The sequence below is a fragment of the Protopterus annectens genome, chromosome 7.part0 (assembly GCF_019279795.1).
Source record: "Protopterus annectens isolate FY-2018-M chromosome 7.part0, PAN1.0, whole genome shotgun sequence".
NCBI classification, from domain to species: domain Eukaryota; kingdom Metazoa; phylum Chordata; order Ceratodontiformes; family Protopteridae; genus Protopterus; species Protopterus annectens.
In genome coordinates, this window is record NC_056739.1 from 156,115,236 (window position 1) to 156,259,414 (window position 144,179).

A 144,179-nucleotide genomic window follows, 5' to 3' on the forward strand; every position below is an offset into this window, starting at 1 on the left:
TAGAAAAACCAAAAGAAAAGCTTTAAAGAGAAAGTAGCCGTAGCTTCAAAATAAAAAGTCTTGTGGGAAGCAGCTGGAAGCCTAATGATAGGTTGGTGAAAGGAAATGAGATGAGAGACAATAATGTGCAGAATGAACTAAGAGCTACAATGTCACAGGAGTCAATCAGAGGTGAAACCATGCAATAATGCTGTGTAGTAAAGATGGGTAGGAAAGAAGATGATATAGGGTTATGAAAGTGGCAGGAGAAACTAGACGGGAATCAAGAAAGCAGAGGATGCTACAGAGAGAAAGGCTTGAGGCATGCAGCACATTAAAGGAGGTGCACTCCTGTGTAGAGTACCTTGCAGCGCAAGTGTCTTACCTAAAAGTAGCAGCAGTGACCAATAGGCGGAAATATGATTAAGTAATTGAGAATAACAAAGATGAGCAGCAGCAGAGTACATAACTCAGTAGATAATAATGTTGCACAAGGAGCAGCAGATTACATAACTCAGAATATAATAATGTTGCACAAGGAGCAGCAGATTACATAACTCAGAATATAATAATGTTGCACAAGGAGTAGCAGATTACACAACTCAGTAGATAATAATGTTGCACAAGGAGCAGCAGATTACATAACTCAGTGGATAATAATGTTGCACAAGGAGCAGCAGATTACATAACTCAGTAGATAATAATGTTGCACAAGGAGCAGCAGATTACATAACTCAGTAGATAATAGTGTTGCACAAGGAGTAGCAGATTACACAACTCAGTAGATAATAATGTTGCACAAGGAGCAGCAGATTACATAACTCAGTAGATAATAATGTTGCACAAGGAGCAGCAGATTACATAACTCAGTGGATAATAATGTTGCACAAGGAGCAGCAGATTACATAACTCAGTAGATAATAATGTTGCACAAGGAGCAGCAGATTACATAACTCAGAATATAATAATGTTGCACAAGGAGCAGCAGATTACATAACTCAGAATATAATAATGTTGCACAAGGAGTAGCAGATTACACAACTCAGTAGATAATAATGTTGCACAAGGAGCAGCAGATCACATAACTCAGTGGATAATACTGTTGCACAAGGAGCAGCAGATTACATAACTCAGTAGATAATAATGTTGCACAAGGAGCAGCAGATTACATAACTCAGTAGATAATAGTGTTGCACAAGGAGTAGCAGATTACACAACTCAGTAGATAATAATGTTGCACAAGGAGCAGCAGATTACATAACTCAGTAGATAATAATGTTGCACAAGGAGCAGCAGATTACATAACTCAGTGGATAATAATGTTGCACAAGGAGCAGCAGATTACATAACTCAGTAGATAATAATGTTGCACAAGGAGCAGCAGATTACATAACTCAGAATATAATACTGTTGCACAAGGAGCAGCAGATTACATAACTCAGAATATAATAATGTTGCACAAGGAGTAGCAGATTACACAACTCAGTAGATAATAATGTTGCACAAGGAGCAGCAGATTACATAACTCAGTGGATAATAATGTTGCACAAGGAGCAGCAGATTACATAACTCAGTAGATAATAATGTTGCACAAGGAGCAGCAGATTACATAACTCAGTGGATAATAATGTTGCACAAGGAGCAGCAGATTACATAACTCAGTAGATAATAATGTTGCACAAGGAGCAGCAGATTACATAACTCAGAATATAATAATGTTGCACAAGGAGCAGCAGATTACATAACTCAAAATATAATAATGTTGCACAAGGAGTAGCAGATTACACAACTCAGTAGATAATTATGTTGCACAAGGAGCAGCAGATTACATAACTCAGTGGATAATAATGTTGCACAAGGAGCAGCAGATTACATAACTCAGTAGATAATAATGTAGCACAAGGAGCAGCAGATTACATAACTCAGTGGATAATAATGTTGCACAAGGAACAGCAGATTACATAACTCAGTAGATAATGTTGCACAAGGAGCAGCAGATTACATAACTCAGTAGATAATAATGTTGCACAAGGAGCAGCAGATTACATAACTCAGTAGATATTAGTGTTGCACAAGGAGCAGCTGATTACATAACTCAGTAGATAATAGTGTTGCACAAGGAGCAGCAGATTACATAACTCCGTAGATAATAATGTTGCACAAGCAGCAGCAGATTACATAACTCAGTGGATAATAATGTTGCACAAGGAGCAGCAGATTACATAACTCAGTGGATAATAATGTTGCACAAGGAGCATCAGATTACATAACTCAGTAGATAATAATGTTGCACAAGCAGCAGATTATATAACTCAGTAGATAATAATGTTGCACAAGGAGCAGCAGATTACATAACTCCGTAGATAATAATGTTGCACAAGGAGCAGCAGATTACATAACTCAGTAGATAATAATGTTGCACAAGGAGCAGCAGATTACATACCTCAGAATATAATAATGTTGCACAAGGAGCAGCAGATTACATAACTCAGTAGATAATAATGTTGCACAAGGAGCAGCTGATTACATAACTCAGTAGATAATAATGTTGCACAAGGAGCAGCAGATTACATAACTCAGTAGATATTAGTGTTGCACAAGGAGCAGCAGATTACATAACTCAGTAGATAATAATGTTGCACAAGGAGCAGCAGATTACATAACTCAGTAGATAATAATGCTGCACAAGGAGCAGCAGATTACATAACTCAGTGGATAATAATGTTGCACAAGGAGCAGCAGATTACATAACTCAGTAGATAATAATGTTGCACAAGGAGCAGCAGATTACATAACTCAGTGGATAATAATGTTGCACAAGGAGCAGCAGATTACATAACTCAGTAGATAATAATGTTGCACAAGGAGCAGCAGATTACATAACTCAGTAGATATTAGTGTTGCACAAGGAGCAGCAGATTACATAACTCAGTAGATAATAATGTTGCACAAGGAGCAGCAGATTACATAACTCAGTGGATAATAATGTTGCACAAGGAGCAGCAGATTACATAACTCAGTAGATAATAATGTTGCACAAGGAGCAGCAGATTACATAACTCAGAATATAATAATGTTGCACAAGGAGCAGCAGATTACATAACTCAGAATATAATAATGTTGCACAAGGAGTAGCAGATTACACAACACAGTAGATAATAATGTTGCACAAGGAGCAGCAGATTACATAACTCAGTGGATAATAATGTTGCACAAGGAGCAGCAGATTACATAACTCAGTAGATAATAATGTTGCACAAGGAGCAGCAGATTACATAACTCAGTAGATAATAATGTTGCACAAGGAGCAGCAGATTACACAACTCAGTAGATAATAATGTTGCACAAGGAGCAGCAGATTACATAACTCAGTAGATAATAATGTTGCACAAGGAGCAGCAGATTACATAACTCAGTGGATAATAATGTTGCACAAGGAGCAGCAGATTACATAACTCAGAATATAATAATGTTGCACAAGGAGCAGCAGATTACATAACTCAAAATATAATAATGTTGCACAAGGAGTAGCAGATTACACAACTCAGTAGATAATTATGTTGCACAAGGAGCAGCAGATTACATAACTCAGTGGATAATAATGTTGCACAAGGAGCAGCAGATTACATAACTCAGTAGATAATAATGTTGCACAAGGAGCAGCAGATTACATAACTCAGTGGATAATAATGTTGCACAAGGAGCAGCAGATTACATAACTCAGTAGATAATAATGTTGCACAAGGAGCAGCAGATTACATAACTCAGTAGATATTAGTGTTGCACAAGGAGCAGCAGATTACATAACTCAGTAGATAATAGTGTTGCACAAGGAGCAGCAGATTACATAACTCCGTAGATGATAATGTTGCACAAGCAGCAGCAGATTACATAACTCAGTAGATAATAATGTTGCACAAGGAGCAGCTGATTACATAACTCAGTAGATAATAATGTTGCACAAGGAGCAGCAGATTACATAACTCAGTAGATAATAATGTTGCACAAGCAGCAGATTATATAACTTAGTAGATAATAATGTTGCACAAGGAGCAGCTGATTACATAACTCCGTAGATAATAATGTTTCACAAGGAGCAGCTGATTACATAACTCAGTAGATAATAATGTTGCACAAGGAGCAGCAGATTACATAACTCAGAATATAATAATGTTGCACAAGGAGCAGCAGATTACATAACTCAGTAGATAATAATGTTGCACAAGGAGCAGCAGATTACATAACTCAGTAGATAATAATGTTGCACAAAGAGCAGCAGATTACATAACTCAGTAGATAATAATGTTGCACAAGGAGCAGCAGATTACATAACTCAGTAGATAATAATGTTGCACAAGGAGCAGCTGATTACATAACTCAGTAGATAATAATGTTGCACAAAGAGCAGCAGATTACATAACTCCGTAGATAATAATGTTGCACAAGGAGCAGCAGATTACATAACTCAGTAGATAATAATGTTGCACAAGGAGCAGCAGATTACATACCTCAGAATATAATAATGTTGCACAAGGAGCAGCAGATTACATAACTCAGTAGATAATAATGTTGCACAAGGAGCAGCAGATTGCATAACTCAGTAGATAATAATGTTGCACAAGGAGCAGCTGATTACATAACTCAGTAGATAATAATGTTGCACAAGGAGCAGCAGATTACATAACTCAGTAGATATTAGTGTTGCACAAGGAGCAGCAGATTACATAACTCAGTAGATAATAATGTTGCACAAGGAGCAGCAGATTACATAACTCAGAATATAATAATGTTGCACAAGGAGTAGCAGATTACACAACACAGTAGATAATAATGTTGCACAAGGAGCAGCAGATTACATAACTCAGTGGATAATAATGTTGCACAAGGAGCAGCAGATTACATAACTCAGTAGATAATAATGTTGCACAAGGAGCAGCAGATTACATAACTCAGTAAATAATAATGTTGCACAAGGAGCAGCAGATTACATAACTCAGTAGATAATAATGTTGCACAAGGAGCAGCAGATTACATAACTCAGTAGATAATAATGTTGCACAAGGAGCAGCAGATTACATAACTCAGTGGATAATAATGTTGCACAAGGAGCAGCAGATTACATAACTCAGTAGATAATAATGTTGCACAAGGAGCAGCAGATTACATAACTCAGAATATAATAATGTTACACAAGGAGCAGCAGATTACATAACTCAGAATATAATAATGTTACACAAGGAGCAGCAGATTACACAACACAGTAAATAATAATGTTGCACAAGGAGCAGCAGATTACATAAATCAGTGGATAATAATGTTTCACAAGGAGCAGCAGATTACATAACTCAGTAGATAATAATGTTGTACAATGAGCAGCAGATTACATAACTCAGTGGATAATAATGTTGCACAAGGAGCAGCAGATTACATAACTCAGTAGATAATAATGTTGCACAAGGAGCAGCAGATTACATAACTCAGTAGATAATAATGTTGCACAAGGAGCAGCAGATTACATAACTCAGTAGATAATAATGTTGCACAAGGAGCAGCAGATTACATAACTCAGTAGATAATAATGTTGCACAAGGAGCAGCAGATTACATAACTCAGTGGATAATAATGTTGCACAAGGAGCAGCAGATTACATAACTCAGTAGATAATAATGTTGCACAAGGAGCAGCAGATTACATAACTCAGTGGATAATAATGTTGCACAAGGAGCAGCAGATTACATAACTCAGTAGATAATAATGTTGCACAAGGAGCAGCAGATTACATAACTCAGTAGATATTAATGTTGCACAAGGAGCAGCAGATTACATAACTCCGTAGATAATAATGTTGCACAAGGAGCAGCAGATTACATAACTCTGTAGATAATAATGTTGCACAAGCAGCAGCAGATTACATAACTCCGTAGATAATAATGTTGCACAAGGAGCAGCAGATTACATAACTCAGTAGATAATAATGTTGCACAAGGAGCAGCTGATTACATAACTCAGTAGATAATAATGTTGCACAAGGAGCAGCAGATTACATAACTCAGTAGATAATAATGTTGCACAAGCAGCAGATTACATAACTCAGTAGATAATAATGTTGCACAAGGAGCAGCAGATTACATAACTCAGAATATAATAATGTTGCACAAGGAGCAGCAGATTACATAACTCAGTAGATAATAATGTTGCACAAGGAGCAGCTGATTACATAACTCAGTAGATAATAATGTTGCACAAGGAGCAGCAGATTACATAACTCAGTAGATAATAATGTTGCACAAGGAGCAGCAGATTACATAACTCAGTAGATATTAGTGCTGCACAAGGAGCAGCAGATTACATAACTCAGTAGATAATAATGTTGCACAAGGAGCAGCAGATTACATAACTCAGCAGATAATAATGTTGCACAAGGAGTAGCTGATTACATAACTCAGTAGATAATAATGTTGCACAAAGAGCAGCAGATTACATAACTCAGTAGATAATAATGTTGCACAAGGAGCAGCAGATTACATAACTCAGTAGATAATAATGTTGCACAAGGAGCAGCAGATTACATAACTCAGTAGATAATAATGTTGCACAAGGAGCAGCTGATTACATAACTCAGTAGATAATAATGTTGCACAAGGAGCAGCAGATTACATAACTCAGTAGATAATAATGTTGCACAAGGAGCAGCTGATTACATAACTCAGTAGATAATAATGTTGCACAAGGAGCAGCAGATTACATAACTCAGTAGATAATAATGTTGCACAAGCAGCAGATTACATAACTCAGAATATAATAATGTTACACAAGGAGCAGCAGATTACATAACTCAGTAGATAATAATGTTGCACAAGGAGCAGCAGATTATATAACTCAGTAGATAATAATGTTGCACAAGGAGCAGCAGATTACATAACTCAGAATATAATAATGTTGCACAAGGAGCAGCAGATTACATAACTCCGTAGATAATAATGTTGCACAAGGAGCAGCAGATTACATACTTCAGAATATAATAATGTTGCACAAGGAGCAGCAGATTACATAACTCAGTAGATAATAATGTTGCACAAGCAGCAGATTACATAACTCAGAATATAATAATGTTACACAAGGAGCAGCAGATTACACAACTCAGTACATAATAATGTTGCACAAGGAGCAGCAGATTACATAACTCAGTAGATAATAATGTTGCACAAGGAGCAGCAGATTACATAACTCAGAATATAATAATGTTGCACAAGGAGCAGCTGATTACATAACTCATTAGATAATAGTGTTGCACAAGGAGCAGCAGGTTACATGACTCAGTAGATAATAATGTTGCACAAGCAGCAGATTACATAACTCGGTAGATAATAATGTTGCACAAGGAGCAGCAGATTACATAACTCCGTAGATAATAATGTTGCACAAGCAGCAGATTACATAACTCAGTAGATAATAATGTTGCACAAGGAGCAGCAGATTACATAACTCCGTAGATAATAATGTTGCACAAGGAGCAGCAGATTATATAACTCAGTAGATAATAATGTTGCACAAGGAGCAGCAGATTACATAACTCAGTGGATAATAATGTTGCACAAGGAGAAGCAGATTACATAACTCAGTAGATAATAATGTTGCACAAGGAGCAGCAGATTACATAACTCAGTGGATAATAATGTTGCACAAGGAGCAGCAGATTACATAACTCAGTGGATAATAATGTTGCACAAGGAGCAGCAGATTACATAACTCAGTAGATAATAATGTTGCACAAGCAGCAGATTACATAACTCAGTAGATAATAATGTTGCACAAGGAGCAGCAGATTACATAACTCAGTAGATAATAATGTTGCACAAGGAGCAGCTGATTACATAACTCAGTAGATAATAATGTTGCACAAGGAGCAGCAGATTACATAACTCAGAATATAATAATGTTACACAAGGAGCAGCAGATTACATAACTCAGTAGATAATAATGTTGCACAAGGAGCAGCTGATTATATAACTCAGTAGATAATAATGTTGCACAAGGAGCAGCAGATTACATAACTCAGTAGATAATAATGTTGCACAAGGAGCAGCTGATTACATAACTCAGTAGATAATAATGTTGCACAAGGAGCAGCTGATTATATAACTTAGTAGATAATAATGTTGCACAAGGAGCAGCAGATTACATAACTCAGAATATAATAATGTTACACAAGGAGCAGCAGATTACATAACTCAGTAGATAATAATGTTGCACAAGGAGCAGCAGATTATATATCTCAGTAGATAATAATGTTGTACAAGGAGCAGCAGATTACATAACTCAGTAGATAATAATGTTGTACAAGGAGCAGCTGATTATATATCTCAGTAGATAATAATGTTGCACAAGGAGCAGCAGATTACATAACTCAGAATATAATAATGTTACACAAGGAGCAGCAGATTACATAACTCAGTAGATAATAATGTTGCACAAGGAGCAGCAGATTACATAACTCAGAATATAATAATGTTACACAAGGAGCAGCAGATTACATAACTCAGTAGATAATAATGTTACACAAGGAGCAGCAGATTACATAACTCAGTGGATAATAATGTTGCACAAGGAGCAGCTGATTACATAACTCATTAGATAATAATGTTACACAAGGAGCAGCTGATTACATACCTCAGTGGATAATAATGTTGCACAAGCAGCAGATTACATAACTCAGTGGATAATAATGTTGCACAAGGAGCAGCAGATTACATAACTCAGTGGATAATAATGTTGCACAAGGAGCAGCTGATTATATAACTCAGTAGATAATAATGCTGCACAAGGAGCAGCAGATTACATAACTCAGTGGATAATAATGTTGCACAAGGAGCAGCAGATTACATAACTCATTAGATAATAATGTTACACAAGGAGCAGCTGATTACATAACTCAGTGGATAATAATGTTGCACAAGGAGCAGCAGATTACATAACTCAATGGATAATAATGTTGCACAAGGAGCAGCTGATTACATAACTCAGTAGATAATAATGTTGCACAAGGAGTAGCAGAATACATAACTCAGTAGATAATAATGTTGCACAAGGAGCAGCAGATTACATAACTCAGTAGATATTAGTGTTGCACAAGGAGCAGCAGATTACATAACTCAGTAGATAATAATGTTGCACAAGGAGCAGCAGATTACATAACTCAATGGATAATAATGTTGCACAAGGAGCAGCTGATTACATAACTCAGTAGATAATAATGTTGCACAAGGAGCAGCAGATTACATAACTCAGTAGATATTAGTGTTGCACAAGGAGCAGCAGATTACATAACTCAGTAGATAATAATGTTGCACAAGGAGCAGCAGATTACATAACTCAGAATATAATAATGTTACACAAGGAGCAGCAGATTACATAACTCAGTAGATAATAATGTTGCACAAGGAGCAGCAGATTATATATCTCAGTAGATAATAATGTTGTACAAGGAGCAGCAGATTACATAACTCAGTAGATAATAATGTTGTACAAGGAGCAGCTGATTATATATCTCAGTAGATAATAATGTTGCACAAGGAGCAGCAGATTACATAACTCAGAATATAATAATGTTACACAAGGAGCAGCAGATTACATAACTCAGTAGATAATAATGTTGCACAAGCAGCAGATTACATAACTCAGAATATAATAATGTTACACAAGGAGCAGCAGATTACATAACTCAGTAGATAATAATGTTGCACAAGGAGCAGCAGATTACATAACTCAGTAGATAATAATGTTGCACAAGGAGCAGCAGATTATATATCTCAGTAGATAATAATGTTGTACAAGGAGCAGCAGATTACATAACTCAGTAGATAATAATGTTGTACAAGGAGCAGCTGATTATATATCTCAGTAGATAATAATGTTGCACAAGGAGCAGCAGATTACATAACTCAGAATATAATAATGTTACACAAGGAGCAGCAGATTACATAACTCAGTAGATAATAATGTTGCACAAGGAGCAGCAGATTACATAACTCAGAATATAATAATGTTACACAAGGAGCAGCAGATTACATAACTCATTAGATAATAATGTTACACAAGGAGCAGCTGATTACATAACTCAGTAGATAATAATGTTGTACAAGGAGCAGCAGATTACATAACTCAGTAGATAATAATGTTGTACAAGGAGCAGCTGATTATATAACTCAGTAGATAATAATGCTGCACAAGGAGCAGCAGATTACATAACTCAGTGGATAATAATGTTGCACAAGGAGCAGCAGATTACATAACTCAGTAGATAATAATGTTGTACAAGGAGCAGCTGATTATATAACTCAGTAGATAATAATGCTGCACAAGGAGCAGCAGATTACATAACTCAGTGGATAATAATGTTGCACAAGGAGCAGCAGATTACATAACTCAATGGATAATAATGTTGCACAAGGAGCAGCAGATTACATAACTCAGTAGATAATAATGTTGCACAAGGAGCAGATTACATAACTCAGTAGATAATAATGTTGCACAAGGAGCAGATTACATAACTCAGTAGATAATAATGTTGCACAAGGAGCAGCAGATTACATAACTCAGTGGATAATAATGTTGCACAAGGAGCAGATTACATAACTCAGTAGATAATAATGTTGCACAAGGAGCAGCAGATTACATAACTCAGTAGATAATAATGTTGCACAAGGAGCAGCAGATTACATAACTCAGTAGATAATAAATGTTGCACAAGGAGCAGATTACATAACTCAGTAGATAATAATGTTGCACAAGGAGCAGCAGATTACATAACTCAGTGGATAATAATGTTGCACAAGGAGCAGATTACATAACTCAGTAGATAATAATGTTGCACAAGGAGTAGCAGATTACATAACTCAGTAGATAATAATGTTGCACAAGGAGCAGCAGATTACATAACTCAGAATATAATAATGTTGCACAAGGAGCAGCAGATTACATAACTCAGAATATAATAATGTTGCACAAGGAGTAGCAGATTACACAACGCAGTAGATAATAATGTTGCACAAGGAGCAGCAGATTACATAACTCAGTGGATAATAATGTTGCACAAGGAGTAGCAGATTACATAACTCAGTAGTATTAGTGTTGCACAAGGAGCAGCAGATTACATAACTCAGTAGATAATAATGTTGCACAAGGAGCAGCAGATTACATAACTCAGTAGATAATAATGTTGCACAAGGAGCAGCAGATTACATAACTCAGTGGATAATAATGTTGCACAAGGAGCAGCAGATTACATAACTCAGTAGATATTAGTGTTGCACAAGGAGCAGCAGATTACATAACTCAGTGGATAATAATGTTGCACAAGGAGTAGCAGATTACATAACTCAGTAGATAATAATGTTGCACAAGGAGCAGCAGATTACATAACTCAGTGGATAATAATGTTGCACAAGGAGTAGCAGATTACATAACTCAGTAGATAATAATGTTGCACAAGGAGCAGCAGATTACATAACTCAGTAGATAATAATGTTGCACAAGGAGCAGCAGATTACATAACTCAGTGGATAATAATGTTGCACAAGGAGTAGCAGATTACATAACTCCGTAGATATTAGTGTTGCACAAGGAGCAGCAGATTACATAACTCAGTAGATAATAATGTTGCACAAGCAGCAGATTACATAACTCAGAATATAATAATGTTACACAAGGAGCAGCAGATTACACAACTCAGTACATAATAATGTTGCACAAGGAGCAGCAGATTACATAACTCAGTAGATAATAATGTTGCACAAGGAGCAGCAGATTACATAACTCAGAATATAATAATGTTGCACAAGGAGTAGCAGATTACACAACGCAGTAGATAATAATGTTGCACAAGGAGCAGCAGATTACATAACTCAGTGGATAATAATGTTGCACAAGGAGTAGCAGATTACATAACTCAGTAGTATTAGTGTTGCACAAGGAGCAGCAGATTACATAACTCAGTAGATAATAATGTTGCACAAGGAGTAGCAGATTACACAACTCAGTAGATAATAATGTTGCACAAGGAGCAGCAGATTACATAACTCAGTGGATAATAATGTTGCACAAGGAGTAGCAGATTACATAACTCAGTAGATATTAGTGTTGCACAAGGAGCAGCAGATTACATAACTCAGTGGATAATAATGTTGCACAAGGAGTAGCAGATTACATAACTCAGTAGATAATAATGTTGCACAAGGAGCAGCAGATTACATAACTCAGTGGATAATAATGTTGCACAAGGAGTAGCAGATTACATAACTCAGTAGATATTAGTGTTGCACAAGGAGCAGCAGATTACATAACTCAGTAGATATTAGTGTTGCACAAGGTGCAGCAGAGTATAAGAAATAAGGTGGTGCAACCCATAAAGTGCTAGCTGAGACCTGCTGATAAATAAAATGTGTATATTTGATAATGTAGATGAAAGTTAAGTATCCCAGTATCTATGCAAAAGGTAAAGGTCGGGTGCAATTTAGATACTCCCTGCCGCCAACCACTACAGTAAGCAATAATGGAAAAAAGAGGTTCAGTTTGTATCCCTTATGACACAGATCCCTAAAAAGTTGATTTCAGTTAAGACACTGGAATCAGCCAAAGTATCACTGTAAAGTTGCTTTTACTGCAGTTTGGGGCCCACCTCCTTCTTTTCTCTCCTAGTAAGCAGGTATTCATATTCTGTCTGTCATTACAAGAAGTCTGTATAGTAAGAAAGTGAGTAATTCAAAAGAATATGCCTATAAAACTCAATATTGCAGTTTAAATCGCTTCCTTTGCCACTGTATACCAATCTTCAGCAAGTCTTCTTTTGAAAAATCTTCTTTAGGTTCATAGGTATTTAATAGGTATGCAGTCCAAAAGACCATTAAGAAGCTTAGCCCAAATTCCCAACTGCCCCAATCACTGTCTGGTTAAGTGACTTGCTCAAGGTTATGCAGTAGGCAGATAAAGGCTGGGGGAATCAAACCATGTTCCACAGGAAGTAATTTGTTAACAGCTCACAACCTAAGTCTTCTGAATTAACAAAAACATTTTTACAAATTCCTATATATAATTATATTCTACTATAGATTAACAGATATATTTTTCTTTCTTCAGTTAAACATTTCATTTATTACAAGCATTCATCTTGGTACCATATTCTTTTTATTTCAGTGTTGTTAAATTATACAGCATTATATCTTGCATATATCTCATTAGAAGAACTCATCCAGTGAGCAGAAATGACACCATCAGATACTGCCTGTAGACTTCTACATTTTTTTGTCCAATGAATTTTCAGCCAAATAAATTTCTATCAGATGGGCTTGACTTTCTGAGTTTCAGTGAATGAACTTTCAGTGAAATGACATGGGCCTATATGTGTGTGTGTGTGTGTGTGTGTGTGTGTGTGTTGTGTTTGTGTGTGCACTTAATATGATCAAAACAACCAAACTTTGACATCAATATCTTTGACCACAAAAGGCTGACAACCCAAATGTCACCAGGGCACTATGCATACAAGAGTAAAATTCTGTCCACTTCATCTTCCATACCCCCTACTAATTATACATACTAACACTGAGATTGCATGTTACTGATAAGGAGCATATTTCCCAATCCAAAAGATTGTCACACCTGTCAACCACCTGCCTTGTCAGTCAAAGTGTGTTGACAAAACATATGTCAACATTTGTAAGTTTCAACCACTTTTGCTAGGTCCATATATTTAAATATGTAAAATATTTTAGTGTTGTACCACCACTTTGGAAGAAATCAGTTATCTCCCCATTTTATATAAAGATATAGAGATATCAAATTATAGACCCCTTAGTCTCACATCTATCTTGTGTAAGTGTTATGAGAGATGCATATGGCAGCTCTTGCTTTACTATGATAATCATAATGGATTACTAGATTTACATCAGCATGGATTATTTTTTTGGGGGGAAATCAACTCTCAGTAACTTGGTCGAATTTTACCAATAAGTTACTATAGTGTAGGCCTTGTCTTTAACTGTTGGAGTACTCTTTTTGGACTTAAGTAAGCCATTCAACACACTCTCTCGTATTGTGATTACTTTAATAGACTGTGGATTTAATCCATTTCTAATTAATTGGGTTATTAACTAGTTATCTAATTGTTTTCAGCGTGTTTCAATTAAGGGATCACATTCAACATACCTTCCAGTTTCACATCATGTTGCACCATAGGGCTCTGTTTTAGGGTCTTTGTTGTTTAACTTTTTTTTTCAACTTGCCCCTTAAATAAACACTGTTGGTTTTTCAAAATATGCAGACAACTGTTAAGATTTGATTCATATTAGATTCTAAAGGGGATACTATTATAATTAATTATCTAAAAGATCTTTCTAACCAGGCAAATTCGAGTGGACTTTAAGGTTTGTTACCCAAAATGTCAAGTAATGTTTACAGGTAAGCAGACAGTTAATTGAAAAAACTTGTTCTTCACAGTATTTCACTTGAAGAAACAAAAGAATAGAAAGACCTAGGAATTCATATGACTTCTGATTTTTCTTTTTCTAATCATGTGGACAGTATTATAATCAAGGCATTACAAATGATGGGTCTTGTTATTAAATCTATTTCATTGAGGGACAGAGTTAGTTTAGTAAAGGTATATACAACTTATACCAACCTATCTTGGAGTATAACAATTATTTTTGTAGTTATGCTACAACTCATTTAAGTAATGTTGAATCAATGCAAAGGAAGTACACTAAATGGATAAAAATATTGCATATTCTGAAAGATGTAAGGCGTTAGGTTTATATTCTCTTCATTATAAATATAAAAGAGGTAAAGCAATTATTGCTTACAAAATATTTAACAATGAGGTATTAAAAGCAATTTTTAACAAATCACTGAATACTATTGTAATCATAAGCATGAATATTAATTTTAACATAATAAAATGTAACTCAAATATCAGGGGAAAGTTTATATGTAATTTATAAGTGATGTATAATGCTTGCATCTGGGAGTATGTTAATATGGTTTGTGATGTAAAATGCTTGCAACTAGGACTGTGTAGGTATGGTTTATTTTTATTTATATTAATGTATGATTGCTTATGTTGTAAGTGATGGTTTAATAAAGATATATATATATATATATATATATATATATATATATATATATATATATATATATATACATACAAAAGAATATGCAGGAATATTGATTGTTTAAACTAAATTCTGACAGCTGGATGGGTGATGATGTTTATGATATTGATTTTTGTGAAACAGCGTTTCCTGACGCCATGAATGCTGAAGTAAACCACCATGAGAATCTCATGCATACATATATATTTATGTATATGGTTTCTGGATATTCTCTCATATGTCAATCTATTCAAAAGAATAGCCAGGCTGTTGAGGAGATGGAAAGCACTGTTTGTCAAATGCACCTTTGATGCAAGAGAGGAAGAGTGAGTTTGTGTATGTTGCAGTAACTGGGTTTGGATTAGATTGTATGTTAGTGCTCCTGTGTGTGTGTGTGTGTGTGTGTGTGTGTGTGTGTGTGTGTGTGTGTGTGTGTGTATACGGACATATGAGGGTTAGGATTAGAGTCAGGGTTAGGTTAGGGGGTAGATGTAGTGCATGTGTGTGTGAGTGTCTTGTCTAGATGTACTGTTAGGGAAAGGAGTTTTCATAAATGAATTTGTAGAGTTAGGGTTGAGGCAAGATTAGAGTTAGCATTGTTCACCCCTATCTCACCTTACTTATGTGTACTAATCTTAACCCTGCACCTAAAAAAAACATTTTCCTAACAGTATCATTATTCAGACAAATTTGAACTAAAGTGAGTGTTGTGGTTAGGGTTATCAATCAGAAATGGAGACTGTTTGTTTCATTTTCAATCGTTAGAGTTTCACTGTCTCTTTGTTTAGTTTGTGTAGGCATCAATGTGTTTGTCATTACTGTTGTTACTGTTTGATATTTTAACCTATAATCATATATACATATATAATGTGTGTGTATGTGTTTATAGATCAGAATGTCGACTGTGCCAAACATTTCATTGCTATTAATATTTATGCTTTAATAAACTTCTGAAGCAAAATGTAACACTGAAAGAATAAAACAACCATTTTCATGCTCCAATGTCGAGCCAGTTCTAGGTGCATGACCAACATTTAGGTATTAATTACTGTTGCACTATTAATCAATAATTTATAACGCATATTAGCTAAACAATTTTCAAATAATGACTTACGTGTTAAAGCATTCAAAGTTAAGGCACACTAATTAAACAGTGTTGTCCATGTCTTACTGACAGTTTACAGTGAATTGATCCTTCCATATCATGGGGGATGTGTTTACCTTAAAAATGAGCATAAAGGTGAAGTGTAACATATAGGATCATACATTCTTCCACCATTGTAGTTTTCATGATTACTTCAAAGGTCCCGACTTAAAACAAAATGAAAACAACTCCATTTGTAGCCCCTATCTTATGTAAACCAAATCAGCCCTTCAGTAATAAAGACATATGTGCAGATTTAACAAACATTTTTTGATCATACTTTATAGCCACTGACAGATGTGACTCCTCACATACATCTTTGTCCTGCTGCATTAACCCACAACAGACTCTGTTTACTGTTCAACATCTGCTGCACCTCCATTTCCTCTTCCAATTCTACTAAGCTTGCAGGGTTGTCCAGATTAGAGTCCCTATAGAAAAAGTATTCATTACTCCGTGAAGCAAATACGTTATCAGCTCCTTTTACTTGGCCATTGCACACCATCTATTTCCAGCACTCCAGTTAACTTCATATTAGTTCTTCAAGCCATATCATTCATTGCAGTCAGTTGTTAATCTGTATTTTCCACCTCGCTGTGGAGTTGTTCCATTCTATTTTGCAGTTCAGCCACCTAATGTTTAATCGTTATCATGGTGACCTGTTGAACACGTTAAGAACTCAATATTATCAATCCTGACTATGTTCTGACTTTTTATGTATCCTTTGAACAGTCCTGTTAATTGCCCAAAAACAAATTTCACTTCCTCCAGCCCTATCATTAGTTATTTAATATTCAGTTAGACCAGTCTTGTTTCATTTATGAAATGCTTTTGCTTTTGGTGCCATCTGTTTCCTTTATCGTTTCACATTTCTTCACCTCTAATCACATTCACAGCTAAATTCTACATTTTTTTCTACCATCATTCAAATGGCAAAACCTTAACACTTAATAATTGTACTAATTAAGTAACAAAAAATACCTTTAGCTAATTTCAGTATACAGAGTGGCCATGGAGACAACATCCTCTTCAAATATCACAAGACTCTCATCCCCTCCCCTCCCCCACTCCCACAGAGAGAGGTAGGTGACATACTTGTGCTCTCAGGTTACCCCATTAAAGGAACACAAGTATTCATGTATCCAAAACAAAAATGATTTTTAAAGACAGAAAATTTCCTAAGTATCTGAGAAAATTTATTCAAGTGCAAAACAGTCCAAGAAGAAACTTTACAGTGTGGAGGGTATGATGTTCACTTCCTAAATTGTTATGCACTTAGTTCACTTAATAAAAATCAAAATGTAAAATATAACTGTAAAATACGTGCTACAAAATAATCAAACAGAAAATAGTAGGTAGTCCACAGTAGAGTTAAAAATGGAATATCCTTTAGTGTGTGTTTCCTAAGGACTTCCATATTAAATGAAAGCAGTCCCATTTTCTGAGCCCTGATAATGATCGGATGTCCCTCCTGACCACACAAAATAACAAGTCATAGCTTCTTCCAGCAGAGTAACATGAAAACACTACTAAGCCTTCGGTTTTAATTTCTTCACCTCCATAAGCAACAAGCTTCACACACCTTGCCAAATTAAGACTTTCACCTTTACATGCTCTGCCAAATGCTTCTGATTGCATAACATTGCACTTAGAACTTCTATCAACTTTGAGCTCTGTGGTTTTGCCATTTATCTAGACAGTACAAAATACTTCATTCTTTGCCCTTAAATCTATTGCATTGACTGTTTCATGAAGCACTGACATACCATCAACACAAAGAGTAGGCTTGCCACTGTCTAACTGATCAACATGTTTCTTAAAATGTTCCCTTTTAACAAAATAATGTGGGCCTTTTGATTTACAAATCCTTTTGAAATGATTCCATTTACTGCATTTGTGGCATTGCTGACCAAAAGCTAAACATTTTATCCCTTTTGATTCATGGTTACCACTGCAATTACGACAGTTGGCAATGAAATTTGCCACATTAGAAGTGGGAGAAGTCATGAATCCTTTTGATTTTGCTGACTCACTCTTATTCTTCGCTGAGACTGTGCGACTTTTGGAATTTGCTGGAAGGTTCTGGGGTTTACCAGTGAGTTCTGCAGGGATTACAGCTGCCATGTGCTTGGGCCTTTTTCTTTTAGTAATGTGCTGCATACTATCAACATGAGCTGTATCACTGTACCTTCTAGTGCTATTGTTATTTGTAAGCATATCTGTATGCTTTTCTGTGAACTCGTATATCTGACAAATCTCAATGGCCTTATTTAAAGTTAAATCACTGTCATGAAGCAAAATCTTTCTCACAGCATCATCTATTATACCACACACAAGTCTGTCTTTCATCAACTCATCCCTTAAATCACCAGATCTGCACACTTTAGCTTTATTTCTCAGATCAGTTATATATGTTGCAAAAGTTTCACCAGGCTTTTGATCCCTTGTGTAAAATAAGCGCCTTTCCTTTGTAACTTTTGTCTGAGGGTTACACATTTCTCTAAATTTATGTTTTAAGTACTCTGCCCTCCCTTGTCTCACCCTGTACAACATTATGATGGTTTCCCCTCTCCAGTGTAGATAGCAGGTGCATATACAAATGAACGTTCCCTTTCAGTGGCTTCTGACCTAGCTAAATTAAGCAGAATAAATGATTTTGTATGGTCATCTTTATCAGAAAATGCAGCCTGTATGAAAATGTTGTACTCTTGCTCAAACACTCTCCAGTTGTCAGCAATATTACTGTCAAATGTAAGTGAAGTGGGTTTTCAAAATCCATCTGCCGTGCCCACAATGTATGCACAAACACACACTGAAAATATGGCCCTTGTAATTATATATGAACAAACAGTTGTGAGCTTGTAACATCATTTAAATTCACAATAAACTATTTGAAATACTGTACTTAGCGAAATATGCTCTGTACTCTGTGAAATATGCCTTGTAATGGCTGTACTTCGCAAAACAGCTTTACTGCAACTCTGCGAAAACATGTGAGCACTATACATTTCTGATAACTCAGTATCTTTGCTTAATATGAAATGCGTATGCTTTGCAAAAATGGGGATGTTAAGTTGTCAATCTCGCCTTCATTCTTGCTTGATGGGTTCGGAGCCGATCCCTCGGCTCCGACTCGGCACTTGCTAAGCTCGAGAGTCACTTTTACCAGCTCGAGGCAGCCCCATATCCCATGATGCAAGGCGGTAAGTACCCAGATCTCGTTTGCCGCTTCGCTTATGAGGTCCTCCTTTTACCAGCTCCTGGTAAGTGATTCACTTTTTGGATATTTAAGCCCCTTTTTCTTAAAAAACCCTTAATTATTAGTTATTAGTTAATTATTTACATTTTGTGACAGAAAATCCCTGTCTCTTCTAATTTTTTTTAGTCAAACTTTACCCATCCCATCCCCTCCCTGTTAGGGTGTGTGTGTTTGTTTATAGGAATACCTTTTGGTATTTTATTTAAGTTAATTTTTGACTGGTGTGTGTGTGTTTTGTAAAACACCATGTCAAAGGAGAGGGTCTCAGGTTTTAAGAAGTGTGACTCGTGCAGTCAGAAGATGTCTCTGACAGACGGTCACACTTCTTGCCTGTATTGCCTGGGGCCTCTTCACCTGCAGGACTCCTGTGCTATTTGTCATTCCTTCAGCCAGAGAGTCCTGCAGGAAAGACGCAACAAGCTGATGCCGGAGGGCTCTCCCCATCTAAATCAGCTAAATCTTCCAAGGCCCAGGCTTCTGTGTCTAAGCCTGCGGCCTCGAGATCGCTGGAGCCGATCCTGGCACCGATGGCTATCAGTGCCGATCTGCATCAACCACTTCGGTGTCGGCCCGATCGGTTCCGACCCCATGCCGACAGGATCTATATTCCGATGGCTCATTCCAGGAAGAGGTCGAGGTCTCCTTCCTTGGAGCCGATACTCTTCACCTCTTCTTGATCTTCAAGGTCATCCAGACTGTCAGATCATGACCTAGAGAGAGTGGTCAGTAGATTACTTAAGTCACAGGTACTGGCCCAAATGTTACATAGTCCGTCTCAACAGACGACTGTTGGTCCACACCGTTACAGTTCCTCCTTCAACTCTACCCCAGAGCTTGGAGTTGGAGTCTAAGGGTTACTACGGCTGGAGGACGGATACCCCTTCTGTTCCTTCAGCCTCTACTCTTATCTCCTCTTGAGACCTTCCTTAGAGGGATTCGGTGGTCGGGCTTCCATGGTCTCCTCCGAGGGGTGAGTGGCATCGGACCCTTGTCCAACTCGCTCTTCCCTTGGAGCCTCGGCCTTGGTGAGCTCGGCTCCGACATCTGCCTCGGAGACTTCCCTTCGGTGGTCCCTGGAGTTCCTAGCTCTTCGAACGAGTTCTCTCGGACCTGCCTGGGAGGGAGCATTCGAGGTGATGAAGAGTGTGCTGGCCACTGGTATCAGTCAGCAGTCTGTTCAGCTCCTCCCTCTATAGTACCTGTTGACATCTCTGCCACTTCTCTTGCTACAGGACCCAGAGATCCTCCGCCTCAGGTTTCCCCATTGGGAATTTCCCCTCTTCCGAGGATTCTCCTGATGTTTCGGGAGATCCTCCTAGGAAGAGGACTTGTAAGAGGAAACATGTAGACTCCTCCGAGTCTGTCACTGGATACTGACTTTGATGAGTCAGAGGGATCCCCTAGATCCCCTCTGAGGATGTCTCCTTCTCAGACATCCTAGAACTCCTTAAACAGAGGGAAACTGGCCCACCAACAATCCCTCTGAGGATGAGTCAGTATACCTAGAGGCGTTTGGATCTCGGCCCTCCACCTCCTGGGTGTCTCCGCCTTCGACCCCTTATGCAGGTTATTGCACGAAGGCGTGGGCAGCTCCTGACTCTGTAGAGCCAGTCCCTAGCAGACCTTCAAAATTTATCACTGCCCGTGTGACAAGCAATTCCTCACTAAGGGTGTCCCGCTGATGCCATGGTGGTGGCTGCGGCCACCAAAAGGAACTTGCAGATCCTTCCGCATCTGGCCCATCCTCCTAATAAGGACTCTAGGACCATGGATAGGTAGCGGATGTTTTCCTCAGCGACCTTTGCTATGCTCGCTGAATTACCTATGTCACTTCACCAGACTCCAGAGGGATATCCTTAAGGAGCTGGGTGAAGTAGTTCAGGATCCTACAGCTGCAGGGGCTCAAGAAAAAATTGCTTCGCAGCTAGGAACCCTCAATTCCATTGCAAACTCCTCCATGCGGCTAATATCTTATGCTGCTGATGGAGGTACAGGTGTGGCTCTTAGACGCGAAGCCTGGAAGCGGCTATGTGATTTTATGGATCCCTTTAAGGCGTCCTTCACAAATTCTCCCTTTGATGGGTCAGCTTTGTTTGGCCCTCAGGTGAAGGAAACCTTGACCAGGTGCGAACAGGACGGCAAGACTCTTTCTGCTGTAGGAGTCCATTTTTCCACCCCTTCTAGACCTTATCCCAAAGGACAGAAAGGTGGGAAGATGTGGTTAAATCCCAAGGAGTCAATTCACGTGGTCAGTTTACCCCTAGAGGCAGAGGGGTAACAACAACAGACGCTCTAGAGGCAGAGGGGTCCAAAACCAGGGAAACAGAGAGCCTCTCTCTGACAAGCCCTTTCAGCATCCCTGAGATGTTGCCCCACTGTCCCTCCTTGAAGTCAGTCGGCCGAAGATTATCACTGTACCCAGAAGCCTGGCATTCCCTCACTCAAGACACATGGGTACAGTCGATCATATCCAAGGGTTACATAATTCCTTTCGAGGAAAGTCCCTTTCCTTCAAGTTCCCTTCCAGATGTACCAGCCGGTCTAAGGGAAATTGCAGAGTTAGAAGTCTCAAAACTACTGCAAGAGCCATTCAGCCAGTTACAACAGACCATTCAGAGAAGGTTCTTTTGGTCCCCAAAAGACGGGAGACTGGAGACCAATATTGGATCTCAGCAGACTCAACAAGTCTGTCAAGAAGACAAGATTCGAATGGTCACTCTTCAGTCAATTCTGCCCTTCTTACAGAAGGACAACTGGATGTGCTCAATAGATCTTCAGGATGCGTACCATCACATCAAGATTCACAGACGCTCCAGGAGATTTCTCCGCTTCGGCTGGGGTCCAGTCTTTTCCAGTTCAGAGCCCTGCCCTTTGGTCTCACTACAGCCCCCAGAGTGTTCACCAAATGCATGGCAGTGGTCACGGCTCACCTGAGTTCCAGGTGTTTCCGACTGGCTCCTGTCAGCCACCACCAGGCATCAGCTTATACAAGCCAGGGATTACACAATAAACCTTTGTTCTCATTTGGGCATCTCAATCAACTTCGAAAAGTCATCCTTATCGCCCTGCCAGTCTATTACCTTCATAGGCAAACTTAAACACTGTTCGGATGTCAGCTACCCTTACAGATCAAAGAGTTTCAGACATTCAGAGTCATGTCAGGATCATTCTGGCCAACAAGAAAGTACAGGCCAGAATGGTTCTAAAGGTATTAGGTCTCATGGCTGCGGCCATTACTCTTCTTCCTGGCTCGATTCTACATGCGCCTTCTTCAGTGGATGCTGTTCACACAATCACCAGATTCTGGTGACACAGACATGCAAAGAGCATCTTGCTTGGTGGATCACATCTCCTCAGGTTCACCAAGGCAGGTACTTTGTACCCCCATCCCGATAGCCACTGTCACCACGGATGCCTCCCTGTCGGGTGTGGGGTCATTATCAGGGCAGGATGGTTCATGGGTACCATCTGCACATAAATGTCCTGGAGATGAGAGCAGTGCTTGCCCTCAACGACTTTCTTCCCCGGAGGGACAATTGCAGTCCACACAGACAACATGTCTGTAGTTTGGTATATCAACAAACAGGGCGGAACCAAGTCCTACCCCTTGTGAGAAGCCAGACTATGGCAATGATCTCCTCTCATCGGTTTCTGGTAGCAACGCATATCCCTGGGAAAACCAACATTGTAGCGGACAGATTGAGCAGAGCTATTCTCATGCCTCACGAGTGGTCTCTCAAGCAATCTATAGCGGAAGAGATTTTATCTTTTGCTACTCCCCAAAACAGCAAATGTCCAGACTTCTTCAGCCTCTTCCCTCTATCAGGCCATCCCCAGAGACGCTCTGACCCAGGATTGGCCCCAGGGACTTCTTTATGCCTTCCTCCATTTCCTCTGATCCCTCAGGTTATCCAGAAAGCTACCGCTTTGAGAGCCAAATTGATCCTCATTGCCCCTTACTGGCCTCGACAAGTTTGGTTCCCTCCATCATCACCTTTTGGTGCAGCCATCTGGACCCAGTGCCAGATCTTCTGATTCACCAATCAGGTCAACTGCACGTCAATCCCTTCTCTCAACCTCACAGCTTGGTTGCTCCACTTCCTTCCTTAGCCAGTTAGAGACATCATACCAGGAGGATTTATACAAGCAAATGGAACCAAGAATATTGATCCTTTTACTGCCCCTGTTCAGGCAGTCCTGGACTTCTTAGCAGAGATTTTTCATGCAGGCTCCTCTTCTTCCACAGTCAGAGTTCAATTGGCTGCTATTTCCAATTTTCATGTCGGGATAGCAGATCATAATATTATGTCCCATAGGCTCTGCAGGGCCTTCTTGAAAGGAATTTTCCTACTAAAACCTCCAATCAGGAATCCTCCTCCTCAGTGGGATCTAAATTTAGTGCTGACATCCTTAATTCTTCCCCCCTTCGAGCCAGCTGCTTCTTGTTCCTGAAATATCTTTCTTGGAAAACTTTATTCCTAGTGGCTATTACTATTTGGTTTTTCACAAAGACAGAGTATCTTTGAGAACTAACCCAACCTTTTTGCCTAAGGTAAAGAGCAATTTGAATCAATCCATTGATCTCCTGTATTTTTCCTAACTATTCAGATAGAGCTGAACAAAAGCTACATTATCTTGATGTCCACCGTCAACTTAGATATTATTTGGACAGAACAAAAAATTTAGAAAATCTGATCAACTTCGGATAATAAAAAGGCCTTCCTGTTTCTAAAGTGACTTTGTCTAGATGGCTGGTCATCTCTGAAATTTATCTGCTCAGGGGAAAACAGCTGTGCTCAAAACCTAAAGCACATTCAACTAGGAGCTTAGCTACTTCTACAGCCAAGCTAGACTTCCTTTAGACACTATTTGTGCAGAGGCCACTTGGGCCACTCCTCACACTTTTGTTTCCCATTACAAATTGGACTTGGCCTCTCCTTCCCCTGGCCTGGACAGACCTTGTTATAAGAAACTGTTATGCTGAAGGCCATTCAGACCTGGTCCTTCTTCCATCTGTAGTTTTCTTCTTCCTTTGGGAAGTATTTTATGCTTGGTGCTATGGCCCTTTGTCATCAAACGAGATCTGGGTACTTACCGCCTTGCATCATGGGATATGGGGCTGCCTCGAGCTGGTAAAAGTGACTATCAGCTCCAACCCATCAAGCAAGAAAGAAATGGTAGGTACATAACTTCTTATTATTTTATTTTATTCATTTTATGCAATTCAGACTTTATCTCATTTTCCTTAGTAATTTGAATATTTTTATCAATATCGTACGTATCTGTTTATGTGAATAACATTTAGAATGTGCTGTATGCCTTATATCATATTATATGAAAAGAAATAGTACTGAGCAAGTTCTAATACTTGAAATTCATTTCTGTCCTGTTTTACAAAGTTTGCACATTTAGGAATGATCCACTCCTGTATATTCCACCAGCTCCTAGCAAGTACCTCAAGTCATTTTACCCAAGCGGCCTTTGACTTCATGCCCCGGATATGTTGTTTCTGATTGCTTGTCCTTTAGACATGCCATTTCTTATACCATGTCCTGCTTCTAACACCATATCACTTCTTCATCTCTATCACACGTGACAAGAAGGTGGGGGGTTTTGTTTAGATGCTTTAATACACAGAAACACATCAGGATGGAGAGCAGCATCATTAAATACCAACAAACTAGTTAACAGACAGACCTTATATACATACATGCTTACATCTCAATGGCTTACTACAAAATGGCAGTTTAGCTTGTATGTGCTCAGTATTTATACACTTGTGCAAGCCCTTGGATAGCTTCTTAAGGGTATATACACATATTGATCTACACCATGGATTTCTCTTTTGGTAAGTGCAAAACAGTGGAAGATGAAAAGAGGAACCAAGAAGAGATCACCAAAAGAGTCCATCCAAAAGACATAATGGGAGGTGCATTCTCATCAGAAAATGGTTGCTTATGTGGGTTGGTGGCACAGTGCAAAGTAAAGCCAAGCACTGCACAACACTGGAAAGCCAGCATCCCATCATAACTCTCACCTTCTACCAAAATACCTTCTAGTGGATGCAGCAGTTAGATTATTGTCTAAAATCAGGTAAACAACAGGCTTGTAAAGCACATTTCAGATATCAGAAAGGTGCTTAGCAAGTTTTTTGTTAAACATCTTTAAACTCTGTTAAGTTCCAGTCTATTGCCAGAGCATAACAGCAACCAGTGCTGGCCACCAAAGAACATAGCATCAGAAGCTAAAACAGATTTAAAAGCTGTTAGATACTTCACAGTGCTGCACTTTTAAACATAATGTGACAGAAGAATGTGTCTAACAGCTTTTAAAGCAGTTAGTTCCTTGGAGGGAAACTTCACTTCTGCCCGCTATGTATGTGGCAGTGATGGGGATTTTAGAGCTAGTACATGAAGCAGATAAAGCCCCATACACCACAAAAAATTATGATTAGGTATCTCTGATCACAATTCCTATTATGTATTCTTGACATAGACGCCAAGATTCACTTCTTGAGCTTCACTTTGCTCAGCTCTTGAGGTGAATTTCTTGACATCCATTTCTTGAACCCATAATAAGATGGTTAATGTTAGGGACTTTCTAAAGATAAATTCACCTGTATTTTCATCCCTTTTTCTACACTGTCTGCCAACTCTAGAGTTTCTCTCAGCCTGTTAACCCATTCATTCCCTTCAGTGGGTGACTGCCAGCTGAGAGGGGTCATCATCTAGACAGCCATCAGGGGTTGTTTGAGATTTATTCCATTTTCTCCCCAGCTCTAACAGTACACACACTGACTAAGGAGGAAGTATGCACTGAGCTGACAGCAGAGGGCATCCCTCCAGGAAGCTCCACAGCACAAGCAGTAGACTCTGCAGTCTCAACCAGGGAGACTGAACTACTATGTGTGCCTCTGAGTGCACACAAACTCCCCCCTCAGGAGAGGTAAGCAGACCATACACCTTCTCTCCTCCCCCTTCATGCCTGGATTCTCCAGTGCTAGTCCTGCTAATCAAACCCTGGTCACCTGAATCATAATCAGGTCTTCATCCTTCTGTACCATGGAGCCAGGCTATATTCGGCTGCATTGCTTTACAGAACTTATCAGCTCTATAGGGAGCAGCTACTGTCCAATCATGATCAAGCATTATTTCTATCCCTTTCATAATCTTGAAATAGTAACTCTGCACACTGCATTCCTAAGATTTAGAACTGCAGTTTATGTTCCACATGTTTACACTAGGTACTGCATCTTAGAGGAAAAAATTCCTCTTTCTGGTTTAATATAATCTACTCACTACTCAGCTTTCTGTACCCTTTGACCTTCTAGCTTCTATCATTTTAATTATAGAAGGCATGCTCTCCTCTAAAGATCTCTACACATCACCCTTCTGGTTGCCTTCATTGACCTGTATAGCATCCACTTTTGTTTTCTAAATTCATATTTTTGTTGAAATTGTTTTGATTTAAGAAATGTGTACTTTTGTATAGCTTGGTCCCAGTAAAGTAGACCTTTCTGCTTCCTTAGGGAAGTGTGCACAAATAGAGATGTCCCACTGTCTTTCTCCCCTACCTCTATTGGATATGGTTCAACTTTTCAATCTTTTAGCTGTCCATCCTCTGTATGTCTCACCTCTACACTTTGAATAGTGCCTCACATTGTGTTTTACTTATCACCACGATTATAATCTGCATGTATATTGAGATTCCTGTCTGTTGGATTCAAACCTCCCCACCTGATTCTGTATCATTTCTTTCAGTTAGAGATATATTCTTTAAGTTGTATCAAATAAGCCAGTATACAGTTGTGTTCTGTGGTACAGTTTTAGATTGGGCAGCACTAATCCTCCCTTGTGCCAGTTGTATATGCATTTTTTCCCAAATGACCCTAGGTATCTTATTGCAGTATTTGAAATTTTTAATCACTTTTAGCAATCCTTTCTTCAGGAATATACAAGTAAGCCTGCCCATATATAGCACTAGCAGTACAAGCATTTTCAGAGCCTGAATTTTAAATAATCCAGAAAGCAAGGAATGGCCCAGGGTTTTATTTTTATTTTATTTTACATTTGTTGACCGGGCTAGTCTAGCTGGATATATGTCCATTTTCAGTAGAGGCCCAGGGAGAAAAGCTCCACACAATTTAAACAAAGTTCACATCTACAGAAAATACATATTTAGAATGCAAATACATTTTCTTAAACAGAGAAGGCTGCAAGTTTACAAGTACATAACGAAGGTTACACATATTTGAGTAGACTTAGTATAGTTAATAAGAAGTTACATTTTAATGTTACTAAAGAGTACTAGTTAAGGGAAGAGAGGAAAGCAGTAGTGTCGATGTAGATAATAAAGGAGGATAAGGAAAATGAAACGGAGACGCAGTTCGGGAATACATCTAGAAGTAATATGGGTCACTTTAAAGAATCCCGTACTAGCTAGGACTGTGAAGTAGAGGAAGCATAGTAGGATTTAATATGAAATAGATTTAAAGAATAGAGGCAAAATAAGTTAGAGAGAAGTAGTAGATTCAGAGATGAGGATCTTGATTGATTCAGGTAAAAATGGATAAGTTGGTCAGTCCGGTTTAGAACAGGGGCACATCCAGTGTGTTTTTAGGAAGAGCTTAAGCTTATTTTTAAACAGAGTAGTTGAGGGAAGTGTGGTAAGTTCAGAGGGAAGTAGGTTCCAAGTTTTTCCAATGGAAATAGAAAACAGAGAGTCTCCAGTTCTATTGTTTGATTTGTTGATGTATACAAGAGATTTTTGTGATGATCTTAGGGACTTAAGGTTCTCATAGGGGTGGATAAGATTAGATAGGATGGGTGTTTTGTCAGGTTGATACAGTATTTTGTGGACGATGGTCAGTTGATTATATTTCAGATGCTGTTGAAATTCAAGCCATCCAAGGTGCTTTAGATTAATACAGTGATGAGTTCTGTAAGGATTACCTGTGGCAAATCTGGCTATGCTATTATAGGAGTTTTCTACTTTTTTAAGGTTATTTTTTGACAGATTGGTAAATATGGGTGAGGCATAAAGAAGGGTGGAGATAAGGTGTGTGTGGGCAATGGTAATTCTAGTTGCAGGAGTGAGGAAGGATTTGATCCTGTAAAGAGAGCCTATTTTTTTATTGGTAGTTTTCAGAATGTTGTTGATATGGGCATCAAAGTTTAGGTTATTATGTATGGTGATACCTAGCAGTTTGGTAGTTTGATCTTGGGATATGAGTGTACCGTCATGGGATGATACAGAGAAGTCTATTGGTGGAGATTTACTGGTAGGTGTGAAAAGGAGAAGTTTAGTTTTTTTAGGGTTTAATAAGAGGCAGCGTTTTGTAAACCATAGTTCTACAGAGTTAAATGTGTCTTGAGATAGGGAGTGAAGTTCAGATACAGATGAAGCAGTGCATATAAGTGTAGAGTCATCAGCGTACTGGATGCATGTAACTTGGGAAATTACTTGGTGAAGGTCATTGATGAATATAGAGAACAGGAGAGGGCCCAGTATGGAGCCTTGAGGAACTCCAATATTAACAGGTAGCTGAGTAGAGAGTGTTGTTCCAGAGTACAGCTTGATGTCTGTTATTTAAGTAGGAATGGAACCATTTTATAGCTAGTGTGTCAAGAGACAGAGATTTGAGAATGTTTATGAGTATAGTGTGATTTACCATGTCAAAAGCTTTGGATAGGTCTATGAAAAGTGCAGAGGAGAGCATGTTAAGGTTTTGGTTGTTATTGATAGTGTCAATAAAGGAAAGGAGGGCAGTAGTTGTGCTATGGGAAGGTCGGAAGCCATATTGGGTGTTGGAAAGCAGGTTATTATGGAGAAGATGGTCTAGCAATTGCCTATGGATACATCTTTCCATGATCGTAGATAGAGGAGAAAGTAGGGCTATGGGACGATAATTAGAGAGTTCAGTGGAGTCTCCTCCTTTGTGAAGGGGAATAATATGAGAGACTTTCCAGAGTTTAGGGATATATCCTTCAGTGATGGTTCTATTAATGAGGATGGAGATGGGGTAAGCAATTGATTTGGCTGCTATCTGTAGGTATTCTGACGGTAGTTGGTCAGCAGAAGGAGTACATGGTTTCAGTTTTCGGATAAGGGTGAGAATAAATGCTGTGGGGACAGGTTGGAAGAGAAAAGGTGGAGGTGGGTTAGAGTCAGAATTGGATGTTATGTCTTGAGGAGAGAGTTGACAAGCAAGAGCTTGAATTGCTTTGATAAAGAAGGTGTTTAAGGTGTTTGCAGTTTGTTTAGGATTGTCTTTGTCAGTGCCTTGTGGGTTAGGTGTGATAGATTGACTTGGATGTAATAACTGATTAATACTTGACCAGAATTTTTTGGGTTTATTATGGTAGGTCTGCTGAAATTGTAAATAGTAGTTTTTTTTATCAAACACTATGGCTTTTTTTGTTTCATTTCTCAGTTTGTAGTTTTGGATGTCAGTATGGTTTTTAGTTAAGTGTGATTTATTCCAGTATTTATTTCTGAGATGGATTTTTTGTTTGGTTTCCCTAGTAAGCCATGGAGCAGATTTTGTTTTTATCCTGATAGAGCGGGTAGGAGCATGACGGTTGAGTATGTTTAAGAAATTAATATTAAAGTAATCAACAGCTACATCAAGAGAAAGGTATTTTAATGGGGACCAATTACATGCTTTAAGTTCACTAAGGAATATATCTAAGTTGAGTTTTTTCTTGGTTCTAATTTCCCTATATATGGGTTGAAAGGGTGGATTGGTTTTTAGTCTGATGATGTAGGTTAGTGAGTGGTCGCTTATGTCGTCAGGGAGGGTTCCGGTTTCATAAGTTTGAGGTTGACTATTAATAAGCATCCAATCTAAGGTGCTTTCTTTCTTGCTAAGTTTGTTTATTCTAGTAGGGGAGGTAATAGTTTGGGTGAACCCATAAAGATTAATATGGCTCATGGGGCAGTTCTTATTGCAAGAATTCCAGTCTATGTTAAGATGAATGCTTTTGTTCCTGTGTGTTTTAACATGAAACTTAAGAAGTTCCATGTTGAAATAAATCGGAACAAAAGCTCTTGTCTTAACCTTGGACCATTCTTTGGTTTCTGGATTATTTAATATTAGTCTTTGCAGATTTTCTATTTCCTATGTTTCTTATGTTGTGTGAAAGTCTGAATTGTATTATCCAAGTTCAAGGATAGCATCTTCCATTTTTTATATGAGCCCTAATCGTAATGTTTTCCCCCTTCCATGCTTCTATAGGTTCCTGCTTCCATCTTCTTTGTTATCTATAACCCCAAGTACTTCATCTGGTAATCTCCCAATAAATAAAGGGTATTATTGTATCTGTTCTCATGTTGGATTGTAATTCACTGCTATTGTTTTACTTTCATTAACTTTATATTGTGAAATATCTGCAAATTCCTTAAAGAGATCAAAAAACTGTTTTGCACGTCATTTCTTGACATTTAACAAATAGATAATAACAACATCTGCAAATAATGATCATTTTATATCCACTGCCTCAAGGAACACCTTGTATCTCTTCTTGCCTTAACTGGTTCAAAATGCAGGGTGAAGAGCAACAGAGAAAACGGGCACCTTTGTCTCATTCATATTTCACTGCTTTTGTGAGATTCCCTCCTCTTTAACTGTGCTTCATCCTCTTGATATGTCAGCTGTAATAATTCAATAAATTTCTGGGAAAGGCTAAATTTTTTTCATCACCCCCTATAAAAAAATCCAGTGCTCTGTTGAAGGCCTTCCCTGCATCTAAATGGATCGTTAGTAAGGGATTTTTTTGTGCTTCTTGCATCATAATAGTCTGCAGAATGTTGTCACTTGACTAACTACCTGATATAAAGCCCCCTTTTGGTGCATACGTGTTAAATTCCCAATGAGCTTAGTGAGTCTCACAGCTAATACTGACAAATACATATTAACAGTCAGTTTGAAAGTAACTTGGCTTTAATGAAATGGCATTGTTATTTTATAGTAAAATTTCAAGTATCAAACCTTATAAGGAGGCTGTTGAGGAGCTTCTACCCCATGACTGAGGACCTACAGCTATATCTGTTAGACGGGGCTATATTAGTTACACAAAAACTCCATTAAGCGAAACCCGTTTGTGCGACATGCAATAAGCGAAAGTCGCAAATATCGAACAACAGTAATAAAAGAATTAATACATGAAATCTTTCACTAACTGTTTTATACAGGGGAGCAAGCCTCCCTGCACCCCGCACACCCCCACTACTTAAATATACTAACTCCAAGATTGCACTCCATTAAAGTAAATGGGAAGAATTCCCTACAGCGATCTCCGTTCATTCTTGCAATATTACCAACTTTCGCTTATTGCATGTCGCTCAAATGGGTTTCGCTTACCTGAGTTTTCGTGTAACTAATATAGACCCCTGTTAGACTATCTAGTAAGGTTTTAAATTCTAAGAAAGTAGCTGTAGCATGCAGAGAACAAGGACATATGTTTCAGAATTTAGCAACTCATACTAAAGTACTTATTTTGCAATAAGCCTGTTAACATTTGAAGCCTTGACGAGTGGATGGGAAACAGAAAGTTTACCCCGGGGATCACTTCATTGGCTCTGCTAGACAGAGGCACAGGGAACTAATCTAAGGGGGCGGCGAAAGCCAACACATTCTGGCTAGGCTTATAAATGCCTTCGGGCAGATAGCATAGTACCTACCTATGAACCTATAATGGTGGACATGTCTCAAACTACATCCAGAAAACACTCACATCAAGGATGGTAAAGCATCATGATGCACTAGAGCTTCTTCATGTCCAAATAACCATCAGAAAGGTCCCATATCATACATTAGCTAGCTAGAGATAGAACTTCCTGTATAACACAAGAAAGCCACAGTGCCTATCTACAGGAAATAGAATCACTCAGTATTAATCCCAATACCATTTTCCTAGCTGATCTTAACTATCCAACTATAGACTAGGAAACCTACACCACCTTTAGTGCACAAGCACGGAGATTCCTGGACTTTGTCAATACAAATGCCCTGGAACAATTAGTCAGAGGACTCACTAGGAAGAATAACATCTTGGATCATGTCTTTCCTAACATGGGAGCATATTGAACCATCTCTTGCATATATTCATCACTTGTTAGGTCTGACCACAAAGCAGTTTCCTTTAAAATAAAATTGAAACCAGGGATTCCTTCCACCCAAGTTACCTTTAGAAATTTCTTTGAGACAAACTACCTACTATACTTCTAAGTGATACACTGGCAAAATTCAAATCCCCACCAAACCCAGCTAACTCCACTGCATATGCAGAAACATGCACCACCACACTATACCCGTATGCAAATAGATGCAGCTGTACCCAGCAGCAACAAGTGCAGGGCAAACACCAGAAAAAAGGCATGTTTGGAACCGTAATATCAACAAGCTTTATAATAAAAGAAAAGAAATGTGAGAAAAGAATGTTAGAGCCCTTGTCAATGAAATAAGCAAACTACTCAGTTACTTAATAAAGTCCATCAAACCCAAGTCTGAGGCTAAAATAGCTACCAAACAGCCATTGACAATCACAGGGTATTTTTTACTTAACGTTAATAATCTCAAAAGCACACTACAGCAATGTACTGAGCTGATTGTGAACAATGTCACGTGCACTGAGGCTGAAATTACACCAAATCTACTCCAGCTATCACACAAGACCAAGTCCTAAAAGTACCATCCAAAGCTAAAAATACCACATTGTTAGGTCCTGACAATATCCCTGGATGAATCGTAAATAACATGAACCATGAATCTCAGCCTCCATATAGGTTTTCTACCAAGCAAATGGAGAACAGCTACAGTCATTCCCTTTCATAAAGGAGGACCTTCCACAGACCCAGGCAATTACAGATCCATAAGTCTGACCAGCTTCATATGCAAAGCTATGGAAAGACATATCATGGAACTAATCAGTCAGGACATAGGGGAACCTACAAGCACTGGACCCGTGTCAGTTTGATTCATCAAGGACAAGTGAGGCTTACTCACCCTGGTGGCTTTTTTTGAAAAGGTCACCAAAGCAATGGATGAAGGCAGAATGGTACAAAAAGCATACCTCCACATGGCCAAAGCTTTTGACACAGCTCCCGACTCAGGCATAGTACAAACGCTAAATAAACTGGGAATAAACCCCTATGTCACCCACTGGATTGCCTAAAGGCTCACATACAGGACACATAAAATCAAAATAGGGGAAATTACCTCCACAAAGAGACTAGTCACCAGTGGGGTCCCCCCAGGGTTCTATGCTGGGACCTCTCCTATTTGGCATCTACTTTTCTGAAGTAAAAGCCAATACAAAAGTACTGTGGTTGACTAAGTTTGCAGATGACTGCAAGCTAGGAGCAGTCATTGAATTCCTAAATGACTTAGCCATCCTGCAGGAAGGTTTGTTCCAAATAAAAAAACTGGTGCCAGAATCATGGACTACAATTAAATTCCAGAAAACTAATTATTGTATAGTTTGGGAAGTCATCTATCCCAGGGAAATACCATATTAACAATACACCACTAAGAGCTGACCAAGTTGTTTGAGATTTGGGAACTTGTGTGGAAAGTGACCTACCTTTTGACCAACATGTGTTCACTGTTGTAAGAAAGTCATTTTATAGTGCACAGCTTATAAACAAAGGGACTGTGTCTAGATCTAGGAGTGTCATTGTCCCCCTTTACTCAGTCCTCAGTATGCCAGTCATTGAATATAATGCCCCCTTTGGCATATGTCTGTCCAGACACATGCAACAACTGGAATGTCCACAAAGATACTTTGCTAAAAGGATACAAGGCCTAACAACATGCCCTACAAGGACCAATTCAAAGCCCTGTCACTGTACGCATTATCCTACAGACTGCTAAGAAGTAACCTTTGTTTGACATACAGGGCATCGTCTGACCCATTACTGTTGGATTTACTGTACATCAGCAAGTCAAATGGCATCAGAAATACTCGGTCTAGAGATCTGAACCACTTCTTCAACATCATCAGAACAGTTTGGAGGGGCAGTTATATCTCACAGAGGATGCTGCTGCTCTGGGACAAAAAAAGTTAATCCTTGTCCATATTCAAAAAACATCAGCATTAAAGGAAACAAAATCAAAGTTATTAAACACCAAATAAGACATACGGTATAATGAATGGAAATGGCACCATCTTAAAAATAGGAACAAAGATAAGACATACGGTATGATGAATGGAAACGGTACCACCTTAAAAATAGGAACAAAGATAAGACATACAGTATGATGAATGGAAACGGTACCACCTTAAAAATAGGAACAAAGATAAGACATACGGTATGATGAATGGAAACGGTACCACCTTAAAAATAGGAACAAAGATAAGACATACAGTATGATGAATGGAAACGGTACCACCTTAAAAATAGGAACAAAGATAAGACATACGGTATGATGAATGGAAACGGTACCACCTTAAAAATAGGAACAAAGATTAGGGCTCCAACCAAGGTGGAAAGAAAACAAGAAAAAAATAGTATTGTTGATGTGTTTTTTTTTTTTCTTTCTGCCCTGTTCAGAGCTGAAATGTTGTTTTTTTATTTTTATGGTGATACCATTTCCATTATTATATTGTCCATATTTTAGTGCAACTTGCATTTATGGAATGTAAAACTAATGGCACATGGGATGAAACTGAGTACAGATAAAACAGCTGTAATTGCAGGAAATGGAGAAATCAGAAGAAGCTGAGAACTGAAATTGAAGGGAAAATACTGGAACACGTTATCAGCTTCAAGTATCTGGAAGGGATGGCTGATGAAAGGGGCAGCAGCCAACTAGCATAGAGTTTCTGGTGTAATGTCTGACAGCAGAATATCAAAGAAACTGAAAAGTAAGGTGTGCAAAACAGTGGTGTGACCAGTACTACCGTATGGTACAGAAACCTGGGCAGTAAAGGCAGAGCAGCTGAGAAAGCTAGAGGTGGTAGAAATGAGGTACCTGAAATGGGTGGTAGGACAAACACTGTGGGACAGATGAAGAAATGATAAGACATAAGAACAGAAGACAAAGTAGCTCCAATTGCAGAAAAAGTCAAAGAAAACAGATTACTGTGGTTTGGGCACATGTGCAGAAAAGAAGACAGTCTGGTGGGAAAGACAGGAAGAAGGCAAGGGGAAATGAGGGTGTCCAGCAAAGAGGTGGATGAATTATGTGACAGTCAGGCATGAGGGTCAAAGAAGGTAGGAGAGTGGCACTGAATAGAGAGAGATGGCAACAGCTGACACCACACCCCAACCACATGTAGAAAGTGGGAAAATGAGGGTCGTTGGTGATGATGATGAGGATGATGATGATGAGGATGATGATAAGGATGATGAGGATGATGATGAGGATGATGATGATGAGGATGATGATAAGGATGATGAGGATGATGAGGATGATGATGAGGATGATGAGGATGATGATGAGGATGATGGTGATGATGATGATGATGAGGAGGATGATGATAATGAGGGTGGCTGTACATAATAGTTGGAGGTGTGAAACATGGCAGCCTATATTCTTGGCATACAATGAGCAGTGCCACTACTTGGCTGCTGTACATGGGCATTGACTGTCCTCTTTGCGCCATGCACAGTACAATCATAAAGTGATTTGGAAACCTTATATTGGCATGTGTGAGGTGTGTTTATTTTTTGGCTATATTAAAATGTATAAATGGGAGTATAAAAAGAGATAAAAATGGGAAGCAAGCAAAAGGTAGAACAGAAGGTGAGCAAAAAAGGAATGATCAGGATCATACCTGAAGAAAACCAACATCTGCTGAATACGAAAACCACCAAAGAGAAAACCAGGAACTAGATGCACTCAAGTTTATTCTGGTACCTCGGCTTCCACAGCCTTCAAAGGAATAACCTTTACACAGCAAATGCATCTTTTTATATACAAAATTACTTACTTAATTAATTGAATAATTGTGCAATTACATCATTCACAGTGTTTCAGAAAAAGGGACCATACACTAAAATACTGATGCATAGACAAAAGGGAATATTTATACAAAGACAAAGTGTATTATAATACATAAAACCAAAGTTTTAAATAAATACCAATGCCCCAGATCTCAAATAGTCAAGTTCATTTCTAAATTTAAACCTTTTGGTTTTAAAGTACCAAAATTTAAAATGAACATACTTTCCAATTTTAACAGCTTCTGTAAAAAATTCCCAGTATTATAAGTATCAGGTCTAGCCAATGCACAAAAGAACAAAAAATCCAACTCCCCATTATGTGAATTGTTGAAATGCTCAGAAACTGGGCTTTCCATCCTGCCATTTCTAATATCACCCATGTGTTCCATAATCCTTAGCTTTAACTGACGTTTAGTTTGCCCTATATAATATTTGGGTGGAGTACACCCACAACCAACTAAGTAAACCACCCCACAAGATTTACAATTAAATGTATCCAAAGCTTGATATTTTATGCCATTTATGCAACTACCTGTCAAATTCATGACTTTTGAACAAATTCTACATTTACCACACTTGAACATACCTTTATGGGATGGAATCCCATTCTGCATGTTCACCCTAACTTTTGATTTAAATTTCAACTTTTCTTTTAAATTAGCATACCTACCATATGAAAAACATACTCTATTGGGAAATAAATGACCTATTTCGTCATTCTGACAAACAATCGGCCAAAGAAAATCTACTATGTCCTTCAAAATGGGAGAGAATAACGAATACTTATTAACTAAAAAAATTCTACTCTCATCATTCAAAAGGAATTTATTCACCCTATTGTCATAAGTTTTATGCATATTCCTTATGAATGAATCAGGACTAAGTAATCCATCACTGCTGTTCTTTATGGAAATCTCAGAATAACCTCTTTCCAAAAGCCTATTTCCAACCATCTTGAATTCAAAATCCAACAACTTAATCTCTGAAGTATGCTCAAAGGTGCATTTAAACTCCCCATAAGGAAGTGCTTCAATCAGATGTTTTGGGTGAGCACTGGTTGCATGTAGAAAATTGTTAGTTGCAGTAACTTTTCTGTGAGGTCTATATTGCACTTTATTATTAGAATCCACATATAATAGAATATCTAAGAACTGAATGGTACTTTTATTCAAAACATAAGTGAATTCAAGACCAAATCTATTATTATGTAAACTGGCAACAAAACCATCAAATTCCATAATACTGCCAGTACATACAAAAATCAGATCATCAATATATCTGTAATAAAGTACAACATTTTTCTGAAAAAATTCCAGCCTATACAGAAAGTTGATTTCAAAAATATAATATCGCATAACTTGGGGCGAAATTAGCACCCATTGCGGTGCCTTCTTTTTGCAAAAATATCTTGTCCTCACAACAAAAATAATTATGAGTCAATGCAAATTCTAACAATGAAATAATAAATGAAGTACGTGGGCCCTCCCCCAAAATATTGTAAATAGCCTCCAAACCAAATCTAGTCCTAATGCTTGTGTAGAGGGCCTTAACATCCACAGTAGCCCAATAGCAATTATTGTCCCATTGCATATTATTAACCTTGATACAAAAATCATTTGTGTTCCTGATATGTGAAGAAACATTGACCAATTCTTTCTTAAGAAGACTATCCAACAGCATATCAATATGTTCAAGAAACCCACCACAACAAGACACTATAGGGCGACCCGAAGGATCACAGAAATTCTTATGTATCTTAGGTAGGGCATAAAAACTAGGATCTCTTGGATTAACAATGTAAAGTCTTTTTACATCTTTACTAGTTAGAAAGCCTAGTCTCTCGCCCCTCTCCAGTAGTTCTAAGAGGGCTCTATTGAATTCTGAAACAGGATTACTCGGTAGCTCAACATAGACTTGTTCATCTGATAGTAAATCATACACCATCTTTAAGTAGTGTGCTCTATCCATAATTACCCAGTTCAGTAGTGTGCTCTATCCATAATCACCCAGTTCAGTAGTGTGCTCTATCCATAATCACCCAGTTCAGTATCCATAATCACCCAGTTCAGTAGTGTGCTCTATCCATAATCACCCAGTTCAGTAGTGTGCTCTATCCATAATCACCCAGTTCAGTAGTGTGCTCTATCCATAATCACCCAGTTCAGTAGTGTGCTCTATCCATAATCACCCAGTTCAGTAGTGTGCTCTATCCATAATTACCCAGTTCCCTCCTTTGTCTGCCTGACAGAAAGCATACTTATCACAAACAGATTGCATAGCTTTTAAAGCACTCCATTCCTTTTTAGTGAGATTAAATACAAAATATTTTTCCATAAACATTCTATATTCAGTTTCTACTTTTCTAAGTAGAACATTCTCAAAAGCTTTCAAAGTAGCAGAATTTTTAGGTGGAGAAAAAGAACTATGGGTTGGTAAAACAGGAACTTCAAGTCTACCATAACCTGTCATAAAACGCCCAGAATCAACTACACATGAATGTAAATCAGATACATCCATGCCCCCTTCCAGCAGTCCAAAAGTGTCTAAATCATAATCATAATCATATACAGAGAGGTCAAGCAAAGAATCAGAAGAAAATGACAAATCATCAGGAACAGTACAATTATCAGAAGTAATCACAGTATTAGTTTCAACATTGTTCAAATTACTTAATGTGTTAATGGTGTGACATTTCTTATTTTCAAAAAATGCTTTTAAATACAATTTCCTACAAAAACGCTTTACATCAATTAATAAATCAGAAAGAGCTGGTATTTTTGTAGGCACAAACTTGCTTCCCTTTAGCAATACCTGTTCCATATCAAAAGTGACCAAAAAATCACTTAAATTGACAATATGCTTCTGTGTAGGACTATTTAAAACATTTGAAAAATCAAACTGTCCCAACCTGAAAGTCTGTCTAAACACAGTCGAAACATGCCCCCTTTCAGTGTCTTCTGTTGCGACCCTTGCTTCTTGATTTGCGTTTGCTACCTAGACGAAAGTTCCAATTCACTTGCTCTTCCATCTCTGACTGACCGCTGGCGTCTTCCGTGTTGTCCATTCTTTCGAACGATACACTTTTTCTACTGGTACCCATATCAGAAGATGAGACAGACGAGTCTCTCACAGATCTGGATGCTCCCTCCACTCTTCCGGTCTGGGACATACCATTCTTGCGTTTACGTTGCCACAGGTAAACAGTATCCTTTCTAAAATCACTAATGTCCCTATTTAATTTATTCTTCTTTCTTGAAACTACTTCAGTTTCAAATTTACCAGTCTCTGTGTTGATACCCTTCATAGCAGCACGAAAAACTTCATTGGGAAATTCTGTGAACAAACTTTCCTCCACCTCCGCAATCTGAAGTTGGATTGCCCCCAAGTTCTTTCGGTTACGTCGGATGAGTATTTTTAACCAACTTAAAGAACACTGTAATGAGGCAGCCTTCCATTCTTCAAGAAATTCACTCTCACTCTCTGTAAATTTAAAAGCAGGTAGTTTGTCCACCCGAAGTCCTCTGGGTGTAATCGACAAACTAACATACTTTTCTAACAGTCGAGTGTCATAGAATAAAGAGGTTTCTTTGAACCTTAACTTCTTAAGTTCATCAAACCTCTTATCACGATCACCACATACAGGAACAGCCCATGGATCAGACACAGCCAATTTGTCGTCCCTTTCCTTACACAAATTGGCAAAACGAAAAACATCATCATTACAGGCTGGATTTGCCATGATAGAAACGAATCCTGATCTCAATAAAATATGAAGAAAACCAACATCTGCTGAATACGAAAACCACCAAAGAGAAAACCAGGAACTAGATGCCCTCAAGTTTATTCTGGTACCTCGGCTTCCACAGCCTTCAAAGGAATAACCTTTACACAGCAAATGCATCTTTTTATATACAAAATTCCTTACTTAATTAATTGAATAATTGTGCAATTACATCATTCACAGTGTTTCAGAAAAAGGGACCATACACTAAAATATTGATGCATAGACAAAAGGGAATATTTATACAGACAAAGTGTATTATAATACATAAAACCAAAGTTTTAAATAAATACCAATGCCCCAGATCTCAAATAGTCAAGTTAGAAATGGCAGGATGGAAAGCCCAGTTTCTGAGCATTTCAACAATTCACATAATGGGGAGTTGGATTCTTTGTTCTTTTGTGCATTGGCTAGACCTGATACTTATAATACTGGGAATTTTTTACAGAAGCTGTTAAAATTGGAAAGTATGTTCATTTTAAATTTTGGTACTTTAAAACCAAAAGGTTTAAATTTAGAAATGAACTTGACTATTTGAGATCTGGGGCATTGGTATTTATTTAAAACTTTGGTTTTATGTATTATAATACACTTTGTCTTTGTATAAATATTCCCTTTTGTCTATGCATCAGTATTCTAGTGTATGGTCCCTTTTTCTGAAACACTGTGAATGATGTAATTGCACAATTATTCAATTAATTAAGTAAGGAATTTTGTATATAAAAAGATGCATTTGCTGTGTAAAGGTTATTCCTTTGAAGGCTGTGGAAGCCGAGGTACCAGAATAAACTTGAGTGCATCTAGTTCCTGGTTTTCTCTTTGGTGGTTTTCAGGATCATACCTCTCAACCAAGAAATCTGGACTAAGCCCGACATAATAGGGGGACAAGGCCCACAAATAGGGACACATTTTAAATATTGCTATTATAAACTTAGAAAGTTGTTAGAGTAACAGGATTTGTGTTAACATGCATTTCCTGAAGGACATGAAGGCTGAAACTAAAATACATGTCATTATTAAGTGACCTTTATCCTTAGATAATCCCAACAATTTCTCAAAAAAAAACACATTTTTATGAGGAACAGACCAAAAGTATTAGGCAAAAATCTGGACATTCTGCGTAAATCTGTATAGTTAAGAGGGCTGGACATGGGGAAGGTGTTTTTTTTGTTGTGTTTTTTTTTTTTGCGGGGGGGGCAGCTGCCCATTTTTCAGGCATAAACAGCAGCCAAGTTGGGGGAGGATGTAAGAGAAGTAAGAGAGGGTTAGGGTAGGTAGCTGGGGAAGACAGGCAAGACTGACAGGGTGTGTGGTAACACAATGAAGGAGGGAAGAGCACAATGGTGAAGGAGACATCAGGCAAATTAAGGAGAGACAATGGCGGAGGAGGACTGTATAGCCTACAGGAGTGGCACTTACACAAAAGAGAGAGGAACACCAGTAGGGCAGACAGGATGGTGTGCTCCATAGTTATAGTCCCTGCCAGCTGTGATCCAGTGGGAGATTCTTCCTGTAACCAATTTGGGCATCTAACCTCCTGTAGATTATTGCCTTCACAATGTCTGCCAGTTGTCAGTGGATAATAAAGATATCACCTCCACTGGCACTGCTACCTGCAGGTTCAACAGCATCTTGTGTTGGGCTAGCTGTAGTGGCTGGTTCAGAGAGGGCAGAAGGTTTTGGAGGTGACTGTGGCAGACTGATACCAAGATGTGCCAGGTGCCTCTGGTGGTCATGGTGGCACTGCTGCTGCCACCTGAGGAATGGGTGTAGGTCTCCATGTTGCTGCATATAATAGTAAAATAAATGGAGATAAAATAATAAATAAAAGAAATGCATGCAATGGAAAGGATAGGTACGGAGTGTGGAACAAGAGAAATACAAACACAGTGAAAAAATAAAGCGGATACATGCGTGCCATATGATCAAGTTACACCTAGAACACTTGACTTAACAACAAACAATCTACCCAGTTTAACCAGGCTGTTACCAGAGACAAGAGGACCTGAAGCCATAGACCTCAACACCTGCATTCTCAAAAGCAAATGATTACAGTAATGAGCTATCCGAGCAAACTAGCAGGGGATGCTTGTGCAAGACATGGTAATGGCATGTCTGTGACACATATACTTATACAGTGAAAAAGCTCAGACATATGTGCTTGTCACAGGTTATAAGTGAAGGAAACAAGCATGTATTTTGAAAGATAAAATTTTATTGAATTTTTGATGCCAACAAGGAAAATAATAACACAAAATAAGGTGCATCATGTCATAACTAAAACACTGCAACTAAACTTACAGAATAACCAAAACACCACACAAAGAACAATGCAAAAGACCACTAAGCCAGCGAAAAACACACTGCATGCAGTAGAAGAAGCCTTTTAGTAAAAGTTCTAGCACTTTGGCAACACAGCCTTCCAATGAAAAAAACAGAAGTATATGTAGTGAGCACATTCAAAGCAATTAAACAATTAACCTATTAAAACTAAGCAATTATAAGAAAACTCTCAAATTACATTCCTTATTTAAACCATGGGGAGACAGAGTATTAAATTTAAGAATAAAGAGTGTTTCTTTATATAATAATGTATTCTTTAATAACCCAATGACTTTAGTAAAAACCTGTTCTAATATACATGCTGTTTAACAACTGTATTCCTCTCTATGAACCAGATTAAAATGCATAGACACAGGATTATCGTAATTCTTATGTTTATGTCCCTAATATGTTCTTGTAGTCTAACCTTAAAAACTCTCTTGGTTTCCCCTATATAAAAAAGACCACATGAACAAGAAAGTGCCTAAATAACACCTTTTGTAGTACACGTATACGATGCAATAGGATGAAAACCTATCCCATTAATTGTATGAAAAGACCTAACTGTATTATCACATATTATACATTTCCCTCACTTACTTACAGAATAAACCTGCAAATACTTGATGCACAGCAACGTACAGGATAATGACTTTATATAAACCTGTGTTAATCCACCTAAACAATAACATCTTACTACATGGCACACAAATGTAGTACAATTTTCACATAAATGTATTATTACTGTCCATTTACTATAAATATGGTATAGACTGTAAACAAGAAGCTAATGATATTGAACATCCCGTGAAACATACAGGTGATGTACCAAAAGAGGTATTAATAAAGAGTCTAGAAGTAAAAGCAATAATCAGAATAAATGTACATTTCAGGATGTCACAATATTAGAGATAAAGGCTCCATCCATCACTTCCACTATACTGCATATACCAGTGGCTGACAATACTTAAAGGCAGATTGCTATTCAAGTAGTTAACAACACATCCATGTAGGGAAACCCCTTTCTACCAAGTCTGTCCTGCAGACTTTTCCACTTGGTTACTGCATGTTTAGCCTTAGATGTATGCTCTACTGTTTTGCCAACAATCATCTACAACGCAGAAGGATCAAGTATATTGATAACAACTGTCCATGACAATCCCAAGTGAAAGGCCTGCCTTCTCTGGAACTGCCCCCAATCAGACGACATGCTCCCTAATAAAGGTGTTTAAAAAAATTGTCCTTGACACAGATGTTCCCCCAATCAAAACATTTTGCCATACAAATTTCCCCACATCTAATGATGTACTTAGTATAATAAGGCCTACGACTCAACATGAAAATTATCAGAACACACACACTGCAGTGGAATTGAACCTGCAGGCATCATCACAATGTGTGGAGCACAGCCTTAACATCTTGTCCTAATTGTTTAAGTAAATGTCAGGATGCACACACACACACACACACACACACACACACACACACACACACACACATACATTCAACAGTTGTACTGCTACTTTTGACCTATGGAAGTTATCACAGAAGTAATTGTCATTTATGAAAGGTATACTGAATGAAACTGAATCAATACTACCTTTAATAGTAAAAGCTGTACATTTTGAAGCAAGTGTTCTCACACCAGCCCTCTCTTGGGTGCTCCAGCCTCCCCCTGTGCAGCTGCAGCAATCTCTTCAGGAGCTTTGGGGAGAAATGAAGCACTGTGTAATATCTGTGGATGACACTCACTGGCAGGTTATATGTGTACCTAATATAAGTACAGTGCCTTGGTAGTGACCACTGTTTAACTTCATCCTCCCATAGGCCAAGGAGGTCAGGAGCACGGTGCTTCATGTCACTGTAATAGTGACAGCACTGTTTCCCCATATGTGGAATGGCAGTGGAATTGATGACAGCCTGGGCTAAAGTATTCCAGACTTCAATCTCATGCTGAGGCCCTTGGTAGCCTTCCTGCAGCAACCTCTGACTCTAATTCTTATGGAATATGTAAGTAAAGTGTTTTGATTCCTCTATGCACCACTTCTGGCTCTAGAACAAGCACTACCCTTTCTTTCTCATGCCATGATGTTTCAACCTTGAAGAATCACGGGGAAAATGGCAGAAAATTTGTGCCCAAAGAAGTTCTCAAGTGCACCATCTGGAATACACCACCAGACATCAAGGCACACCTCATTTGCATGGTACTATATTATTATTCCTCCCAATAGCACTTTAAGGTGTGAAACATGGTACTCCTATATCCCTGTGTATGCAGTTATGAAAGGAGGCTCTACAGTGACTCCATGTATGTATGCATGTACATATGTGTGGTTATATGTGACCTGGACCACGCATGTGTAGGGCTGCCCACAGTGACACAGGTATATGCACAGCATCGACTGACTGGTAGCAGGTGTTCTTGTTGTGCAAACTGAGTGATTCAGAAACAATAATGCGATGAGCCCTGATTAGTATAGTCACCGTGCCCAGCCAGGTGAATCTGCATGATATAAGTGAATGGCAGGCAGGAAACCTCACAGCGCTAGTGAAGAAACTATAGAGCAGTCATATATAGCCAGTTTTACCTGCTGGTGAATTTGTTGTCAATAAAAGATTGGCTTCCATGCTTGTAAATGTATTGGGAAAGTGTACTGAGTGAGAGATTGCAAGGGTGTAGCACATGCTGGGCTGAAAGATTGTTAAGCATAATGGGAATACTCATAGCACAGTTCAAAACATTCTTACTGGGCATCAGATACCACTTTCAGCATAAAACTTGACCAGTGTATACATACTTCTCAACTGTCCAGATTTTGGCCTCATGTTTCTGGCCTATTCCCTATAAAATTTGTGGTTTTCTGGCAAGTCACTAAATAATGACAGACATTCAAGTTTCAGACTTCAAATCCCTCAGAAAAATGCATGGTAACATAAATCTTGTTATTCTATCAACTGTCTAAGTTTAGTAGGTGGAGTGAGCACTGTAAATTGGCCATAGGTGTGAGTGTGCATGCGAGTGTGTAGTGTGGAAAAACTACTGTTGCAGGGCTAGCCAGCTGGCAGTGTAAACCTTGGCTTGAGGTGATTGTCACTGGTGAAGTGACACACCAACCCCATATGCAAAAATGGGAAAAAGAGTTGTGGATGGATGGATTTAAAATCTGTCCCTATGTTTGGGCCTTTGTCACCCAATTATTTTAGGCTTTGTCCAGGTTTCTTGTACTAAGAAGTTGAGAGGCATGGATGTATACATTACACATATGTCATTTGCAAAATTATTTCTAACCCTGAGAAAAACAGTCATGTCAACTTGGTCAGTTGCAATGGTATGGGTATTGTTTTGTGGGAGACATTTGCTCAGTAAACTTATGTGGCTGACATTAATTACACAGTGTGCATTCAAATGTATAACTCTCAGGTGCACAGACAGCATGTTATATGGCCAAGGGGGAGACTGACGGTATTAGGAATTTTGTAGGGCCATGTAGGAACAAGACTAGTCATTCTATTTTTTTCCATACTTAGAGAGCAATGCCTAAAAAAAACAGGGGAAGCAGAAGCCCACTGTGAACTCTGAGAGGTCCACCTGTAAGTCAAAGTTCTAAGATGTGGAGAATAAGGTGCTACTCCAGGCCTGCCATCTCCATGGCCAACAGCTCTTTGGCCTGCTTGCAGCTGACTAGGCTTACTGGAACCATATCTGGAAAGATGTGGTGGTAGACATTAATGTGGCTGGTGGCCATGACTGCAGTTATGAGATAGTGTGCCTTGGGACCACTGATATCACACAAGATGCCATACAACGCACTCAATCCCTGGTAAAGGTAGGTAGGTAGAAGGGTGGGGTGCCATTAAGTAAACCACCTTGTACAGAGAAGGAGGAGTTTCTGACCTCTGTCAGAGGCAGATGCACCTCCACACAATCTCACGTTGCGATGCTGGATATTGGGGCACACCTGGACCAGCTACTATGACAATCTAGTAGAGATGTCCGAGATATTTAGATGTATTTCTGTGTATGAATTGTAGGCATAAGTCCTCTGCACCCCTTAGTTACTGTCCTAGTTATTACAGCTGTCTGATTCACATTATGCAGATATATGAAAAATTCATGTTCCACAGCCATCTACATGAGGTATGCAATTAAAGTATTTATTCTAATATTGTTAATATTTGTAAACTTCAGTTGCTTTTACGCTTCTGGTGCTGGGAAATACTAAGAATGTTGTGCTTTGGTATATTCACAGGTGTTTTTTTTTTTATTTGGCACCAGCATAGTGGAACTATCTCTGCCTGATGTTGGAGGATCTGCAACCTCTGATAATGGTGGTGCGAATGAACTGGCACAGTCAGGAAGTACAGATGGTGTGTGTTGGATACAGGAAATGATGACTGCTGCATCCTATGGACAGACCATGGACAAAGCTCTTATGCTTGCAGATCCCCAGGATATCAATACCTCACAATGAGGACAGGTTAGTGGGGACCCTGTCAGCCAGGGAAGTGTAATGGCCTCTAGTAGCCATGTCGGAATCTGTCCCAAGCACCCATGGGTAGAGAGATACACACAGTGGGGTGGATATTGGTGTTCACTGGAGACACAGTTACCACTCCCCCCCCCCCGAGGTTGGTGTGTGAGTTGCTGCAACACAGTGTATGTACAAGGTCATTGTTGAAGTGCAAGCTAGTACCTCCACAGCCATGGCAGAGTTAGTGAAGTTAATGCAGGATGCACATGATAACCCATATGTGTGTGATTGTTTGGAAAGCCTTTTTCGTGTACTAGAACATGCCATGTTCTCTCAGGCTTGCCTTCTGGGATGAGGGGCCATCCATAAAGCTTGTCCACCTCTACATCCACAGATGGTAGCCATTGTGGCTGTGGGTGACCAAGACTGCATTCATGCAGAGATAGTAGTTCCACAGCTGTATTGGTTGTGGAGGTGTCTACACCCAGGGGAGGGTGTCCTTGTGGTTGTGACAGTGGCAACAGTGTCAGATCTCATAGCAGATGATGCTCACAGTCATGCAACACACCAGCATCCACCCAGAGTCATGACACATCCAGTGCAATTCCTGGTAGAGCTAGCTGTCACGGGTGGGTGCATGCACAGGATGCTGAAACCTCTGCCATGCATGCCCTGGTCCTGTTCTGTGCATTGATTTGCAGTGCTGCAGCTGCTGCTGATGCTGTGTCCCAGAAAACAACAGTCACACCACAACAGCCCCCAGTATATCATACACACTGATAAGACATACAAGAGCACATTTTACTTTCATAATCCTCAGCACTCACCCATTTTCCTGTGAATGACATCCACTTCTGTGCTCCCTCCCTGACCTGTGCAAATGATGATAACTTTGCCCTGCTCTTTGTACATTGTTTCTTAGATTACCTATGTCTAATGCACAGTGTCCCCAGCCAATACATGGGTGGGCACAGCCTGAGGTTGGGTTTGCATGCATCACTGTACTTTATTGCATCTGTTTTACTCCTGTTTTCTATGTTCTGAAGCTTTGTGTAAGCTGCTGCCTCTTTGTTTGTTCCATGGCATACAGTGCCCACCTCCATCTGGCTTGATCATCTCCTGCTGTTGGCTTCTCCACTGACTTTTTGTCTGATCCAGCCAACACTGCCTGAGGTACTGGGACTCATCCTTCTGCTAGCATCCACCGTGTTGTAACTGCTTCCTCGGTATGATATTGTGTAGCCTGGCACATATGGACATTATTGTTGCACATGTGCCACGATTGTGCTGTATGGTACCTTCGGATGAATCCACATAGCACCTTCAGCAGCACAAACACACACTCGGCAATGTTTATTTGTTGTGAGTGGGCAAGGCTGCACCACTGGTCTGCTTGATTTTGATGGCTTTCATATGGGAGCCATAAGCCAGGTTTGAAGGGCATATCTGGAATTACCAACAAAATGACCCTGGAGAAAACACTGGTACAGGTCGCAGGTGTGCAACATGTTGTGGATGTAATAACTGGTGGCCTACACATACGTTTTTGATGATACCCTGTGCATTACAAACCATCTCGCAGTTGAAGGCACGATGCCCTTTGCAATTCACATAGCTCCTTTCCAGTTCATCAGGTGGGGGTCTTTATTTCAATGTGCATATGGTCTATGGCCCTTAGCACCTCAGGAAAATGGACTATATCATAGAAATCCCACGTGGTATTAGTTGTCTCCTCTGTAGTGTGTGGGAACCATCAATGCTCTACTGGTTTGCTATCACAATCTTGAAGCCCACAATCTTAAAACTCACAATCCTGGGGCCATAATATAGAAAGACCAAAATGCTGAAGACCGCAATGTCTAGAAATTTTGACTACCAAATCCCCCTACCAGTGTGAATTTGGGAAAAAGTGCTAGCATAGGACCTGTGTGTGTGTGTGGGGGGGGGGGGGGTCCAAGAATTCGATAAGGTACAGTGTAGTCGGTGTAGCTACATACATAAGAACACACACTGTAAAACTAGTAGATGATTCCATAGACTTAGTAGGAGTTGCAAGCATTTGTCAAAATTTTGTATAAAACAGATACAGTAAGATATGCATGTATTACAGGCAAAGAAATAGAGTAAAGCAGACTGCTTGTGTTAATTGTTGAGTTGCATACTGTAACTGCACTATAAACTTCAGATAATTACAAAATCATCTTTGCTATTGCCAATAATAATTTCTTATTTCTGGTCAGAAAAGCTTATTATCAAGACATAAGTGTTGTACCTAAGTGTGATATTGATGTAGAATGCAATATGCTATCTGAATCTGTGTTTAAAGCATTGCATCTTTATAATAAAGTGTATAAGACTCCATGCACTCTTTATATACTCTGTGAACAAATCTCAGAATTTATGACAGATCTGTCTTGATTGTGACCAAGTCTTAGAAAATACAAATTCATGTTCAAAGTAGTGTGCTTGTAAAAGCACATAAAGCAACCAAACATTTGGATCATAATGTTTGCAAGGCCCATGGTATGATTAAAAGGATTCATACTTTGTAATTGCAGAGATTCCGTGACTAATATAAATTGCATCAAAAGTAAAATTAATGGTCAGAGCAGTATTTCTGATATTGCTAAAGACACGAGTGAGGCATTGCACATTATCTCAGAGAAGAGTTGTAAAGGCGTGTTGTACCTTCACATAGTACCTTCTATTGATATGTATATTCATGTATGATGTCAGATATAATAATACTGGTATAACTAGCATGTGCAGTAAATGAACTTAAGAGTAAAGTACTTCATTTAAAGGGTCAACATCATTATTACCCTGCTGTGTGGCATGCAGAAGTAAAATCCAACTATGACCCTGATGACCTGAGTTCAGATAGAATCTCAGAAGAGTCTAGCAGGGGAAGATGGGAGTTAGTAGTTGATGCTTATTTGCTCATCCTGGATGAAAAGAGAGATGGTTTTGGCTGGCCACTCCCCACTAGAGAAGACGGAGAAAGCATGCACATTCATGAGGAGGGCATAGGAGACCCCACACTAATGCTGATGCTCATATCAGCCATCAGGGGTATGTTAGGGTCTTGCACAAATATTTCAATTGCCAGGACACTGCCAAAGGCACAAACCACCTCCCTGAGTGCCTAGACGACAGCCTGTCTTATTGCCTTTCACCTCTCTGTTGGTAAAAAACAATGGGCTGAAGTGAAATAAGGACAAGCTTGATGGCTGGCAGGCGCTAAGGAAAAAATTCTGCAGAAAAAAAGTTCAGAAAAATAATTCCCAAGTTTTGAATGTATGTTTCAAAGTACTGATGATATCTTACTGAGATGTCCTGCTTTCTTCTTGACTTGTGTTGTCTATAAGGTAAAAATTACGTTAAGATGTCTCCTGAAGCAACTGTGAGATGTTTCAATTTTGCTCAGAAGTAGATCTGAGCAGGAATCTAAGCTCATGTAAGCTATGAGAGTCATAGATAAGGAACCTGAAATGAGAAAGTAAATCAAATGGTAACATTTGTAAAGTAGGATAAACTGAGAATTTGCACAGATCATTACAATTTATATAAATTGATCAACAGATAGTATTACCATCTTAAAATAACTGAAGAGGTGGTTGTAGCTATACCTAGTGCTATTTTTTTCTTTGTGGCTGATGTTAACCAAGGATTTTGGCAAATTAGTCTGGCTAAGGCTAGACTGTGCATATTCAGTGTTTCTGTTGATAGATACAGACCTCTAAAGTTACCATCTGAAGTCTCCTCAGTCTCACAAGGGTTTCAGAGAGCTGTACCTGAAATGATTGAAGTCGCTCTAACTGATGATCTCCTATCCTGGTGAGGAACCAAGGAGCAACATAACAAACATGACTTGTGTCTTATTCAGCTGCTAGTCAGATTAAGGCAAAGCAGTTTGAAACTGAGCAAAAGTAAATGCCAAATATGTGCAAAGTCAGATTCTGATAAAGTCAAAGCAATTGTGAATATGAAGTAGTCTTATGATAAACAATATTTCATGTTTCCATGCTATGGCTTAATAACTTCCCAGATGCATTCCAAACTGACAAGATGTAAATAATTGTACTATTGTGGAAACTACTAGGGCATATTGTAATGTTATTCTTGGTCAATGGGACAAAAATATTTTTTACATGCTTATATGACTGGTTAATGAAGCACCTTCATTGAAATTTTGTGATGTGGCACAAACCATTACTTTACAGGAAGCTGCTAGTCAGTGAAGTCCTAGTGCAGTAATATTGCAAAATGGCAGAGCAGCAGTTTATGGGTCAGGATCTTTGTGTGCCACTGAAGCATACTTTGCTCATACAGAAAAGGAGATATTAGCCAGATTGATTGGTTGTCAGGCGTTCCAGGACTTTGATTGGGATTTGCAAATATGTGCAACACACCTGTACTGTGCTAAAGCTGAGAATGTTCAATGTTCAAAACAGCTAAAAGCTAATTATAGAAGCAATAACCACAGTGGTACGGCGGTAGCGGCCACGGTGGTACGGCGGTAAATTACCTCACAGCAAGAGGTTCTCCCGTTCGATTCTCAGCTTGGCTTGGGAGTGCCTTCTGTGTGGAGTCTGCATGTCCTCTCCGTGGCTGGGTAGCGTTCGAAAGACATGTGTGCGTAAATGGGTGTGCCTTCGTTGAAGGTTGGGCGTTGAGCTGGCACCTCGGCGTTTTGTAAAAATCTACTGCCAATCATTAGTGGACCAGAGTTCCGCTGTGGCGACCCCTTACCGAGAAAAAGCCGAAAGGCAAACAAACAGACTAGGGTTAGTGCAAACATATTGGGAATAAAGCCTCATGACAATGTAGATGGGCAGCATTGGCAGGTATTAGAGCCACAACAGCAGAATACCAAAGAAACAGCATTATCATAACATGTACAGGCAGAATACACAATGGCATAAATAAATTGCTCTCTTGTACCCAAGACAGTATGTGTAGTAGCTCACAATGCTGCAACATACAGCCACGGGTTGGGCAGCATAGCACAGCACAGAACTGTACAGGAACAACAATTTGGGTGTGCACAGCAAGATGCCCAATGTATTTGTCATATAAATGGGGAGGAAAGAGACAAACAGGAAAGTACAAAAGGGGAGTACATTAAACAGAGGGGCAACACAAGGATGAGCAATTAGAGAAGGGAGAAGGGTAGGTAGTGGGAGCAGACAAATACAAAACACAGACAGAGGTGGTAAACATATAGATGGTGGGATGGACATTGGATTGGCATAGACAGAGGGTAGACAAGTGGCCTTGGGAAAGGTCTGAGCAAATATCAAGGTATAAGCAGTGGCACAAAAGGTACAAGTTAAACCTAGTTGTTGAAATGGTGTTGCCATGGTCGACTGTCAGACCTGCCTGTAGGCCAACATCCCTAGTGGATGGTTTATATTATGGGCCATTTGCTCTTCCAGTGGCTCAGCAGCAGGGGCCCACAGCTGAGTGACTCATCAGGCCACTGCAGAATGTACACCATGTTGCCATTGGAGATATCCAGCTGGTGATACACCTCAGCAGCCCCCAGCCTCTTTACCTATACCTATGTGGCCACAGGTGACACCTCCTCTCATACTTCAGAAAAGGAGTCTTCACCCTCCCAAGAGGCTGAAGCAGGTGGCACCACCATTCCTCAATCATGATAGTTAGGCACAGGGTAGAACTTGACTCAGCAGCAGCTGCAGGACTGATGTAAACCAAGGTGAACTTGGGCATGCCTAGTCATATTTCACAACTGGACCTGCATATGAAAAACACACTCAGAAGAAGATAATAAGACACACAAGGGATATAAATATCATGGCAGTTGTATACAGAAAGACTATTCAACACATACAAATTGCACTATCTAGAGACATACTCCTATCCTTTATCGAAGCCATTCATATTCAATCATTGTTCCTCAACATCTGTAAAACAAAGGAAGATGGACAACAAATAACACAATGGAATGTAAATGTCATATTTATTTATTTATTTGACATTTGTTAACCCGGTTGGTCCAACTGAGCCAGGGGCTCATTTTTAGTGGAGACCAGAGTAGAAAGGCTCCAACAATATAAAAGTTTCAACAAAATACAGTCATGCAAAATATAAGAAAAACATATAATGATCAAAAGTACAAATACGTACTAAGGATACAAAATGCAGTTCATAGCACAGTGCTCAATAATCCAGTGAAAATTCCATTACAAAAATATACAATGTTTAAGAGGAATGTTCAGTAGTTAAACTAAAGAGATAGCATTGGAATAATTTCCATTGTTTTGATGCAAGAAGATAAAACAATGAAATTACATGTCAGAGAGAAAATGAAAAAAAAAAAGGAGTAGCTGGTTCCTATAGAGTAAAAGAGGAGTAATTTCTAATAGAGGGGATATAGACATGGTTGACATGTGGAGGCTTAGCATGAGCAGGACCAAGTCTTTTGTAGATAGAGTTTTAATTCTCTTTTAAACTGGTGTTTTTGGGAAATATTTCTTATATCGAGGGGGAGCGTGTTCCCGACAGGAGCTGCTGAGCACTTGTAAAGGGACTTTCCAATGTTCTTTTTAGGTTTGTAGATGTAGTTGTGCGGCGGTGTCAGAGGAGGGTGTAGTAAGATACTAGGTTGGAGAGGGAGGAGCAGGAAGAGGGATTGTAGAGAATAGAGTGTGTGATATATTATTGACAAAGTAGTAGTTGAGAGAATTCAGGACACTGAAGTTTCTTAAGGGCATAAGAAGGATGCAGTACATCTTTGGCTGCTTCTCATGAACCCTTAGTTTTAATTGGTGAATCAAGTCAGGGTGGTGCCACCTCAGATCATCATAGTGATGTCTGCACTATTCTTCTGTATGAGCAATATCTATAGTATCAGATAACACTCATAAAAGGCCCGACCAGGCATCAATCCTTTCAAAAGGGCTGCCATACCACCCTACTAGGTACTATATAAAGCCCTTGTGCAGGAACAGTATGAAATTCCTGGTGTCCCTGGCATGTTCATGTGGGAGCACTGTGATTGTCACTGGAAGGAACAACCATGGCCACTCAGTAAGTCTACTCAATATGGTAGACCCTTATACAGGGACATACTGCATTGAATCATTTGCTGTGCAATGTATACAGTGGAGCTAAGTGCATTCATTGGCCTGGGAACATGCATGGACATCATGGGCCTTATGCTAAACAGTATGTGTATAACTCACACTACAACCCATGGTTAGGACACTACAGAGATAAACCAGTTTACAGATGTCAGTGCTAGCTGGCCCCATGTGTATTCTTGCCATGCTAATCAGTTGATGTTAGCATAATAAAAAGCACTGTCAACATGCTCAGCTAGAGCATTATGAAACCTGGGAATGGAATTTATTGGAATAGCTGTTAACATGCTGCACATGTGGAGAATTACAGAGAAAAGAAAAGAGACCTAAGCTTGTTAATTAGGTGTTGCACCCCTGCAATGGTTGTATTGCCTGCAAGGGAGACACATCCATCCATCAGACAATTTATAATTAACAGCTAGAAAATATTAAAAGCATAAGTGGGTTCTTCATCCTTTGGATGAGAACCTAAAGAGATATCCCATTTGCTTGTGTTGGTGGTAGTTTAGGTAAATGCAAAAGATCCCACAGCACCATTTGAAAAGAGTAGGGGGTCCTATATTTATATACTAAAAGAACACTTATTTACAACATATTTACATATTTGCAAATATTTACAAATGTACAAATATATAGATGTATAAATATATTTACACATATTCATAATTTCCTTTATAATCATACTAAATTTTCATCCCTATTATCCTCCTCCTACTTTTTCCATAACAATCTGATTTTACTTAATATTGTTGCTAACATCCATTTACCATTAAACATAATTTCATGTATTCTTTCATTCCATATAACCAATATGGCATAAAATAACTTTTTATCTATTCATTTCACATATTCTTTACTTCTGTTCTTATAATATCCATATTCAATAATATCCATGTTTATTTTATCCACTTCTTTTACATCTTTGAAAAAATCTTATTCACATAATTTTCCTCATAACTTTTTTACTCTTTTACATTTCAAAAACACATATTCTGTAGCTTCTTCTTGACAATATAAACATATTTATCTCTTTTCTTTTTATATGGCATATTTTATTTTACTGGTAATTTATCTATTACCAGTCTCCACAAAATATTTTTATATTCTTCTTTCTGATTCCACTATTTGTTTGTTATTTTCCTAGCTTTATTTATTTTCATCTGTTAGAGTTTTTCATAGTTTTACATAGTAATGTTTTGTAATTACATTCTTATACCATACTTTTCTAGCTTTTTCTATATCATCAGTTTTTATTTTTCACAAAAATATTTTTTCTTGGTAATAATTTAGTTCTTCATTTATACACTCCTTTTCTCTTTTACTCTTTTTTACCATACCCCAACATTTATCATACTTTTATTTGTGTGGTTTTATTACTAATCAATCATCTTTTTTAATTTATTCACTTTAACACTTTGTACAAATTTGTAAATAAGCACAGGCTAGTTACCAACCAAAGGATTCCAGTAGAAGAAGCACAAAGTATTCAGAATAGAGCCATGAAATCCACCACGAAGTATAAAACTCTTTATTCACCACAAATAAAACGAACAAGCGCTTTCACATACACCGAGTATGCTTCATCAGGTTACAATATTCAAATAAAAACCTTCAGCTTATATACTCTACTGAGTCGTTTCATTAATCAATTAAGCATTATTCCTTCTGTTGGTAATTATATAATTAAGCCATTAAAGGCACTATACATAAATTCGCTCATTTAAAGCAGCAGCTACAGGAATTATTTTAACTCAGCTTGTGAATGTGGAACTTCGCTGTTATAATAATATATTACAAAATTAAAAGCAATAATTATTAAGTATATACAAATATACATAAGTTCAAATTTTGTACTTTGTACAAATTTGATGAAGCTGCATATACCATTGGGTTAATTAACACTAAATCTTCTTCCTCTTTATTTACATACAAAACTCCTCATTTCCCTGGGTTTAAAACCCCATATATTATACACCCCATATATTATATACCCCATTTTATTTTTCACATATTATTACATTCATAACTAATACAAAGAGTACACAACTCATTGGACATCCCTGCTTTACACCTGTCTTCATATGTACCTCTTGGCTTAACCAGACATTTACAAGTATTTTTATTTTATTATTACTATACTCTGACATACATAATTTCCTGATGTTGTCACTTATATTCTTTCATTATTACCCATAAGATGACATGTCCAGATGTATCAAATTCCAGATGTATCAAATTCTTTTTTCATTCATATTATCATCCACAGTTTCTCTATCATTAATAATTATTGACAACCCTTCCCCTTTATACTGTATATACTATCTTCCATAATATTTCCATTTTAGTTTCAAATCTCTTTAGCATTATTTTTATAAAGATCTTATAATCATTATTATTCAATACTATCAGTCTCCAGTTTTTTAATTGTCTTCTTTCTTTCTTCCTTCTTCAATTTCCTCCATATGAATTTAAGTATTCCACTATATAACTCTTTATACATAAAACCTTTGTTTAACTATTCATTCAAAATCTTTAAAAATATATATTTTTGCCAGTCCCTTAAATTTCTATACATTTCCTACCCTATTCCATCTGGTCCTGTAGTCAAATCTATATTTACTTATACTAATACTTTATCTGTCTCATTTAAAGAAATCTCTTTTTTCCAACCCTTTATTCTCTTTTCCTGTTAACGTTTCTACTTTCCATGGTTTTTCACTCTTTTCTTTTTTCTACATATTGTACTACACTATTCATAATCTTTTCCGGAGTTCTTTCAATTTCTCCTTTTACATTTTTTCTATAATTACACTACCATCTTCCTTTACTTATCTGCTTAGTAACTTAATACGTCTACTCTTTTTCATTGTAAAAATATCTTTGCTTATCTAATAACTTGTGTATTTTTCTTGATTCCCTTCATGTAATTCTTTTTCTTTGTCAAAGTACTTTCTGTCATTATGTTCTAAATCTTCCATTGCATTGTTATATGTTATTTTATATTTTTTCTTTATCTATTTTTCTCATGTCATATTGCCACTGGGGAAAAAAAACATTTTTTTATATTTACCTTAAATATCATCCACCATTCAGGCCAATCTTTTATAAAATTATCTCATAGTAATATGATTTTTCCATAACTGTATTAGTAATCTCTTTCCTTCTTTATTTCATGCTTTCTTGTTTATCCTTTGCATTCCTTTGCCTATTTTTACATGGGTTCCTATTGCGTGATCAAAAATTGTAAACTGCAAACGCGTATTGAGCAAACCCAATTGGTCAAAACGTCATGCGCGTAACACAGAAATCACCGTAGGGAATATTTTCCCTTTACTTCAATGCAGTGTGATCTCAGAGTAGGAATACTTAGGTAGCGGGGGTGTGGGGGCGCAGCATTTAGGTAAGTATAGTTTCTTTTTTTTTATTATTTTCAAAATTTCAAACATCGCTCATATGGTGTCAACCATATGGTGTTCAATGTTTAAACTTTCGAAAATATAATATAGACCCTTTTTACATATGCCTTGTTTTTCTTTATCTGTAGCCATATTGCAAGATGATCAGAAAATCCTGTTTCAACTACCTCTCCTTCTCCTATAACTTACCCTTCTGGTACTATAAAATAATCTATGTCAGTTCTACACATACCCCTTTTGTGAGTCCATGAATATTTGTCACATAGTTTTAACTAACCACATCTTATAATTTTTAATATTTTTCTTATATTATTTCCTTTCTTTTTATGCTTGCCTCTTAAATCACAAATAAAGTCTCACGTTATTATAATATTCATATTTATCACTACGTAGCCTAAAATCTGATGAAATAAGCTTTCCATTTCTTTATGATTAGTATAAACATATGTTATAATTTACTATAATTGTTATTTCCATTTTGAATCTACAATGATTAATCTTCCCATTTTTGCTAAAGTTACATATAATATCTTTACTATATTTCTACAGACGATGGCTATACCAGAATATCTCTCATTTTCCAAATTCCAGATTAACTTCCTTCCCCATATTTTCTCTGTTTGTAATCTTTCTTTATTTGTTAAAAATCCTGTGCCTTCTAATGTAATCACATTTACATCACATGTATTGCACCACTCCAGAATCCCTATTCTTCTTACTATATTCTTAATACTGTTCACATTTACAGAAAGTACTCTTAAATTTTTCGTTTTCTCTTTTCCTTAGATTTATGATTTCATAAGTTTATAGTTAATTACTAGTCTAGCTTTCTTATTAGGCCATTCTAAGCCTAGCCAGTTTCCCCATCAAAGGTGAGAATCAAACACTCTACCTTGTGACTTTGAATCAAACACCTTAACCATTATACCAACCCCAATCATTAGCTGTATATATTCTTTTTCATCCATTTCCTTTTTTTCTTTTGTACTTATCCCTTTAAAATAAATTTTATGTCTTTTACCATTTTACCAATAGAATTCTTTTTTTCTTGTACTACCTTCCAATTTATGTCTTCTTCATCACTTATTTCAAAACCTACTTGTATGTCCTCTTTATTATTTTTTCTCATCTAATTTTTCTTCTATGTCTACTTCTAAAATGTCTTCTCTTTTCTCATTTTCTTCTCTTTCATTTTCTTTTCATTTTTTTCAATGCATCCGTAAATGTCCAATTCTGTTATATCTATAACATTTCAGTTCACATTGTTTTGCATCATGTCCCATTTCCGTGTAAATATAAAATGTTCTTTTCATCACTTTTATCACAGTTACTTATCCAATGTTCTTCTTATCCACAATAAAAACGTATATTTTGGGTTGTCCCCAGTATTTATAACACCCCTCAACATTTATCATGCTTGGCAAATGTATCATTTTTTATCTTTCTATTTTTAACACAATATTCCAATCCCATCCACCAGTCTATAAACCCCTTTTATCATAAACTTATGCAATGTCCAGTATTTCTTTATATAATGTATTCAAGTGTCCTTCCAAAGTCTGTCTTTCCACTTCTGTTCAAAATTGTAGCTGTATCTGCTTTTTTGTTTCCCTGCTGAGTGCTTTTTTATTATATGAAGATTCCATGGGTTGCAGTCTTTCTTTTTTCATATTCTCCAAGAAAAATTTCCATTGAAAATACATTCTCATATATAATGTCATGAAATGTCTCTATTAATAAGAATAAATGCGCAATGCTCTTACCTCATGTGCTTTCACACCCAAAGGAGCTACTAAATGGTCCCATACTTCATAACTGTCCATTTCTTTGTCTTCTTTAATTTGAATCCTTACCGTGTACTTCTGTTTTTTTATATGCTTCTGCCTTCTTTTCTACTACTCCCCTTTTACCTTATTTTATTTTCTCTGCATATGTTTTCTCTTCCATCTCATTGGTATGCTTCATGATTGTTTCTGCATCCTCCTTTTGTATTTTCTCCATAAAATCCCCCTAGGAAACATTTTCTGACTCTCTATCTGTATCATCATTTCTTTAAGTAAATCATTTTGCAACCCTCCTGACTGGATGGTTGTAATTATACAGCCATAATTTGTTGACTCATCTCCATCAAACCGATTTTTTTGAAACATCTTAGAATGTTGTATACATTCTCTGGTCTTGATATTTGCTTTCTTGTCCATTTCTCTCATCATTCCATTATCTCCTTCTCTCTCTCTGTCTCCCTGTTTCTTGGGGTCACCTCTGTGCCTGGGACAGAAACGGGAAGTGCTTCTGCAAAATGGGCCCTACTTGCAAAAATATGAGTGGGGTCTTTTGTTAAACATTATTTACAATATTTACAATATATACATACTAAATACTATTTACAGTTATTTACATTCTTTGATAATCACTTTCCATAATTCACTTAATGTTATACATACATTCCTTTCTCTTAATCTGCGTTCATTTTTATGACACTCACCTTTTTTTCCATAACCAAAATTTTATTTTATTTAATATTTCTGCTACTATACATTTACCATTAAATTCATTCAGTTTGTCATTCTATGTTGTCCACATTATGTAAAACACTTTTTTGTCTATTTTTGTTACAGATTTCCTTCTTTCACTTTTATAAGGTTCATATACAAATATATCCATGTTTACATTCTCCATTTCTTAATTCCTTCCAAATAATTGTGTTCACATAACTTTCCTCATATTTTCTTCAGTTTTATACATTTAAAAAAATGTCCTGTTGTTTCAACTTCACCACAATAATTACATATTCTTTCTTCTGTTTTTTATAGGGCATATTTGCTTTCACTGGCAATTTTTTATCGATAATCTCCATAAAAAATCTCTACATTAAATACAAATTGCACCTTTCTTTTCTCATTTTTATAGCTTTCTTTTTCTTTTATTCCTCCATCCTCTCCTATGGATAAACACAGTGATATTTATTCATTATATTGAAATACCATGTTTTTCTATCATCTTTTACTACACTTGTTTTTATTTTCCACAATATTATTTTATTTTGATATTACTTTATTTCACCATTCACAACTCCTCTTCCCTTTTTAAAATTGCTTATCATACACCATATTTTTTGCATTTTTCTGTCACTATTATACTTATCAGTAACCCATCTTCTCTTTCATCCATCTCAATACTTTATATAAATGTAATGGGGCTGTTATACCACTGGATTTGAGTCCCAACCCTCCTTCTTCATACTTAACATATAATATTCCTCTTTTTACTGGGTTTAGTCTAGGTCACCATATAAAAGAAAACACAATTGTCATTAATTATTTTTCATATTTTTAGGTGTCTTGAAAACATTTGCAAGGTATTCAGCTTTCCCAAAAATACTGAATTTATTAAATATGCCTTCTTTTTATACAACTTGTATGTTCTCCAAAATAAACATATAATTCTTAATTTGCCTGTTATATCTTCCCATTGTTGCATCTTCACTTCTTCATTTCTAAATGTTACGTCCAATATTTTTATTTCCTTCATATTAAACTGAATATTCCCTATTTTATCTTATACTGCTAGGCCTGTACTATTATTTCAATTTATACTCATGCCTATCACTCTCAAATACTAATTAAGTTGTTCTATGGCTAATCCCATCCATTCTTTATTCTTAGTCATTAAAACCATATAATCTGTTATGAAAACATAACTGGTACTCTAATACCCTCTGTGTTTCTATATTCTGCCACATTTAATGATATGTTAATTTTACTGACAACTATAATCATGATTAGTGCAAATAAAATACTATTCTCTGGACATCCTTATCTTATACCCCTCTTTATGTCTACTTCTTGACTTAACCATCCATTCACAACTGCTCTTTATTTTTTTCATATGCTGTAACAAATATTTTCAAAATCTTCTCACCTACATTATATTCTTTCAATATATTCCATAAGATCTTGTTGAATCTTGGCAAATGCTTTATTCAAATCTTCTGTTTTTCATTCATTGTATCATCTACAGTTTTTCTTACACTATTATTAGTAACACTTGACTTCCTTTTCCCCTTTTCCTAAATATTGTTTCTGCTAATATTTTATTTAATTTATTTTCCTATCTTTTTTCTATTACTTTCATAAAAATCTTATAATTGGTGTTATTAAGTGGTATTGGTCTCCATTTTTTAATCTTCATTTCCCCTTTTTCTATATAAATTTCATAACTCCTGTTTTTTTTTCTTGTATGAAACCTCCTCTAGCCATTCATTTAACACTTCCACAAAATACTTCTTCTGCCAGTCTAACATATTTCTATACATATGATATTCTAAACCATCCAGCCCTGTTGTCGATTCAGTGTAAACCAATTTTAACACATTATTCGTGTATTCCATTATTTCTTTTTCCAGTTCATTGTTATCCTGTTCTATTAGTTGTTTAACTTTCCACTTTTGTTTTAATTTTTCCTTATATTCTTTGAGTGTTTTTTCTATATAATCTTTAACTACATTCATTATTTTTCGCTGACTGCTTACACTTTCTCCTGTCCCACTTCTTATTATCATCATTATTTTTTTTCTTTTACTATACTACTCAAATATGATGCCATTTCTTCCTTTTTTCCTAATAAAATACCTTTGTTTAAACAATAGCTATTTGATCTTCTCTTCATTCATCTCTTATAATTCTTTCTCTCTTTCAAAAAAAATTATTTCTTATTTCTTTCTAAATCTCTAAATGCGTAATTACTAACTTATTTATAAGTCTTCTTTACCTCTTTTCTCTTTGAACATTGCCATTCCAAATAACATATTTTATATTTATCTGTAAAACTTTGTCACCATAATGTCCAATTCTTATAGAATTATAAGATTTCCATAATTGTCTAATTACTTCTATACCTTCTTTATCTAATTCTTTCTCATTCTTTCCCATTTAATCTTTTAATATATTTTCCTATTTTTATGTCAATTTCTTTCTTGAATCTCTATCCAAATTGCCAAATGATCTGAAAAGTCTGCATATTTTGTTCCTTCTTATGTAATTTTCAAACTTTCTGAAACAATAAAGTAGTCTATCTCTGTTCTTAAATTGTTTCTTTTATATGTCCACTATCTGTTATACCAAATATATAACTTTCCACTTATATCACTTCTAACATTGTTTTAACATCACCACCCCTTTTTTCTATTCTTAAATCACAAATAAAATCACTCACTGATGATAGATCCATATTCACACTTACATAATTTAGCATCATTTTAAACATATCATGGCTTTCCTTTTTGTTACACTTGCATATAGTACAATTATTCTATAAACCCAACCTTTCCATCTCACACCTATAATCATTACCCTACCCATAATTAACAATTTGAAATCCAGCATTTCTATTTCCTATACCTGAACATGTTTCTTTTCCCATATTCTAAATAATCTCCCCTTCCCATAATTTTTCTATTTGTACACTCTCATTTCTATTATTATTCTTGTATCTTCTAATACAATCAAATCCATATCAAGTACTGCACACCATTCAAATACCCCTATTATTTTTTAAGATTCTTTATACTGTTCACATTTATTGCTATAATCTTCAGTTCTTCATTTATTAAATTGTCCTTATGTATTTATATATTTATCTATTTATTTTATTGAAATTTGATTACCAGAAAAGTCTGACTGGGTAGAAGCTCACTTTTAGTGGAGGCATGGGGAGAAAACCTCAGAATTATTACAAAACATTTTAAGAATAATAGTTTTACAATCTTCAAAAATAAAACAAAAACATTTGCAGTTTAAATAATTATAACAAATTAGACATAATATAAAAACATTGGTTAAAAATCAATACAGGGTATATGACAATCATTTAATAGTTAGAGAAACTTTAGACAGTTTGGATAGAAAATAAAGGTAAGTTAGTCTAATAAGAAATAGGTATTGCAATATGAGGTGAGACAAACACAGACTTATGGTATAGTTATAGAAAAAGTGAGGGAAGAGAATTAGATAGCAGTAAGGAAGTAAGTGAAAAAGGGACAGTAAGGGAGTATAAGGAATGAAAAGATGCTTTTTCACATTTAAGAATATAGTTTATCCTGGATTTGAGCAAAAACAGAGGCAGATTTTAACTAGGAAGTCTTTCAGAGTGGTTTTGAAAGATGGAAGGCAGGGTACAGACTTGACTGATACAGGTAATGACTTCCAGACCTTAGCAACCTTGTACTAGCACAGACAGTGCCCAGCAAATTTGCTAGGCTTGTAGACAGACAAGAGTTTTTGGTCACTGTATTGCAATGACCAACTGGGAACATAGTCCTGTATAATGTTTTTTAATGCTCGAGAAGCAGATGGATACTGGATAATTTTAAAGGTGGTAAGAATTTGTGTATATGTTAATTGGTGTGGCAGTTCTAACCAATTTAGGCTTTTCAGTGCTATTCAGTGGAAAGGAGTATGCACTGTGTTAAACAGAAACATGCTCAGCATACATAAAACTTATCTGAATCTGAATCTTTTACAAATATAACACCCTACCAAAGTCTTTTCACTATTTTACACAGTCTTAGAACAAATAGAAATGTAATAACATATGAGACATACCTGCTGTATGAAGAAAGATAGTGACTGAGTATGAGGAGACAACACTGAGGGGATATTTAGCAAAGCATTCTACTATAGGGGCACCCCACCCTCAGGTCAGATTATAACTGAAATCAATCGGTTTATAGCCAGAATAAATCAATTAATGAAGAGATGCAAGTAAAACAGGTTGTCTGTCATTTCTTAAGACTGAATAACTGGCCTATGTAGTGCAGTCTACTGGTCAAGCAAAAGGGACAGTGGCCAACTTAATAAGAGGGCCTTAGTGTGTAAGGACTATTATATTCTTTTTTATTCTCTCCTTTTTATCCTTTCCATTTTTATTTTATTTTATACCTAAGGCCTTGAATTTTCTTTTACCCTTTTCCCAGCAGAAGGTTTTCTTTCATTCAACACTATCTAATTCATCTCTTCTTCCTCACTTATTTTCGGCATACCTTTAATCTCTCTTTTTTTGTCATTCTCCTTTCCTTTTGTTTCTCATTTTCTTGCCCTTTTTGTCTAATATTATTTGCACTTCTTGCCCTTTTCCTTGATCTTTTGTTATTTCTTGCCGTTGTTCTATCTCTTGGTCATTATCTTGTTTTTGGATAGCTGCTTTCTTATGTTCTTCTATATTTTCCTTACAATCCATCCACAAATGACCATTTTTTTCACATTTAAAAGATTTCAATTGACATCTTTTTGTATCATGAATATTTGCCACAAATATCACATTTCCTTTTATCGCAGTTACTAATAAAATGATCACTTCTTCTGCAAAAAAAAAGTATTTTGTTGCCTCCAATATTTCACTGTCCCTTTGTTACAATCTACATTAATCCTTATTTTTCATTTTCAAAACATTACATTCCTAGCCCCCATTCCATAAACCTCTGTTATCATAGATTTTAGTACTGTCCATCACTTCTTTATATAGTCTTTAAATACTCTTTTAATGTCTCAATTTCAGCTTCTGTTTCAAACTGAACATGTGTTTTCTTTTTTGTCTCTCTATTGAATGCTTAAAAACATATAAATTCCATGGACTACTGTTTTTCATTCACTCATATTGTCCTAAAAACTTCTCCATATATTGTCCTGATTTAAATATAATGTCACAAAAAGCATTCATAGTAATACAAGGAAATGCTCTTACCTCTCATGAAAAAGTCCCCATATTTTCTATTATATTGTCTCATATATCATACCTGTCCAATTCTTTTGCTTCTTTACAGCTTTCTTTTACTAAATGCTTCTTTTTTCCTTGAGTCTATTTTTCTCCTCTCTCTTTTCTCCCTTTTCCACAGTGTCCACATATGACTTCTTTTCTCCCGTACAATCGCCTCCACTTCTTCTTCCTGAATTATGTCCATTATATTTGCCCATGAAATCACCTTTTCACTCTCTGGTTCACTTTGACTCAGTAAGTCCTGCAATAAAACATCCCACAAGCCTCCCAACTGAAGGGTTATTATAATACATCCTTTCTGGTCATTGTTTTCATCCTTGAACAATCATAGCTGAAAGATCATGTCCAAATCCTGAGGAGGTTTGTCCATCTTCACATTATCTCAAATGGGTCTATGTTCAGCCATCAAATAAGCTAACCATCGACTGGCTGAACATCAAACAATAAGTATTGAAAGTTCACTCACTGAACTTTCATTTCGACAGGGTAAGCAACTACTTGTTCAACCCTTCCCTGTGTCACACATGAAAGTGTTTCAAAACCACCCAGATGGGTGTCTTCACCCCCAACACCCCCTTTACTGTATATATATATATATATATATATATATATATATATATATATATATATATATATCCCAACTCTGAGACCACACTACAGTGGAGAAAAGGGGGTTTGAAACACTTATGTATGTGAGACGGGGATGTGCTGGACAAGTAGTTACTTACCTTGTGGATGAAATGAAAGTTCGGTGAGTGAAATTTTGATGCTTATTGTTCGATGTTCAGGCAATCGATGGCTAGCCATTTGAATGGCCGACAATAGACCCATATTCCCTGAAGGCTTGCATACCTTCATAGAGCTATTTGCAGCTTCCTCCAGTGACGTCTCAACTGCCCTCTCACCAAACAGGTCCAGTTGCTTTGGCTTGTCTGCTAGCTCCTTGTTACTCAATTACTTAACTGGAGGCAACGCCACTGCGATACTCACATCCACCATGATTCCTCCTATTTCTCTGAGCTGCCCTGCACCTGGAACAGAAGCAGGAAGTGTAGAAAAGAAATGTTTTCCCCACTGGCAAAGAGTAGGGGTCCTTTATTAAAATTTGCAGTATACAATATATACATTATACATACAAATTTTACAATTAATTTACAATTATTTACAATTAACTTACATATTTCCAATTTTTTTAAACTTTTAATTCCCCCCACTCTTTCTTCCACAACCAAAATCTTATTTTCTTCAAAATTTCTGACAGTAGCTATTTTCAATTGCATTTTATCTCATTCATTATTTAATTCCAGACAATTCACATTATACAAAACAATTTTTCATCTCATCTATCTACTCATTTTGTTTCATATTTTCATAGTATCCATATTCTATCATGTCTGTATTTATACGTTTAACACTTTTCAATCCTTTTAAACATTCTTTACCACATATTTCTTCCCACAATTGATTTACTCCTTTACATTTCAAAAAAAATGTTCAGAGGTCTGTAATTCCACACAATATATACAGACTCTATATTTTATTTCTTATATGGCTTATTTGCCTTTACTGGAAGCCTATTTATAGATAATCTCTACAAAAAAAATCTATGCATTCCACATATTTTTCACATCTTTTCATTCTTCCTTTTACATTTTTTCTCTTAAGTGCCTCCAAGGGTAGATATAATAAAATGTTCCCGTTATATTCTATATTACTTAAATCAGTCTTCCATAATAATATTTTCTCTTTATATATTTTCATTTCTGTACAAATAATTCCTTTACTTCTTTTTAAACATTTAAGCTTTTCCCATATCATTTTATATTTTTCTTCTGTTATTTTTTTAATAATTTTCCTTTTTCCTTTATTCCTGTTAATATTTTATATATATTTAATGGCACTCTCTCTCTCTCTCTCTCTCTATATATATATATATATATATATATATATATGTGTGTGTGTGTGTGTGTATATATTTGGATTTATTAAACTCAAACCTCCTTTCTTTTTCGTAACATAAAGGATTCCTTTTTAATAGGGTTTAATATAGAGCCCCATATAAATGTAAATAGCACAGTCAATAATTCTTTTTCACATTCCAGTGGTATCATAAATACACTTGCTAGATGTGCCACCTTACCTAATATTAGTGAATTAATTAAACATGCTTTTTTTCTTATACGCAAGTTTAAATGTTCTCCAAAATATACAAATATTCCTTATCTTATATGTCATGTCCTTCCGTTGTGTCACTCTCTACTGCTCGTCACCAAACCTTATTGCAAAAATGTCTATTTTTTCTTTATTAAACTGAATACCTTTTATTTTTCCTGAGAATCCCACTCTTTTCCTCATTAATACTCAAACCTAATGCTCTTAGTTCTTTGTCAAGTGTCTTATTAGCTGTATTTTTCACAAGTACTACTAGATCATCTGCATAAGAAAATACTTCTGGAATCTGAATTCCCTTTGGTGTGCAATATTTAGCTTCCTCCAATACTAAATTTATCTTAGTAACAATTAATTAATGCAAATAGAATACTACTTACTAGACATCATTATTTAGTACCACTTTTTATTTCTATTGTCTCACTTACCCAGCCATTAACCACTAATTTCACTTTATTTTTGTTATATACTGATTTGAAACTGTTGGTTATTTTATTACTTATATTATATTCTTTCAAAATTTCACATAATGCTTCTTGCTTTATCTTAACAAATGCTTTCCTTTCACCCCCTACTAATATTTTCAGTTCTGTTTTCCCATTTATTACATCTACCAATGCTCTTATTATCATTAAAAGTTCTTGACTTCCTTTTTCTTTTATTTCAAAGATTTTTTCATTCAGTAGCTTATTAGCCTTATTTCCTGTTCTTTTTTATAGTATCTTCATAAGAATCTTAGAATCAACATTGTTTAATACTAGTAGTCTCCAGTTTTTATGTCTGTTCCTTCTTCCTTTCTCCATATAAACTTCATTGCAGCCATACATATTGTTTCATCATTTACCTCATTTTCAAATCATTCATTCAAAACTTCTAAAATTATTCTTTGTACCATTCTTGCATGTCCTTATACATTAGATATTCTGTCTAAACCTGTAGCTACTTCTACATTTACTGTTTTTAACACATTTTTTAATTCTATCATTGCAATCTTTTATTTCAGTCTCTTATCTTCTTTAGTTAAAGTTTAAGTTCCATAAATGCTTTCTTATAGTTTTTCATATGGATAAAGTTTTCAAAATGTGTCTTTTTATTGACTACATTATTTCTTTTGTGTACTCACTATACTTCCTTCATATTTCCTTAACTCTCTTATTATTCTTATTTTTTCTTTAACCATGTTGCTTAGGTACGCTGCTACTTCTTCTTTTCTTCCTTGTAAAAAAATATTTGAATAACTTTTTTTTTATTTTCTCTTAGTTCATTTCATATAGCATTTTTTCTTTTTCTAGAAACTCTTCTTTATTATTATTCTGTTTTTAATACATGGCTACTGATTTCCTTATATTTGCAAATATATTGTATTATTTTTGTCCTTTGCCATTCCAATACTTCTCTATATTTGTATTTTAGACTAATCCACCAACTTGTCCAGTCTTTATAAAATCTTCTCATGTTTATATAATCTAACAATAGTTGATGTATTATTTCCTTTACATACTCATTTAAATCTGATTCATTCATTCTTTTTATATCTCTGTCTATTTTTATGTAGCCTACTTTTTTCTTGAATCTCTATCCAAATTGCTATAGGGTTTGAAAAACCTGTAATTTTAACTCATTGATGTAATATCCTTAGACTCTCTGATAGTATAAAATAATCAGTTTAATTCCTCAAATTAGTCCTTTTATATGTCCAATGTTTGTTTTTCCATAAGTACATTTTACCACTTTTAAGCATATCTGAAATGACCTTTACATAGGCCCCTTTTTTCTCCTGTATCTTAAATTACATCTGAAGGCTCCCGCTACTATTACTTGCATATTCACACTGACATAATAAAGTATTTTCCTAATCAAAATCTCTCTCTGTTTCTGTAAGGTGTATGCATAAAGTGTATTCACTCTATATATCTGGTTCTTCCATTTTATATCTAATACTAATATTCTCCCTAATACTATTAACATGTTATCCAGACTTTCTATGCATTCTTTACATACAATTGCTATTCCTGAGCATTTTGTCTCCTATGTTCCATATAACTTTGCATTCCCATGACCCATTTACTTTATTTATTACATGTGTTAACTGAGTATGTCCAACTAGGCCAGAGGCCCATTTTCAGTGGTGAACCGGGGAGACAAGCTCCACAGTAATACAACACAACAAATAATGCATAATATACAGTAATCAATTGTGCAATACAATCATAGTACAGTAACAAGAAATTTATAGTGCACACCCAGGGAGAAAGCTCCACAGTAGTACACCACAATCAAGTGACAGTAAATAAAATACAATCAAAAGAACAGTACAAAAAATGCAAACAATAGTAATGCAAGTTCTGTTTTTTTTCTAAACTAAAATTTAAGATAAGGATGTTAGAAGTTCTGATAAGAAAAGTAATAAAAGTTGAGAAAAAAATTAACCTGGGGAGTGGCAGGAGCACAGCCAATGACTGGTAAGGTGTTCCTTTAGGAGTGATTTGAACTGCTCATGAGCTGGAGTTTTTGCTATGATCTCTGGGAGGGTGTTCCAGAGTTTGGCTATTCTTTGTGAATAGAGGGAGTTGCCATGATAGTTGTGGGAGTTGGATACCTTTAGTAAAAGTTTGTTGGAAAATCTGAAGGATCTAAGATTAGTACTAGGTTGCACTAAATAGGTGATTGCAGGGCAGTTGCTGGGATGATATATTATTTTGTGGCCTAAGGTTAGTTTATTAAGAGATAGAAGTTTGGAGAGCTCTAGCCAGTTTAATTTTGAAAGAGCTGAGCAGTGATGGGATCTTTGTGGGTGATTGGTAGCAAATTTAGAAGTCTTAGTGTAACATGATTCTAGGTTGCTGAGGTCTAGTTTTTAAAGGTTAGTGAATATGAGAGAGCCATAGAGAAGAATGGATAGAAGGTGTGTGTGAGCAGTGGCTAGCCTGGCATTGGGAGTTAGGAAATGGTTTTGCCCTGTATATGGTACTTAGTTTGATGTGGACTTTTTGATAGTTTGGCCAATATGAATATCAAATCTGAGGTTATTATCTATGGTAGCACCTAAATGTTTAGTGTGGTTAATGGGGACTATTTTGGTTCCATTTGCAGAGAAGATTGATAGAGGGAGCTGGGAACTTTTGGGCTTTTACTTACTGAAAATTATAATTTTGGTTTTGTTGGGATTTAAAATAAGTTGGTGTTGAGAGAGGTAAGTTTCGGTGTCCTGAAAAGAAGATTGCATTTTTAGATGGAGTTCTTGGGGTGAGGAGGCAGAACAGATGAGTGTAGCATCATCAGCATACTGTACTATGGAGGCTAGTTGAGTTGGTGAACTAAGGTTGTTTGGGAATATGATAAAGAGAAGTGAACCAAGAATAGAACCTTGGGGGACATCGATGGAGATGGGTAGTAGGGGGAGAGAGAGTTTTCCCACTTTGTAACCTGTTGACGAGTGTAAAGAGAGCTATGGAACCAAGATAGTGAGGATAAACTGAGGTCATGGGAAGACAGTTTCTTAAGTAGTAGCTGGTGGAATAGGGTGTCAGTGGCTTTGGACATATCAAGAAAGATGGAAAAGATAAGCTGGCCTTCGTTTATGAGATAGTGGATGGTGTTAGTGAAGGTTAGGAGGGCAGTGTTGGTACTGCGCTTAGGTCTGAAACCATGCCGAGAGTTGAAAAGGAGGTTATTGTTAAGGAAGTAGCTCATGAGCTGGTTGTGGATGCCGTTTTCTAATATTTTTGCAAGGGGAAAGGATGGCCATGGGACAATAGTTAGTTCTTTGGAGGGTCCACCTTTGTGGCGAGGTATAATATGAGATATTTTCCATATAAGTGGAACATATTGTTCTTTAATAGAGCGATTAAGATTGAAATGGGTAGGCAATTGAAGGAGGTGCAAGTTTTAGAGATTTATTCAGGAGTTTGTCTGTAGCTGTACATCATGGTTTACATTTGGACAAGAGAGTTTTTATATAATTAGTGTGTATGGGTATGAAGGAGAAGGGGATGTGGTTGTCTATGGCAGGGGTGCGGACAGAAAGTGGGTTGGTTGGCTGTCTAGAAGGGAGGTAACAGTGGTAATGAATTGGGAGTTGAATTGATTTGAAATAGGGACTGGGTCATTCGAGGTAGGTGGACAGGTTGAGGTTTGACATGGGTTGAGGAGCTGGTTAATGGATTGCCAGAATTTTGGGGGGTTATTATGTTTTTTCTGTTGACAGAATAGGGAATATCTTTGTTTTGTCTTTTTATTTGTTTCTTTGTTAAGTTTCTTAGTTGCTGATAATTAAGGAGGTCAGACTTGTCTTTGGATGTATGGTAAGCTGACCAGGCTTTATCTCTGTCTCATTAGTAGTTTGGTGTCTTTAATTAGTCATGGGCGGGGCTTAGTTTTGTGTGAACTTTTCTTGTGGGGGCTAGATTATTAAGTATTGTAAGGAAGGTTTTGTTGAAGTACTGAACAGCAGTATCTAATTGTTGGTGTTTAAGTGGGTTCCAGTTACATTGTTGGAGTAGTAGGTTGAAAGTAGTGGGGGAGAAGTTTTTCTTGGTAGTGATGTATTTATAGAGGATGTTGCTTTGGGCATTTATGCATTTCCTGTAAAGAAAGTTAGATAGTGATCACTGAGGGAGTCTGGTAGGCATCTGTCTAGAAAACCTAGGTTAGATTTGTTAGTTAAGATCCAGTCTAATGTTGACTGCTTGTTGGAGTGTTTGTCTATGTGAGTCTGGCTGTTTAGTGTTTGGGTGAAGTTGAAGAGCTTTATATAGTTGGATGGACTATTAGCTGTGCAGGTGTGCCAATCTAAGTTAAAGTCACCAAGAACAATAGTTTCTTGTGTGAATTTGGTGGTTGCCCAGGAAAGTAGATTTTCTATGGTGGGTAGGTTATTGCCAGGAGGTAAGTAGGTAGCTATGATTATTATTGCTTTGTTAGGGTTGATTTCAAGGTGGGTAGTTAATATTTCAGAGTTGGGCAGATTGGGAGGGGTGCAGTATAGTTGTACTACTTTGAGGGTATCTTTAAACATAACAGCAACACCACCTCCACGTTTGTTGACTCTATATAGTCTTATGATGTTATAGCCTGTTGTGAGAATTTCACTTTCTTAATGTAAGGCTTTAGCCAGGTTTCAGCTATCACAGCTATATCTGGTGAGTAGGTAAAAGGGTAGTGTGAAATTCACTGGTCTTGTTTATGATGCTGTGGAGGTTGAGCTTTAACAGGAGGAGATTGAGGCTTTATGGAAGGGGGTAGGGATGTGAGTGTGTGATAGATTGAGTAAAGGTGATGGGTATGGGGTATGAGGAAGATAGTACATGTTGAGCATTGATGTTGTTGGGACCTGGGTTGGAATGGTTGTCAGCTTGGAGTTTAATTTGTGTAATGGAGTGAAGAAGAAGAAGAAGTTTAACTTTGTTTGTTAGTCTGAGGTATTTGGAAGTTGGGGAAATAGTACAAAACTAGAGGGGGAGCTATATAGAGCTAGGGAGAGATACAGATACAGAGATAGACAGACATCTCGCTTTTGAGAAAGTTGATTAGTGTTGGTAAGAGGAACAGAGTGAGGAAAGAAAGAGGGGAGAAAGGCAGATTAGGGGAGGGAAAGAAAGAAGAAAGCTGAGTAGGGATGGGGCTGAGAACACTAGGAGAAAAACTGAAGCAAAATACTAACAGGAGGGAGTGGAGGTTTAGGTTCCAGCAACAAATGAATGGAGGAAACCTAAGACTAGAGGACACAGTTTAGAGAAAGCTCGGGTATTTTTAGTAGCTGAGTAAGAAGTAGGAAGGGACAGCTGGTGCATCTTAGACCTAGGATTGATGGGGATGTTAGAGAAGATGGGTGAGCTATTTACTGGGAGAGTTTAACAGCCTGGAGATATGGGGCAATGAGCTTGGGCAGGGTTCACCAGTAGAAAGTACAGTATTATAAAGTTCACTTAGAGAACTTACACTGCTTTTATATATTGATGGCGCTGGGACCGCCCGTTTAGCTTGAGGTCCAGTTCTTGTTGGTGAGGGAGGGTGGCAGGTACAACCTTAGCCATGGGTACGAGTCTAAAAGGGGAAAGAAAATGCATTAGACAAAGGAGCAACAGCAGCAGTACATGCAAGGCAGAAAAAATATGCAGTGGCTATAAATAATGATGGTAGGAAATAGGTAACTTAGTATAACACCTAGGACCCAAGCAACTATGCATACATTGGGTAACAATGCTGTAAGACCAGTAAAGTATAATTCAATAGCATTTGTATGCATAAAGGTCACATATGCAGTACATCACACAAATGTATATGTTGATATTACAAATTCAGCTATAACAAGTATACTTTCTTCCTGTGTCATTAGTCTTACACCTTTAATATGATGATATTCATATCTAACAATCCATTCCAGCACTCCTACCCTTCTTTGAACATTCTTTATACTATTGACATTTATAGATGAATGTTCACATTGTGGAGAAGTTTCCTTTCCCTATTTTGTTTCCTCCTGTTCCTGTATTTTTAAATGTGCACCCTCACTCCCTTCTGAATATAGTTTGTTTTACTTTTACCTCTTATCCATTTATCTTCCCTTCATCACTTGAATTACTTAATTCGTCTTCTACCTCTCTTTTTTCTTTTTTTCCTCACATATTTGTTTATTTCCATTCTAATATCTTCCTCATTTATATTTTATTTTTATGTCTCTTCTATGTTGTCTTCTAAAACAACCCCTCTTTCTTGGTCTACCTTTGTTTCCTGTGTATGATTCTCTTTAACATTGCAGTCCATCTATGAATGTCCTACTTTTTCACACTTTATACATATTTGCTTCATGACCAATTTTACCACAAATGAAACATTTCTTTTTGTCACAATTATTAATTAAATGATCATTTCTACCACAAAAAAAAACACGTCTTACATTATCCCCAGAATTTCACCTATCCTTTATTCCCCTTCACATTAATTATACTGGACAATATTATTTTGTTATTTTGCATTTTTAGTATAATACCACATTCCCATCCCCAGTCCATAAACCTCTGTTGTCATAAATCTTTGTAATGTCCATTACATCTCTACACATATTTTTTCAATAGTCCTTTAACTTGCCACTTTCAACTTCAGTATGAAATTGTATGAATATTCTTTTTTATTGCTTCTCTATTAAATGCCTGCACAACATATAAGTTCCACGGATTTTCATTCTTTCGTTTTTCTTATTGTTCTAAGAATAATTTTCTCATATATTGTGCCTGTTTGAAAAAAATATCACAAAAAGTATCTTTCTTAATAAAAATAAATGCTCTTACTGCTCTGGGTTCAATACCCAGTGGTGAAATGAAATGACACTGTCTCATATTTCCTACCTGTCCGATTCCTTTTCTCTTTTGCTACTTATCCTTACTTGATGCTTTCTTCTTAATTCTATTGTCTTCTTTTACAGTTTGTGCATGTGATTTCTTTTCTTCCTTTCTTATTTATTGAACTTCTTCTTCTTGTATTCTGTCCATTATTTCACCCCATGACACTGCCTTTCCACTTTCCAGTTTAACTCTGCTCATTTAGTTCTTTCAAATAAACATCCTGCAACCCCTCCAGACTGGAGTGTTGTAACAATACACTCAGGTGTTGTAGAAGTTTGTCGAAATAACTCCTCCAAATGCATAATACCTACTTTAACGCCTTCGTTTTGCCTTTTAACCAGCTCTCCTTCTCTTTGTACTCTTCCTTCTCTGTTCCCTTCACTCCATTTAACCTCCGATTCATTATTTGACATATTCGGCTTTTTGGCTGTATGATTAACAGCTCCACTCACATCCAAACCCTGAAAAAAAACCTTTTTACTCCTCCATGTTCTATTTTTAGCTTACTGCTTCTCCGAGCCACCTACACACCTGGACCAGAACACAGGAAGCGTAACAGTGAATTGAGTCCCCCTACACAAATAGTAGGGAAAGTTCCCCAATGTCCTGGGCTGTCATTATTCCTTTCAATTTAAATTTTTATGATATTCGGAATATTATTACAAAATTTTGGATGATTTTCAGTTTGGATGATGAGGTCAATAGGGTATAAGGTGAAAAACCTATTGTGGTTTACAAGAAAGATATGTCATTGAAAGGCCTGCTGGAATATAAAAGGGTGGCTCTCTGTGGTGGTGGGTGTTTTGAATGTGGTGGATGTCCACAATGTCATCTTATGGTGGACAAGGATATTTTATATATCAAGAATTTTGGGACCATTTATCTGAAAAAGAAATATTACTGTCATTCAAAAGGAGTGGTGTATGTTGCCAAGTATGATTCCTGTGAAGGTTTTTACGTGGGGAAAACTAAGAGGACCCTAAAACAAAGGGCTTATGAACATTTATATGATATAAGGCAAAAGAAGAACAAAAATGGTTTGTTTAAATACATTGAAATATTTCCCACACATAATTTTAAATTTTGTGCTATTGGCTATGTAGACCTTGGATTTCAGGGTGGGCCTGTGGATGATTATCTTGAATTCCTTGAGTTGAAATGGTAAATTAAATTAAATGCTAGTGTAAAACCTGGCCTTAATGATAGGGTCAGTGTTATGACATTCTTAAAACTAAAATATTTTTTATTTTATATGAATGTGTGAATTGGAATTGTATTAATATGGCTGGTTTTAATTGTATTTTATTTCTTGATTTATGGTTATTATTAAATGTCATTGGTTTGAAAGGAAATGATGTAGTTTGGTTAAATGCTGGGGGAGGGTATTTAAACACATGGATGCATGATTACTGTATTCTGAGGAAGTCAGATATTCTGACAAAATCGCTTAATCTAATAAACAACCTGTTCTGTATTTTTGTCAGACTGCTGGCATTATTTTGCTGGATCCTTCTTCTACATTTGTTTGTTCCTGGTCTGTCTTTTGTTTGAGACTTGACAGATGTCACATCAGGAAGAGGACTATTGGTCCTGGAAATGGCTAGATGATACTAAAAATACAAAGGTCCTTATTCTTTAAATATAGGTCCAAACGGGTCATATGACCAGCAGCCAAAGAATCATATGACCTGAATAAGTGTGTATAAAAAAAAAATATACAACAATATGTAATTTATAAAAACATATAAAAATATAAAACATATATATATATATATATATATATATATATATATATATATATATGTGTGTGTATGTATTACTAAAAATGTATATATGTTACTAAACAATGTATATATATCATAATCTAGACCTACTAAGCTTAACCAAAACCGGTTTAAGGCTCACCATACTATTTAAGCCAGGGGCAGAATCACTGGCATGCCTCAGAATCCACTCATATTCCTTAATTTCCAGATTATTATTTACATCTCCACCTCTAGGGGAAGGCTGGACGGAATCTATTGCTCTGAATTTAAAAAGGTGCTGCTGTCCACACTCCAACATGTGCCTATATAGTGCATTCCTATCAATACATCTCCTAATCTCAGATTTGTGTTCTGTGATCCTTTCCTTTAGCTTACGTGTAGTTTTACCTACATAAAACGACTTGCAGGCTACACACGTAGCTAAATAAACTACATGTGTTGTTACGCAAGTCGCTGATGTATTAAATCTAAAGGTCATCCTATTTACAGGATGTTCAAATGTATCACTCTCACCACTAATAATATCCTCACAACAGGAACAATTATGGCATTTACGTGTGCCAGAACTACCAAATAGAGGTTTAATATTAGTATTAGGAAAATCCTTATAACATAATGAGCTCTTCAGAGTTCTCATATTTTTATATGCAAAATAGGGTCTATTACCTAATAATACCTTCAAATCATTAGACGCCATTAAAATTAACCAATTCTTAGATATAATCTGTTTAATAAAGGGTGTTCTCATACTAAAAGAAGTCACATATCTAACTACTGTTTTCTCTAAACTACTAGAAGGTGTATCCCCTACATTTATGATGTCAAAAAGGAACGTCGGCCTAAGGACCGTCTTTCTATCCTCTAGCACTTTCCTTTTTTCGTTAAGCAGTAAGGAACTATCATTTCCACTAAAAGCAAAGTCTGCTAGCATCTCATCTAGCTGTATTCCGAAGCACTGATCATCAGTATTGAGTCTACTCAATCTACATAACTGAGACCTCACAGTACTCCTAAAGATATGTGGTGCATGCATGCTGCTGGAGTGAGTATACCTGCCCGCACAAACATCTTTCCTATGTAAATTAGTATGTATAAGTCCCTCATTAAGTATCAGATTAACATCCAAAAAGGTGATATTAGTATCCGAACAACACATTTTAAACTTTAAAAAAGAAGATGCTGAATTTAAGTAGATCATAAATCTATTCAAATCCTACAGTGTACCTTCCCAAAGCAAAAAACAATCATCTACAAACCGCTGGAAAAACTTAATATTGTGTCTAAATGGATTCATATCACTAAACATATATTTTCTTTCCCATTGGTAGAGTACCAGGTTGGCATAGGTGTTGGCTACGGAGGTACCCATGGCCACACCTGTAAGCTGGAGATACAAAGAATCATCAAAAAGAAAGACATTGTTTTTCAGTATGACATCCATGAGACTACACATATTCTCAATTTTACCAAAATCAGGACTAAAACGTGATACTAAAAATTCCCTTAGTAGGTCAATACCGACATCAATCGGAATGACCGTAAAAAGCGAAACAAAATCCAATGTAACCAAATAGTGTCTCTTAACAGCCAAATGTACCTTCCCTGCACTATACCGCACCCTTAACTTTTGCAAAAAATCAATAGTATCCCGTAGGACAGAATCACAATCATTACGATGTGGTTGGAGCTGCCCATGTAAATAGATGGATATGGGCTCAGTCACCCAACCTGCTCCTGAGACAATAGGTCTCATAGGTGGATCTGTCATAGATTTGTGAATTTTGGGAATGCCATAAAGTTGTGGGGTAACAGGACAAGGAACAGTCAAATAGTTAAACAAATCTATGTCTATATCACCATGCAATTGCAATTCATAAATGACCATGTTCACATATGTAATACATTTTTTTACAACTATATAGGTAATACATCTAAATGCAGCAGCATCCATAAGCAAAGAAGACATAGCCGACATTTATTTAACCCTCTCCATAAGCACAGCACCACTACTCCCCCCTTGTCCGCTTGTTTAATCACAATGTCTTGACAAGACTGCAAATTCTTAAATGCTTTAAATTCATCAAATGTCAAATTAAAACATTTATTACTATTTCTAACAGTACCACTGTACAAATGCCTGATTTGAATGATTTGAAGCTCACACAAATCATGGAATGCCTTTACCACTGGTACATTAACCGGTATAAAAGTACTCAGATGTTTGTAACTTCCCTCTAATGCCGGGGTGTCACCAAACAATAACTTTAGATTCAGCAATCTAGTGAACTTCTTTAAGTCTGTCATGGCTAATACCAGATCATCCCCACATGAGGGTATAAAATTAAGTCCTTTAGAAAGAACTGAATAATGAGCTTCCTGTAGCTCAAAGTTTGACAAATTTAATGTACCTCTGTTAATTTTCGGCTGACTTTGCCCACACCTAAAGGGCTATCTAATTTCTTTTTATTGGAGACTCCAACACGCGTAGCAGGTGATTCCCTCGAATTCGTAGGTCGCTCCTTGATGATCTCTGGTTGTTCCAGCAGGAACCGCTTGTTAGAAAAAATAATAGTTGTTTGTTGGGATTTCTTCCCTGCGGTGTTGAAGACGCCATCATTAGCCGCAGGTGTCTGCTTCCCTTTCAAGGGGGTGTTGGTCTCTACTACCAACGCGGGAAGCGTCGTACAAGCTAAGCCATCCACTCCTAAAGACGGGGGGGTTCAATTTCGTTAGCTCTCTGGAGCCTTGATTTGTGTCAGTGATGACATCACGTATGTCATCCAGAGTGTCCAAAGCACGTCTGGCTTGTGTTTTATTAGATGCATTATTGTTTTTATTGTGTGGGACATAACTTTCCCTTGGCCAAGAGAAGATATTTCCTTTATTAAAATTGTTGATGTCACGGACAAGCTTTCGCTTCTTGGTAGCTTCCATTCGTGTATCGAACGCCTGCATTCTCTCCACCATATGCTGATACCCGTCTGACAAACTTAAGTAGGTGGGCATAGTCACCAAGTCATTTTCAAGTATAACAATGTCTTTTTTGAGTTCCTCCTCAATAGCCAGAAAGTATTCATTCATAAGGCACATATAATCTATGCCCAACCTGATATTTAGCTGCTGCCATTTCTTAAGCAGCTCTGGGTAAGCGTTCCCATATGAAGGCATTTTAAGAATTCTAAGCCCTCTGGGAACAATTCCTCTTTCTATATATGCAAGAAAACTGAAGCGCTGCCACTGCAGGCGCTTAAAAGTGTTGGCCTTTCTTTCTAACAGTTGTAGAGATTTATTAAATTCAGAAATAGCATCTTGAGCGGGTGCAGAAATATCCATAGCTACAGGATTAATTTCTTCAACGAAGGTTAGCAAAGGGTTAGTCTCCATGTTGATAAGAGACTTAATAGAAACAATTGAATTTGCCATGTACATGCTAAATAGGCTGCGAAGTGGACCTTACTGGTGGAAAATCCTCTGGGGTAGCAGACAACGAATAGCCAAAAACTAATGCCAAAGTTCACTAGACGAAAAGCTCAGTAGGAAAAACCACTTTAATACAAAACAGCAGAGCTTTCGGATACAATCCTTCATCAATACTAAAAATACAAAGGTCCTTACTCTAAATATAGGTCCAAACGGGTCATATGACCAGCAGCCAAAGAATCATATGACCTGAATAAGTGTGTATAAAAAAGTTCTTGTTGGTGAGGGAGGGTGGCAGGTACAACCTTAGCCATGGGTACGAGTCTAAAAGGGGAAAGAAAATGCATTAGACAAAGGAGCAACAGCAGCAGTACATGCAAGGCAGAAAAAATATGCAATGGCTATAAATAATGATGGCAGGAAATAGGTAACTTAGTATAACACCTAGGACCCAAGCAACTATGCATACATTGGGTAACAATGCTGTAAGACCAGTAAAGTATAATTCAATAGCATTTGTATGTATAAAGGTCACATATGCAGTACATCACACAAATGTATATGTTGATATTACAAATTCAGCTATAACAAGTATACTTTCTTCCTGTGTCATTAGTCTTACACCTTTAATATGATGATATTCATATCTAACAATCCATTGCAGCACTCCTACCCTTCTTTGAACATTCTTTATACTATTCACATTTATAGATGAATGTTCACATTGTGGAGAAGTTTCCTTTCCCTATTTTGTTTCCTCCTGTTCCTGTATTTTTAAATGTGCGCCCTCACTCCCTTCTGAATATAGTTTGTTTTACTTTTACCTCTTATCCATTTATCTTCCCTTCATCACTTGAATTACTTAATTCTTCTTCTACCTCTCCTTTTTCTTTTTTTCCTCACATATTTGTTTATTTCCATTCTAATATCTTCCTCATTTATATTTTATTTTTATGTCTCTTGATGAGTTTGAAACATGCCCAGAATCTGCAACCCCTTAGAATTTGTTTTAGCTACTCCAGGAATATTAAGCATTATACTGACATTACTAATAAAAAATGGGGTATTTTAACTTCTGATATGCAGATAAATAAATATATAGGGGCATACCCTCAGTTTACCTTTAAGAATCAAAAATCCTTACACAGACAGTTATGTCATCCTAAAGAACAGTTTATATCAAGTACTATTAAAGGTACTAGACCCTGTGGCAAGTGCAATTTCTGTAGTTCTATTGATACTAGTATATATTTTCAGCATCCGGATACTAGTGAGACCTTTACTTTTACTATTAATGCTAGATGTGAATCTCAAACTATAGTTTATCTTGCCACATATAGAACCTGTAGGAAGTTCTACGTAGGCAAAACTGATATTTTTTTTAGAGATAGGATTACGGAACACTTGTATCATATAAGGAAAGGTAGTTCATTTAATGCCCTTGCCAGGCATATTAAGGATACTAGTATGCAACATATTTTTTCATTTAGGGCTATAGGAAGGATATTTGAAAACATAAGAGGAGGAGATATTAAGACACAAACTGTAGCTTTAGAGGCTAGGTGGATAATCAGGTTAAGGGCAAGAAAGGGACATGGCTTAAATGAGCATATTCCCTTAAGGCCCACACTGAAAAATAAACCTTTACGTAAATGAATAATTTTTATGTATATATTATAAATGTATTTTTAAATGTGTTTTTTATATGTGTTTTATACACACACTATTGTTTTTATGTTTTTATGTATATTATATTTTAAGTACAATATGTCTTTAAAAATTTTAATTGAAGCAATTGAATGATTAGTATAAATAGAGCTGCAAGTACTTTATGTTAGTACACCTGAAGAAGCCTATTTGGTGAAAGCGCTTGTGTCCTGTGTTTTATAATAAACGTTTGTACAGCCTGGAGCCTTACCTCTGTTCTTTTGCTGGTTTTACAAAGAGAAATTAAATGTTTTCCAGGCAAACATTCTGAATAACATGGAAAACTTTCAGGTTTATTTAAAAAGAAGAAGGTTGTCTCATTGACCCTGATCATATGCCCTATCATGATCACATGATTGATTTGTTGCTTGTATAAAATGGATGAGTTTGTTAAAGCTTTTCAGTCTGAAGACTTCTACTTTGAGGACAAAATTGCGTACTGTGATTTTTTACATATTTATCATTTTATTAAAGTGCATGTGCTGTTTTCAGAAATTTTTATGGATTTTCTTATTTATAACATTTGAACTGGTGCTTTTCGTAGTGCTGTCTGTTTTCTTATGAACCTACTATTGCAGTTATGAGCATTTGAGTAGTAAATGGTTAAGGACTTATTAAATCATGGTGTAGTGATAATTGTGTTTGTGAATAGTTATTATGCCTAAAACAGACCTTGACACTTGACGGTTAAAGAGAATCTTGTCTCCTTTGTAAATGAGGTGTAAATTATCATTGCCATCATGCCAGAGTCATAGGATGCATCTTCCCAGTATGTGATAAGTCTGAGATGTTTATCAAGACAAAAACTATGTAACCAATTTCTAAAGTAATGAGTCTTTATGAAATGACAGTAATTTAGGTTCTGGCATAAACGAATCACACTAATACACAAATTAACACAGTTATTGAAACAGGAGTCAAGAAATGTTTCCACCTTCCTTAACATATGGCTTAGAAGGGACTTCCACGATGGCTGCACATTGAGTAACAGCTTAACTCTAGTTCTCCCAGTGTGAAAACAGAAACTCAACAGAGAAGACCAGTAGACTTTTGTGTTTATGGGTAAATTTCAGTAACTGGCTAGTAAGTGTACTGCCTGGATGCCAGGAAAAAAGAAATACAGAGCATTAGGAAAAAATCTGCTACAAAAAATGAGGAAGAAATACTGACTAGGCAAGTTCTGTAGCTGCTCAGCAAAAAGCAATGCGACCTCCAGACATGCCTTTCAGTAACCTATAGGAAGATATAAGACAACTGCACACAGACCTGATTAGAATTTTTATTTTATTTTATTTATTTATTTAATATTTGTTAACCGGGAAAGTCCGACTTGGAACGAAGCCAATTTTCAGCGGAGGCCCAGGGAGAAAGGCTCCAGATAAATAAAACACTGATGGGGTATATCATCACAAACAAAAAACAAATGGAAAAAGCTTTAAACAGATATTCAGATGAGGTGAAAAAGCTGCAAAAATAATCAGAGGTTGAAATCAAGAAAAGGCTGGCTGAATATGAGATGGCTCAGGACAAGATATTTCAAAAATAATAAAATTCAAAGACACAGCACATAAGGAAAACCTGAGATTTTTCAGCTATACCAGAGAAGCTGGAAGGAACAAGCTACATTAATTTTATGAAAGCACAAATAAGCAACTGGACTAGCATTCCACAGCAGGAGTTGTTAGTTGAAAGAGCACATTGTGTGTATACTCCAAACCTGGCTGTGAGAAAGCAATCTAGACCTTTAATAGTAAAGATGCAATCCTACCAGCAGAAGAAGTTCATTCTGACAAAACTGTGGCAGGAGGACAAAATACTAAAAGTGGGAGGCAACAGAGTGTTTCTGGAACATGATTACTCATACACAAGGCAAAAGAGGAGTAAATTCATTCCACTGTTCAGGGAATGTTGAGACAAAGGTGTGATATTCACACTGCTATACCCAGCTGTCATCAAGGTATTCTTCGCTGGAGGGACAAAATCATTTTTTGATGAAGTACATGCTAAGGAGGAAATACAAAAGTTTGTCCAACAAAAAGCGATCTGTAGAACAGAAGGAAATTATGCTTCTTGTGAAATCTTTTCCACTGTTTCAGTGGACAAGAATTTAGAGCACATTGGAAAAGAAGCAGAGACAGGATTTGGGAGATGGAGATGAACAGTAATAAAACCAGTAACAATGTGGAATTATAATGCAAAAATTATATTTGAGAAATATGACAGAATAAGAAAATTTAGAAATATTGGACTTTTTCAGAATTTGTTGGAATGTGAGGACTGTAAAGTATATACCCTACTTCAAGTCATTAATGTTCAGAAAATGAATCAGGGAGGGATAAAGAGAGGAGAACATTAAACTGTAAGTAAAAAAAAAATTCTTAATACTACTATTTTTGTGGTGTACGGTTTTCTTTGCATGCTGTAAAGTAAAGTTGTCTCAGTTATTTTTAAGTGTAATGGGGATTGTAAATTGGTGCTGCTGTTCTTTTCCCCTTTTTCTTTCTCCCTTCTTTCTTATTGCTCAGTTTTAAGAAATGTGGGCACAGCAATGTAAAAAAAAAGACCTGATTAAAAGAGCATGACAAAAGAAAAAAGTAATGTGCTTTTTCTCATTCTTACATGGGGGAATGACTGGATTAAGGACCTTAGTGTGATTTAGTATACGTTTTAAGAGAAGGACGTAAATGAAAAAGAATATTGAATATTATGAGGCTTTTTCTAGCAACTGAATATATGCTTAATAGTAATTCTGTATCTGGACCTTATATCTCCATGGGAACAATCTCATAAAGAGAAATTGAATGTCTGGTTCTCATGTCTCCATGGAGACAAGCTGGTAAAGAGAAATTGCATACAGTCTGGTGGAGAGTGATTGGCTGGGGTGAAAAAGAAAAACAAAACTGTCTATGAGATTATGTTCTCTGAAAGCATTCAGGGTTTTTTCCAGCTGGGAGAACTATAAAAATAAGACAAAACCAGCTAGCACTTAGTAGAAGCACAGGCTGCATAATGCATCTTAACATGGATAACCTTTTTTTAGGTTAACTCAATTTTGTGAGTGTGGCTGTCAGTTTAGGACATTTCTTCATTTTAGGAGGGTAAAATTTCAATATTTGAAGATGTACTGTACATAGTTTTGTGTATTAGTATTAAAGTCATAGGTTTTAGGGGATATTAGGGGGTTGTTTGCTTTGTTTTAAGGGCTTTCAATAAAACAAAAAGTTTTGTAAGATGTAACATGGGCTCAAATGGATATGACAAGAAACAACTATATAAATATTCAACCTGCCAAACAGTGTACGGCTGTAACCCAAAAGTTGGAGCTAAACATGTAACAAAAAAGGTATTATACTTAAAAGGTGGGAATAATAACTTTTTAATACAATGATGTTTTCTGTAATGTATTTAAGTGTCAGTGGTCTCACTGATAAATTAAAAAAAGAGAGAATAGTGAACTGTATTTAAAAATGTAGAGTGCAAATAGCTATGTTACAGGAAACACACTTGGAAAAAAAACTGAACGTGAATTTGATAAAGAAAGGTTTTCATGATGATTATTCAGCAGAATTTCTAGGACAAAGGAAAACAGGAGTACTTATATTAACTGCAAGGAGCTCCAATAGTGATAAAAGTGGATAAAAAAGATAATAATGGTAGATTTGTAGTACTAAGGGGCTACTGGCAAGGGAGGAAGATTACACTGGCATGTATTTATATTCCACCTAAAACTGCTATAGGGGATCTTAAGAAAATTCTGGGAGAAATAATCAGTTTTCAGGAATATTTCTTATAGGTGGGGACTGGAATTTGATTTGTGGCCGTGAAGATGTGTCTTGGGCCCCAGAAGGGAAAGTACAACAAAGGAGGGTACATTTTTGAAGAAATTTATGAAAGTATTTGGTATGGACAATGTGAATTTAGTAACAGGAGTTCATAGTGAATTTACATATTATTCTCCAAGACATAAAAACTGGGCTAGGGTAGACAGAATTTACATTTCACAGGAACACGTGCATTTAATTGAAGGTCTTGATATGTACCCAATAACTATTTCAGATCATGCGTCAATAATAACTAAAATAAAAACACAGGTTAATGAAATAAAAATGAGACACTGACACTTTCCTACCTATCTGTTGAAAAGAGAGGAATTTAAGGATTGGGTAATGGAGATTATTCAGAAGCTATTCAAGAGGATAGAAATTACATCTGAAAATATAGCTAGGGAGTGGGATAAAATTAAGGTGCAGTTTAAAAATAGGTGGAAATAAAAGAAAGGGAGCTATAGTTAAGAAGTAAGAAGAATTATTTATATGAACTGACAAATGTTAAAATATTGCAGAATAGGGGGAGTCTCACAGAATAAGAAGAGGACCAACTGCAGAATGCTAAGCAGAAAATAAGGGATTACCTCGATAATATACATACTTTTAGAAAGATTGCTGTTAAGCAACTGTTTTTTGATAATAGTACTAGACCACAAAAACTTTTAGCACAACAGCTCAGGCAACAGAAAGTAGAAATGTCTGTCACCAAGCATAGGGAGCCTATAACAAGGAAGATAAAAGATCCTGTACAGGTATTAGAAATATTTCAGAAATTCTATGAAGGTCTGTATAAAGCAGAGAAATATGGAAATCAAGAAAAGGTACAAATGGAAATGTTTATGAATGAATTAAATATGCCAATATTAGAGGTAGATGAGGCTCAATTACTAACTGTTGGGATAGGAGGAAATGAGTTAAAAATTGTGATGTATGACTAATCTACCAGAAAGTCCCCAGGAATAGATGGTATTCCTGTGGAGGTTTGGAAGCTAGGAGAGAAAAAAAAAACTAATAAAGATCTGGAAGGTTTTGTTTAACAGTATTTTAAGTGGAAGAGAAGTGCCAACGCCCTGGAAGAAAGCAGTGGTAGCTGTAATACCTAAAGAGGGTAAAGATCCATCAGATCCAGCTTCATACTGCCCCATTTCAATACTATGCTATGATTATAAAGTGTTCGTGTCTATAAAGAATGGTAAAGGTAATGTCAAAATTGATAGATATGGATCAATGTGGTATTGTGTAGGGAAGGTAAACATTTGGCAACTTTAACAGATCATTGATGATCCAGAGGGAAACAGAATGTAAGAAAATGCCATTGTTGTTGGTGGGTCTTGATGCAGAAAAAACATATGACAGAGTAAGTTGGGAGTTTATGAGCAGGGCAATGGAAGCATTTGCATTTCTTGAAAAAATATATAAGGTTGATTAGAAGGATATATGAGGGATCAAAGGTGAAAATTGAAGTGGGTGGGGTCCTCTCTGATAATTTCTGCTTGAGGAGAGGAACCAGGCAGGGGTGTCCTCTTTCCCCTAAGTTATTTGCATTATATTTAGAACCATTGGCAAAGAAAATAAGGGACTCAGAAATTCAAGGATATAATTGGTATGGTATTCAAGAAAATCTGGCTTTATTTGCAGATTATATTATATTATACCTGAGAAAATCAGAAAGAGACATTACAGTGTTGTGGAACATTTTGAGACAGTTTCAGATCTTTTCAGGATACAAAATTAATGAAGCTAAAACACAAATTGGTTTAGCAATATCTATACTTATGTGGACATTATAAAATGAAATATTGAGGAGTATGGATTAAAATGATTCTGGTGTGGCAGCTACGGATATGTGGGAAGAGACTAAACAAAAGATTATACAAAAACTAATTGAAGCTTTGTTATATAGATATGGATAGTAAGATGCAAGCAGTTAAATGTTTTTAGTCCCTTTAGTCTTATACATTGGTCAGGCATACAGTACAGAGTTGATTATCCAAAACATCACTTATCCGAACCAGCCTTCCAAAGTTTTCGGGTAGGAAAAATCATAAAGTCTGAATATGGAAACATTATATGTATTTGCTTGAGCATGTTTTTTGAGCTTGTAGCCAGCTTTTGTGTGTGAAAAATATTCTTTATTGTCCACTGGAATCACTGAATGGTTAAAAAGTTTATTCCTGCATGCAGAAAAAAACAAGGTTTTTGAAGTTTTTTATCTGCTTCAGTTATATGTTTGATTATCCAAACTACCATAGGTCCCAATTAGTTCGGATAATCGACTATCTACTGTATTTTTATCAACCAGCGGAAGCTGTGGAGACCTGAAGGACTTTATCTGGGAGGGTACGATGACAAGAGTCAAGTAGGACAAGCTCATTCTTCCAGTACAACAGAGCAGACAGGGATTACCCAAACTGATTTTCATTTTGGTTTTTATGCTCAACTCCTGAGAGACTTGCTTGGCTACAAACGTCTGCATTACAAGCTGAAGCTAAGTGAAACTTGCAGTAGTGAATTTTAGTCTTTTGTTAAGTAACAAATTTGCAGTTTTAAAAGTACTGTATTTTCATCTTTTTCTGTTTCCTAATTGTGTGTTTCTGAACAGTGTGCTGTGTATCTCTCTGCAGTTATTTTGCTATAAGGGGGTGTTGGTATCACTTCTTTGTTATCTGATATTTAATAGCCTAGAGGGATTCCTCTGTACTTTAAGTGCTAGCCACAAAGTTTGAGAAATCATTTTATGCTCAACCCCTGAGAGACTTGCTTGGCTACAAACATCTGCATTACAAGCTGAAGCTAAGTGAAACTTGCAGTAGTGAATTTTAGTCTTCTGTTAAGGACAAACTTGCAGTTTTAAAATTACTGTATTTTCATCTTTTTCTGTTTCCTAATTGTGTGTTTCTGAACAGTGTGCTGTGTGTCTCTCTGCAGGTAGGTCCACACCCTACCTCCCTATTCCTTTGTTGGTATTAGTGTTGGTGGCTCTGGAATTGCCCACCCCTCCTGTAAGTCTGTATTAGAACACTCCTTCTGTGTCCATCTCATTTGCTCACTTAACTGAGTACAGTGAGATCATATTCTGAGTCTAGTGTTCACTCTACTTAATACAGAGAGAAGATTTGAGAAGGCCAGCCCACTTAGGTTCTTCCTTCCTCTCTTCTTACACTTAAAAAAATGTTTTGCACTTTATTCATTTGCTTTTACTATATTTGTGTTTCCTCCTACTTTATTTTGCTTTTCTTAAAAGTACTCAATTTTATTTATTCTGCTGCATTTATTACTGCTTGGTCGTAGCCTGATTAAATTGTAACTGTTATTCTAAGTCTTTTGGTTTAAGCACTTGGGCTTTATACAGGCTGTTTTACATTAAGAAGGTTTGTGGACTGCACTGTTGTGGCAGGACAGGTAGCTTACATCCTTCTAAGCGGGGAATTGCTGATTGAAGGCCCATTGTCTGGTATTCTAAAAGTGTATTAGTTCTGGCTTAAGCACTTGGGCTTCAGGCCAGTTATTCTACATTAAGAAGGTTTGTGGTCTGCATTCTTGTGGGAGGAGAGGCTGGATTCTGCCCTTATGAGCTGGGAATTTCTGGTCACAGGCTTATTGTGATTGTTATTTGAACTGTTTCTTTCTGAAATTGGTGCGCCTTGTTGCTGTAGCATAGACCAGATTCAGGCCTGCTGACTCTAGCTTTGTTTGTATAACTTGAGCACTGATCCAGGCCATCTTTTTTGGGAGAAGGCACCCTAGTAAGCAGGGGTGTGCAGTTAGGACTTGTCTGACTGAAGACTGCTGGAACAGGGCTCAGTTTTTAGCTTTTTTCTGGTTAATTGGGTAACTTGTTTAAATCACTTTGTTTTCTATTGTTTATATATATATATATATATATATATATATATATATATATATATATATATATAAAAGAAATTGCACTTTATCTGCTTTTACTGTATTTGTGCTTCTTCCTACTTTATTACTGGGGGCATTGACTACAACTCTGATCTGCGATATATAACAAGTATCCTTTTCTGTGCTTTTAAACTGGTTTTTTTTAGTGTATCTGCTTTATTTTCTGAAAAAATCGAAAAATATATATATATATATATATATATATATATATATATATATATGGATTCACTTCATAACATTGAAATATCAAAATACTGAAACTCAAAACACTGAAACCAAAATACTGAAAGCTCAAAATACTGAATACTCAAAATACTGAAACTCAAAATACTGAAAACACATATTATGCGTAAACTCAGCTTAAACAACATAAATCATAACAATTTCTACCACATAGTGTAGTTAAATGCAATCTTGGAGTAGATATATATAATTAGCAGGGGGTGTGGGGGGTGCAGGGGGGCTTGCCCCCCCTGCATATATGTGGTAGAAATTGCTATGATTTATGTTGTTTAAGCTGAGTTTACGCATAATATGTGTTTTCAGTATTTTGAGTTTCAGTATTTTGAGTATTCAGTATTTTGAGCTTTCAGTATTTTGGTCTTCAGTATTATGAAGTTTTGTCATTTTCAGTATTATGAAGTTTCAGTGTTATGAAGTGAATCCATATATATATATATATATATATATATATATATATATATATATATACTTGTTTCCCACCTTTCTAAGCTAGTATAGCCCAGTTTTCAAGTTAGTGCTGAATTCAGGGCTGTGTTACAAATCTCTGTGTTTGCCCATACCTTATTTGGATAGAAGGAAGGTTCTCTTTTCCCCTGTGAAAGAGGGGAGCTTTGAGCAGCCTATCTGTCCCTGGAGGAGTGGTTTCAGCCCAGAAATTAGTAGTTTATTTGCCATTTTGGGCTAATTTCTATCTCTTTCATTTCCCTGCTATAAATACCATATTTACCTGGTTTTGCTTGCTGGGCAGCGCCGGATAGCTAGGGTAAAACTATTCCCGGCTCCACAAAGTCTTCTCTTCAATTTTTTCCTTGGAACTAGACAAACTTTCAACTTAAGCACTCAAGCCATTCATTTCTCAGCCCAGCACTTGCTCAAAACTTATAGCAAGCACTTATAAACCCTAGCACTAGACCCTCCTGTACTGTACAGTAGGACAAGGCTCTCTATACAACCTTACCAGCCATCCAATAAAACAGTTCACTGTACCTATCCAGGCATGTCCAAAGGGCAGTTTCAGGTGTACTCTCCAGTCCAACTGGTGAATCTGGGCATTTTGAGGCAATGTTACAACTGCCTCATGTACACAGACAACCCTCCTCCTCCTACCACTAAACACTAATACATGCGAGAGATGCAGTTATACAGCCAAACTAGAGGCTAAGCTCTCTTAACCCAAGACTGGATCAGACAGTCAAGAGGAGAAGGGAGATATTTGCATCACACCACCAGTCTTACATAGACCCATTAAACCAGCACCGGCAAAAGACACACATAAATACATGGAAACATACTCGGAGGCTCTAAATAAAAATCTGCAAAACCAACAGAGACCTCCAAAGCAAACATCCAAGCAACCTCCACCCCCCAACACAAACCATGAAACACATATTTCACAAAACCAGTGTGCCATGCAGTCACAGCCCTTAAGGCAAAATAACATACCCAACATACTAGTAATAGCTGACTCTATAGTCAGGCACACTGATGTCCCACTCACTAGGCTGAATAAGGATAAGGTTACTGTTAGCTGCCTGTCAGGTGCCAGGATCCGCCACATAACACAAGCACTCAGGTCACTCCAGAACAAGTACAAATATGACTCTGTCATTGTCCACGTTGGTGTGAATGACCTGAGCCGTACCTCCCTGGACTACATGAAAAGAGACATGGAAGAGCTCTCTGATCACATAGCCCAGGCCAGTATGACCCTGACCCTGAGTAGCATCCTGCCCTCACCAAGAATGATACCACAGTATAAAGAAAGAATTCTCAATTTCAACAATTGGCTAAGTTTCTGGTGTCATTCAAAGGGGATCCAGTGTCTGCCTGCCTGGGATGACATGCTCGACAAGCCACGCTGCTTCGCTAGAGACGGCTTGCACCTGTCACCCTTAGGCTTTCGAATACTTGCCAAGGCTCTTGCCACCCCCATACTGCCTTTTTTAGGCAAGGCTCAAAAGACAAACCCACCGCCATAAACAGCACAAGTAACAAAAAACTGAGGGTAATGCTACTCAATGCCAGAATTGTAAACCTCAAAATGCACGCACTCGAGGAACTCCTCAGTGTGGAGAAAATCGATATATGTGCAGTATGGCAGACATCTTCCAAAAGGGTCTCACTAAGACGGATACCAGGTGTCAAAATCATGGCCTCAAGCTAAATGCCAAAAAGTGCATAGTCATCCCCTTTGGAAAAAACAAAGTACCCACAAACTACCACATAGTTGGTAGTCCCCTAAATACGGAAGATGTAATAAGGGATCTTAGGGACCCAGGTAGATAGTAATCTCACCTTTGATAATCACATTGCCAAGTGGTTAGAAAATCCTTTTACGTGGCCCACCTAATCACAAAAGGGTTTGCATCCAGATCAAAAGAGGTCATTGTGCCCCTCTACTCATCACTCATCAGACCCATCTTAGAGTACAATTCCCCATTTGGGATGTACCTTACAAGACACCTGCAACAGCTGGAAAGACCACAGAAGTACTTCACCAAGAGGATCACTGGCCTCAAACAGATGCTCTATGCAACTCAACTGAAGAAACTCCAGTTGTACTCAGTTGCATACCGCCTGCTCAGTGGTGATCTCTGCCTGACATACAAGGCCATGTCCAACCCAGAATTGATGGACATGCTCCACCTAAAGAAGACCTTATCCCCTCAAGCCACACACTCTACGGATCTAAACCTCACCACAACAATAAATAGGACATGCTGGAGGGATAGATTCCTGTCCCAGAGACTTCCCATGCTTTGGAACAAGATCCCAATCTACATTAGGCAGAGCTCCTTGCTAACACTCTTCAAAAGAAACCTTGACGAGTGGATGGGAAACAGAAAGTTTACCTTGGGGATCACTTCAGTGGCTCTGCTGGACAGAGGCACAGGGAACTAATCTAAGAGGCGGCAAAAGCCAACACATTCCGGCTAGGCTTATAAATGCCTTCGGACAGATAGCCTAGTACCCACCTCTAAACCTATGAAGGGGTATTTCGGAGCAGGTTCATATTACGTAGTTGAACATTTACAAGTTTGAACGCAATATGGTCGAAACCATATGCTCGAACTTGTAAAAGTTTGAATACGTAAAAAAAAAAAAAAAATCTAACTGTTCTTCCCTGCACACACAGCCACCACTCTTTAAATATACCAACTCCGGAATCGCACTACAGTGCAGAAAGGGAAGATTTCCCTTTACTGCACTGTACTGCGATCTCAGAGTATGTGTATTTAAAGAGCAGGTGGTGTGTGGGGTGCAGCCCCCAACCTGGGAGGTGTACAGGAGTTTGCCCCCCTGCTTATCACAGTTAGTTTTGTTTTTTCTTTTCCTTTTTTTTTTATTTTACATGTTCGAAGTATTGAAATTTCGAACATAAGGTTTCGACCTTATTACGTTCGAAGTTTCAACACTTCGATCACATAATAGGAACCCTTTCGGAGCTACACAGTTAAGGCTCCTATATATAACACAAGCAGAAGACTATAATTCAAAGTGGAAAGAAATGATGATGACACCAGGGAAAGTTCAAGAAACAAGAAGAGACTGGGATTTTGGATGCAGGCCTTTTAGGAGAATCGCATTAATCATACAAAATATTAAATTCAATAAAGAAGCAGAAAGTATCCTACGAACTAAGCCATCACGGGAATGGAGAAAGGACATTCTGCCAACAGGGATAACTGTAATTAGGGATATAGACAACAGGAAGTAGGGGCTGGAATTCATTGGAGGAAACTGGAAGGTATTGGGAGCAAATAACTAGAGAGGGAAAGATGATAGAATGGGAATACGCCAAGAAATTATTTGGACTGCAGGTTAGAGATTGCCTTCCCTATCAGGGATTGATATCAGAATATAAGCAAAGAGAAAGAAATAGGGAGGTCCTAAATGAACGACCAGCACTGGTATAGTTTTTAATTGAATCGAGAACAGAGGCTGTCATTAAAAAAGCATTAATCAGTAGAGCATATAAAATATTGCATGATAACTATAAGAATCAATCAGAGGAGGTTAGAAAGGATTGGGAAGAGAGATTGGATAAGCAATTCACAAAGAAACAATGGGAGGATATATGTATGTATGTATGTCTCCCAAATATGCAACAAAATCTAGAAGATGTAGGATTTTTGCTTGAAAATGTTTACATAGATATTCTTATACCCGAAGTAGACTCCAGAGAATTGTTCTTCAGGTCGACAGCAAATGTTTGAGGTGTGACGGGGAAGAAAGGGGTAATTGGGAATATACTTTCTGGGAGTGTGGTGAGCTGGCAGACTTTAAGGATTCCCTGTGGGATGCACTGTCAGAGATGCTGGGTGAGCAGATTGGTGTGACAAGGAAGATGATTTTTCTGAGCTATGATACAGATTCAGAACTGCCTAGAAATAGTAAGGCCTTGGTGTGTCTGATTATGGTGGCTGCTAAAAAAGCAATTACTAGTAAATGTAAATCAAAGTCTAAACCAACTTTACTAGAAGTAGTGAATATTGTAACAGAGATAAAACAACTGGAATTGAGAACTTTAGAAAAGGGTAGGAACAAACTACATAGGAAAAATGAGAATTGTGGGAACAACACATACTGGGGGAGGAAAGAGGATTAAAAGAAGGTGAAACTTAAATGAGCTATGTAATGTCTGACTGAAAATGATTGGGTAGATTATAAGTGTTGTATAATGTTCGCAACTGGGAGTGTATCACCATGGTTTGTGATGTAAAATGCTTGCAAATAGGATTGTGTCAGTGTGGTTTGTTTTCATTTATATAAATGTATAATTGCCTTTGTCATAAGTGATGGTTTAATAAAGATATTTCTTGTTTAGAAAAAAGGGCAGGAATTGAATAATTTATTTAATGTTGCTTATGTTATATGATATATAGCAAGATATGTGAAGTATAATGTTTGTAAACGTGAACTTGCTAATACAGTTTGATTACTTTTATATAAAAATAAATGTCTGTATGTCACAAGTTACATATAATTCAATAAAGGTATTTAAAAAAAAAGAATGTTTCAGTCAACAACTTTTTATATTGACATCAAGCTGCCCATATTCCCATGCAGGGTGTCTCAGCCGATACAGCTAAACCAATATAACTAACCTGAGGTTGGAAATCCTCAGGATAAATTACAAAAGTTGTTGGTCCCAATCTGTTCAAAGAAGTGGACATGCTGAATCATAGCTTACTTAAAATTGAAATTATCACTCTGACAAATCTCACTTCAATGGCTTTTCATTCAGCAGGGCAACACCCCTGCCTGGATCTACGTCTGTTGTGTAAGTCATGTTTTGACCAAAGCAAAACAGTTGAATTGTCTTTAATAATCAGATACTGTAAATTATATTATATGGGATAAAGCTACCTGCACCACCAAACAAGGGCTCCAGCCAGGAACCCTCAAAGCTTTAAATAATCAGCTCTGACGTCAGTCAGTCTTGTGAGTATGAGGACTTTGCTTCTTGCAGTCTGAGGTGATGGCCATGTCTTTTGAGGTTCTGAGCTGTCAAATGACAATTTTATATAGCTTGTCTTTGATCAGATACTCTACTCCATCTTCCTCTTCCCCTTTAATAGGACTTCTGTTTCCTTTCAGAAAGTGCTGCTGTTTTTCATAAGCAGCATCACAAATAGGGCAAGCGCTCCTTTCCAGGGTGTCCTGATTCTCAGATGGCAAGACCCGAGCAGTGGATTATCAGTAGCCTTTCTGACAGTGGCAGTGTGGAGATCTCAGAAGAAGGAAGGTAGGTTCTTTAGAGTTTTAGCTGAGCTCTATTGACTGAAGGAGATCTCTGTGGATCTATGTTTTTGAATGAAAAACCCTTGAAGAACTGGAGTTATGGCAGCTATGACATAACTAACCTCTGAGGTGTAAATAGGGGCTGGCTTTCATCTATGTAAGAAGTGAGACTGAGAGTAGGTAGCCACCTGGATATTAACAGTGTTGTTGTGGTATTGCTCATAGTTAGGAGGGGCCTTTGAACAGATTTCTTAACTACAGGGACTGGACTGAGTTAAGAAATATAATTGCACTTACCAGCGATGCAAACTTCTTTGATCTGCACTCCAACAGACCAGTACTATGAGTTTGGTGCGTTACTTCATGATATATAAAGTAATGTAAAAAAATGATGTCAAACTGTCTAGTGTCTTTCACATATTTTTTAAAGTCAGTGATAAAATAATAATTAAGGTTATTTGGGTTTCAGTGGAGCAGCAGGAAGCATACTCACCTTTGAAGCAGAAGGCTGTGGGTTCTGTTCCCATGTCAGGCAGATGGATTGTTGATACTGCAGTGCAGCATGGGTGGGGGGCTGCATTCCTCATGGGTAGGGGGCTGCATTCCTGAGTGTGTCATGTTTTGGATGAAACTTTAGACTGAGGCCCTATCTGCCCAAATGGATGTAAACGATCCCACAGCTCCTATCAAAAAGAGAAGGCGGAGGTTCCTGATGCCCTGGTCAAAATTTCCACTAGTAATATAAATACCATGTCAGGTCTCTCCTGAAAAGAGGCTACTAGCCTAGTGGGGCTAACCCAGTCAACAAAAAGATAAAACAAATAATAATAAAGTGTCACTTTGAGTTAGTGGTGGCATCAGAGTGTATAGTTTGCCAGAGACCTTAGGATTTCATTTCGAATAGTAATAAAATAACAAATGAGAAGCTATCTAGGGTCTTTTAGATCTCACTTCTGGTTAGTATTGGAACGAATGAGAAACTAAATACATTTAGAGATGAAATTAAAAAGGGGTATATAGTTAGCTACTTTGTTTCTATCTTTATAAAAATGGTGAAATTAGAGATGGGTAGAAAAACAGGGTCCTGTGACCCAACTTTGAATTAGAGAAGAAATAACAAATACATAGCTGGATAGGGACCTTTTGAGTTAATGATGAAATAAGCGGGGTAGTGAACTAGGACTTTTAGGTTTCACATTAATTTAGCGATAAAATAAAAAATGGGTAGCTAGTTAGAGTCCTTTGATTCACGCTCTGAATTACTGACAAAATAAGAATAGTGATAAAAAATGTTACTGACAAAATAATAGTGATAAAAAATGTTACTAACAAAATAATAGTAATAAAAAATGTTCCAAGACTATATCATAGCTGCAAACACAAATACATTTCTGCTTTAATACTTTGCCTTTGTTTAGCTTTCCATTTGCTAAATCTAACTCCAGAAATTGACAGGTAAGTTGAAAAATGAGGGAATGATAAGCCTCCAGACACCTATGTAATACTTAAATATCTGCACTTATGATTTTCTTCTTTTATTAACTGCCAGTTTTGCATCTCTCTCTTTATAGTGTACAGTGTTTTTGCCACTAACTGCAAAACTGTATGGGAAAATACAAAGAAATAGTACATAAACAAATTAACTGTGAGACTTGTTGGCAGTACCAGAAAAGGAGCCATATTTTCTAGTTTGGATAAACTAGTACACTGTCTCTCCAACTCCCATAGACATTGTCAGGGGGCTGATAATCACCTCCCATCATGGGTAAGACGTGCTGTAGTTTTTCTTGTTTTGATCTGCAAACCTGGGAAAACCCCAGTCATGTATCTGGAACCTTGGCACATGTGCACCACACTATCTTTCCTAAGCCATACGGTGACATAGTAGAGAAGCTTATCTCAACCTCTGTTTGCCCCACCCCCACCTCTGAGCTTTGTGAAGGCACAGGCAGTCCTACTTGCACGCTAAGTGAAGGTCTTGAGTCGCTGAATGTGGTAGGGCAGGCCCAAAGAAATATCTCGCATAAGCAGGCTTTTTGATGATTATTAAAAATCTGACAGACTGAAGCGTTCTCACAGTATGCTTTAATCACACATTCTGCAGATGAGCTGGCAATCTTAACAAGCTTCATTATGAGGACATTTAACACATATTCCTGCTACAACGTATCATGAGAAGAGCTGTTCTTCAGTCTGTACAATTTGCAATGGCTTACTTTTATTATAATTAACTACATGCATTTATTTACGATTTTATAGCATTAACTACTCATTTTATAATTTCCATTTAACAATATGAAACGCAAGAATGGATAAAATTAAAACATACCATTTAATGTTACTGCATTCATTCATATAGTCTCTTGTTTCTATCTCAGAAATGAATGTGCAGTAGAAAAAAATATTCCATTGTAACTTGGGAAGATAATGACAGAAAGTGTAGCCTTGTAATTAAAATTACTGAGCTGCATACTGGGTAACTGAGTTCAAATCTCCCAGCCATCTTGCAGTCAATATGATTACAGCAAGTCATTTGTATGTGCACTTAAGATACATAAGCAAATAAAATTAAACTTTTTGGTGGTGTTGTACTAAAAATGTAGGAAACATTTAATAGTTTTAGTGCCAGGTACACCATGGTCCTTCAAGACTCTGAAAATGGGGTATCATAAATTAATTCCCATTGGGATGAATTTAGATAGTGGATGAATATGACACATGGTTGTGGTGTAATCTTTGAATCATAATGAAATTTGAGTGTATTTATTTATTTATTTCTAAATTTTGTATTTCAATGTTATATATATATATATATATATATATATATATATATATTTAAATTTGTTTAGTATAAGTAGTATTTCATAGAAAAATTGATCATATTTGTAAGTTTTGAAAAGTAAGATGAATTATTACATAATTAATATGTATTTTTCAGTTAGCTTTTTAAAAGTAGGATATGTATAAAATGAATTTCTACATATGGTATCAAATGAATGTTACTAAATGATATTTTAAAGTGCCTATAGGGTTAATAAGATAATGAATTGCTGGACAGAGGCACAGCAAACAAATGGGTATAGTATTCTCATCCTAAGGGGTGGTAAAAGCCACACACACTCTGGCTAGGCTTATAAATGCCCTAGGGCAGATAGCCTAGTATGAACCTATGAACCTATGAATTGATTGATTGTTTAATTGATGAGTATATAAAAGAGAATGTGTGCATTTGAATATTTGTTCCATTGAAGACGAATTGCCGAGGTACCAGGACGGATGTATAACATGGATTAAAGCTATTTCTCTTTATCTCACCATTTGACTGCTTCTTCTGCTGGTGTATTTTTGAATGTTTCATGGTGCATTCATGGTCGTTGTGGTTTTTTGTCATGGAGAAACTATCCAAAGACACGGTTAACTGTGTGTGTTATCTTTTCATGTAGAAGCAATGCTCTTTTTCACTCCATAATCACCATCTAAGTAAGCTACACAGATGAATCTACGGCTGCTTCCCCAGTGCTAGTTAAGGATCACAGTACAAGAGGCTGATGTTTCTTTAGCTGCACAGATGAATCTACGGCTGATTCCCCAGTGCTAGTTAAGGATCACAGTACAAGAGGCTGATGTTTCTTTAGCTGCACAGATGAATCTACGGCTGCTTCCCCAGTGCTAGTTAAGGATCACAGTACAAGAGGCTGATGTTTCTTTAGCTACACAGATGAATCTACGGCTGCTTCCCCAGTGCTAGTTAAGGATCACAGTACAAGAGGCTGATGTTTCTTTAGCTGCACAGGTGAATCTACGGCTGCTTCCCCAGTGCTAGTTAAGGATCACAGTACAAGAGGCTGATGTTTCTTTAGCTGCATAGATGAATCTACGGCTGCTTCCCCAGTGCTAGTTAAGGATCACAGTACAAGAGGCTGATGTTTCTTTAGCTGCACAGATGAATCTATGGCTGATTCCCCAGTGCTAGTTAAGGATCACAGTACAAGAGGCTGATGTTTCTTTAGCTACACAGATGAATCTACGGCTGCTTCCCCAGTGCTAGTTAAGGATCACAGTACAAGAGGCTGATGTTTCTTTAGCTACACAGATGAATCTACGGCTGCTTCCCCAGTGCTAGTTAAGGATCACAGTACAAGAGGCTGATGTTTCTTTAGCTGCACAGATGAATCTACGGCTGCTTCCCCAGTACTAGTTAAGATCACAGTACAAGAAGCTGATGTTTCTTTAGCTGCACAGATGAATCTACGGCTGCTTCCCCAGTGCTAGTTAAGGATCACAGTACAAGAGGCTGATGTTTCTTTAGCTACACAGAGGAATCTACGGCTGCTTCCCCAGTGCTAGTTAAGGATCACAGTACAAGAGGCTGATGTTTCTTTAGCTGCACAGATGAATCTATGGCTGCTTCCCCAGTGCTAGTTAAGGATCACAGTACAAGAGGCTGATGTTTCTTTTGCTACACAGATGAATCAACGGCTGCTTCCCCAGTGCTATTTAAGGATCACAGTACAAGAGGCTGATGTTTCTTTAGCAACACAGATGAATCTACGGCTGCTTCCCCAGTGCTAGTTAAGGATCACAGTACAAGAGGCTGATGTTTCTTTAGCTACACAGATGAATCTACGGCTGCTTCCCCAGTGCTAGTTAAGGATCACAGTACAAGAGGATGATGTTTCTTTAGCTACACAGATGAATCTACGGCTGCTTCCCCAGTGCAAGTTAAGGATCACAGTACAAGAGGCTGATGTTTCTTTAGCTGCACAGGTGAATCTACGGCTGCTTCCCCAGTGCTAGTTAAGGATCACAGTACAAGAGGCTGATGTTTCTTTAGCTGCACAGATGAATCTATGGCTGCTTCCCCAGTGCTAGTTAAGGATCACAGTACAAGAGGCTGATGTTTCTTTAGCTACACAGATGAATCTACGGCTGCTTCCCCAGTGCTAGTTAATTATCACAGTACAAGAGGCTGATGTTTCTTTAGCTGCACAGATGAATCTACGGCTGCTTCCCCAGTGCTAGTTAAGGATCACAGTACAAGAGGCTGATGTTTCTTTAGCTACACAGATGAATCTACGGCTGCTTCCCCAGTGCTAGTTAAGGATCACAGTACAAGAGGCTGATGTTTCTTTAGCTATACAGATGAATCTACGGCTGCTTCCCCAGTGCTAGTTAAGGATCACAGTACAAGAGGCTGATGTTTCTTTAGCTGCACAGATGAATCTACGGCTGCTTCCCCAGTGCTAGTTAAGATCACAGTACAAGAAGCTGATGTTTCTTTAGCTGCACAGATGAATCTACGGCTGCTTCCCCAGTGCTAGTTAAGGATCACAGTACAAGAGGCTGATGTTTCTTTAGCTACACAGAGGAATCTACGGCTGCTTCCCCAGTGCTAGTTAAGGATCACAGTACAAGAGGCTGATGTTTCTTTAGCTACACAGATGAATCTACGGCTGCTTCCCCAGTGCTAGTTAAGGATCACAGTACAAGAGGCTGATGTTTCTTTAGCTACACAGATGAATCAACGGCTGCTTCCCCAGTGCTATTTAAGGATCACAGTACAAGAGGCTGATGTTTCTTTAGCAACACAGATGAATCTACGGCTGCTTCCCCAGTGCTAGTTAAGGATCACAGTACAAGAGGCTGATGTTTCTTTAGCTACACAGATGAATCTACGGCTGCTTCCCCAGTGCTAGTTAAGGATCACAGTACAAGAGGCTGAAGTTTCTTTAGCTGCACAGATGAATCTACGGCTGCTTCCCCAGTGCTAGTTAAGGATCACAGTACAAGAGGCTGATGTTTCTTTAGCTACACAGATGAATCTGGCTGCTTCCCAGTGCTAGTTAAGGATCACAGTACAAGAGGCTGATGTTTCTTTAGCTACACAGATGAATCTACGGCTGCTTCCCCAGTGCTAGTTAAGGATCACAGTACAAGAGGCTGATGTTTCTTTAGCTACACAGATGAATCTACGGCTGCTTCCCCAGTGCTAGTTAAGGATCACAGTACAAGAGGCTGATGTTTCTTTAGCTGCACAGGTGAATCTACGGCTGCTTCCCCAGTGCTAGTTAAGGATCACAGTACAAGAGGCTGATGTTTCTTTAGCTGCACAGATGAATCTACGGCTGCTTCCGCAGTGCTAGTTAAGGATCACAGTACAAAAGGCTGATGTTTCTTTAGCTACACAGATGAATCTACGGCTGCTTCCCCAGTGCTAGTTAAGGATCACAGTACAAGAGGCTGATGTTTCTTTAGCTACACAGATGAATCTACGGCTGCTTCCCCAGTGCTAGTTAAGGATCACAGTACAAGAGGCTGATGTTTCTTTAGCTACACAGATGAATCTACGGCTGCTTCCCCAGTGCTGGTTAAGGATCACAGTACAAGAGGCTGATGTTTCTTTAGCTGCACAGATGAATCTACGGCTGCTTCCCCAGTGCTAGTTAAGGATCACAGTACAAGAGGCTGATGTTTCTTTAGCTGCACAGATGAATCTACGGCTGCTTCCCCAGTGCTAGTTAAGGACCACAGTACAAGAGGCTGATGTTTCTTTAGCTACACAGATGAATCTACGGCTGCTTCCCCAGTGCTAGTTAAGGATCACAGTACAAGAGGCTGATGTTTCTTTAGCTACACAGATGAATCTACGGCTGCTTCCCAGTGCTAGTTAAGGATCACAGTACAAGAGGCTGATGTTTCTTTAGTTGCACAGATGAATCTACGGCTGCTTCCCCAGTGCTAGTTAAGGATCACAGTACAAGAGGCTGATGTTTCTTTAGCTGCACAGATGAATCTATGGCTGCTTCCCCAGTGCTAGTTAAGGATCACAGTACAAGAGGCTGATGTTTCTTTAGCTACACAGATGAATCTACGGCTGCTTCCCCAGTGCTAGTTAAGGATCACAGTACAAGAGGCTGATGTTTCTTTAGCTACACAGATGAATCTACGGCTGCTTCCCCAGTGCTAGTTAAGGATCACAGTACAAGAGGCTGATGTTTCTTTAGCTGCACAGATGAATCTACGGCTGCTTCCCCAGTGCTAGTTAAGGATCACAGTACAAGAGGCTGATGTTTCTTTAGCTGCACAGATGAATCTACGGCTGCTTCCCCAGTGCTAGTTAAGGATCACAGTACAAGAGGCTGATGTTTCTTTAGCTACACAGATGAATCTACGGCTGCTTCCCCAGTGCTAGTTAAGGATCACAGTACAAGAGGCTGATGTTTCTTTAGCTACACAGATGAATCTACGGCTGCTTGCCCAGTGCTAGTTAAGGATCACAGTACAAGAGGCTGATGTTTCTTTTACTTTATAGCACAGACATTTCCTTTAATGAAAGAAGTCATGGCAAATACTGCCAAATACTATGACTGATTTACCTTCATTTCCACACATCTCACAGACTCTTGGCCTGTATCCAGTGCAATCTTAACAAAGCAAAGCACTTTAACTTGATTTTCTGTGCTTTTTTAAGAGTACTGCTACTGTATTTTCAAAGTGTTTATTGTATCTTGGTGCCCTTTACTACTGCAAGGAGCCCTGTTTTTCACTGACCTTGCTGCTAGTTTCTCTGCATTGTAGTCATTTTAAAAGTGTGTGTCTCTAGCTAGTATAATTGTCCTGTTTGAATTCATGATGGTCTAACTGTAATGCAGTTTTACATTAAGGACTGCCTTTCAAGTGGAAGTAGAAAGTGTTTTGGTCTGTCTGAGGTGGGAATCACTTTGGAAGGCTTTAAGTTGGGCACAGAACTGTTTGCTTTGTTTAGTCACTTTTCTCTGCTCATGTGTGTGACACTACTCATCACACAGTGGTGGTGGTAAGCAGTGCCCTGTATACACACCTCGTGTGTGTGGCACTACTCATCACACAGTGGTGGTGGTAAGCAGTGCCCTGTATACACACCTCGTGTGTGTGGCACTACTCATCACACAGTGGTGGTGGTAAGCAGTGCCCTGTATATACACCTCGTGTGTGTGACACTACTCATCACACAGTGGTGGTGGTAAGCAGTGCCCTGTATACACTCCTCGTGTGTGTGACACTACTCATCACACAGTGGTGGTGGTAAGCAGTGCCCTGTATACACACCTCGTGTGTGTGGCACTACTCATCACACAGTGGTGGTGGTAAGCAGTGCCCTGTATACACACCTCGTGTGTGTGGCACTACTCATCACACAGTGGTGGTGGTAAGCAGTGCCCTGTGTATACACCTCGTGTGTGTGTGACACTACTCATCACACAGTGGTGGTGGTAAGCAGTGCCCTGTATACACACCTCGTGTGTGTGGCACTACTCATCACACAGTGGTGGTGGTAAGCAGTGCCCTGTATACACACCTCGTGTGTGTGTGGCACTACTCATCACACAGTGGTGGTGGTAAGCAGTGCCCTGTATACACACCTCGTGTGTGTGGCACTACTCATCACACAGTGGTGGTGGTAAGCAGTGCCCTGTATACACACCTCGTGTGTGTGGCACTACTCATCACACAGTGGTGGTGGTAAGCAGTGCCCTGTATATACACCTCGTGTGTGACACTACTCATCACACAGTGGTGGTGGTAAGCAGTGCCCTGTATACACACCTCGTGTGTGTGGCACTACTCATCACACAGTGGTGGTGGTAAACAGTGCCCTGTATATACACCTCGTGTGTGTGACACTACTCATCACACAATGGTGGTGGTAAGCAGTGCCCTGTATACACACCTTGTGTGTGTGGCACTACTCATCACACAGTGGTGGTGGTAAGCAGTGCCCTGTATATACACAGGCATGCACATTTGAAATTTTCCATATAAAACTACCGCAGAAATTTCCACAGCAATTTGTTGTACAAAGAACAGCTAGTTGTGCACTGAGGAGCATCCCCCCCCAAATTTGGTCTTAAATAGTCCTGATTGTAGTCTATACTCTTACAGCTACAAAGCTAGCCAACTCTAAACCCCTCCTGTACCATCCCCTTGTAGAACAAGAAATAAAGATGCATAGTCATGGGCATGTACTTCCCTGTTGTCTCTGCAGCCAGCCTGGTGGATATGGCCATCCTGAGACTATGTAGTAATTGTCTCATGTTTACTAACAACTACTTAATTCTTAAACTGATACAGTGTGTGAGATGTAGTTATATAATGTCACTGGAAGCAAGGCTCTCACATACAACCTCTTGTAATAACACACATGGTGTCAGTAAGACACGCAGTACAGCCACCTCACATACTACAGACCAGGCCCATAGACCCACGTATGCTGAGGCTCTTAAATATAACCTTGCTAAACCATAAAGACCTCCCAGACATTGCACAACAAAAAGTATAGTCAGCAACCTCAAGAGCATTCCTCAAAATCAGCACCCAACATGACACATGCAACCACATCCTGTGCTGTCTCAGCTTCTAAGCCAGAAGGCACACCACCACACAACCCAATAATGTGGTCATAGGAGACTCCACTGTGAGACACACAGATGTCCTATTCACCGGGTTAAGTAATGAGAGAGTCACAGTCAGCTGTCTGTCAAGGGCCAGGATCCATCAGGTCATACATGCACTGAGGTCTTTGAACCACAATTACCAGTATGAATGAGTCATATTCCATGTGGGCTTAAGCTACAACATGCCTCCCTGGACTACGTGAACAGAGGCATGCTGGAGTTCTTGGACTATATGTCTGAGGACACTATACACCTAACACTGAGGAGCATTCTGCCTTCTCCTAGGATGATGCCACAATACAAAGACAAAATAACTGACTTTAACAATTAGCTTAGAATATGGTGTCATTCAGAGTGGGTACAATATCTGACAGCCTGATAGGATATGGTCAACAGACCATACTACTTTGCCAAAGATGAACTTAAACAGTCCCCTCTGGAATTTTGAATATTAGATAAACCTTGTACACCCCCATACTGCCTTTTTAGGCTTTACTAACCTGAGAAACCTACTAACATAGTTAAACCATTCCAGGAAAATCTAAGGTGTTACTGCTCAATGCTAGGAGTCTAAATAAGAAACTCCACTCTCTGCAAGCTCACATTACACTGGAGAGTGTAGATATCTGTGCAGTTACTGAGACATGGTATAAAGCTGAGGAGAGCATCCCAGCAGTACAGGGATACAAAGCCCTCACACATTTAGACTAACTACAAAAGGTGGAGGTGCCTCTATTTACATTAAAAATAAGGACACCTCAAGACTCACTGTGATGTGCTTCAGCATCTCCATGTCCAAGTTACCTTAGATAAAGTTCCGTGCCATATCCCTGGGGATCTATGTTCACTTACCAAAATGAAAAAAAAAAACACGAACAGCCAGACCGCGAATGGGAAACAGTGAATATGGACATTACCATGCAACGACTTCTACGAAAATAAACACATCAAATGGCCATGGTTGGCCAACAACCAGGAAGTAATGCAATCCATAAGGTAAGTGAAGGGAAGCCTTGTAAATTTGCCCTATTCCACACTGTAGTGTGATCTTGGAGTTGGTATATATAGTTAGGGGGGGTGTGAGGGGCACAATCCCTCACATTGAGGGGTGTAGCAAGTGAAGCAAGTAGACTCCAAAGAATTTTTCCTCAGGTGGATAGCAAATGTTGGAGGTGACGGGGAAGAAAGACACGGTTGGGAACATATTTTTTGGGAGTGTAACGAGTTGGCAGACTTTAAAGATTCCTGCGGACCACTCTGTGGGGATGCTGGGTGAGCAAATTGGATTGACAAGGGAGATGATTTTTTTTGAGCCATGATACAGACTCTGAATTGTCTACACATAGTGAAGCCTTGCTGAGTCTAATTATGGTAGCTGCCAAAAAAGGAATTACTTGAAAATGGAAATCAACGTCTAAACCAACTCTATTAGAAGTAGTGAATATAGTAACAGAGATAAAATAACTGGAATTGGGATCTTTAAAAAAGGGAAGGAGCAAACTATGTAGGAAACAATGGGAACTGTGGGAACACTATGCAGAGAAGGAACGAGGTTTAAAAGAAGGCAGGATTTGAAAGAGCTGTATAATGCTTAACTGACAATGACTGGTTACATTATAAGTGATGTATTATGTTTGCAACTACAGTTGTTTCAGTGATGTCTGTGATGCATAATGTTTGCAAATAAGGTGGTGTCAATGTTTCACCAGGTAACCACAAGTACCAGATAAATGATAAGCAAATTCACCAGGCAGTAGACAAACTCAGAGGCACGACAGGAGATTTTTTAGCAATTTATTAGGACAACAAACAGGGATTAATCTCTTTCGTAATGAACTTCATCAGAATCAATAAATTACTCAACAATCCTTAAATAAGCCTCCCCCACCAATCACATAACCCATTTAAACTAATCACAATTTTATAAACACTAATAACAGTTAATTATTAAATACGAAAAAATATATACCATGTTCTTAAAAAATGTGATAATAAAAAATGGTAAAGAATTGTATGAAAATTGTATTAAAAAATTATATTAAAAAGTAAAAGCCAAATTCCATTACAGCATGTATGATCTGAGTCTTAAAACACTACCAAGGAACAAACTTTCATTAAGACCTGGTGGGGCCGTTGCATTTAATCTTATCTGCCATTTTAGTTCCCTTTCTTCGATGGCATCCACCCAAGGCCCCCCTTAAGTCTTTGAGTATGTGTTCTAATACAAAAAACTGAAAAAAGTGGTCAGTTTTTTCCACAACATGTCTCCCTAATGCATTATTTAAATTGCTTTTCTTTATGCAAGAGACATGTTCATATATCCGTTCTCTAAACTTTCTTTTTGTTTTTCCCACATAAAAAAGTTTGACTTACTTTACAAATAGCCACATACACCACACCAATGCTATTACAATTACAAAACAACTTTAATTTAATAAACATGTGTTTAACAGTTATATGGTCCCCTTCCAAAATCTCCTTGCATTGTTTGCAAAGACCACGTTTATAGGTTCCTGGTTTCTTACTACTCCAGCCATGTTTAAAATCAATGGTCCTGTGTTCTAAATAGTTTTTAATAGTTCTATCTGTTCTATACACCATCAAAGGGGGACCCCCCAGTTTATCAGCTACACCCTTAAAATGTGAAAAAATGGTTTCCCTGCACCTACAGTTGTTTCAGTGATGTCTGTGATGCATAATGTTTGCAAATAAGGTGGTGTCAGTGGTGTCATAGACGAATGTGACAGGTTGAGGAATATGTTTTTGAAAAGGGGGTATGGGTACTGCAGAGAAATGGTGTCTAACATGCATGACAGCATTATTGAAAGAAGGATGGGAGGTGAAATTGTTCCTCTAATTAATTCCCCCTATGCGTCCATCTCGGAAGTGGCAAGGAATGACAAAGACAATTTTAGGATGGTACAGAAGGCCTTCATTATCACCTCACAGCAAGAGGTTCTCTGGTTCAATCCTCGGCTGGGGTGCCTTCTGTGCAGAGTCTGCATGTCCTCCCTGTGGTCGCGTGGGCTTCCTCCAGGTGCTCTGGTTTCCTCCCGCATCCCAAAGACATGCTGCAGGTGGATTGGACACTGTAAAATTGGCCCTTGGTGTGAGTGCGTGTGTGTGCCTTGTGTGGAAGGTTGGGCGCTGGGCTGGCAACTCGACACTGTAAAACTCCACTGCCAATCATGAGCGGACAGGTGATCCGCTGTGGTGACCCCTAACTGGGAAAAGCTGAAAGAAGAAGAAGACAGAAGGCCTTCATTACTGAGTATTGTAATGAGGTATGTCAGATTAGGAACATATTGGTAAAAAAATGGCGGAGTCGTAACCAAGCAGGAACTTATAAATGCAGTCTTTGCAAACAATGCAAGGAGATTTTTGAAGGGGACCATATAACTGTTAACCACATGTTTATTAAATTAAAGGCTTTTTGAAATTGTAATACTATTGGTGTGGATTTCTCATCCAGAAAAAAGGGGTCATTGTTCCCCTCTACTCATCACTCCTTAGACCCATTATAGAGTACAACGACCCTTTTGGTATGTACCTCACAAGACATCTACAACAACTTGAAAGGCTGCAGAAATACCAAACAAAGAGGATTATGGCCTCAAACAGATGCCCTACGCAGACCATCAAAAAAAACTCCAGCTTTACTCCGTCGCATATCACCTACTCAGAGACGATCTCTGCCTAACACACAACGCTATGTCAAACCCAGAGCTGTTGGATATGCTCCACTTAAAGAAATCCCAATCCCTTTGAGCTACATGCTCTAGGGACATAAACCTTGTCGCCACAATAAATAGAACATGCTGGAGGGATAGATTCCTGCCCCAGAGACTTCCCATACTCTGGAACAGACTACCTATGCATGTCAAACAGAGCTCCTCATTAGCACTTTTCAAGTAAAATCTTGATGATTGGATGGGTAATAGGTAATTCACCCTGGGGATCACTTCTGTTGCTCTGCTTGACAGGGGCACAGGAAAATAATTTTCTTGGGTGGCGAAAGCCAAGGTACCTTTTTGGCTAGGCTTGTGTAGGCCCCAGGGCCAATAGCCTAGTACCTACCTATGAACCTACGAACCTATGGTGTATGTGGCTATTTGTAAAGTGTGTCAAACTTTTTCATGTGGGAAAAACAAAAAGAAAGTTTAGAGAACGTATATATGAACATGTCTTTTGCATAAAGGAAAGCGATTTAAATAATGCTTTAGGGAGACATGTTGTGTAAAACACTGACCACATTTTTTCAGTTTTTTGTATTAGAACACATACCCAAAGACTTAAGGGGGGGCTTTGGGAGGATGCCATCGAAGAAAAGGAACTAAGATGGCAGATAGGATTAAATGCCATGGCCCCACCAGGTCTTAATGAAAGTTTGTCCCTTGGTAGTATTTTAAGACTCAGATCATACATGTTATGATGGAATATGGCTTTTACTTTTTAATATAATTTTTTTAATATAGTTTTCATACAATTCTTTGCCATTTTTTATTATCACATTTTTAAGAACATGGTATATATTTTTTAGTATTTAATAATTAACTGTTAATTGTGTTTATAAAATTGTGATTTGTTTAAATGGATCATGTGATTGGTGGGGGAGGCTTATTTAAAAATGGATGTTATGTGATCCTATCTCGCCTACATTCTGAATGATGGGTTCGGAGCCGATCCCTCGGCTCCGACTCGGCACGCTTATGCCAAAGAGCGAAGTCTCTTATTGGCTGAGCTTACTATATCCCAGGATGCACCACTACCAGTCCCCCAGATCTCGTTTGCCGCTTCCCTGCGAAGACGTGGTCTCGAGCTGGCTGGGCTGAGTAGCTTTTATTAACTACTTTTCTGTCAGTTTTTTTGCTGTTTTTTGGTCACAAAAGCTGTTTTAACGGCTATCGCTCTTTTGTGTACGTTTGGATTGTGAAAACTGTTGTGTGTGATTGGGTTGAGTTTGTTTTCGGCCCCCCTTACATCCAGGGCCTTCCCGGACGGTCAACCTTTGAAAACTTTTCAGGGTCTCAAGTCTATAGTAGTTTAGAGTTCCCTGTCATTTACAGGAAGTGTTTGTGTTAAACTATAACTGTAAGCTTAGATTTATCACAAGCAAATCTATAGTTGTTTAATTTCCTGTCAAAGTTACTAGAATTGTTTAACATCATGTCACAAACCCCTAGGCCTTCGGGCTTTAAAAAATGTTCGAAATGCGGTTTTAAAATGTCTATTACTGACGATCATTCACTCTGTGTATATTGTCTAGGGGCAAAGCACTTGCAAGAGTCATGCAGCGTATGTCACGCTTTTTCCTCAAGGGTCCTCCAGGAGAGGAAAAATAAATTGATTCTTAAGGGGTTAATTAAACCCTCTTTTGAAGAAGCCTTGGCATCCTCTCGCTCCGCCAAAAGAAAGGGCTTCGGTTCCGACCAGTCCGTCGGATCCGACTGCCAAGAAACCTAGGCAGGCCTCTCCTTCGGCTCCAAAGACTTCGGAGCCGAGGTCGGAACGGTCTGCCTCGATGCCACCAGTATCGACTCCTCTGGCTTCGGAGCCGATGGCTGGGGCATCGAGAGGCGGGTCACCTTCGTTGGCTCCGCTGCTCTCGGAGCCAACAAGGGTCGCCCGCTCAGACACTTCCTCCTCGGCGCCGAAGTCTACCTCGGCACCGATGGAATCTGGTGTGAGTATTCCCTCGGCGCCGATACTCATCGAGTCGCCTCGGAGCCGGTCCCCTAGCCCTTTGGGGCCGATGGAGAGGCCTTCTCGAACCCGTTCTGTTTCCTCTCGGTCTTCGAGAATGTCGGATTCTGATATAGACAGGGTGCTCCAAAGACTGTTCCAGTCCCCAGTCTTCCAAAAATTTGTTTCGGTTCCGACCCAGTTGGCTTGAGCCGATGACCATGGCCCACCCCATTGCCATTCCTCCTCCGACTGCTTTGGCTCCGTCGGAGCAGGTGCTGTTGGAGCCGGTGGAGATCTCAGGGTCGGCTCCGACCCTTACTCCAACCGGCCTCGGGTCCGAGTTTGGTACGCTGGACTTCTTCGGCTGGACCCGAGGGTGATGTTTGGGACCTATGCTTTCGGTTCGAGCCTCCCTCTCGGTGCTTCGCTGCGGGACTTCCGTCGGCTATCACGGCTCGAGACCGGACACTCCCAGGATTCTGGGGTCCGGCTTTCAGGGCCATGAGGAGTGCCTTGGCCAAGTCCTCTTCGCCATCTCTCCGGCTTTACCGGCACCTTCCTGGGCGTGGAGACTGGGTCTTTGGCAGTCCCCTGTCTGTAGCCAGCGGAGCCCCTAGGCCTGAGGTTACCCCAGTGGGGTTCCCCTCCTCCTGAGGGTTCTTCGGAGTTGTCTTCAGAGGAACCCCAAGGAAGAGATCGTGCAAGAGGAAGCACGTGGACTCCCCGAGTCTATTACATCAGACACTGATATGGATGATGCAGAGGGGTCCCAGTCGTCCTCGGATGATGTCTCATTCGCAGACATCTTAGAGATCCTCAAACAACGAGGCGGCTGGATATCCAAACCCCCTCTGCTGACGAGTCAGTGCTCCTCAAGGCCTTTGGGGCTCAGCCCTCCGCCTCCTGGGTGTCTCCGCCCTTGACGAGCTTCTGGATTTAGTTTGTCGAAGGCGTGGGAACATCCAGATACCGTGGAACCAGTCCCTTCTCGTCCAAATAAATTTTTATCTGCTCCCCGAGAAGGAGTTCCTTACTAAAGGCGTGGCTGTAGATGCCATGGTGGTGGCATCTGCTACACAACAGGACGTGGCAGAGGCTTCAACGTCCGTCCATCCTCCTAATAAGGAGTCTAGGAGTATGGATAGGTACGGGAAGCGCACCCTGACTTCAGCGGCCTTTACCTTAAGGTCTCTGAATTATTTGGCACATTTTACCAGGCTTCAGAGGGATCTGGTCAAGGAGTTGTCAGATTCCTCTCGGGTAACCTACCTGAGCAGCTAGCCCAGTCGGTTAGCTCTCAGTTGGCTATCCTTACGTCAATTTCTAACTCGTCCATGAGGCTCATTTCCTATGCGGCCGAAGGGGCGGGTAGAGCGGCAGGCACAGGCGTGGCTCACGTGAGACAAGCCTGGCTCCGCTTGTGTCAGTTTGCGGAGGCCTTCAAGTCTTCCTTCGCCGACGCTCCCTTTGATGGGTCCTCATTGTTTGGATCCAAGGTGAAAGACACCCTTACCCGCTGTGAGCAAGAGGGAAAAACGTTATCTGCCGAGGGTGCCCGTTATTCCACTCCCTTCGGCCTTACCCCAAGGCTAAAGGAGGGAAAATGTGGTTCGAAAATCTCGGAAGTTTTTCTCCCAAGAGCAGGAAGATTCCCCGTCCAGAGGCAGAGGGGGGGGAAATTTTACAGGGAGACGGCGTCGCAGAGGCGGCAGAGGGCCCGCAATTCTGGAGACCGCGAGTCCTTTCGTGGCTCTTCAGCCTCCCACACGCCATGAGGGATTGCCCGGCTGTGCTGCTCGAGCCAGTCGGGTGTCGTTGCCAAGCACCTAAAAGCCTGGGAGTCAATCACTCAGGACAGATGGGTGCTTCGGATCATTGCCGGAGGTTACACCATCCCATTCAAATACTCACCCCACCGTCCAAGAGAATCCCGGACCCACCACCCAGTCAAAGGGAAATAGCAGCCGCAGAAGCTTTAAAGCTGCTAGAAAAGGAGTCATCCAACCGGTCCCCACAGACCAGATCGGATCAGGAAATTACTCCAGGTTCTTTTTAGTGCCAAAAAAGACAGGGGACCTGAGACCAATATTGGATCTCACCAGACTGAACCAATCCGTCACGAAATCCAAATTCGAATGGTCACGTTACAATCCATTCTCCCGTTGTTGGAGAAGGATGTTTGGATGTGCTCCATAGACCTCAAGGACGCCTATTATCACATACCGATACATCAGGCGTCCAGAAGGTATCTGCGCTTCAGCCTGGGAGTCAGTCATTACCAATTTTGTGCTCTGCCCTTTGGTCTCACCACAGCCCCAGGGTGTTCACCAAGTGTTTGGCAGTAGTGACGGCTCACCTGAGAAGTCTTGGATTCCAAGTGTTTCCCTATCTCGACGACTGGCTCCTGACTGCCACCACCAGGCATCTACTAATGGACAACCTCAAAGCCACCATCTCCTGGGTGTTTCCCTAGGGATTACATTCAATTGGTCAAAGTCTGTCTTGCTGCCCTCTCAGCATAAAGTTTATAGGAGCAGAGATAGACTCAAGATTGATGCGTCTTTCTTCCTGCCGAAAGGATCCGAACTTTACAGGGCCAAGTTCAAGCTCTGATCTCGAGATCCAAAGCCCCAGCCAGGATGGTCCTACAGGTTTTAGGCTCAATGTCTGCCACGGTTCTTTTAGTTCCTCTAGCAAGATTACACATGAGGATTCTTCAGTGGCTCTTGTCAACTCAATGGTCCTTTCAGGATCTTCCCTCAATCATCACATCTTGATTACGGAAATATGCAAAGGGACCTTCGCTGGTGGCTTCAGACATCCAGCTTGGATCAGGGAAAACCCTTTGTTCTCCCCTCCAGTGGTTACCCTGACGACAGATGCCTCCCAGATAGGGTGGGGGGCATTGTCTGGGCAGGCTAGTTCAGGGCTCCTGGCTTCGGACGAAGCTCTTCTCCACATCAACGTGTTGGAGATGAGGGCTGTACTTCTATCCCTACAGGCCTTACACAAGTTTCTTCCTCAGGGCATCATCGCCATCCACACAGACAACATGTCGGTGGTTTGGTATCTGAACAAACAAGGAGGGACCAGATCGTATCCCTTTGCAGAGAGGCCATGAGAGTGTGGGAATGGGCTGTAGCTACCAACCGCTTCTTGGTAGCGACCCACATCCCGGAAAGTCAAATGTATTGGCGGACAAATTAAGCAGGACAATTCTCTCCTCACGAATGGTCTCTAAACCGCACAGTAGCAGCCCAGGTTTTCAAGAGATGGGGGACGCCGTGCTGCGACCTATTTGCAACTCCACAAAACACCAAGTGCCAAAGGTTCTTCTCCTTGATTCCACATCAGGAGGTACCAGCCATGGATGCTCTAGCACAACCTTGGCCAACAGGGCTACTTTATGCCTTTCCTCCAATTCCACTCCTTCCCAAAGTTATTCAAAAAGCTTCTCAACTGGGGTCTTCAATGATTCTGATTGCCCCATACTGGCCTCGTCAGATATGGTTTCCTTACCTGAAAAAGCATGCAGTGGACGATCCGTGGACCTTAGACCTGATCCCGGATTTGCTAATCCATCAGTCGGGACATTGGCATCAGTCCCTTCAATCTCTGAAATTGACAGCTTGGCTCCTCCACTTCCAACCTTAGTTAGAAGGCACACACTAGACCCGGAAGTTGTTCACATTTTATCTTCGGCCCACAAACCCACCACTAACAAATTGTACCTCAGTAAGTGGAAGAGGTTTGCTATCTGGGCTCAACTCAAGGGCTTAGACCCTATCACTGCTCCTGTCCCAGAGGTTTTGAAATTCTTAACATCCCTGTTTAATCAGGGATCTTCTGTCTCAACTATTAAAGTCCAACTAGCTGCTATCTCTAAATTCCATGAATCCACGGATCCTCCTTTGATGAGCAGCAGACTATGCAAAACGTTCATTAAAGGTGCGAGTCTATTAAGACCACCAGTTTTTCATCCTGCACCTCCGTGGGATCTTGATTTAGTGCTTGGCATTAACATCTCCCCTTTCGAACCGGCTGCTACATGCGAGTTAAAATATCTGTCTTGGAAAACAGCATTCTTAGTGGCTATTACTTCTGCAAGAAGAGTTTCAGAGCTTCAAGCCCTGTCTATTAAACCACCGTACTTGATTTTCCACAAGGATAGAGTGTCACTTAGGCCTAATCCATCCTTTGTCCCAAAGGTCTGTTCTAGTTTCTGTCTTCAACAATCTCTAGAGCTACCAGTTTTCTTTCCAAAATTCTCCAATGAAGCAGAATACACTCTCCATAAATTGGATGTTCACAGGCAATTACGCTTCTATCTAGACAGGACTCAGCAACTTCGTAAGTCAGACCAGTTGTTTGTGTCCTTCTCAGATAATAAATTGGGCCAAACCATCACAAAAGCCACTATCTCAAAATGGATCAGAGATTGCATAGCTCAGGCCTATTCTTCTTCGAATAAGCAACTTACAACATCTATCAAAGCTCATTCTACCAGAGCTATGGCTACTTCTATAGCCTTTCATTCCAAGCTTCGCTATATCGAAATTTGTGCTGCGGCTACTTGGTCCAACCCGCACACTTTCATTTCCCACTACAAATTGGATGTGGCATCTAAAGGACGAGCATCATTTGGTTCCACGGTACTCAGGAGTGTTTTCCAGTGAGCCACCCAGGATTCAGGTGCTAGGGACGCTGTCCCATCATTCAGAATGTAGGCGAGATAGGATCACATAACATCTTTTAGTTATGTACTCACCATAACTTCAGATGTTTGGGATCCATCTCGCCTACATTCCTGATACCCACCCTCCTTCCCCCTGCCTTGGAGATCAGAAGAGATTGAACGGTTTTGAGTTCTACTGTTTTATCTTGTTTCATCTGACGATGTTATATAAGCAGGGCGTGCATGTGTGCGTGTATGCGGACAAACTAGATCTGGGGGACTGGTAGTGGTGCATCCTGGGATATAGTAAGCTCAGCCAATAAGAGACTTCGCTCTTTGGCATAAGCGTGCCGAGTCGGAGCCGAGGGATCGGCTCCGAACCCATCATTCAGAATGTAGGCGAGATGGATCCCAAACATCTGAAGTTATGGTGAGTACATAACTAAAAGTTTATTGATTCTGATGAAGTTCATTATGAAAGCACTTAATCCCTGTTTCTTGTCCTAATAAATTGCTTGAAAATCTCCTGTCATGCTTCTGGGTTTGTCTACTGCCTGATGAATTTGCTTATCGCTTATCTGGTGTCAATGTTTGTTTTTCATTTATATAAATGTAAGATTGCCTATGTCATATGTGATAATTTAATAATGATTTTTATTTGTTAAAAAAAAGGAACAACAGGGCTTCTAATGGTGCAGTAGGGAAGGCAGAGATCACAGTTAAGGGTCTATATGATACTGACTGAAGGGACAGGGAAGGCAGAGATCACAGTTAAGGGTCTATATGATACTGACTAAAGGGGCAGGGAAGGCAGAGATCACAGTTAAGGGTCTATATGATACTGACTGAAGGGACAGGGAAGGCAGAGATCACAGTTAAGGGTCTATATGATACTGACTAAAGGGACAGGGAAGGCAGAGATCACAGTTAAGGGTCTATATGATACTGACTAAAGGGACAGGGAAGGCAGAGATCACAGTTAAGGGTCTATATGATACTGACTAAAGGGACAGGGAAGGCAGAGATCACAGTTAAGGGTCTATATGATACTGACTGAAGGGACAGGGAAGGCAGAGATCACAGTTAAGAGTCTATATGATACTGACTGAAGGGACAGGGAAGGGAGAGATCACAGTTAAGGGTCTATATGATACTGACTGAAGGGACAGGGAAGGCAGAGATCACACTTAAGGGTCTATTTGATACTGACTAAAAGGACAGGGAAGGCAGAGATCACAGTTAAGGGTCTATATGATACTGACTGAAGGGACAGGGAAGGGAGAGATCACAGTTAAGGGTCTATATGATACTGACTAAAAGGACAGGGAAGGCAGAGATCACAGTTAAGGGTCTATATGATATTGACTAAAGGGACAGGGAAGGCAGAGATCGCAGTTAAGGGTCTATGTGATACTGACTAAAGGGACAGGGAAGGCAGAGATCACAGTTAAGGGTCTATATGATACTGACTAAAAGGACAGGGAAGACAGAGATCGCAGTTAAGGGTCTATATGATACTGACTAAAGGGACAGGGAAGACAGAGATCACAGTTAAGGGTCTATGTGATACTGACTAAAGGGACAGGGAAGGCAGAGATCACAGTTAAGGGTCTATATGATACTGACTAAAGGGACAGGGAAGGCAGAGATCACAGTTAAGGGTCTATATGATACTGACTGAAGGGACAGGGAAGGCAGAGATCACAGTTAAGGGTCTATATGATACTGACTGAACGGACAGGGAAGCAGAGATCACAGTTGAGGGTCTATATGATACTGACTGAAGGGACAGGGAAGGCAGAGATCACAGTTAAGGGTCTATATGATACTGACTAAAGCGACAGGGAAGGCAGAGATCACAGTTAAGGGTCTATATGATACTGACTAAAGCGACAGGGAAGGCAGAGATCACAGTTAAGGGTCTATATGATACTGACTAAAGAGACAGGGAAGACAGAGATCATAGTTAAGGGTCTATATGATACTGACTGAAGGGACAGGGAAGGCAGAGATCACAGTTAAGGGTTTATATGATACTGACTAAAGGGACAGGGAAGGCAGAGATCACAGTTAAGGGTCTATATGATACTGACTAAAGGGACAGGGAAGGCAGAGATCACAGTTAAGGGTCTATATGATACTGACTAAAAGGACAGGGAAGGCAGAGATCACAGTTAAGGGTCTATATGATACTGACTGAAGGGACAGGGAAGGCAGAGATCACAGTTAAGGGTCTATATGATACTGACTGAAGGGACAGGGAAGGCAGAGATCACAGTTAAGGGTCTATATGATACTGACTAAAGGGACAGGGAAGGCAGAGATCACAGTTGAGGGTCTATATGATACTGACTGAAGGGACAGGGAAGGCAGAGATCACAGTTAAGGGTCTATATGATACTGACTAAAGCGACAGGGAAGGCAGAGATCACAGTTAAGGGTCTATATGATACTGACTAAAGGGACAGGGAAGGCAGAGATTACAGTTAAGGGTCTATATGATACTGACTAAAGGGACAGAGAAGGCAGAGATCACAGTTAAGGGTCTATATGATACTGACTAAAGGGACAGGGAAGGCAGAGATCACAGTTAAGGGTCTATATGATACTGACTAAAGGGACAGGGAAGGCAGAGATCACAGTTAAGGGTCTATATGATACTGACTAAAGGACAGGGAAGGCAGAGATCACAGTTAAGGGTCTATATGATACTGACTGAAGGGTCAGGGAAGGCAGAGATCACAGTTAAGGGTCTATATGATACTGACTGAAGGGACAGGGAAGGCAGAGATCACAGTTAAGGGTCTATATGATACTGACTAAAGGGACAGGGAAGGCAGAGATCACAGTTAAGGGTCTATATGATACTGACTGAAGGGACAGGGAAGGCAGAGATCACAGTTAAGGGTCTATATGATACTGACTAAAGGGACAGGGAAGGCAGAGATCGCAGTTAAGGGTCTATATGATACTGACTAAAGGGACAGGGAAGGCAGAGATCACAGTTAAGGGTCTATATGATACTGACTAGTGGGACAGGGAAGGCAGAGATTACAGTTAAGGGTCTATACGATACTGACGGAAGGGACAAGGAAGGCAGAGATCACAGTTAAGGGTCTATATGATACTGACTGAAGGGACAGGGAATGCAGAGATCATAGTCAAGGGTCTATATGATACTGACTAAAGGGACAGGGAAGGCAGAGATCACAGTTAAGGGTCTATATGATACTGACTGAAGGGACAGGGAAGGCAGAGATCACAGTTAAGGGTCTATATGATACTGACTGAAGGGACAGGGAAGGCAGAGATCACAGTTAAGGGTCTATGTGATACTGACTAAAGGGACAGGGAAGGCAGAGATCACAGTTAAGGGTCTATATGATACTGACTAAAGAGACAGGGAAGGCAGAGATCACAGTTAAGGGTCTATGTGATACTGACTGAAGGGACAGGGAAGGCAGAGATCACAGTTAAGGGTCTATATGATACTGACTGAAGGGACAGGGAAGCAGAGATCACAGTTAAGGGTCTATATGATACTGACTAAAGGGACAGGGAAGGCAGAGATCACAGTTAAGGGTCTATATGATACTGACTAAAGCGACAGGGAAGGCAGAGATCACAGTTAAGGGTCTATATGATACTGACTGAAGGGACAGAGAAGGCAGAGATCACAGTTAAGGGTCTATTTGATACTGACTGAAGGGACAGGGAAGGCAGAGATCACAGTTAAGGGTCTATATGATACTGACTGAAGGGACAGGGAAGGCAGAGATCACAGTTAAGGGTCTATATGATACTGACTGAAGGGACAGAGAAGGCAGAGATCACAGTTAAGGGTCTATATGATACTGACTGAAGGGACAGAGAAGGCAGAGATCACAGTTAAGGGTCTATATGATACTGACTGAAGGGACAGGGAAGGCAGAGATCACAGTTAAGGGTCTATATGATACTGACTAAAGTGACAGGGAAGGCAGAGATCACAGTTAAGGGTCTATATGATACTGACTGAAGGGACAGGGAAGGCAGAGATCACAGTTAAGGGTCTATATGATACTGACTAAAGGGACAGGGAAGGCAGAGATCACAGTTAAGGGTCTATATGATACTGACTAAAGCGACAGGGAAGGCAGAGATCACAGTTAAGGGTCTATATGATACTGACTAAAAGGACAGGGAAGGCAGAGATCACAGTTAAGGGTCTATATGATACTGACTGAAGGGACAGGGAAGGCAGAGATCACAGTTAAGGGTCTATATGATACTGACTAAAGGGACAGGGAAGGCAGAGATCACAGTTAAGGGTCTATATGATACTGACTAAAGAGACAGGGAAGGCAGAGATCACAGTTAAGGGTCTATATGATACTGACTGAAGGGACAGGGAAGGCAGAGATCACAGTTAAGGGTCTATATGATACTGACTAAAGGGACAGGGAAGGCAGAGATCACAGTTAAGGGTCTATATGATACTGACTGAAGGGACAGGGAAGGCAGAGATCACAGTTAAGGGTCTATATGATACTGACTAAAGGGACAGGGAAGGCAGAGATCGCAGTTAAGGGTCTATATGATACTGACTGAAGGGACAGGGAAGGCAGAGATCACAGTTAAGGGTCTATATGATACTGACTAAAGGGACAGGGAAGACAGAGATCACAGTTAAGGGTCTATATGATACGGACTGAAGGGACAGGGAAGGCAGAGATCACAGTTAAGGGTCTATGTGATACTGACTAAAGGGACAGGGAAGGCAGAGATCACAGTTAAGGGTCTATATGATACTGACTGAAGGGACAGGGAAGGCAGAGATCACAGTTAAGGGTCTATATGATACTGACTAAAGGGACAGGGAAGGCAGAGATCACAGTTAAGGGTCTATATGATACTGACTAAAGGGACAGGGAAGGCAGAGATCACAGTTAAGGGTCTATATGATACTGACTAAAGGGACAGGGAAGGCAGAGATCACAGTTAAGGGTCTATATGATACTGACTGAAGGGACAGGGAAGGCAGATATCACAGTTAAGGGTCTATATGATACTGACTAAAGGGACAGGGAAGGCAGAGATCACAGTTAAGGGTCTATATGATACTGACTGAAGGGACAGGGAAGGCAGAGATCACAGTTAAGGGTCTATATGATACTGACTAAAGGGACAGGGAAGGCAGAGATCACAGTTAAGGGTCTATATGATACTGACTAAAGAGACAGGGAAGTCAGAGATCACAGTTAAGGGTCTATATGATACTGACTAAAGGGACAGGGAAGGCAGAGATCACAGTTAAGGGTCTATATGATACTGACTAAAGGGACAGAGAAGGCAGAGATCACAGTTAAGGGTCTATATGATACTGACTAAAGGGACAGGGAAGGCAGAGATCACAGTTAAGGGTCTATATGATACTGACTAAAGGGACAGGGAAGGCAGAGATCACAGTTAAGGGTCTATATGATACTGACTAAAGGGACAGGGAAGGCAGAGATCACAGTTAAGGGTCTATATGATACTGACTAAAGGGACAGGGAAGGCAGAGATCACAGTTAAGGGTCTATATGATACTGACTGAAGGGACAGGGAAGGCAGAGATCACAGTTAAGGGTCTATATGATACTGACTAAAGCGACAGGGAAGGCAGAGATCACAGTTAAGGGTCTATATGATACTGACTAAAGGGACAGGGAAGGCAGAGATCACAGTTAAGGGTCTATATGATACTGACTAAAGAGACAGGGAAGTCAGAGATCACAGTTAAGGGTCTATATGATACTGACTAAAGGGACAGGGAAGGCAGAGATCACAGTTAAGGGTCTATATGATACTGACTAAAGGGACAGGGAAGGCAGAGATCACAGTTAAGGGTCTATATGATACTGACTGAAGGGACAGGGAAGGCAGAGATCACAGTTAAGGGTCTATATGATACTGACTAAAGGGACAGGGAAGGCAGAGATCACAGTTAAGGGTCTATATGATACTGACTGAAGGGACAGGGAAGGCAGAGATCACAGTTAAGGGTCTATATGATACTGACTAAAGCGACAGGGAAGGCAGAGATCGCAGTTAAGGGTCTATATGATACTGACTGAAGGGACAGGGAAGGCAGAGATCACAGTTAAGGGTCTATATGATACTGACTGAAGGGACAGGGAAGGCAGAGATCACAGTTAAGGGTCTATATGATACTGACTAAAGCGACAGGGAAGGCAGAGATCACAGTTAAGGGTCTATATGATACTGACTGAAGGGACAGGGAAGGCAGAGATCACAGTTAAGGGTCTATATGATACTGACTAAAGCGACAGGGAAGGCAGAGATCGCAGTTAAGGGTCTATATGATACTGACTGAAGGGACAGGGAAGGCAGAGATCACAGTTAAGGGTCTATATGATACTGACTGAAGGGACAGGGAAGGCAGAGATCACAGTTAAGGGTCTATATGATACTGACTAAAGGGACAGGGAAGGCAGAGATCACAGTTAAGGGTCTATATGATACTGACTAAAGGGACAGGGAAGGCAGAGATCACAGTTAAGGGTCTATATGATACTGACTGAAGGGACAGGGAAGGCAGAGATCACAGTTAAGGGTCCATATGATACTGACTAAAGGGACAGGGAAGGCAGAGATCACAGTTAAGGGTCTATATGATACTGACTAAAAGGACAGAGCTTCTAACTTGGTAGCGCATGGTCATCTAAGTTAAGATTCTCTGGGGCCTGTTTAGTTGTTTGTTATGTTGAGTGAGGCACATCCCAAAGGTGGCATTGTATTCTATAACTGGTCTAATCTGTGCTGAATATAAGGCCACAATGCCATCTTTAGAGCTAGATGATATATCCCAGGCTATTAGTTGTGCTACGTAGAAGGATTTAATGACCGCAGTTGCCATATGATGACAGAAGGAGAAGGAACTGTCACCCAGGTACCCAGGTCTCTAGGTCTCTCACTACATTTTTGTTTAGTAGTGGAGCATTGCTTATAAAAATCTGCGGTGGTGGTGCTGCGATAGTGTTGTCGCCTCACAGTAAGACGCTGTCCGGTTCGATTCTCAGCTAGAGCGTCTTCTGCGTGGAGACATGCATGAATGGGCATACCTTTGTTGAAGGTTGTGCATCAGGGCTGGCAACTCGGCATGTAAAAATCAACTGCCAATCATTAGCGGACCGGAGTTCCGCTGTGGTGACCCCTAACCAGGAAAAAGCCGAAAGAAGAAGAAGAAGAAGTGGAGCATTGCTTATACTATATGTTGAAGGTTAGGGTTATTTGCCAAATGAAATGATACTACACTTTTTCATGTTTAATTTGAGACCATTTTCAGTATACTGGGTGTTAACTAGGGTAAGTTCTTTATGACATGTACAGGTATTAGAGAGGGTTTCGACAATAACTCCCTGTTTTCAGTCATCTGCAAATTTACTTAACCAGAGGTCCTGTTTCTCAGTTTGGCAATCAAAAAAAGAAAATGCCAAAAAGGAGGGGTCCCACTACAGAGTCCTGATGGACTCTGTTGGTTACCTTCATACCTTCAAATGAGGTACCTACCACATGAACTTTGGGGGTTATGTCTTTCATCCCGTTTACTATCCATCTTACCACATAAAGATCTGTATTTAAAGCATTTTGTGTACTTACAATGCCTTGCCTTGGTATAGTGGCAAACGTTTTGCTCAAGATACTCAGCATGAATGGCATGACCATTGTCAACAAACTGTGTAACCCTCCTGAATAAGTTAACATAATTTATTAGGCAGTAAGTCCCTTTGACAAAGCTGAACTGCTGAGGGTCTAGTCTAGTAAGAGATTTTGATATCGTAGTTGATGAGATTAGTTACGATACACTACATAGCTTTGCAGATCTGACTCATAAGGCTTTGGGGGTTATAAGCACTAGGGCAAATGGTAGGGTTACCACTGTGGAAAGAAATCAACACTGAGGTATGCCATAATTCTCTAGCAAATCACATGGCTAAACTTAAGTTTAACAGTTTAAGGAGAGGTTTGGTAAGGATATATTTGACACTATTTATTAAACATCCAGGTATGTTGCCTTATCTTATGGAGGACGTATTGTTGGTCTTTGATAACACCTTCAGAAAGTGCTTCTTAGTGATAACAGGGGATGTGAGGGATTCTGGAACATGTGGAGTTTAGATAGATTCATAGGGTCCTAAGTGAATACTAGACCAACTGCCCTGAAGGGTCATTTTAAACTTAGCCAATAACCCATGCTTATAATCAAACCATGTACATTGTGCCTTAAAGGGAAGAGAGCAATCATCATGCCAAACCCACCTTAAGGGTGAAGCTTAAATTAAACTTGTTTGCTAGTATACTGATGATATCTGTTGGCATGGAGTGAGTGGCTATTTAGTGTGAGATTTGAGTATTTCTGGGCATTGTTCTTTAACTTCCTAATGTAGGTTAAGAAAGATTTCTAATTATCATTTTCTCAGAAACTAGTCTTACTTCAAAGGTTGCTTTACAAGTCCTATAGAACGTTTCAGTTCCCTTGTTGTTTTTTATACTGTCCTTGTTATAAGGAGTCTTGGATCTGCTGTGTAATGTAAAACTTTTTTTCTTCTCTTGGCTGAGCATCAGCTGTCACCAACACTTCTCTTCATTTGTGTGTGTGTGTCGGGGGGGGGGGTTCTACCAGACCAGCCTTAGCCTCCACTGGGCTCAATCCAGCCCTCATCCAGGGCCATTGAGGACACTGATACAGCATTATACTGCTGCCATGAAGTGGCCTAACTCCTACCCCCTCGTGAAGCCTTTGCCAGCTCTGTGATCACTACTGTTGAGACGTGCGTGTGCACTTCCAACCATGAGAAACCTCCAGAATAAGCGTCTCACCACTTATGCAGCATACAGCTCACCAGGCTGGTACACTACTTATTGTAGCAAGCCTAGATTGGCTGCACATGCCAACACTGGCTGCTCACTCACAGCCTCCCCCTGTGCCCCCCAACTACCAAGTACTAAGAGAACATGGATCATCTGTGGCACAGTACAGGCTTCAGTTCTCTGTGCTACATGGCCTCTGAGATTTCTGTTTTTCCTTGTTGCTTTAAAGTTTATTTATGTTGGTAGAGTACCAGGGTGGTTTGATTTTGAAATGCTCATGGTATTTGTCTCTGGCCAAGGCTGCTAATTATATCAGTTTGCTTAAGTGAGTGTAGAACTCCTTTGTTAAAATGACTGTTGATTCACTGTCCAAGCTGGTGCTGTCATAGGTGAACTTTGAGATTTCTTCATATAATTGTTATGGGATTTACCCATTTGAAGTTCATAAATTCAGAGATGTTGGTTCCAGGGACTTTGGTGGTTTTGAAAGCAAATTTCACAAATATATTGTCCAACTTAATTACAGAAGGAAAACCCAGGGAAATAGCACATGTATATTTGTGATGACCAGCTCTAGAATATAATGTCCCCAGGTGGGAGCAGTAACTATCTGTTCCAGAGAGTTTTTTAGTTTAGTCCAATAATTTCTTAGCATACCCCGTGTTGGAGGTATACATGCTGTAGTTAACGTCTCCCAAAATAACAGAATTCTTGTTAATAGGCAGTTCTTTACATACTTTTCAGGAATCTAGAATGGTCATCTGGGGACATGGAGGGTGTCCCATAATAGCCTGCAAGTTGGTAGCTTGCCTTATTAATGGTAATCTGGATGTCTGTGAGTCCTGTGAATCCTGTGGGTCTCTGGGAATCTGTCTGAAGGTGATAAGATCCTTGACAAATATTGACATAGCACTGTAGTTACCATCAGGCCTGAAGGCATGGTGAGCACAAACCTAGGTATGTTAGGACCGTTTTTTTTACATTAAAACAAAGTCTCAGTAGTTACACAAACATTGATATTGTCCAAATGCAGGAGAGCCTCAAGATCTGTCAATTTGTTGTTGAGACTTCAAACACTGAGAAGAGTCATCTTAATGTGATCCAGATTGGGAGTTGATGAATTTGCTATATTGGAATAAAAATCACAACCAAATTCAAGAACACCGCAATTTAATATTACCTTCTAGTGCCTCAGCTTGTAACCAGGTGCTAGAAGGTATTATTAAAACATTGTGCTCTGGACTTTGGTTGCAATTTTCTTTCTGTATAAATGTGTGTTTTTATATATGTCCATATTGTAATGTCCATTAAATGAATTGTGGGGGAAGCAAAGGCTTTAGTTAATATGCAAAAGGCTTTGAATAAGAGGTGCAGCCATCCCTCATGAAGGAAGTTGGACTATCAAACATTATGTCCCATGCTGACATATACTGGATCTTTCTCTAGAATGACACCAACTATTCAGCTAATTGCCAAATCCATTCTTGGTGAAGGAAAGATTACACCCAGGACTAGGGTCTTACCTGCATTTGTCACATACATGGAAAGTTCTGAGATGTTTCTTGCTACTGGTCAGCTACCCAACGAACTTCTAAAAGTAGCTACTCCATCCATTGCTTACCATATATCCATTCTGATAAATCGCTCCATCTCAGAACAGTATGTGCCTCACCTCTGAAAAATTTCAGATATCATACCTCTGCACAAGGGCAGCCTCTCTAGAGATATTTCTAATTACTGACCCATCACCATCCTTTCTCCCATAGCTAAAATCTTAGAAAAATGTATTCACCAACAACTAATGAATCATCTCACCACTAACCACCTACTATCCAGCTCGCAGCATGGCTTCAGACCCAAACATATAGTACAAACACTGTACAATAACCTTTACTGATACTGTTCATCGCCTCAGAAATGATGGACAGCTAGTTTCAACAATATTCCTAGATATGTCAAAAGCATTTGACACCGTATCCCACCAACTACTCATCAATAAACTGTCAAATTTTAATCTCAACTTATCTGCCCTAACATTGTTCCACAGCTACCTGTCCAACTGACAGCAGGCTATAAAAATGGGAGAACAACCTCTCCCCACTGTTACCAGTATCCACTGGAGTACCCCAAGGATCTATAGTTGACCCCTTCCTCTTTGTTATATTTACCAACAACCTAAATCCAGTCACCTGACTTGCCACTATCATCCAATATGCAGATGATTAATCTCTTATTTGCTCAGCCCCCCCCCCATAGAACTTCAACTCAAAATGCAAAAATGTTTTCAAGAAATTGAAAATTACCTCTCTATCCATTAACTCATCTTAAACTCAAACAAGACTAAGTTAATGATTTTCACACACAAATCACCTAAGCTCAGCTCACTAACCCTCCCTATTCACTCCTCTAATGGTACAAAAATTGAACCTACTAATTAGACCAAACTCTTGGGGGTTACTAAAGATGATAGGCTAAACTTTAATATATCTGCCTAACAATTAAAAAAGTCCACTCCAAACTAGGAGCCCTCTATAGGGCCAAACTCTACCCTAGACGTAATGCTAGACTAGCCACAGCAAGATCTCACTTACTATCTAGCCTCCTCTACTGCTCTCATATATTCACCAACCTACACAAGGCCAGCCTTAATAACCTAGAGTCCTGCTACAACAAAATAGCCAAATTTGCCATGAATCATCCCCATAAAAACCATCATTGCGCCGTTCTTCAAAACCTCAACTGGCTGGAACTTCCCAACCTATTAAGACTAAATGAACTGGCGTTTGCCCACATAATCATACACAACCCCAACGACTGCCCAGCACTCTCAAGCCTGGTCCAACCTAACTCCAACTGCAGATCCCTTAGTTCAGACGACAGACTAATGCTAAAAGTTACCCAGTCTCACAACTATCACGGTGACTCCCTCTACTCCCAAAAAATAGTTAATGACTGGAATACTCTTCCTAAACACATCCAAAATGATCCCATGTCCTCATTTTAAAAAAAAGCCTAAAGGATTATCTCAATAGGAACTGTCTCTGCCCTTGTATTGCTCCTGTCTAGTTTCTTTCTCCTATTACTTCACAACTCCCCTCTTGCATACCTGTCAGCAAGACTTATAGCACCCAGTGCTTACACTCTCATTTTTGTCTTTTCATTTTTCAAAATGACTTGCATATATGATGGAATCTGTTTATCTCTGTACTACATTTACTATATGTTCATGTGGATATTGCAAATTGCATTTTTCACCAATACTGGAATACAGGATTACACTTTATTTCCTCTCATATGTATTTTTGTAATTGCACATTTTTGCTAACTCTCATTGTTCATAATATCTTGTAATGTTTAACTAATTGTAACTGCACTGGAGCTTTTCTCCCTGGGTCTCCACTGAAAATGGGCTATTTGTCCAGTCGGACACTACCCGGTTAACAAATGTAAATAAATAATAAGTACATGTCCCTCAGATGTTTGCATCCCAAGTCATACACTCTTACATGGACTACCATCATGTCACACTCAAGTTTGACCTAGGAGAGGGTCTTTAGGGCCCTTGCTTCTGTCAGGGATCCCAGAACCTGAAATAAACTGACTGTAGCCCTGTCCATGTTCAGCCTTGTTTGTGGAGAATCTGTATGGCTAACAACTGAGTCACCAATCACTAATATATTCTTGTTACTAGAGTGTTTAGGAGTACGGAACTGAGAGCAGTCTGACACTTGCTGATTTAATGCTGTAGATATGCAGAGAGAAGAACGGAAGAATTTCCACTGAGGCCTGTTCTTACTAGTTCTAGGAAGTGTATGTAGAGATTTTAATGCCCTCAGTGTATGATGTTTTAATATAATTTTGTTGGGAATCAGGGTGTGAGCATATGATGCTAACTGTACAAGGTTTTAGGTGAGGGGGATGCCTTCAACCTTCAGATTAGCTGAATATTTGCATCTCTCAGAGTTATGTGTACAGAGCAAGAGCTCCTTATCACTGAACATAAGGCAGTTCCTACAAGAGCTCCTTATCACTGAACATAAGGCAGTTCCTACAAGAGCTCATTATCACTGAACATAAGGCAGTTCCTACAAGAGCTCATTATCACTGAACATAAGGCAGTTCCTACAAGAGCTCATTATCACTGAACATAAGGCAGTTCCTACAAGAGCTCATTATCACTGAACATAAGGCAGTTCCTACAAGAGCTCATTATCACTGAACATAAGACAGTTCCTACAAGAGCTCCTTATTATTGAACATAAGGCAGTTCCTACAAGAGCTCATTATCACTGAAAATAAGGCAGTTCCCACAAGAGCTCATTATCACTGAACATAAGGCAGTTCCTACAAGAGCTCATTATCACTGAACATAAGGCAGTTCCTACAAGAGCTCCTTATCTTTGAACATAAGACAGTTCCTACAAGAGCTCATTATCACTGAACATACGACAGTTCCTACAAGAGCTCATTATCACTGAACATAAGGCAGTTCCTACAAGAGCTCATTATCACTGAACATAAGGCAGTTCCTACAAGAGATCATTATCACTGAACATAATGCAGTTCTTACAAGAGCTCATTATCATTGAACATAAGTCAGTTCCTACAAGAGCTCATTATCATGGAACATAAGTCAGTTCCTACAAGAGCTCATTATCATGGAACATAAGTCAGGTCCTACAAGAGCTCATTATTATGGAACATAAGGCAGTTCCTACAAGAGCTCCTTATCTTTGAACATAAGGCAGTTCCTACAAGAGCTCATTATCATGGAACATAAGGCAGTTCCTACAAGAGCTCATTATCACTGAACATAACGCAGTGCCTACAAGAGCTCCTTATCACTGAACATAAGGCAGTTCCTACAAGAGCTCATTATCACTGAACATAAGACAGTTCCTACAAGAGCTCATTATCACTGAACATAAGGCAGTTCCTACAAGAGCTCCTTATCACTGAACATAAGGCAGTTCCTACAAGAGCTCATTATCACTGAACATAAGGCAGTTCCTACAAGAGCTCATTATCACTGAACATAAGATAGTTCCTACAAGAGCTCATTATCACTGAACATAAGGCAGTTCCTACAAGAGCTCCTTATCACTGAACATAAGGCAGTTCCTACAAGAGCTCATTATCACTTAACATAAGGCAGTTCCTACAAGAGCTCCTTATCTTTGAACATAAGGAAGCTCCTACAAGAGCTCATTATCATGGAACATAAGTCAGTTCCTACAAGAGCTCCTTATCACTGAACATAAGGCAGTTTCTACAAGAGCTCCTTATCACTGAACATAAGGCAGTTCCTACAAGAGCTCATTATCACTGAACATAAGGCAGTTCCTACAAGAGCTCATTATCACTGAACATAAGGCAGTTCCTACAAGAGCTCATTATCATGGAACATAAGGCAGTTCCTACAAGAGCTCCTTATCACTGAACATAAGGCAGTTCCTACAAGAGCTCATTATCACTGAACATAAGACAGTTCCTACAAGAGCTCCTTATCACTGGACATAAGGCAGCTCCTACAAGAGCTTATTATCACTGAACATAAGTCAGTTCCTACAAGAGCTCATTATCAAGGAACATAAGGCAGTTCCTACAAAAGCTCATTATCACTTAACATAAGGCAGCTCCTACAAGAGCTCATTATCACTGAACATAAGGCAGTTCCTACAAGAGCTCATTATCACTGAACATAAGGCAGTTCCTACAAGAGCTCATTATCACTGAACATAAGGCAGTTCCTACAAGAGCTCCTTGTCACTAAACATAAGGCAGTTCCTACAAGAGCTCATTAGCACTGAACATAAGGCAGTTCCTACAAGAGCTCATTATCACTGAACATAAAGCAGTTCCTACAAGATCTCATTATTACTGAACATAAGGCAGTTCCTACAAGAGCTCCTTATCACTGAACATAAGGCAGTTCCTACAAGAGCTCATTATCACTGAACATAAGGCAGCTCCTACAAGAGCTCATTATCACTGAACATAAGGAATTTCCTACAAGAGCTCATTATCACTGAACATAAGGCAGTTCCTACAAGAGCTCCTTATCTTTGAACATAAGGCAGTTCCTACAAGAGCTCCTTATCACTGAACATAAGGCAGTTCCTACAAGAGCTCATTATCACTGAACATAAGGCAGTTCCTACAAGAGCTCATTATCACTGAACATAAGGCAGTTCCTACAAGAGTTCATTATCATTGAACATAACGCAGTTCCTACAAGAGCTCATTATCACTGAACATAAGGCAGTTCCTACAAGAGCTCTTTATCACTGAATATAAGGCAGTTCCTACAAGAGCTCATTATCATGAAACATAAGGCAGTTCCTACAAGAGCTCATTATCACTGAACATAAGGCAGTTCCTACAAGAGCTCATTATCACTGAACATAAGGCAGTTCCTACAAGAGCTCCTTATCACTGAACATAAGGCAGTTCCTACAAGAGCTCATTATCACTGAACATAAGTCAGTTCCTACAAGAGCTCATCATCACTGAACATAAGACAGTTCCTACAAGAGCTCATTATCACTGAACATAAGGCAGTTCCTACAAGAGCTCATTATCACTGAACATAAGGCAGTTCCTACAAGAGCTCCTTATCACTGAACATAAGGCAGTTCCTACAAGAGCTCATTATCACTGAACATAAGTCAGTTCCTACAAGAGCTCATCATCACTGAACATAAGACAGTTCCTACAAGAGCTCATTATCACTGAACATAAGGCAGTTCCTACAAGAGCTCCTTATCTTTCAACATAAGGCAGTTCCTACAAGAGCTCATTATCATGGAACATAAAGCAGTTCCTACAAGAGCTCCTTATCTTTGAACATAAGACAGTTCCTACAAGAGCTCATTATCACTGAACATAAGGCAGTTCCTACAAGAGCTCATTATCATGGAACATAACGCAGTTCCTACAAGAGCTCATTATCACTGAACATAAGGCAGTTCCTACAAGAGCTCATTATCACTGAACATAAGGCAGTTCCTACAAGAGCTCATTATCACTGAACATAAGGTTGTTCCTACAAGAGCTCAATATCACTGAACATAAGGCAGTTCCTACAAGAGCTCATTATCACTGAACATAAGGCAGTTCCTACAAGAGCTCCTTATCACTGATCATAAGGCAGTTACTACAAGAGCTGATTATCACTGAACATAAGGCAGTTCCTACAAGAGCTCATTATCACTGAACATAAGGCTGTTCCTAGAAGAGCTCATTATCACTGAACATAAGGCAGTTCCTACAAGAGCTCATTATCACTGAACATAAGACAGTTCCTACAAGAGCTCATTATCATGGAACATAAGGCAGTTCCTACAAGAGCTCATTATCACTGAACATAAAGCAGTTCCTACAAGACCTCATTATCATGGAACATAAGGCAGTTCCTACAAGAGCTCATTATCAATGAACATAAGGCAGTTCCTACAAGAGCTCATTATCACTGAACATAAGGCAGTTCCGACAAGAGCTCCTTATCTTTGAACATAAGGCAGTTCCTACAAGAGCTCATTATCACTGAACATAAAGCAGTTCCTACAAGACCTCATTATCATGGAACATAAGGCAGTTCCTACAAGAGCTCATTATCACTGAACATAAGGCAGTTCCTACAAGAGCTCATTATCACTGAACATAATGCAGTTCCTACAAGAGCTCATTATCATGGAACATAAGACAGTTCCTACAAGAGCTCATTATCATGTAACATAAGTCAGTTCCTACAAGAGCTCATTATCATGGAACATAAGTCAGTTCCTACAAGAGCTCATTATTATGGAACATAAGGCAGTTCCTACAAGAGCTCATTATCTTTGAACATAAGACAGTTCCTACAAGAGCTCCTTATCACTGAACATAAGGCAGTTCCTACAAGAGCTCATTATCACTGAACATAAGGCAGTTCCTACAAGAGCTCCTTATCACTGAACATAAGGCAGTTCCTACAAGAGCTCATTATCACTGAACATAAGACAGTTCCTACAAGAGCTCATTATCACTGAACATAAGGCAGTTCCTACAAGAGCTCCTTATCACTGAACATAAGGCAGTTCCTACAAGAGCTCATTATCACTGAACATAAGGCAGTTCCTACAAGAGCTCATTATCACTGAACATAAGGCAGTTCCTACAAGAGATCATTATCACTGAACATAAGGCAGTTCCTACAAGAGCTCCTTATCACTGAACATAAGGCAGTTCCTACAAGATCTTATTATCACTGAACATAAGGCAGTTCCTACAAGAGCTCATTATCACTGAACATAAGTCAGTTCCTACAAGAGCTCATTATCATGGAACATAAGGCAGTTCCTACAAGAGCTCATTATCACTGAACATAAGGCAGTTCCTACAAGAGCTCATTATCACTGAACATAAGGCTGTTCCTACAAGAGCTCATTATCCTTGAAAATAAGGCAGTTTCTACAAGAGCTCCTTATCACTGAACATAAGGCAGTTCCTACAAGAGCTCATTATCACTGAACATAAGGCAGTTCCTACAAGAGCTCCTTATCTTTGAACATAAGGCAGTTCCTACAAGAGCTCCTTATCACTGAACATAAGGCAGTTCCTACAAGAGCTCATTATCACTGAACATAAGGCAGTTCCTACAAGAGCTCATTATCACTGAACATAAGGCAGTTCCTACAAGAGCTCATTATCACTGAACATAAGTCAGTTCCTACAAGAGCTCATTATCATGGAACATAAGGCAGTTCCTACAAGAGCTCATCATCACTGAACATAAGGCAGTTCCTACAAGAGCTCCTTATCACGGAACATAAGGCAGTTCTTACAAGAGCTCATTATCACTGAACATAAGGCAGTTCCTACAAGAGCTCATTATCACTGAACATAAGGTAGTTCCTACAAGAGCTCATTATCATGAACATAAGTCAGTTCCTACAAGAGCTCATTATCATGGAACATAGGGCAGTTCCTACAAGAGCTCCTTATCACTGAACATAAGGCAGTTCCTACAAGAGCTCATTATCATTGAACATAAGGCATTTCCTACAAGAGCTCATTATCACTGAACATAAGGCAGTTCCTACAAGAGCTCATTATCATGAACATAAGTCAGTTCCTACAAGAGCTCATTATCATGGCACATAGGGCAGTTCCTACAAGAGCTCATTATCACTGAACATAAGGCAGTTCCTACAAGAGCTCATTATCAATGAACATAAGGCAGTTCCTACAAGAGCTCATTATCACTGAACATAAGGCAGTTCCTACAAGAGCTCATTATCACTGAACATAAGTCAGTTCCTACAAGAGCTCATTATCACTGAACATAAGTCCGTTCCTACAAGAGCTCATTATCATGGAACATAAGGCAGTTCCTACAGGAGCTCATTATCACTGAACATAAGGCAGTTCCTACAGGAGCTCATTATCACTGAACATAAGGCAGTTCCTAGAAGAGCTCATTATCACTGAACATAAGGCAATTCCTACAAGAGCTCCTTATCACTGAACATAAGGCAGTTCCTACAAGAGCTCATTATCACTGAAGATAAGGCAGTTCCTACAAGAGCTCATTATCACTGAACATAAGGCAGTTCCTACAAGAGCTCCTTATCACTGAACATAAGGCAGTTCCTACAAGATCTCATTATCACTGAACATAAGGCAGTTCCTACAAGAGCTCATTATCACTGAACATAAGTCAGTTCCTACAAGAGCTCATTATCATGGAACATAAGGCAGTTCCTACAAGAGCTCATTATCACTGAACATAAGGCAGTTCCTACAAGAGCTCATTATCACTGAACATAAGGCTGTTCCTACAAGAGCTTATTATCTCTGAACATAAGGCAGTTCCTACAAGAGATCCTTATCACTGAACATAAGGCAGTTCCTACAAGAGCTCATTATCACTGAACATAAGGCAGTTCCTACAAGAGCTCCTTATCTTTGAACATAAGGCAGTTCCTACAAGAGCTCCTTCTCACTGAACATAAGGCAGTTCCTACAAGAGCTCATTATCACTGAACATAAGGCAGTTCCTACAAGAGCTCCTTATCACTGAACATAAGGCAGTTCCTACAAGAGCTCCTTATCACTGAACATAAGGCAGTTCCTACAAGAGCTCATTATCACTGAACATAAGGCATTTCCTAGAAGAGCTCATTATCTTTGAACATAAGACAGTTCCTACAAGAGCTCCTTATCACTGAACATAAGGCAGTTCCTACAAGAGCTCATTATCACTGAACATAAGTCAGTTACTACAAGAGCTCATTATCATGGAACATAAGGCAGTTCCTACAAGAGCTCATCATCACTGAACATAAGGCAGTTCCTACAAGAGCTCATTATCACTGAACATAAGACAGTTCCTACAAGAGCTAATTATCACTGAACATAAGTCAGTTCCTACAAGAGCTCATTATCACTGAACATAAGGCAGTTCCTACAAGAGCTCATTATCACTGAACATAAGTCAGTTCCTACAAGAGCTCATTATCATGGAACATAAGGCAGTTCCTACAAGAGCTCATTATCACTGAACATAAGGCAGTTCCTGCAAGAGCTCATTATCACTGAACATAAGGCAGTTCCTACAAGAGCTCATTATCACTGAACATAAGGCAGTTCCTACAAGAGCTCCTTATCACTGAACATAAGGCAGTTCCTACAAGAACCCATTATCACTGAACATAAGGCAGTTCCTACAAGAGCTCATTATCACTGAACATAAGGCAGTTCCTACAAGAGCTCCTTATCACTGAACATAAGACAGTTCCTACAAGAGCTCATTATCACTGAACATAAGTCAGTTCCTACAAGAGCTCATTATCATGGAACATAAGGCAGTTCCTACAAGAGCTCATTATCACTGAACATAAGGCAGTTCCTACAAGAGCTCATTATCACTGAACATAAGGCAGTTCCTACAAGAGCTCATTATCATAGAACATAAGGCAGTTCCTACAAGAGCTCCTTATCACTGAACATAAGGCAGTGCCTACAAGAGCTCATTATCACTGAACATAAGTCAGTTCCTACAAGAGCTCATTATCATGGAACATAAGGCAGTTCCTACAAGAGCTTATTATCACTGAACATAAGTAAGTTCCTACAAGAGCTCATTATCACTGAACATAAGGCAGTTCCTACAAGAGCTCATTATCACTGAACATAAGGCAGTTCCTACAAGAGCTCATTATCACTGAACATAAGTCAGTTCCTACAAGAGCTCATTATCACTGAACATAAGGCAGTTCCTACAAGAGCCCCTTATCATTGAACATAAGGCAGTTCCTACAAGAGCTCATTATCACTGAACATAAGGCAGTTCCTACAAGAGCTCATTATCACTGAACATAAGGCAGTTCCTACAAGAGCTCATTATCACTGAACATAAGGCAGTTCCTACAAGAGCCCCTTATCATTGAACATAAGGCAGTTCCTACAAGAGCTCATTATCACTGAACATAAGGCAGTTCCTACAAGAGCTCATTATCACTGAACATAAGGCAGTTCCTACAAGAGCTCATTATCACTGAACATAAAGCAGTTCCTACAAGAGCTCATTATCACTGAACATAAGGCAGTTCCTACAAGAGCTCATTACCATGGAACATAACGCAGTTCCTACAAGAGCTCCTTATCACTGAACATAAGGCAATTCCTACAAGAGCTTATTATCACTGAACATAAGGCAGTTCCTACAAGAGCTCATTATCATGGAACATAAGGCAGTTCCTACAAGAGCTCCTTATCACTGAACATAAGGCAGTTCCTACAAGAGCTCATTATCACTGAACATAAGGCAGTTCCTACAAGAGCTCATTATCACTGAACATAAGGCAGTTCCTACAAGAGATCATTATCATGGAACATAAGGCAGTTCCTACAAGAGCTCCTTATCTTTGAACATAAGGCAGTTCCTACAAGAGCTCATTATCACTGAACATAAGGCAGTTCCTACAAGAGCTCATTATCACTGAACATAAGGCAGTTCCTACAAGAGCTCATTATCACTGAACATAAGGCAGTTCCTACAAGAGCCCCTTATCATTGAACATAAGGCAGTTCCTACAAGAGCTCCTTATCACTGAACATAAGGCATTTCCTACAAGAGCCCCTTATCATTGAACATAAGGCAGTTCCTACAAGAGCTCATTATCACTGAACATAAGGCAGTTCCTACAAGAGCTCCTTATCACTGAACATAAGGCAGTTCCTACAAGAGCTCGTTATCACTGAACATAAGGCAGTTCCTACAAGAGCTCATTATCACTGAACATAAGGCAGTTCCTACAAGAGCTCCTTATCACTGAACATAAGGCAGTTCCTACAAGAGCTCATTATCACTGAACATAAGGCAGTTCCTACAAGAGCTCCTTATCACTGAACATAAGGCAGTTCCTACAAGAGCTCGTTATCACTGAACATAAGGCAGTTCCTACAAGAGCTCATTATCACTGAACATAAGGCAGTTCCTACAAGAGCTCCTTATCACTGAACATAAGGCAGTTCCTACAAGAGCTCATTATCACTGAACATAAGGCAGTTCCTACAAGAGCTCCTTATCACTGAACATAAGGCAGTTCCTACAAGAGCTCATTATCACTGAACATAAGGCAGTTCCTACAAGAGCTCATTATCATGGAACATAAGGCAGTTCCTACAAGAGCTCCTTATCACTGAACATAAGGCAGTTCCTACAAGAGCTCCTTATCACTGAACATAAGGCAGTTCCTACAAGAGCTCATTATCACTGAACATAAGGCAGTTCCTACAAGAGCTCATTATCACTGAACATAAGGCAGTTCCTACAAGAGCTCATTATCACTGAACATAAGGCAGTTCCTACAAGAGATCCTTATCACTGAACATAAGGCAGTTCCTACAAGAGCTCATTAGCACTGAACATAAGGCAGTTCCTACAAGAGCTCCTTATCATTGAACATAAGGCAGTTCCTACAAGAGCTCCTTATCACTGAACATAAGGCAGTTCCTACAAGAGCTCATTATCACTGAACATAAGGCAGTTCCTACAAGAGCTCATTAGCACTGAACATAAGGCAGTTCCTACACTGCCCACTAAGTGCTAATACGCAGGCAATAGAAGATAAAAAAGTTGGCTGACCTTCCATAACGTCCAGAGTTTCAAGTATGAGAAGGAGAAGGGCACTGGTAAGGTAAACGTGACTAAGTAACTTCATTTTAATTTAAACCAAAACCAGGGTGACGTGTGTGAGCACAGCAGATCAAAAAACCAGAGTTCCTTCTTTAGATAAAAATCTTTAATCCACAGTAACCACGATAGACAAACAGTGCTGCAGCTGATGAGCGCTTTCACTCACTTAATGAGCTTCCTCAGATCTAAATGCTGCTTCCCATAATGCTCATATATATAGTCAACAAAAACAATTAGCTGTTAATTGACAGATAGAAATGTATATATGTGCCATCATAAAACCATATTTGTTTAAACATATAAATAAAATCATCTAATGTCATTATAAATGCTGTAAAGGTATAAAACACATATGTATGCATCTATATACTTATTAAAAAGATAAAATGGGATAAAAACATATAAATTTAAACAAACCATGCAACATTGTGATTTAACTAAGACTTGTTTAAAACATATAAAAACATATTGAAGGCATGGCACCCTATACTATCTGTGTCTAATATTTATATTCCTTCTTTTTTTAAGGGCTGGTTTTATTGAAGCCCTTTCATTAAGACCGGATCCCCTATCTGCCCTCAATCTAGTGATCCATTTACTTTCCCTATCTTCTGTGTGGTTTCTTATATCTCCACCTCTGAAACAAGGTTCAACCATCTCTAATACCCTGAACAGGAAAGTGTGTGTGTCCCCTAGTTCCACTACATGTTTACCCAATGCATTTTTGGTATTACCTTTCCTCATGTGATATGTGTGTTCACGTATCCTATCCTTCAACTGTCGGTTAGTCTTACCCACATAAAATGCATTGCATATCTGGCAAACTGCCAGATACACAATATTCATACTGGCACATGTTGCATTTACTTCCTACAAGAGCTCATTATCACTGGACATAAGGCAGTTCCTACAAGAGATCCTTATCACTGAACATAAGGCAGTTCCTACACTGCCCACTAAGTGCTAATACGCAGGCAATAGAAGATAAAAAAGTTGGCTGACCTTCCATAACGTCCAGAGTTTCAAGTATGAGAAGGAGAAGGGCACTGGTAAGGTAAACGTGACTAAGTAACTTCATTTTAATTTAAGTTTCGGAGGAATGCACAGGCTAAACTATCTGCAAGAATGAAGTAGGTTAATTTTAGTCCATGCGATAGTGTACTGGCTAAACTATCTGTAAGAGTATGTATCTTTGTGGGGGGGGAAGTACATTGAGTGTGTATTTGTATTTTGTGAGTGAAGGAAGAGAATAATTGGGGGGGGAGCATAAGACTACAGCAGATAACATTAATAAACTACCCATATTCCAGCGCTACTCCACACTGACCAGTCATTATTGGTAAATAGAGCAGTGACGCAGTTCCAATAGCAAAGGGGAGTGGCTAGTCTCAATTACTACAGGAACTAGTAGCTGAAGGCATCAAATATAATCTTGTAGTACAGGTTCAGGAAACCCACTCATGAATGCAGAGGAGAAGCTCAATATGTTTAGAATAGTACAGATACTAGGCAGTCAGATCAAATGAACTGCATGTATATCGTACTCATTGCATCCCTGCTGCATATCCTGCTACTCGTTGCAGGAATGCCAAATTTAAAACATGTATCAAGAACTGAAAAAGCAGTGAAGTTCCAAGATGGTGGCAGTGATGTAAGCAGTTAAATCAGAGCTCTGGGCAGTGACCAATTTAAATTAGTAAAATACAGCAAACCACTGTAAATTGCCAACAGAAATTGCTAGTTGAAAAGTCTATGTTGTCCAGAAGATCAACAAGAAAAAGAAAAGGTGAAGTAAAAAAGGGAGGAAACTGTAAAAACTCAGAGGGTACTAAAAACAGAGTGATGGAGCAGAGTTGGGAAAAGCAGATAGTAATGGCAGCTGAAAAAGGGAACTCTTCAGTCATTCTAGAGAAAATGACTGACCAGTTGCATTCAGAGCTTTTCCAGATAAGTGGGTTCCTGTTGGGATATACAGAGACAGATAACAGAAGACTGCAGGAAACAGAAGGTGATTTAACCAGTCATTCAGGTGAAGTAGTACATATGTAAACTGCTGAAAGGAAGGTGAAAGAAAAAAATGGCACAAAAACTGTTGAAACTTAAAGATAGGTCATACAGAGACAACAGAAGGTTTACAGTAGTAACAGAATGAACTGAAAGGGAGGATTGCAATCACTATGAGAAAATGCCTCAGCACACGGACTAGATTTTCTATCAATGATATTAAAATAGAGAGGGACCATACAGTAAATATTCCCCATGTGAGTTTGTGAAAGCAGACAAGACCTGTACTGATTAAACTACAGACGTATTAGGTAAAGGAGATGATAATTCTTTATATTTTGTGAAGGAAAGGAACAGTGTTAAAGACTGGAGATTTAAGGGTTTATGCTAGTGACTTTTCATTTCAAACATGGACTAACAGATATTATTTTCTTCCATGGGACACTGCAAAGAAACAAAACTTCATTTTAAGTTATTGCATCCTGATTTACTGTGAGTCTTCCATCCACTTGGATTAAAAACCTACAAAGACATTGACAGGCACGGGATGAACCAACAAAGAGAAAAAAACAGTTGGATTCAGGAGAAAGTATTAAGGAGATAATCAGTAAGTAATAGGTGCAGAAAAGCCAGCAACGTGCACTTCAACGGAGAGATTTCCTGCAAAACCCTTTTTTGCTTTCAAAAGAAAATGATGGATAAATAGAAAGAGAGGAAACAGTTTTCAAAAAAGTGGAAGAGTCCATAAGTACCTCTGTAGCCCTTTTTAAGAGGAACCTGGATGACTGGATGGGAAACAGAAAATATCTGTCATGGCTTAGTGGTAAATCACTTTGTGTATGGAGTGTAGGGTCCTGGGTTTGAGACTTGCAGAGGCAATTTAGGGGTTGGGAAGGTGGCGTAATGGTTAAGGTGTTTGCCTTACAAACACAAGGTGCAGGGTTTGAGTCTCCCAAGGGATAATTGGCTAGGCTTAAAATGGCTCACAAGGGCAGTTAGCCTAGTACTAATCTATGAAACTATACCCCTGCTAGCCCACCTATGTCCCTGCTGTACAGGAGAAACAAGTGCTGACTTTGACGGAACATGGCCAAAATTATTGGCTAGGCTCATAAAGGCCTCCAGGCCAATAACCTAGTATCATCCTATGAACCTATGAAAAACAATGCACTGGAAACTTTAAATGAGGATTACTGTTTATATGACAAAGACAGCAACTGGAAACAGGGTTTGGGAGTGTAATGAGATGGCAGATTTTAAAAATTCTGTACTGAGTTTTCTGTTAGAAATATTGTGGGAACAAACAGGTGTAACTAAGGAAATGAGTTGGGACACAGGATCTGAATTCTCTACACAAAATAAGGCCTGATAAAGTTTAATTTTATTGTCCACCAAAGATCAATTACTAGAAAATGAAACCAACTGTATTTGAAGTACTGAATGTTGTAAATAAGATAGAAGTACTGGAAGAGGGATCTTTAAAAAAAGGGAATGAGCAAATTAAATAGAAATAAATGCAATATGTGGGAACATTGCAATGCAGAAACATGTTTGGGAGGAGGAGTGGGGTATAAAGTAAGGCAGGAATTGAGCAATTTATGTAATATTAAACAGAAAGGCAGTTGTAAAAAAGGAAAGGATATATAATATGTGTAATTGGAAAAAAATGTTAATATGGTTTGTTTTCTTGTCTATTAATGTATGTGCGCCTATGTTTTAAGTGATAATTTGATAAAGGTGTTTAAAATGTTTATATGGTAAAGGATGTCACAGTCTTAAAATGTGAACTGCATTCTAAATGATACCTTAAAACCATTAAAAGCAGTAGTAGTTGACAGAAAATAACTATCTGATGTTATTAATCTGCTTCCCATTCATCACTGATGGGTTCGGTTCCAACCCCTCAGAACTGAGTCAGCCTAATACCAAGCTCGCGTACACCAAAAACTCTCGAGCTAAGCTGCTACCCACAATGCCCTTCTCCCATTTACCTCAGATCTCATTTGCCGCACAGCCATATAGCAGCGTTTCACCGAGCTCTCCAGCTAACTGTCAGATTTTATAAATATTTGTGTATTTTTTTAACCTTTTTCTAATCTAATTTATTTTCTACCCTCTTTATCTAACTAGCTTTACCCATCGGGTATTTCTTATACCATCGTTGGTACACCCCCTCCTACCCTTGTGGTATAATTTGATATCATCGTTGGTATCTCCTTTTTCTGCTTCCTTTTCTCACTTTCTTAACATAGGTTCATAGGTAAGTACTAGGCTATCTGCCTGAAGGCATTTATAAGTCTAGCCAGAATGTGTTGGCTTTCGCCACCCCCTTAGATTACTTCCCTGTGCCTCTGTCCAGCAGAGCCACTGAAGTGATCCCCGAGGTAAACATTCTGTTTCCCTTCCACTCATCAAGGTTTCTCTTGAAGAGTGTTAGTGAGGAGCTCTGCCTAATGTAGATTGGAATCTTGTTCCAAAGCATGGGAAGTCTCTGGGACAGGTATCTATCCCTCCAGCATGTCCTATTTATTGTTGTGGTGCGGTTTAGATCCCTAGATCGTGTGGCTCGAGGGGATAAGGTTTTCTTTAGGTGGACCATGTCCATCAATTCTAGGTTGGACATGATCTTGTATGTCAGGCAGAGATCACCTCTGAGCAGGCGGTATACAACCGAGTACAGCTAGAGTTTCTTCAGTCGAGATGCATAGGGCATCTGTTTGAGGCCAGTGATCCTCTTGGTGAGGTACTTCTGTGGTCTTTCCAGCTGTTTCAGGTGTCTTGTAAGGTACATCCCAAATGGGGCGTCGTACTGTACGATGGGTCTGATGAGTGATGAGTAGAGGGGCACAATGACCTCTTTTAATCTGGATGCAAACCCTTTTGTGATTAGGTGGGCCACATAGAAGGATTTTCTAACCACTTTGGCAATGTGATTATCAGAGGAGAGATTACTATCTACTTGGGTCGCCAGATCCCTTATTACGTTTTCCATATTTAGGGAACTACCACCTCTGTGGTAGTTTGTGGGTACTTTGTTATTTCCAAACAGAATAACTATGCACTTTTTGGCATTTAGCTTGAGGCCATGATTTTGACACCAAGTATCCGTCTCAGTGAGACCCTTTTGGAGTATGTCTGTGTCAGCCAGAGAGTCAATTGTCGCCCCTAGTTTGCAGTTGTCGGTGAACTTGGTCAGCCATAGTCCTCCTGTACTTGTTTGTACCTCTGAGAAGTATATGCTGAACAGGAGGGGTCCAAGGAATGAGTCCTGGGGAATGCCACTTGTAACTGGTTTAGAGTCGGACCTAGCTCCCACAACTCTCACCATGTGGGGTCTTTCCGTGAGACAGTTGGCAACCCATCTTGTGACATAGGGGTTTATGTTTAGGCTGGTAAGCTTGTCTATAATACCAGAATGGGGAATGGTGTTGAAGGCCTTTGCGAGGTCTAGGGAGGCTGTGTGTACCACTTTTCCTTCATCTATAGCCTTAGTAACTGTCTCAAAGAAGTCCACCAGGTTTAGGAGGTGTGAGCTGCCCTTAACAAAGCCAAACTGGGTAGGGTCCAGTGTTTGGAGGTTGTCAATGTCTCTGTTAATGAGTTCCATGATGATGCACTCCATAGCCTTGAAGACTAAACTAGTCAGTCTCATAGGGCAATAGTTCCCGGGGTCTATTGTGGCTCCACCTTTGTGGAGCGGAATAACCGTTGCTGTGCACCACTCTATGGGTACGTAGCCTGTGGAGAGGCTGAGTTTGAACAGTGTGTTTAGGTGAGGGGTTAGTTCGTCTTTGAGCTCATGTAGGATGTAGCCTGGAACACCGTCCGGTCCCACTGATGCTGTGTTTTTGGCTTTGGAGAGGGCTTTTTTAACCTGAGTGTCTGTGATTTCAGGGGTTCTACATTCTTCTGGAATGGTTATGGGCCTTTTTGGGGATGAGGGGGGGGTGAAGTTTGCACTGAACCTGTCTGCCAGGATGTTGGCAATATCGGTTGGTTCAGTGTATTTTGTGCCATTCTGCACGAACTCCGAGCAGATCTGAGCATTGCCACTTTTTGACATAGCTAAAAAATGCCTTGTGGTTATCTTTGGAATCCTTGACAAGTTTTCTTTCAAAGCTCGCCTTGGACGATTTTATGAGGGATCGTAGTTTCTTGCTGATACTGATCAGGGATGTCTTCCCTTCTTGGGATTTTACTCTTTTCTGTACTAGTTTCCTCCTTCTATTGTATAGCTTGTTTATGGCAGGGGTCCACCAGACTGGTTTCCTTTTCTTGGAGGAGTGTGTCTTGGTTTTGCTTGGGATAGCACGATCCATGCATTCTTGTAGATGCCCGTAGAATGCATTAGTAAAGGATTTTGCAGCTTGGACAGCGTTACCTTTAGCATAGGGGCTTTGAAACTTTCCACTTCTGTCTTAAGTAACGTGAAGTTTGCTTTTGAAAAGTTTTTCATGGTGGTTTCCTTGTCCAGGGGTGGGGGCAGACTGTGGATATCCAAAGTGATTTGTTTATGGTCAGATCTAACCAGTGAGGGGTTGACCTCTGGTGTGGAACACCGGTCGCCCATGTTGGTGATGACCAGGTCCAATATGTTGTCACCGCTGGTGGGAGTGTTGACCAGTTGTTCCAAGGTGTTTGAGTTTATAAATTCTAGGAAATGTTGGGAAAGGGAGTTAGTACTTGAGTAGTTTTCCCAGTTAATGTTTGGGTAGTTGAAATCACCCAGTATTAAGGTGTTTGGTAGGACCTTTATGTTATCCAGCGTTTCCAGAAATGTGGAATGGGGGTCCTGGGACATGGTGGGTGATCTGCAGCAAGCTACAATTTGAATTGCAGTTTTGCCCATTGTTAGTTGCATGTGGATAATC